Source organism: Panthera uncia, chromosome D1, assembly GCF_023721935.1.
Source record: "Panthera uncia isolate 11264 chromosome D1, Puncia_PCG_1.0, whole genome shotgun sequence".
Lineage (NCBI taxonomy): Eukaryota > Metazoa > Chordata > Mammalia > Carnivora > Felidae > Panthera > Panthera uncia.
In genome coordinates, this window is record NC_064808.1 from 69293915 (window position 1) to 69438093 (window position 144179).

Below are 144179 nucleotides of genomic sequence, written 5' to 3' on the forward strand. Positions count from 1 at the left end.
CAAAGTCAGACGTTTAATCGACTGAGCCACCCAGCTGCCCCACAAATGACAAATTCTTTTTGTGGTCGAGTAATTGGTCATGATATATTTATGCCACATCTTTATCCATTCATCTATGGGTGGACACTTGGATTGCTTGCTTATCTTAGCTATTGTGAATAATGCTACAGTAAACATAGGGGTTCACGTATTTTTTCAAATTAGTGTTTGAGTTTTCTTTGGACAAATACCTAGCATTGAAATTATTGGATCATATGGTATTTCTATTTTTAATTTTTTGGGAAACCTCCATACTGTTTTTCATAGTGGCTGCACCACTGTATTCCCACCAACAGTGAACAAGGGTTTCCTTTTCTCCACACCTTTGCCAACACTTGTTATGTCTTGTGTTTTTTACTTTGGCCATTCTGACAAGTGTGAGGTGATATCTCATGTGGTTGTGGTTTGCATTTCGCTGATGAAAGTGATGTTCAGCATTTTTTCACGTGTCTGTTGGCCATCTGTATGTTGGCTTTAGAAAAAATATTTATTCAGGTCCTCTGTCCATTTTTTAATCAAATCATTTGTGAGGTGTTTTTGTTGTTGTTGAGTTACAGATATTTTGAAATCGATTAGTTGACTAAAGATATTTGGTTCAAAGTTAACTCTCAGGGATTCTACGAAAGTTCCAAGGGAAAAGTCTATCCAGTATATCTATCATCAATTACAGTGCAATAAAAATGAATTTAGACTCTTTTGACAACCTGTTAGGACCAAAGAGAAGTGTCTTAACTATGATCATCAAGGAATCAAACAGTGCAATGAAGATTGGAAGTATAACTGTAGATGTACTGTCTCCATTATTTACTCAGTAGGCATGTTTGGTTTGGCTGCAAAACTGTTTTTGGTTGGATACAAGGAATTCAGTCATGAATTGCTAAAGATTTTCCTTTAGGATGAAATGGATGGGTGCAGGAGTCCTATTTTGCAAACCTTCTAAACACTTCTAAAGAGAAATGCTGCATAACTGATATGTAGGGGAGGGCAGGGAAGATGCCATTTGTTGAGAACCTCTTGTTCATTATGGTGCAAGGCACTTACAGTGGTTAATCTTATTCATTTGAACCTACAATATTTTAATAAGGTAGGGAAAAAACCCCAGGACAGAAAAAGAAACTGAGAATTATGGAAATTTGGAGCCTTGCTTAGGTACAGAGGACAAAAGAACTCAATCTGATTAGTTTTGATATTGATGCGTGGGTTAAGGAACTAATAGGTTACAGTGGAGCAGCCTGGATCAGAAATGTTTCCCAAGTGTATCCAGTTAGAACTTAGGACAGAATCTGGCAGCAGAATGATAAACAGGGAAGGAAGAGCAGTACTTATATGCACTTTGCTGCTGCTGAAATTCAGCAATTGAATGGAGGTGGCAAAGACACAAGAAAGAAAGTAGTGTGAAAATTAACAAAGAGAAAGCTCATGAAAATAGAGTGGGAAGAACAGAAGAGGGAGCTTTCATGCTGTACTACTCATCACCAATTGCAGACCCTAACAGGGATAGACTTACCTTTCTAATCCTATTACTTGACCCAGCAGAAGGGAGAAAGGTCATCCCTCCCCAACAGCCCAGCCAATGAAATACTGTCACAATCCAGCCAATGAAAAGCCACTATACTTCAGACTCTCAGCTTACTCCAACAGACTGTTTGATTATAACAGCAATCATTCTCCCTCCCCCTTTGCCCGCCCCCAGAAAAGAACATTCTTCTTTGTTCTCTGGGAGCTTGCGTGTCCTGAACTGGAACTCCTGGAACTCTCTACAACTCCCGAAATAACCCATATTTGTTAGTGAAATAAGTGACAGTTTAACTTTTAAGATTAACATTCCTTGGTGAGCAGATATGGGATCTCAAGAAGACCCCCCAATAACTCCAAGGCTAGTGAGCAAACAGGTGCTAGACCCCAAAGAGCCAGTTGAGCTCACTGCTTTCTTGCCGACCCTGGAGTTTGAGGGTAAGTTTTCTCCTGGATTTGGTCTCTGCTTTCTTTGTGTTTGTAGTGATCTCTACAGGCTTCATTTGGGATCTACTTTGGTCTGGGTCTTTGAGAGTACTTGTTCAGCTTTTGGTATGCCTCCTCTTTGGAACCAGGCTGTGCCTTTTGGAACTCTGCTGATCTTTGGTGAGACTCCTTTTTGGAACCAGGGTGTTCCTATTGGAACTGTGCCATTTAGGAACTTTGCTTTTTGCTTTAGAGAACACTTCTAAAAAAAAAAAAAAAATGGAATTCTAGTCATCAAAATGCTTTGAAGGGTCACTTCCTTCTTGAACCCCAGATGGTTTTATGTTTAAAAACTGTGGTCCCTCCTCATGTGCATGTCTAACTAAATGGACCAACTTAATCAAAAGCAATTTAGAACTTTAATGGCCATTATGGGGAACTTCTGATTTCCCCAGTTAGAAAGTCACAGCTAAAAGAAAAACAACAAAAACTGGGGTGCCTATTTCATTGATACCTTGAGGCTTCCAAATGTTTTTTGGAATTCTAATTCTGCTTCTTTGTGAAATACTATTTCTAAGTTAACTGAAACAAACAATTGAAAGGAATCAAAATGGCTTCTGAGGACTATTTTCCCCCTCCCCCTCATTTGTACCCAGACACCTGTGCACAGGGCCTTCCTCCAGTACCATTTCTCTCTATTCCTTTGTGCCAGCCTTTCCTCCTGTATATGTCCCCTCTCTCTTCTAATCCTTTTGCTTAAGTTCCTTTTTCCTTTGAATCCTTTCTTAGTTCTTCCTCTTCTGAATGTATTAAAATCAGCCCCTATAAAGTTAAGTTTTCTGAGGATCTGAATGAACCCCAAGTTTCTTATGAAGACCTGAATTTTAAGCTGTAGTTTCCTAAAGTGACTGAGGACCCCTTTAGGTTTGCTTAAGAATTTAGCATAGTTATTCAAATGTGCAACCTGGTTTCTCAGATTTATATCAGTCCACCTGCCTGTTGGTGAGGGCCAGGCCAAATAATTGGATAAAACTAACTCAATGGGGACATCTTGAAAGGGATGTAGAAAAATAAACCCCTAACTTTTGGCAAAATACTTGGAACTCTCATTGGAAATCTCCACCAAACAATTACAGTAGCTTTTCATAAACCTGTTGATGAGAACAAAATTCAGGTTTGTACACAAAAACCTGGTGAAACTGTTTATGTCTATTACAGTCCACTCCAAAATGTCTGTAAAGGAAGTTTTGGTCTTTGTTTCAATGTTGAATCCACGTGGGTAGCTTTTAATTTTATTAATGCACTGAAAGGGGATCTTTCCCTTTTAGTTAAAAGAAACTTGATGGAATGGGGAACTGTGTCCACTCCAGATTTAGGCAATTTGGCAAACTAGCTTGTTCATATCCCACATAAGTCACCTAAAAGAAAGATGGCTACAGTTCCAATTTTCAGTTCTGGAAATCAAAGGCTCCTCTACAGAACCAAAAACCTCCTAGTTTCTGGCAGATTTGGAAAGGGCCAGGACATTGGACAAAAGGATTGTTACACATTTAAGCATTCCAGGTGCCATCAGCCCCCTAGCCAGTCTTTCCAATGTCCTCTTCATTCCCAGTAATGGCACACTGAGGAACTACAGGGGCTCTTCTCAGTATTCCTTCCTAATTGGCTTAGAGAAACCACTCTCCAGTTTGGGAATGACTCTCTCTTTGTCCTTATTGACACCAGAACAACACTCCCAGTGCTTACCCCCACTGCTTTAAATCAGCCCCATCTCAGAGTACGAAAACAGTTCAGATACTGGGGGTCTTTAATAAATGCCAACAGGTTCCTTTCTGTCTGTCTCTCCTTTTATCTAGGCCTTTGTGACATGCACACTCTTCTCCTTAGTTCCTCCACCACTATTCATTTATTGGACCAAGATTTCTTAGAAAATAATCATGCTGGAATTTCTTTCACCCAGAAAGAGGAAATCTAGAATTTGACAGTAGTAATCTAAATAAGCAACCAGGGAAAGTAAATGACTCTTTGATATCTTTTATTTGCTCTGTCTCTGATGTCACTATAGCTGAGTCTGGAGACCATGATCATTTATTCTTCTTGGATCAGCTACCATCCTCTTATGGGCAAAATGTCTAAATGACAATGGTGGAGTCCAGTGTACTTCCCATCAAGACTCAGGTGGATCCCTCAAAACTTCTCAGAATTAATAAAGATTTATTAATCAATTTTAATAAATTAACCTACAAATAAAGAAGTCCTTCTAAGGCATTAGCTCCATAATATAAGATTGCAAGGCTCAGGGCCCCATTTCCCCTGCCCTAGTCCCTATTCTCTTCCCCTAGTCCCTATAATACCCCTATTTAACCTGTGAGAGAATGCAGCGGTAGAGGATGGAGATTTGTCCAGGACCTCTGAACAATAAATAACGTTGTTGTCCCTTGGCATGTTGTTATTCCTGACACACATTCCTACCGAAAGCAATTTTTTCACTATAATTGCACAGCATTTTTTCGTATTCCTGTTAATAATGATAGCCAGTATCTCTTTGCTTTCACTTGGGAAGACTGGAAATAAATCTGGACAGTAATGCCCCAGGGTGAGAGTCTTTTCTTTTCACAAACCTTAAAGGCTGATTTGGATGATGAAGTTTTCTGCAGGTTCTATTTGTTATGATACATAGGTGATTTGCTTCTCTGCTCCCCTCTCACACCTCTTCACAGGAAGACAGCATCCATCTGTTAAAACTTTTGGCCTCAAAGGGGCACAAAGTCTCCAAAGAAAAAATGCAGTTTGCTCAAACTCAGGTTCGATACTTAGGGTACCTGATCTCAGAACAAGGACTACATTTGGATCCAGGTAGGCTTCATGGCATCCTGAACTTCCCAAAACCTAAAACTAAGTGCTATTTATGAAGTTTTCTTAGACTGGCTGTCTACTATTGAAATTGGATTCCAAACTTCTCTCTTGGGGCTCAACCTCCATATATTTTATTTGAAAATGACCCTATTATTTGGAAGGATCACGATGACATAGCTTTTGGGACATTAAAGAAAAGCCTAATTAAGTCCCCTGTCCTCAGACATCCTAATTATCAACTTCTTTTTTCCCTCTTCACATGTGAGGGGGAAAGCCATGCCCTTGGAATACTCACCCCAAAATACGGGGAGCACTATCAACCAATGGGGCATTACAATCAACAGTTGGACCCTGTAGCATGGGGATAACCCCCTTGCCTTAGAGTCATTCCTGCTACTGCTCTTCTGTTTTAAGGCCTTGGGAGAAATAATCACAGGATCCTCTAACCATCCTGTGTTCCATGTAGCAGAAGCTCTTCTGAATACTCATCACCCTCAACACTTCGGTTACTTCCCTTCTGGGTCATCATCCTGCTAACTGCTCCTTTATATGACCTTCTCCTACAATACCTTTAGTCCTGCTATTCTTCTCTCCATCATGGAGGAAATCCCACGTGACCGCTTAATGCTGATAGATGACCTTTTGACTCCCTGTGACAATTTATAGGAAACTCCTCTAACCCGTGCAGATTTTTCATGGATTACTAATGGTTCTTTTCCTTTTTAATTTTTTTTTTTTACATTTTTTATTTATTTTTGAGAGAGAGAGACAAAGCACAAGTGGGGGAGGTGCAGAGAGAGAGGGAGACACAGAATCCAAAGCAGGCTCCAGGCTCTGAGCTGTCAGCACAGAGCCTGACACGGGGCTCAAACTCACAACCTGTGAGATCATGACCTGAGCCAAAGTCGGACGCTTAACTGACTGAGCCACCCAGGCGCCCCTACTAATGGTTAAATTTAAAGGGTTAAAATGATATTGTGTTGGGTATGCTATTGCAACTCCTTTGGAAGTCATTGAGTCAGCTCCTTTCCCTTTGGCTATTTTGGCCTAATAGTTGGAGTTATATGCATTTACCCTTAGCCAAGGGTAAAACCACATTTATACCGAGAGTTGGTGTGCCTTTGGAGTATCTCATGACTTTGGAATGTTATGGAAACAATGAAGTTTCCTCACCAACAATGGGAATAAAATAAAAAATGGCTCCCACTTTCAAAATTTATTAGATACTATACTTTTTCAGGCAACTCTGGCTATTATTAAGCTTCCTGGGCCTTCCAGACTGGACCCCTAGAGTCCAAAGGAAACTGCCTCACTGATATTCCCACCAAAACACTGATCTCAAGGAAACCAAGACCCAAACCTCTCTCATTGTTGAAAGAGATGTTCTCTCAAATGATGATTTGGAAATACTGACAAAAGCAATCCAACAATTGGCCTCAGAGAGGGAAAAATATTAGAAATCTAATAATTGTTGGTTTAATAAACAAACAAACAAAGATAACTCTGGTTTAGATCTAACAATCCTGCCTTGCCAGAAGTCCTAGAATTTCCACTACTTACCATTGTACATGCATTAAACGATTGGTCTACTGACAAACTAACAGTGTTTGGGAATGTTGGTGGGGAAATATTAAAAAGGCTGCAAAAAGTACCTACCTTGCTTGTCCACCTGTCCAAAGTATAAACCAAAACCAAAAAAAAAAAAAAAAAAAAAAAACCTATTCACACAAATGGGTTTCATACAGCATCCCTGTCTCATGGATATAAATGTGTTGTAATTATGGTTTATTTTCTCATTGGACCAAAGCTTTTCCCTTGTAGATAGTCCAATGCTTATTCTGTGGCTAAAAGTCTGTTAGAAAAGATTATCCCTCCTTGGGGAACCCCTCTTAACCTTCATAGTGATTGGGGAGGTCATTTTACCAGTCAGGTGCTTCAACAAGTCTGTTGGACAGTTTTACAACTTCCATTGTGAATGCCATCTTCCGTCCTCAGGGTTAGTCAAATGCACTAACAGCACTAGTTGGCAAAATTTGTACAGACCCTCCAAATACCTCCAAAGCATTGCTGTTGGTCCTCTAAATCTCAGATCCACCCCCTTTGGGACTCAGAGACCCTCATCCTTTGTAGCACAGTGATGAGATGGTCACAGGGTGTCCTATGTACTTGGCCCTTGCCTCCTCTGACTCACAGTTGATAAAAGGAGATCTACTTTAATATTGTAAAGGCCTAGTTGCTTCTATTAAAAATAACCATGCTTTGGTAGAGCAATCTTTTCACCATGTACTCCTGGGAGACCTCAAATATTCTGCAACCTGGAGATTTCATCTATTGGAATAGACCCCTCCAGAAAGGCCTCACTGGAAAAGCCCTTATCAGAAACTGCTAACCAACTCTTGGGCCATTAAACTCCAGGGAATAGATTCTTGTATTCACATGACCCATGCAAAGAAAGCATCAAACCCTGACTGGAACTGCACACCAGCTGGTGGTGACATGAAAGTAAAGATTTGAATCGAAACAGACAACATCTGACGAGACAGCTTTCCCAAGATGTCCAGACCAGGCCTGTAGCCCTTTTTCTCACTGTTTGCTGCTGCTCGATCTCTTGTGGAAAGAAAATGCTCTGTCTGCATTTCCCAAATTCTTGCAAAAGGAGGAAACCTGTTCTTTTGTTTATGGCCTTTTGGAAACAATCTTATCACGATCCGTGAGCTTTCTCTGAAGGGTTAAGGTTCAGAATTCACAAAAGTCTTTTATCTTGAATTACTGACTCCTGATTCTAACTCAGATTCGTGGTTTCTGAATGTACAACTTTACATCTGTATTATCGATAACATATTTGCTTCCAAACGGTTCGTTTTAAAACATCTTTGAAGTTTTGCAACAAGTTCATCAGCTACTGCTTCATATTTACACCTGTACTGTACCTTCCAAAACGCACTCAGTTAATTCTTTCAGTGTGCTCTTGCTGTATCTACTAATCTGCTTTCATGGTTGTTTTAAGTGGGGGACTTCCAGGAAACATACATGACTTCAGTTCTGCCTTCCTAAGGCGGAACCTTGCTCCCCTAAATTGGAATAAGAGCCAATAAACCTTTTCGTTGGCTATTTTCTGACCTAGAGTCTTGGTTGAGGGCAATCCTACGGTTTGGAATTGTCACGTTACTACTTTTGCTTTGTATAGTTATTTTAAGTGTTGGGTTTTGTTCCCCGTCAAACTTTTGTATAAACAGTGTTTTGAAAAATGCGATGCTAGCTCAGTGCTTCAGAGATGATTTCCAATGCTTATGACTTTGAGAAGATATGGACTTGACTGGGGAAGTGCCTGAGAATTCTGCCTCCAAGTCCTTTCTGTTACCATGTGGTCTTTAGTGGCTTCCGACTGGTATGTTGTACTTTCCCTCGGACATTGGACATGACAACCAGGAAAAGTCCTTCCTGGACCCAAGGGACAAAACCACTAAATATGGAAAACCTGACTCTTGCTCAGTGATGCTTTTGAGGAGAGATATTGGTCAAAGAGAAGAAATGTAAAAATTAATAAAGGTAAATTTAACTAAAATGGAGTGAAGAGGCCAGAAGAGGGAAGCTCTCACACTCTGCCACTCATCACCAATTGCAGACGCAGATCAGGAGAGCTAGAAGAGATGAACCTTGCAAGCGGATATACCCCAGCACAAGGAAGGAAGGAAGGTTTTCTCCTCCCCCAGCAACCGCTCAGCCAATGAGAGACCGTCATAACTCAGCCAATGAAAAGCCAGTAAACTTTAAACTCCTGCAAAGTAAACTTTGTACTCCAATGGACTTGTTTAAAGCAGCCCTCCCAAGTGCCCCCACCCCTCCATAAAAGAGCATTAATCTCCTTGGTTCTCCTGCCTTGCCTATGGTTTTGCTGTAGCAAGGCATGTTTGGAATTGTAATTTTCTGCTATTCTTGACTCATTTTTGTTGGCAGATTAACTGTTTTATTTTCAAGGTTGACAGTTGAGTTATTTAGGAAACAATTAGAGATGTTTTCCCGGCAGCCACCCCCTCCCCATCCCCCCAGAGCAGACTGTCCCGGTTTTTACAGGATCAACAGAATGGAAGTTGCCTGCCTATGGGAAGGCTCTGTCTCCTCCCCTCGCAGGAATTCCTCTTTCCCCGGGAAGGCCCCCTGAGGACCAGAGGGGCAACGAGTTGTTTGGGCCTGGTTGGGAGGGTGGAGTCAGTGGCCAGACTTTGCAGAAAGCCTGCGGGTGGGCGGGCTCTCACCACCTTCCCGGGGTGCTCTCTGTTGGTCTGCAGGCTAGAGGCCCGCTCTGGCCAGCCCCCCAAGCTCGGTCCTCAGGGAGGCATGGCGAAGTCCAGGGGCCGACTCTACCTTTGGATGTGCTTGGCTGCGGTGCTGGCATCTTTCCTGGCAGGATTTATGGTGGGTAAGTACGAGCCCCGTGTCCCCAGAGCCCCGTGTCCCCAGCGCGGGGCTGGCGCTTCTGGCTCTGATGCTAGGGAAGAGACACAGAAAGCCTGGAGGCCCTGGCGGGGCTCCCTGAGCTGTGGCCAGCCCCGCGGAATTCAGCCCAGCTGGAACCCCGGTAGGATGACTTTGACCTTCCTAATAAAGTGCGACTGAAATCCACATTCATTAAAGTTTACAGCGAGTTGAGGATACTGCCAGGAGCTGTTAGGAAAGCAGGTCAGAGCTGTCACTATCTACCTATCCACAGGGATGAAAAGATGGTTTCATTTACAAGCACGCTTAACAAGCCAAAACTAGCAAGGAATGTGGACAGCACTGCAAAAACTGCCCTTCCTTCCTCACTTACTAAATAGATATTCGTGGAATGTTCCTTGTGTGTCAGGCGCTGTGCTACAAACTAGACCACCCCGAGGAGAATGAGAAAGACAGGCCCCGCGCCTTGATGCAGAACATGTAGAAAGAGAAGTTATCTCTCTCTCACATAAAACTAGTTTTAACCCACCCAAAATTACATTGCACAGCAGAATTTGAAGGATTTCTGAATTTAATATGAACATTTTTGTAAAGCCTGCCGTGAACTGTTTCTTATGCAAGCACTATTTTTTGGCTTCTAGTGTTTATAAAAGCTAAAAACAATTATGTCTGTATGTAACATGTATATATGTATATATTTCCACCCCCCCACCCCCCCACCTCCCCGCCCCACCCCAGGCTGGTTTATTAAGCCTTTCAAAGAAAGCACCACTTCACTGAGCTATCATCAAAGTATGCGGTGGAACCTGGTATCTGAGATGAAAGCTGAAAATATTAAATCATTTCTTCGGTAAGTTTGTCTTGATGTTTATTGCAGAGCGTTTAAAAACGTTTTTTTGCAGAGTGGGAAGTCTATTACAAGTGGTTATATTCACATAGGTAAACTTTGTGTGAAATTACGTGATATCACATTAATTTATGGTAGCTTAAAATGTCCCTTTAAACCACTCAGGGTACGATGTATTTGAATGTTGCAGGAGTGGGTTTTTCTTCCCTAACTTCATCTACAGAAAAAGTATCTGGTTGCTTTATTCTGAGATGTTTCAACTTCATGTAGCTTTAGACTGCAGCTGAATGTTATTTCTTCTTCATGCTTAATAAGCAGTTTTAATGAACATCGCATTCTGTCAGGAAGACTTAGATGGTTGTAAACTCAGATTTAAAGGAGGCGAGATAAAAGTTGCAGATTCTGTCTGCCACAAATTAAACGTTTGTCCCACGTTGCAAACAGAAGTCACACGGATAGGACAAAATGAGAGCAAAGGATCAGTGCAAATCCACCAGCCTCTAAGCATGGAGAAGAGTGACATTTGGGGGAGTGGTGATGAACTCCTTGAAGGCAGTCACCATGACATTTACGTGCCATTAAACAAATAAAAACAAAACCCAGCTTTATTGAAGTATCATTTACATAAAATGAACTGCATCCTATAAAGCCTAAAATTTGAGAGTATTGACAGATGTGTAATATTCCACTTCTTCAATCGAGATTCAGAAATTTTTACATCATGCAATCTTCACTTTTAGCCCTAGGCAATCACGGATCTTTTTTTTTTTTTTTTTTTTAAGTTTATTCTGTGTGAGAGAGAGAGAGAGAGAGTACATGAGTGGGGAGTGGTAGAGAGAGAGAGACAACGCCAATCCTATGAGGGGCTCTAACTCACTGAACCATGAGATCATGACCTGACCTGAAATCAGGTTCAACGCTTAACCCACTGAGCTACCCAGGTGCCCCCCAGTCACTGATCAGTTTTATGTCACTATGGCTTCTTTGCATTTTCTAGAATTTTATGTAAATGGAATCATACAGTATGCGTTCTTATGTGTGTGCCTGCTTTCATTCAGCATAATAATTTTGAAATTCATCCAGGTTGTTGCATGTATCCGTTCATTGCTTTTTACTGCCGAGTAGTATTCCATTGTGTTCATATACTGTAATGTGTAGTTGTTGGACACTTGGGTTGTTTGTAGTTTTTGATTATTATGAACAAAGCTGCTGTAAACATGAGTTTACAAGTATCTGTGTGGACATACATTTTCATTTATCTTAGAATGGCTGTATTGGAGGATAAACATGTTTAACTTTTAAAGAACATGGCAAATAGATTTCAAAAATAATTGTAATGTTTTACATTCCTACCTATTATGTGTGAGTGTACCAGCTCTTCCACAACCTGGTCAGTACTTAGGATTGTCATTTTACTTATTTAAAAAAAATTTTTTTTAATGTTTATTTATTTTTGAGAGACACAGCCTGAGTGGGGGAGGGGGAGAGAGAGAGGGAGACACAGAATTTGAAGAAGGCTCCAGGGTCTGAACTGTCAGTGTAGAGCCTGACATGGGGCTCAAACCCAGAACTGTGATGGTGATCTGAGCTGAAATCTGACACTCAACCGACTGAGCCACCCAGGCGCCCCAAATATTGTCATTTTAACTATGCTAATATATATGTAGTGGTACCTTATTATGGTTTCAGTTTGCATCTTTCTTATGACTGGTGATGTAAAGCATCATCTCCTATGCTTATTAGACATTTGCATATCTTTTATAAAGTTTCTGCTCACATATTTTCCTATTTTAAGTTGTTTTCTTATTATTGAATGGTAGGAGTTCTTTATGTATTCTGGGTACAATTCCTTTGTCAGACCTGTACTGTGAATATTTTCTTCTATTGTATGGCTGGCCTTTTTTTGTTCATGGAGGTTTTGAAGGGCAGAAAAGTTTAATATTGGTAAGGTTCAGCTGACCAATTTTTGGTTTTCTGTTTCATACTCTGTGCTCTCTAACTTTGCCTATGAGAAGTTGTGAAAATTTTCCTCTATCTTTTAGAAGTTTTATAATTTTAGCTTGTATACTTAGGTCAATGGTCTACTTCAAGTTAATTTTTGAGTATGGTATGATGTAAGGGTTGGCAATTTTTTAGATACAAATATTCAGTTATTCCTGCAACATTTGTTGAGAAAAAAAAACCTCTATTTCTGCCTTGAATTGCCTTGACATCTTTGTCCAAAATCACTTGACCATATATGTGAGGCTTGGTTTTAGATTTACATTTTCTTCTATTGACCTCTATATCTCAACACTACACAGTGCTGGTTAGTGTAGCTTAATAATATGTCTGAAAATGAGGTAGAGTTAATCCTACAAATTTTTCTTTTTAAAAATTGCCTTGACTATTTTAAGCCCTTTGTATTTCCAAGTTAATTTTAGAATTAACTTCTGATCCTACAAAAAAAAAAACCCTGCAGAAATTATTAAAATTGCATCAACTCAATAGATGAATTTAGAAGAGAAGCGGCATCTTTAAAATATCGAGTCTTTCAGTCTCTTTATTCATTTGTCATAGGAATGTTCTACGGTTTAACTTTTCACCCATGGAGAGATTTTTTACATTCAGTGTTTCGATATTATGATGAATGCTGCTATTAATATTTGTGTATAGGTTTTACATGATCATAGGTTTTCATTTATCTTGCATAAATCCCCTTGCTAAGTTGTAGAAGAATTTGCCTAACTGCTCTTTAGGGTGGCTGTATCATTTTATCTTTTCCACTGACATTATCATTATTTTTAATTTTACCCCTTCTGACAGGTATATAGTGATACCTCATTGTGATTTTAATCTGCAGTTCTCTAAGAGTTAATGGTATTGAATAACTTTTCCCATGTTTATTCATCATTTGTATACTCTCTTCAGTGAAATGTCTATTCATGTCTGAATTTTTTTCTATTAGGATAGGTTTTTTATTGTTGTTGCTGCTGTTCTTTTGTTTTTCTGCTGTTGAGCTTTGAGAATTATTTATATTAAAAAACATTTTTTTAACATTTATTTTTGAGGGAGAGCGTAAGGAGGGTAGGGGCAGAAAAAGAGGGAGACACAGAATCCGAAGCAGGCTCCAGGCTCCAAGCTGTCAGCACAGAACCCAATGCAGGGCTCGAACCCATGAACCATGAGGCCATGACCTGAGCTGAAGTCGGAGCTTAACTGATTAAGCCACCCAGGGAACCCTAGAATTCTTTATATCTTCTAGATAAAAGTCTTTTGTTGGCTTTGTGGTATTCGGATATTCTACTCTATTATTTGTCTCTTCATGTCTTAACAGACTCATTTGTAGATAAGAAGTTTTTAATTAATGAGGTCAAGTTTATCAGTTGTTCCTGTTATGGATGATGCATTTAGGTTCATATCTAAGAACTCTTTGACTAACTGTAGATCCCTTTTATCCTCTTTCCCCTGCCCCCAAATTTTATACTTTACATTAAATTTGTGATTCATGTAGAGTTAATTTTTACATAAGATGTAAAGTTTGGCTGAGGTGTATTCTTGTGTCTATGGATGGCCAATTGTTCTAGCACCATTTGTTTGTTGAAAGGCTATTCTTCCATTTAAATGCTTTGGACCTTTGTCAAAAATTAGTTGGACTTATTTGAGTGAGTCTATTTCTGGGTTCTCTATTCTCTATTACTCTGTATGTCTACTTTCTGCTAGTACCACATGGTCTTGATTATTGAAGCTATATAATAAGCCTCCGCAATGTGTACAATAACTCTTCCCACTTTGTTTTTCCAAACAATTGTTTGAGCTATTCTGTATCCTTTTCCCTTTTATAGAAAACATAGAATAAACATACTTCTGTCTGCAAAGGCATTGCTGGGATTTTGATTGTAATTGCACTAATCTTATAGACCAGTTTGGGGTTTTGACATTTTTCCCATGTCCAATCTTCTAATCCATAAACATAGCAAGTCTCTCCAATTATTTAGGTCTTTTTTGATTGCTTTTACCAACATTTTGTAATTTTCTGGATGCAGATCCAGATCTGTATGGTTAGATTTATATCCAAGGATTTCATTTTCTTCGGAGAAATTTTAAGTCATCTTGTGTTAAATTTCAGTCTCCACATATTTGTTGTTAATATATAGAAACACTGTTGATTTTTATGTTGGCCTTGCCTCATGTGGCCTGTGGAAACCCGTGTGTTTGGAAATTTTTTGTAGATTCATTGGGATTTTCTATGTAGACAATTATGCCGTCTTTAAATAGGGACAATTGTATTTTTACCATTCCAAACCATACGCTTTTTACATGTGGATTTTTATTTGTTTGTTTTGTCCTTATTGTGCTGACTGGAATTCCAGTAGTATGTTGAATAAGAGTGAGAGCAAACATCTTTTTGTTTCTAGTCTTAGGGGGAAAGCATTCAGTTTCATAATGAAGTGTGACATTGTCTATAGATTTGTTGTAGATGCTCTTTATCAAGTTAAGGAAACTCCCCTCTATTCCAAGATTGCTAGGGGTTTTGTTTTGTTCTTGTTTTTGTTTTATCATGAATGGATGTTGTTACTGTCAAAAGGTTGTTTTCCTGCATCAACCTATATGATCATGATTATTTTTCTTTATCTGGGTTATTCTTTTGCTTTTTTACTGATTTTGGCAGGGTGGGGATCAAGTTATATCAAGAAGGGAGTCACAATCTCTAGGAATGTGAAAATGTATATTTTTCCCATTAATTATGTAAATTTTTGCTTTATGTATTATGAATTTCATTGATTAGACATATATACCTTAAGATTGTTGTGCTCTTAAGACAGAACTACCCTTTTATCTTTATGAAATATCCTTTCTTATCTTTGGTGATCACTATTTTTAAGTCTATTTTATTTGGTATAAATATTACTCCGTCAACCTTCTTATGCTTAAATTTACATGCTTCCATCTACTTTTAATGTATCATTTTCTTTAGAATTCAAATGTACCTTCAACAGAGATCATTTAATTGCAACTTGATGTTTAATACATTTTGATAATCTTAATTAAAGTGTGTCCTCTGTAGGCAGCAGATAGTAGCAACTTGCTATTATATTCCTTCTGGTAATCTGTTGCCCTTTAATTTCAGTATTTAGTCCATTAACATATAATGTAACTATTGATATGGTTAAAACTTAGGTCTACTAATTTATTGTTTTCTGTTTGCTGTGTTTATTTTCCTTTACTTCTCATTTTCTGACCTGTTTTTGGTAGTGGGAAGAGTAGTTAAAATTTTATTTCATTTCAATTTATCTTTTGGCTATCTGTCCTTGCATTGGGTTTTTTAGTAGATGCTGTAGTGATTATATCATACATCAATAACTCTTCACTCAATTATTTATTTTATTTTATTTTATTCTTTTATTGGAAAGAGAGAGCATGCGAGTGGATTTCATGCACATCCCAACCTGAGGCTCAATCCCACAACTCTGGGATCATGACCTGAGCCAAAATCAAGAGATGCTCAACCAAACTGAGCCACCCAAGCACCCTACTTCTCTCAATTCTTAGTTATTTTTGGTACAGCTTAACATACAATATGAAAAACTCAGATTTCTATATTTCCATTCACCATTTCCTCTATCATTCTTTCTATTATAGCTGTCAAAAGTAGCATATGTGCACTGCAATATTAACCTTACAAAACAATTATCAATTTTTCTTTGAACATTATATGTATTGAAATTCATTTAAGAGCTGAGGTGCCTGGGTGGCTCAGGAAGTTGATCATTGGACTCTTGATTTCATCAGGGGTCATGATCCTAGGGTCATGGGATCAAGCTCTGCCTTGGGCTCTACACTGAGATCTGAGCTTAGAGCCTACTTGAGATTCTCTCTTCCTCTTATGCTCTCTCTGTAAGATAAAAGAGTTAAAATAGTATTTTGTATTTAATTTCCAATGATCTTCATTTGTTTCTGAAAAATTTTGGTTTTGCTATGATATTTCCATGTAGTCTGTGAAATTTTCTTAAGCATTTACTGCAATATGAACTCTGGTGATAACAAATATTCTGTAATTTTTTTCTATGTATAAAATCCTTATTTGATCTTAATTCTTGAAGCATACTTTTCCTGAATATAGATTGCTAACATGACCTTATTTTCTTCCTCTTTCATAACTTTAAATGTTTTTCATTGTCTTTTGTCTGGTATTGGCGTCTGATGAGAACTTTACAGTCATTTAAATTATATAACAGGGGCGCCTGGGTGGCGCAGTCGGTTAAGCGTCCGACTTCAGCCAGGTCACGATCTCCCGGTCCGTGAGTTCGAGCCCCGCGTCAGGCTCTGGGCTGATGGCTCGGAGCCTGGAGCCTGTTTCCGATTCTGTGTCTCCCTTTCTCTCTGCCCCTCCCCCGTTCATGCTCTGTCTCTCTCTGTCCCAAAAATAAATAAAAAATGTTGAAAAAAAAAAAAATTAAAAAAAAAAATTATATAACATATGTCATTTTGTCTTTAATATTGAGCAGTTTTACCATGTGCCTAGTTTTCCTCAAATTTATTCTGTTTATGGCTCTCTGAGATTCTTGGCTTTGTTAACTTCTGTCTTTCACTAATTTAGGAAGGTTTTATTCACTGTTTCTTAAAGTTTTCTGCAGATTCTCTTTTCCCCTTCTGAGACTCCACTTAAACCCTAGAAATCAAATAAAGTGTGTGCAGTGTGGTATATTTCCTCCTTATCAATTCTGTGATTTAATGAGGTCATGAAGTTCCATCTTCATCTCTGGGTAAACTAGAGCAAGCTGTAGTAATGAGGAATGAAAACAGCTACACTGTCGTCAAATTTGAGCTGATTTATGATTGAGGTGCATTAGAGATTAGGAAGCAAACTCAAAATGTCTGTTGAGGTGCTTGTTTAGAGATAAAGGAAAAGAATCAGGCAGTTAGGATGCATGTTGTTTAAAGAGAGCCTCAGTCTTTATTTTTCCTGCAGTACAATATAAAGGCAAAACGTCTTATCAGTTGAGACAGAATACTTGTATTTAAATTGTGTAAGTTAAAAGACGAGATATAATGTAATACTATCGAACTCTGTCTGCAGCATATTATGAAGTTGCTGAAAAAAGTCACCTAGAAAGTTAGATCTCAGAAGCAAAACTTAGTAATATTTTTGACCATTAAAATTTGTTTATCTCTATTTTCCTTTAATGTGTAGTATAGCATAAGGTGATTAGTTATGTATAAATAGTTTATATAATTATATTTTTGGAGTTTGCTTTTCTTTACATCCAACTGAATACAGAAGTTGCACGTGAAGAATGATGACAAGAGTAGAAATAGAGTGAAAAAACACTGAATTAGGAACTTAACACTCTAATGAATGAGAAGTTTTGACAATTTTGACAAGTACCCAGAAGGTGTAGTACGTGGTAACTTTTGGTATGAGCTATAATAGTCGTGTTTTTTGTTAAGAAAAAAAAGGAAAAATATTTGTAAGAGCCAAGGGAGAGTAAAAACTAGTAGCAGATCTTCTAGCCCTGAGATATGTGGGGGCATGTGAAATAAAACAACTTGCAGGTGAGCAGGGTCCTCTGAGGAAACCAGTTACAGCAAGGAAGTCAAGCAAACATTCAGAGAAGGGGCTGAGGATACAAAATTGTTGATCATGGATGTACAGGGTTTATGATCAGTGAAGGAGCCTAGGAGGGAAAGGTGATCAAGATTGGATTAGCAGTTATAATGTAATAAGAACAGTTTGATTTCTCCCTACCCACTTTCTTGTTGACAGTGTCTGACTGATGACTGTTGAGTGTTCCTCATCCTTCATGTATTCAGTAAGGGTTACTTCCTTCCAGCTCAGGAATCTCTTGATTGGTCCATAATCCAATCATTAAAACTCTTCCCTTTGGTAGTGATTCGTTTAAGAGGTATATACCCTATTATGATGAAACGAAAAGAATGTTTAGCTGGATCTTCTACAAAAAAGTTTTCCTCTGTTAAAAGAAACACAGAAGAGGAAATAGATATTCCTGTTTGTACTTGTTTCTCCTGAGCATTACAGTGTAAATATTTTATGCCTGGAACTGTACCCATCTTGGGGACCATAAGGAGAAATTTTAAAATAAACTAAAGGATGTTACACACTGATGCTCTTTTTGTTTTGTTTTACTTTTGCACTTCAGTATTTCATTTCAGTGAATTCTTTAAAAGATGGATAGCAGAAGTTGATGGCCAACCCTCCATCTTAATTTAAGGAAATACATTTTGTTCTTAGTTATAATGATATTATCTGCTCAATGTAGAAAATAAAACAATAATAAATTATATAAAGTAGAAATTAAATATCTTGAGCCTCACTGTTTTCATACATATAAAATAACTTCTTTCAAATAAAGAAAAAAATAAAATTGCTTCTTTCTATAAACACAATAATGCTTTTTAAAACATATTGTAAGATGTTAAATGTCTGTAACCTGTAGTTTTCATTTAATGATAAAGGGAAAGCTTCACAGAGGAGAAGATGCTGGAGGAGTCCTAATGGATGATGAGTAGTTTGCAAGTGGGAAAGGGGAATAAAAGAAGTGGTGACAGAGGGAGATTCAGGTAGATGGGACAGTATTTATGTCTGAGAGAAGATCTTGTGCAAAGGGAACAGGTGGTCACTGCAGAAGGAAAATGAGTCTACCAAATGCTGCATGGTGGAGAGGGATGGGAAATGGAAAGGAGAAGCGTGAATCAGATGAAAAAGGACCCAATACGCCATGTTTGAGTGTGGTAATGGAGAGTGCAGGGAGCCATACAAGGAGTTCAAGTAGTTAAATAATATGAATGATTTCAAATTATCACTATTTCTCAAAGTCAGACAACTATGACTTTCATATTTATTTAATGTTTATTTTTTATTTTTGAGAGAGTACACGTGTTTGAGTGGGGGAGGGGCAGTGAACAGGGAAGACCCAGAATCCAAAGCAGGCTCCAATCTATGAACTGTCACCACAGAACCTGACGCAGGGCTCGAGCCCACAAACTGTGAGATCATGAACTGAGCCAAAGTTGGACACTTAACTGACTGAGCCACCCAGGAGTCCCATGATTTTCATATTTTAGCCCCAGCATTTAATGGCTATGAAATTGTGAGCAAGTTATTTGCCCTCTCAGCTTCCTCATTTGCAAAATGAGGACAATGGAAGAAGGGTTGTGAAGATTCAATGAGGTAACTCAGGTGAAAGTACCTGGTCACATGCCTGACATATAGTAAGTTTTCTGTAAATATCAACTTTCCTTTACTGCCTATATTTTTTGTTGTTGTTTGGTTGTCATATGGTTGACTAAAAAGCCGATTTACAAAAGCATTATTATTTTACTGAAACTTTTAAAAATATGGTTTACACTCATGTAAAGTGAACCGATATAAAAACTACTTTTATGAGGCTACTTAAATGCTACAACCCATTTACCCTCAGAACCAAGAGAACATTGCCCAAATGCACTTCAACAACCTGTATTGTATTATTGCTGGATAACAGGCAGGAACTAAGCAGTAGGCAATATAAAAAAAAAAAAATGCATGGACTTTACCTTCAATAAAATCAATAAACAACTGAATAAATATGACAAGACTCTAGTAGAAGTATATGTTAGACAGCCAAGCTGGTCTCTGGAAAATATTATGAACTCCCCTTCCCCCAAAATGTCCTCCTCTACTGATGATCAGCAAGAAGAAGCACCACTGGTATAGAGGCATGACCTTCCAAGGTGCCTTCTTATAGCTGCATACATGTATTTACCATGGAATATGTTCTTTTCTGGGGAAGTATAATGTGAAAATTATAGTGACACACAAATAGTTTTTATTGGCATACCTAGAAATTGGTATCACTACCTGTTTTTTTTTTTAAATCTCTGATGTGGAAATAATTTAGTATGTAAATGATGAGTGATACCTCTAGAACAGTCCTTAGCACATTGTCTGAATATAGATTTAACACCCACTTGTATTTTATTTTCATTGTAGTTCTTTTACAAAGCTCCCTCATCTGGCAGGAACAGAACAAAATTTACTTCTTGCCAAGAAAATCCAAACCCAGTGGAAGAAATTTGGACTGGATTCAGCCGAGTTGGTTCATTATGATGTTCTCCTATCCTACCCTAATGAGACAAATGCCAACTATATATCAATCATGGATGAACATGGAATTGAGGTGATGTGGAATTGCTGGTACTTGCTGTATTTTATGACCCCACTTGTTTATGTGAATTGGGATGTAGGGTCAAGTAAAAATAGAAATTTGCTAATAGTGCAGTGGAACTCATATTTCTTAGAAAAGTTGATAGGTTACAGACTAATTATTCAGTGTCTACTGTGTGTTAGGCACAGTGCTAAGTCTTGAAGCCAGAATGAAGTCTAGGAACATGGTCTCTTTGCTTTAAGTAAGGTATGGCAGACGTTGGAACACATCATTTTAAGTTAATACAGTAAGTGTTAGGAAGAGTATGGTTTCGGTTCTTTACACAGAAAAGGTTCACTTAGCCAGATACGGACTTAGAGAAGGCTTTCTGAAAGCAGGCCTCCCTGATATGTGAGTTATGAAAGATCCGAAGGGGTTAACCACATGAAAAATCAAAGTAAAAGAATTCTAGGCAGAAGAAAATTAAGGCAAAGGTTTGGAGACCTATACTAGCTTAGTATTATTGAGGAACTTAAAATTTTTCTGTATTTCAAAAATGTAAAGTACGAAGTGGGCCACTGTAAGAGATAAACCAGGATAAATGTTTTGGGAACAGGTCATAAAAGGGCTTATACATTGTCGTAAGAGGCTTAGAATTCAACTTCAGTCAGTGAATACCATTTGCAAGTCCTAAGCAATGGAAGGATGTGACTAGAGAGGCATTTTTTAGATAGTTTAGGCTGTCTTCAGATTAGACCTTGACTAGGCAAGAAATTCAAATTGGAGTCTTAATAGTTCAGGTGAAAAATGATGATTCCCTGAATCAGGATGTTAGCAGGAATGAGGAAGAGGGATGATCTAAGAAACAGTTAGAAAGCAATATTAGTAGGAATTGATTAGTGATTGACTGGAGGCAGGAGATGAAGACAGAGTTCAGGGTGACTCCTAGTGTTTGGAATGGGTTGCTGGTTACTGACGCTGCTGGTAATCACAGGGAATGCCAAACCAGAAGTCGGCCTGGGGTGAGAGATAATAAATTCAAAATTTGACATACTCAGTTTGGACATCCAATCTGAAATAACCATCTGGCCCTTAAAAATACAAGTCTGGAAATATTGGTATTATAAGTATATTGGTTAAGGTTAAAACTTTGAGACTCAGTGAAATCTTCCGGGAAGGGAGTATAAAATGATGCAGACAGTGGACTGGGGATAAAACACAGAAAATATTATTTACATGGAATTGAAAGAAAAGGAGTCACTGGAAAAGGAGGAGGAGAACCATGGGGATGCCACCTTCAAAGCCCTGTTTTTATATGGGAATTTCTAGTCACCTGAGATGGCATTAACTTGCAGAGTTGCTACTATTTTGAAGGCGATAATAATGATAAAGCTCTTTTTCATTGTTGCCAGTAGAATTTACCTGTTTAATTATTGAATCTAGTTTCGGAATGCTTAATCTTGATAGTGGGAGAAAATCTGGAATATTTCTCTCCAACTTTATGTGTTTCGATTCTCACTAGATTTTCAATACATCATACCTTGAGCCACCACCAGATGGATATGAGAATGTTACAAACATTGTTCCACCATATAATGCTTTCTCAGCCCAAGGCATGCCAGAGGTAAAATAAGACTTTTTTTTTTTTTTTTTTTTTTTACTAAACTCTTTAAACCTCCCTTTGTTATTTAAAGCCTATGTTGAGGACTAAAACTAAGGAGAAAAGGCGAATCATACATGATCCATACTTTGAGATTCAGTGCTATGAGCACCCTGTGTAAAAATAGTTTAAGAAAAAGAAAAAAAAAGAGAAATACATAAAAATCAGAGCCTGATGAAGTAGATGCCACTCTGAAATGACAAGCTACTGAACATATCTTTAATTCAGTAATGTCAATAGATGTTTTTTACAAGCTTTTTTCCTTTGTTCATAGTCTTTGTCATAGATTTATAGATTACACCACAGAAGTTATTAACTTAATACTATGCTTGAAAATTAAACACGGTTGGGATTTCTTTTTTTCTTTTACAAATCTCCTTTATTTCACCCATCCCCCATCCATCTCCCCTCTGGCAACCATCGGTTTGTTGTCTGTGTGTGAGTCTGTTTGTTTGTTCATTTTTGTTTAAATTCTGCATGTAAGTGAAATCATATGGTATTTGTCTTTCTCTGACTTCTCTTAGCATAATACCCTATAGGTCTATCCATGTTATTGCAAATGACAAGATCTCATTCCTTTTTCTGGCTAAGTAATGTTTCATTATATATATATATATATATATATATATATATATATATATATATACACACACACACACACACACACACACATTATTTATATATAATGTTCATCTGTCAGTGGACACTTGGGCTGCTTCCATACCGTGGCTCTTGTGAATAATGATTCAGTAAACATAAGGGTGCATATATTTCTTTGAATTACGGGTTTTGTTTTCTTTGGGTAAATACCCAGTAGTATAATTACTGGATCATATGGTATTTCTATTTTTAATTTTTTGAGGAACTTCCATGCTATTTTCCACAGTGGTTGTACCAATTTACATTCCCACCGATGGTACCTGAGGATTTCTTTTTCCTTTTGTGAACACTTGTTATTTCTCATTTTTTTGATACTAGCCATATCTGACACATATGAGGTAATATCTCATTATGGTTTTGATTTGCATTTCCCTGATGATTAGTAATGTTGAGAATGTTTTCATGAGTCTGTTGCCCATCTGTATGTGTTCTTTGGAAAATTGTCTATTCAAGTCTTTTGCCCATTTTAATCAGATGATGTATGTATGTATTTATTTTTTGGTATAGAGTTGTATAAGGTCTTTACATATTTTGGATATTAATCCCTTACTGGATATATCACTTATAACTATCTTCACCCTTTTTAGTTTTGTTTATGGTTTTATTGACTGTGCGAAAGCTTTTTATTTTGATGAAGTCCCAATGGTTTATTTTTGCTTTTGTTTCCCTTGCCCAAGGAGACATATCTAGAAATATATTGTTAAGGCTAATGCCAAAGAAATTACTCCCTATGCTTTCTTTTATGGGCTTTATGGTTTCAGGTCTCACATTTAGGTCTTTAATCCTTATTTAGTTTATTTTTGTGTATGGTGTAAGAAAGTATCTTGGTTTCATTCTTTTGCATATAGTTGTCCATTTTTCCTAGCACCATCTATTGAAGAGACTGTCTTTACATTTTTGCCTCCTTTGTCATAGATTAATTGACTATGTAAGTGTGGGTTTATTTCTGGCCTCTATTCTGCTCTATTGATCTGTATGTCTGTTTGCATGCCAGTACCATGCTGTCTTGGTGTAGTATATCTTGAAATTTAGGATTATGATTCCTCCAGCTTTGTTGTTCTCCTCATGCTTAGTTTGGTTATTCCAGGTCTTCTGTGGTTCCATACAAATTTTAGTATTATTTTTTGTAGTTCTGTGACAAGGCTGTTGGTATTTTGATAGAGATTGCATTGAATCTGTACATTCCTTAGGGTAGTATTTTAATATTTTTCCAGTCTATGAGCATGGAGTGTCTTCTTTCTTCTGTGTCATCTTCGGTTTCTTTTATCAGTATTTTACAGTTTTGGGCGGTAAAAGTCTTCCAACTCCTTGGTTAGATTTATTCCTAGGTATTTTATTATTTTTGGTGTAATTATAAATGGGATTGTTTAAAACATAGCTGGGATTTTTAAAATGACTTTAACTGGGGTGCCTGGGTGGCTCAGTTGGTTAAGGGTCCAACTTCAGCCTAGGTCATGATCTCGCTGTTCCTGAGTTTGAGCCCTGTGTGGGGCTCTGTGCTGACAGCTCAAAGCCTGGAGCCTGTTTCAGATTCTGTGTCTCCCTCTTGCTCTCTGCCCCTCCCCCACTGACGCTCTGTCTTTGTCTCTCTCTCTCAAAAACAAACATTAAAAAAAAAATTAAAAATAACATGACATTTATTTCCTGTGGCCCAGTATATGCTGATAATCTCTTCAAAACAGAACACACTGGTTAAAGTGTTACATATTGGCTTTTTTTTTTTTTAACTTCTCAAAGTATTGAAATATTTTCTAAAAACTTATACAGAATTAGCATGGATCTGTTTATTAAGCCCAAATCACGAAAGTTAACTTTTGATGATGTGGTATGGTGGAGCAAACTTATTGTTTGGTTTTCTCTTTAATTATAGCAGTATTACATATTTAATTTTTTTTTTTTTTTTTTTTTTTTATTTTCCTTACAGGGAGATCTTATATATGTGAACTATGCTCGAACTGAAGATTTTTTCAAACTGGAAAGAGAGATGAACATTAATTGCAGTGGAAAGATTGTTATTGCAAGATATGGAAAAATCTTCAGAGGAAATAAAGTATTGTATCATTTGCTTTTCTAGAGGGAAGAGGATAGTATGTATCCTGTAAATGTAAATGATCAGCTTGTGTCATGTTTTCCAGAATTACCTCAATATACATATTAAAAGTTTTTTCCCCCTATTTGCCATGGTAGCATAGGAAATCCTGTTTTTTTGTTAACCTCCCATATCAAGAAAGGGAAATTACTTTTATTATAGAAACAAAATCTGCTTTTCAAAAAATTTTGAAGGAAATTTTGTATGTAAGCTGAAAAATTAAAACTTCCTTGCATTACTCAGTTTCCTTGCCCAGACATGATCAATCTTAACAGCTTTTCTTAGAATATATAAATTCTGTGAAATATAAATATAAATATCTTTTTGTATGTACTAATTTTACATATATTATACATTTTTTTTATAAAGATAGGATATACAGTATATGTAGCTTTACTTTTTCACTCAGTTGTAATACAAAGGTATTCTTCTAAGCTAACGCATTGAAAGTTGTATAATGTGTGGCTAAGAGTCTAGGACTCTAGATCCATACTACATGGGGTCTAGTCTAGTCTAGGCTGTTTTCTAGATCTTTTACTGCAAGCAAGTTATTTAACCTTTCTCTGCCAATGTTTCCTCGTATATAAAGTGAAATTAGTGCTATCACTTTAGAATGCTTACTGAGATGAAATTATTTTGTTTGAAAGCACTTATGATAGTGACTGGTACTTAGCTAATTATGAATACCTGGCTTCTTATTAAGTAAATATCTCATTCTAGATAGGTGCATAATACTTTATATAAGTATTATGCATGCATAAGACTTGATAAGCAGTTTAACCATTCCCGTGTTGACAGATGCTTGGCTTGAATTTATTACTATTACAAATAATTACATTGTGAACATCTTTGTTCATAAACACTTGAACATTTATGTAAAGACTTTTGTAGTATAGATTCCTAGAAATTGAATGGCTGGATCAACATGTATGTTCTTTCAAAATTTTGAAAGCCATCATCAAAATGCCTTCAAAAAAGTTGTGACAGATTTCATTCACATTCATATTGTAAGAATGATTTCTGAATATTGGAATGTGTTTTAGTTAATCAAGACTGATGGTTATCTATCTTTTGCTATAATACTTCTGATAGTGAAGAATTCAGAATCTTGCTTGGAAAGGTTTTCCTGTTTGTGTTCAGTTTGGATTGTTAAAAAATGTTTACAGAACACGATGGGCAATTTTTCACACACTACAACTATTTTGTATAGAACTTTAGTTTAGTTCCACAAATATTTGTATGATGTGCCAGACTTGGAGGGTGGGTAGTTAAAAGTGAATTAAGACATGGTCCCTTTTCTAAAACCACCCTCAGTCTAGCAGGGGAGAAAGATATTTTAAAGGTATTTAAAATACTATGACCCATCCTATAACAGAGATGTGTACAAAATAGAAGAGGCAGAAAGAAGGGAGACATTAATTTTGTAGTTTTAGGGACAATAGGAATGTTTAAAAGAAGAGACAGTCGCTTATTTGGAGTTGTATAGAGTAAATGAGAGTTGTTTGCTCTCCCAGGGGAGAAATTGTATTCAAGACATAAAGGATTGAATGTGTAACAGCATGACAGAAAGCAGTGCCTTAAGTTTCCTTACATTATTAAATTGATTTTCACTTAGATGAATTAATTTGCCAGTACTACTTTATGGATTGCACATTGCCCCTGCAGGTTAAAAATGCCATGTCAGCAGGAGCCATAGGCATCATCTTGTACTCCGATCCAGCTGACTACTTTGCCCCTGGGGTACAGCCATATCCTAAAGGATGGAACCTTCCTGGAACTGCAGTGCAGAGAGGGAATGTGTTAAATTTGAATGGTGCTGGTGACCCGCTCACTCCAGGCTATCCAGCTAAAGGTAATGGATGGGCCTGTCACGGTCCACCTATTTTTACAAAAATATTACTTGCCCTTTTAGAAGACATAAAAGCAAACATCTATAGGATAACCTTAAAACTGTATGTAATTGTAATGTTTTGGATTACTGTTGCTAGGAATTCAAAAACCTTTCCCTCGTATTACTTTTTTTTTTTTTTTAATTTTTATTTTTTTAATGTTTGTTTATTTTTGGGAGAGCGGGGGAGGGGGGGAAGAGCAGAGAGAGAGACACAGAATCCGAAGCAGACTCCGGGCTCTGAGCTCTCAGCACAGAGCCCGATGTGGGGCTTGAACCCATGAACCATGAGATCATGACCCAAGCCAAAGTTGGCACTCAACTGACTGAGCCACCCAGGCCCCCCTCCCTTGTGTTACTTTTGTTTCAAATTTCCATGAGGTGTGGACATGGAGAGGGAAGGGTGGTTGAATTTCTCTTTAATTTTTTTTTTTTTTTTTTTTTTTTTTTTGAGAGAGAGATGGGGCACGAGCAGGGGAGGGGCAGAGAGAGAGAGGGAGACACAGAATCTAAATCAGGCTCCAGGCTCCAAGCTGTCAGCAGAGAGCCCAATGGGGGGGCTCAAGCTCATGAAGATCATGAGCTCAGATCATGACCTGAGCCAAAGTCAGCTGCTCAACCTACTGAGCCACCCAGGCACCTCAATTTCTCTCTACTTTTTATTTTTTTTTATTTTTTTTTAATGTTTATTTATTTTTGAGAGACACAGTGACAGAGTGAGAGCAGGGGAGGGGCAGAGAGAGACGTAGACACAGAATCCAAAGCAGGCTCCAGGTTCTGGGCTATCAGCACAGAGCCCAACGTGGGGCTTGAACCCACGAACTGTTAGATCATGACCTGAGCTGAAGCTGGACGCTTAACCGACTGAGCCACCCAGGTTCCCCTCTCTCTACTTTTAATAGAGGTCCGAAACACAGGTCCCCATACCCAAAGTAACGTTGCTTTTACCAAACTAGGACTTTGGTTTTCTGAACTGCTTACTGATTTTATCCTTCTTTAGATGATACATTTGTATTTTTTTTAAATACTAATAAGTTTTTGATGTTGTTTAATATGTAAAATGTAAAACGTTTTGACATCTGTGTAACTACCTCCACAATTAAGATAATGAACATATCCATTATCCCAGAGTTTTCACTCATCTCTATGTAATGTTTTCCTTTCAACCCTTCCTCACCCACTCCTTGCCAATTCCTAGGCAATCACTGATCTGCTTTCTGTCGGCATAATTATTTTGAGATCCATCCACGTTTACGTATGTGTCAATATTTCATTCTTTTTTATGCTGTGTAGTATTTCACTGGATACACTATAGCTTGTTTATTCATTTATTTGTTGATGGATATTTGGATTGTTTTTAGTTTGGGGACTCCTGTATATAAAGCTACTATGAACAGTTGTATAGAAGTCTTTACATGTACATATGCTTTTAGTTTTCATGGATGAATCTATAGAAATGCAATGGCTGGATAATATGATGCATATTTAACCTTTGAAGAAATTTTCAAATTGTTTTCCAAAGTGGTTGTACCATTTTACACCTTAGCATCAGTGTGTGAGTATTCCAGTTACTGTACCCTTGCTACATTTAGTTTGGTCATTCTTTTTGATTTTACATTCTAATAGAGAATCCTCCAACTTACTTTTTTTTTTTTTTCCCAAAGTTTTGGGGCCATTCTAGGTCCTTTCCGTGTGAATTTTAGAACAAGCTTATTTCCACTGAAAACGCTCCTGGGAATTTGAGATTGAATTAAATCTATATGTCAGTTTGGGTAGAACTGACATTTTAGAAGATACTAAATATTTTGATCTGTGCACATGACACAACTCTTCGATTACTTAGGTATTATTTAATTTATCTCAACATGTTTGTAGTTTTATTGTACAGATCCTGTCTTTCACATTTATCCATATGCATGGATAGTTTTATGCCTTTTAAAAATACATTTTAAATTTCAATGTCCATACACTTATTGCTAGTAAATAGAAATGCTTTGTATTTGTAGAAGAAATACATTGATCTTGTGTCCTGCAAACTTGTTCAACTTAGTAGTTCTAGCAGATTTCTGTAGATACTATCAGTCTTTACACAGATGATCATGTTTTCTGAGAATACGTTTTATTTCTTTGTTTCCAGTATGGATGCCTTTTGCTTTTTAGTATACTGGCTAGTACCTCTCCTACACTGCTGAAGAAAGTTGTTTAGAGGAGATACCTTTCCCTTTGTTCCTGCCTCAAGGAGAAAAAAAATCTAGTGTTTCCTTCTTAAGTCTGATATTGCTGTAGGTATTTTTTATAGATGTTTTTTGTCAGGTTGACAAAAGTTGTCAGGTTTGTCAGGAAGTTTACCTCTAATGTGCTAAGAGCCTTTATCTTAGCACATTTACCTAGGAATGTACAATGGATTTTGTCAAATGCTTTTACCGAGTCTTGAGATGATAATAAGTTCTATTAATTTTGTTAAGTTATACTCATAAACTTTTGAATGTTAAACCAACCCTGCCATCCTGGGATAAACTCTACTTGAACACAGTGCATTATCCTTTTGTTAAGAATATCTTTCATGAGGGGTATTGGCCTATGGATTTATTTTCTTGTGTATTTCTATCTCATTTTGGTTTCAGAGTAATGTTGGCCTCATGGGATGAGTTGGGAACTATTTCATCTTTTTTTAAATAGGAGTTTATATAGAATGGGTTTGATTTTTGCCTGTAAACATTCAGTAGAATTCCCTAGCAAATATATCTGGGCCTGAAGTTTTGTTTTATAGGAATGTTTTTAACTACAAATTCAATTTTTTAAACAGATATGTGGCTAGTTAGGTTGTCCATTTATTCTTGAGTGAGCTTTGGTAGTTTGTCTCCTAAGGGTTTTGTCCATTTCATCTAAGTTGTTAAATTTAATAGAGTTGTTCATAATCTTCTCAGTCTCTGTGTGTGTGTGTGTGTGTGTGTGTGTGTGTACATACATGTACAAGTATTCTGTTCTTTATTCCTGATTGTGGCAATTTTTTTTTCTTTTTTTCCTGAACTGTCTTGCTAAAGGTTGATCAGCTTTATTGATATTCTCAAAGCACCAGCTTAGGATTTTATTAATAATTGCTACCATTTTTCTATTTCATATTTCTTACTTTTCTGCTCTGATCTTTATTATGTCCTTTCCCTGCTTATTTTTGCGTCATTTGCTCTTCTTTTCTAGTTTGTCAAGGTGGAATCTGATGTCGTTTGATTGAAACCTTCCTTTGTTTCTAAGATGGGTGTTTTAGTGCTGTACAACTATTTTGGCTGAAAGCCAAAGTCCCAGTGAGGTTGTAAGTCTAACAATAGTTTTCAGTCTTCCTTTAAAGAGAATATTGTATTACTATTTGAATAGGATCTTTATTATTCCCAAGATCTCATAAGTTCCCTTTGATTTTTTTTTAGTTATATCTAGTTTGAGAATTTGGGACACATTTTCCAGGCAATTGGTTAAATGAGGCTTCTTTAAGAAGGATTCAAGATATCCTTGAAGAAATAAAATATTCTTCTAAAATTCAAGAGAAATACATGAAGTGTCAAAACAAATTTGGAAATTTTTAATCCCAATGGTTAATTTTACATTAAAATATAAATGATTTAGTTTCTTACTGTTGAATAAAATAGGCCATGTTAGGCAAAACAATCATTGGCTTGGGGGGAACTTTCAGTTTTTGATATAACTTCAAACATGTAATAGATCTGCAATAGTAATAAAAGAAATCTCTTTATACCCTTGGCTCAGATTCTTCAATTGTTTTCAATTTACCTTATTGATTTCTGCAGAGTACACTTTTAGACTTGATGTCAAAGAAGGAGTGGGAATCCCCAAGATCCCTGTACATCCTATTGGGTATAACGATGCAGAAGTATTATTACGGTATGTGTTTTTAATTGGATAGGAGATTAAGATATTTTGTACTAATATGTCCATTTTCTCATCTAAAATCAATGTAATCTAATTATGTTGAAAGTTAAGTCTGGTTGTACACCTGAAACCAATGTTATGTGTCACTTATATGTCACTAAAATGTTTTTAAGTAAAAATTCAGGAAACAAAGTAGGAAAATGAGTTAAAAAAAAGAAAAGTCTTGTGTCAAGATTCTCCTGAAGTAGGAATAGCAGAGCACAGCAGGAAATGGCAAGAAACTATTAGTTTGCTACAAATGAAAGTCTCAAGAGCAAAACTGTCCAAAGATAAAAAATACTGATTGGAAATTTTTCAAGTAGTTGGATTTTCTTAGGTATTAATTTGATGTTTATACCTGACCTGTATTTTAAAAATATTATAATGTCCACTACTTATTAGATTTGTGAACTTGGACCAGCTACTTAATCTTTCTCTGATTCAGTTTCCTTGTCTGTGAAATGAGGATAGTAATTGTTTCTCCCTGATAGAGTTTTTTAGGAGGAGGAGATGAGATCAAGTACATGAAGTATCTAGAATATAGTAAATATTTAATTAATGTTTGCTATTCTTGCATTCTGTTACTGATGTTCTTTTACAAACATCCAGACTTTTTTTTTTTAAGATGTCTATACCAATACAATTAGTGATTGCTTTATGAGTACCTACTAGATAATCAGCGCCTCTAGAAATTAATTTATTCTCCTTAACACAGTCATGAATTTCCTATTTTCAGTATTTCTTAAAAAAAAATCTTTAATGTTTGTTTATTTTCGAGCACAAGTGGGGGAGGGGCAGAGAAAGACACAGAATCTGAAGCAGGCTCTAGGCTCCAGGCTGTCAGCACAGAGCCTGTGGTGGGTCTCGAATTCACAAATCATGAGATCATGACCTGAGCTGAAGTCAGTATTTTCAGTATTTCTTCATCTTAAGTCTTCACTAGTCAAAAGTAAAGAGGCCGATGCTTCTCATTTCCTCTCCCTATCTTTTTCCTTAAGCTGTCTTATCACCAACATATTAAATACTTTATCTCAATTATGGCTTTCTCGGTAAAATGTCAGTTCCCCAAGGAGAGGGAACGATAGCAGTACCTAGCTCAATAAATATTGGTTAAATGTATGATGAAATATCTCATTGTCAGACTTCATGATTTCTTCTAAGAAACTGTGACATCAGCCTTCTTTCTGTCATTTTCGTTTTCTCTCGACAGTCACATGGGAGGAACTGCTCCACCAGATGACAGCTGGAAGGGAAGTCTTAATGTGGATTACAACATTGGGCCTGGCTTTGCAGGGCATGATTCCTTCAGGTAATTTTATATTACTTTAATAGACTGGAAAAGTTTTATATGTTTAATGGAAAAATGTCAAGGTAACTGTTCTGCCAGGTAGCTTTTGCTTGTCTTTTTCTCATTTTTCATAGTGAACAATTGATACTTACAGGGGTGCTTGGGTGGCTCCAACGCTGGGTTTTGGCTCAGGTCATGATCTCACAGTTTGAGAGAATGAGCCCCGCCTTGAGCTCTGTGCTAGGTGTGGAGCCTGCTTGGGATTCTCTCTCTGCCCCTCCCCATTAGCTCATGCTGTCTCTTCCTCTCTCAAAATCAATAAATAAACATTTTTTAAAAATTGAAAAAAAGAAGTACTTACAGAGTGATGTACTGAATTATTATTCTTATAGTGGTATCAGAACATTTGTTTTATAAAGTCTTAAACATGACTAAATTTGAGTTTAGTGTTTAACATTTAACTTCCTTTTTCACCTTAAGTTTTAGAACAATGTTTCAGATAACCCAGTATTTCAAATGTATAACATTTTGAAAGTTACCTTAAGGGAAGGAGTACAAGAGGGGAGACAAAGGAGGGTAACATATTGCTCACCTACTATGTAGGGTAAGCACATAACTATGGTAAGGCTCAATGCATTATCATTCTCACATGCACTATTGTAGAGGAGTGATCACAGAATATTTGTTCATTGAGCTTAAGTTATACAGAAAGGTTAAGTTGAACACTGGATCAAGGCAGGCAGGAAATTGCAGTTTAAAGAGATCATCTTGGGTAGAGTTGTGAAACAACATGGCATGATTACAACTTGAAGTAGTTTGATTTGCCTGAAAAAGAAAAGGAGATAGAACACTGATAAATCAGAGAACATATAGCTCTTTTTAATAAAATCAGTCTTGTTTGGTAACATGTTACCATAGGATTCTTAGTGGTTTTTAGTTTTTGTAAGAATTTTTCTCCAGAACTTTTAAGGTATTAGAAGATTAATATTTTATTTTATGGGAATTTTAGAAATACTTTATGTAAGTGCTTATTTATCTTTATAACTTAGAGCAGAGTTACTTTAATATAAGAGAGTTTATTATCTAATTTATTAATACCTTAACAGCAGCAGGAAAACCTAACACACACAATGAAAGATAAAGGCTGTTTGTTTGTTTATTGAGTGTGAGCAGGGAAGAAGGGCAGAGGGAGAGAGAGAGAATCTCAAACAGGCTCCAATCTCAGCATGGAGCCTGATGCAGGCCTTGATCCCATGACTAAGGATCAAGACCTGAGCCAAAATCAAAAGTCAGACACTCAACCAACTAAGCTATCCAGGTGCCCCAACAAAGGCCTTTCTGATTTAGAAACAGAAACATGATGACACAGAGAACACAGAAAACCTACAGCTTCAGTTCTATAATTGTAGTTCAAGAGTAAATCAGAAGCATACAAATCCCCTTGTCTAGATATCAAAAAGCTGTTCTTCACCATGGGCACAAAATTATTAATTGATTTGAGCTCAAAATGAACAAATACACAAATAAAAATCTCTGTCATTTTTCACCCAGAAGAGTTCTTGACAATCTATTTACAGATATTCAACGTCGTTTTTCACTCAGATAAGCCGTCTAGATTCTCTGTCATTTCTCACCCAGAAGAGCCCTTGACAATCTATTAATCCATTTACAGAGATTACTGAGTGACAAGACATGAAACCACATTTCTGGAGGGGGAGATGGGTGGGAGGATGGGCTAAACGGATGACGGGCATTAAGGAGGGCACTTGTTGGGATGAGCACTGGGTGTTATATGCAAGTGATGAATCAATGGGTTCTACTCCTGAAATCCTGAAACGAATACTATACAGTATATTAAGTAACTTGAATTTAAATAAATACATTTTTAAAAAACATGTACAAAAAAAACCCAAAACACGAAATCAGTAGGAAAAAGAGTATATAGTTAGAGATGCACAAAAAAGAGACAAACCAAGGAACAGACTTAACTATAGAGAACAAACTGATAGTTATCAGAGGGGAGGTAGTTTGGGGAGAATGGATGAAACAGGTGATGGGGTTAAAGAGTACACTCATCATGATGAACACCAAGTAATGTACAGAATTGTTAAATCACTGTATATTGTATGCCCGAAGCTAATAGAACACCATATGTTAACTATACTGGAATTAAAAAAAAAAAAAAAAACTTAATAATAAAAAAAGCTAGAGGGGCACCTGGCTGGCTTAATCAGTAGAGCATGAGACTTTTGATCACGGGTCATGAGTTCAGGTCCCATGATGGGCATAGAGCTTACTTAAAAAAAGATAATTTTTTTTTTAATTTTTTTTAACGTTTATTTATTTTTGAGACAGAGAGAGACAGAGTGTGAACAGGGGAGGGGCAGAGAGAGAGGGAGACACAGAATCCGAAACAGGCTCCAGGCTCTGAGCTGTCAGCACAGAGCCTGATGCGGGGCTCGAACTCACAGACCGCGAGATCATGACCTGAGCCGAAGTCGGACACTTAACCGACCGAGCCACCCAGGCGCCCCAAGTATAATTTTTAAAAAGTTGGAGATACAGATCATCAGCAGAGTTAAAATTCTGTCACTGCTTCTGATTTACCTCAGAGCCAAAAGAAGACATGTCTGGGTTTATGCTACCCACACCTGCTTCTGTGAGGTGAATCTATTGCACATCTAAATGGAACTTCCAAAAATGCTAAAGGATGATTTTTTTTAAGTAAAACCATAATTCTCCTACAGATATAAAATGAACATGTGTCAAATATTTCATTGAATTTATTAATAAGGAAGCCGCAAAAGAGTTTAAGATGGTTCAAAGGAAAATTCAATGATACAAAAACAGAATGCTGAAATGAAAGTACAGTACTCAATAGCAGAAAAACTTGTTTCTTCCACTCTGAAGGAATGAACTAAATATTCACTAGACAGATTGAGTGTTTCAGTCGATATGTTGTTTCTACAAATTAACCTTATTCTCTACAGAGTTGTGAAATCTTCTAATCAAAGACACTGATAGGCAGAGGTAACTGATGGATGAGCTAAGGCCTTTCTTGCTTTTTCCTTAAAGGAGTTTATTCATTCACTTCACAAATATTTATTGAGCATTTACTATAACCTAGGTACTATTCAGCAGTGCACAAAACAGGCAAAATTCCCTCCCATGTGGGGCTTACATTGTTCATTTTTTTTTTTTTTTGGAACATTATGAATTTGAAGTGATAATAGGACAAATGGATATTCTTTTAGAAACTTCTGGAGTCAATGGTATTAAAACTAGGAAGACTTAAGGATTAAATATGTGGATAGTCTATTTTCAGGTTTTGATTAAAATAGATTTTTTTTTTCCGGGGTGCCTGGGTGGCTCAGTCGGTTGAGCGTCCGACTTCGGCTCAGGTCATGTTCTCACAGTTCGTGGGTTCGAGCCCCAAGTTGGGCCCTGTGTTGACAGCTCGGAGCCTGGAGCCTACTTTGGATTCATTGTCTCCCTCCTCTCTGCCCCTAGCCCACTCGCATTCTGTGTCTGTCTCTCTCAAAAATAAATACACATTAAAAAATTTTTTTTTTTAAATAGATTTTTTTTCCTCATTCCTCATTTGTAACATTCGTATTTTCTTCATTTAATGACATAGTATCAATGGCTTGGGGTTTCTTACTAACCTTGGGCTTCTGTTTTTAGATATACATGCTAAAAGTGTTTCTGCTTTTTTGCTATTAGTTTTTATCTATTTCATATTTTAAATGAACATTTAAAAATATTTTTTTTATCTGAATATGCATTCAGAAACACAATATACTTCTGGTGGGGAAAAACCAGAATCTGCAGTTAGCAATGTAAAGGTTTTGACAACCTCTTAATTCCTCCATTCATAAATAAACATAAATTAGAAACTGCTGAGATTCCTCTATCTACCCCACCCCCCATGGATAAAGATTTATTTTGTTTACTTCTGAAAAAAATGGCTCAGCATTTTCTCATATCATTTTGGGTTCATAAAATGTGAATTGCTTTTTTGTTTGTTTGTTTTTCTATTTGAGCTTGATTGAATTTTGCTTTGAATTATAATTTGGGAAGTTGTATTTCATGAACGGATATTTAAAACGCTGGCCCAAATCAGAATCAACAGTGATGGGCTAGAAAAGTTTCATCATACAGTTGTCTTATGCATTTTAGCAGGTGCTTCCCAAATTCCTATTTCCTTCCCAAATTTGCCATGTTTCTTTTTGGCAGCTCTCAGCCAGCTATTTAACAATGTACTGACTGAATAACCTTGAAGAAAGGTCAATAACCTTGAAGAAAGTTACTCACCAGCAGGAATTAATGTAAATACAAAGACCTACTTAAAAAATGCTTATTTGTTCTTTAACACATAATTGGCTGTCTTATTTTTGTAATTCATACAGTATACTTACAAAGTTTAGAATGAATACCCAAGACATTTTGAATAAGTATTTTGGACTTTATTAACAATATAGCTTTGTTGGAGGAGTAATAAAAAATATTGACATTCTATTTTCAAAATCTGACTTCAAGCATGCTTAAGTACTTAGGAGTAAAATACATTAACCATTTGCAAATTGCACACATCAACAATATTAATGATTATAGAATTTAGGTTGTGGATGTATGGGAATTCATTGACTTAGAGTTTTCTGTAATTTTGAGATTTTTCATAATAAAACATTGGAACAAAACTGTTAGACATAATGCTCTATGTGAAGTAATTTATTCCCTTTGTAATCCTAGGAAGGTTAGAATGCATGTTCATAACACCAATAAAATTACAAGGATTTATAATGTGATTGGAACAATCAGAGGATCTGTGGAACCTGGTGAGTATGAATTTTTTAAACACTTCATTTTCACAAAGATTAAAAGAGTAAGAGATAAAAACCTTTAGTCAATAATTCTTTATTTCCCTTGAGTGATTAGAGACAACTACATTTGAAAAAAAAAAATTGCACAACGCTAAAAGAAACCTGTACTTTCTAAGTGTTGATTTTTTTTTTTCTATAGAAGAAACACAACCAAAAGGGAGTTTAATTTAAAGACACAAGTCACAAGTATTTGTAAGGTATTCAAAATTGTAGTTCTTTTGAACACATTATTTTCCAGACAGGTATGTTATTCTAGGAGGTCATCGGGACTCCTGGGTGTTTGGAGCTATTGACCCAACCAGTGGAGCTGCTGTTTTGCAAGAAATTGTCCAGAGTTTTGGAAAACTGATGGATAGAGGTAAATGATGTTTCTTTGGTAGGTGATGACAAAACATGACTCACTTAATTTTCCTCTATTTTTAGGCACATGTGCCTAATTAATGTATGTTAACAATGATTGCAGGCTGGAGACCTAGAAGAACAATCATTTTTGCCAGCTGGGATGCAGAAGAATTTGGGCTACTGGGATCCACAGAATGGGCTGAGGTAAATATGGCCGGAGGTTCTTGTTCTTGATCAACAGGGAAACAAATACATGTATTTCAGGGTGATCACAGATAGATTCCATTAGCTAAAAATGGTTTTAGTTTGGAGAAAGACTAATTTAAGAAATTTTGTAAATGGAATTATTTTAGTAAATTGCCTTTCTGATTTCAGATATTTATTTCTTCTTTAGGTATGATTGATTTTCATTTCACACTGGTCCCAGATGCTTTATCTTTAAGTGTCTCTCCTAGACACCCTTCTTTCATCTTCCCTTAGCCTCCACATTGAGTAAGTTCTTTAACGTACAAGGTAAGGCCACACATTTTTGTCAAGACATGAACACTGTATACTTGCTTTACCTGCACCATCTATTTATCTTTGGGTTGATATTTTATAGAATTGTTTTAAAGCATGTCATATATTTCTTGTTATTGTCTGGTTTTAAAATACTTTCCTCCTGACTACTTACCTGTTTATTTTGAAATAATGTGAATGAAATAAACATGGGGGTGAAATCATACAGTTATTTCTCTGCTTTCTTATCCGTATATTCAATTGACATGGCAAAGTTTTGTTATCATTTTGGTAATTATCAATATGCATTTTGGAAGTAGACTGTTCATTTGGATGAATCAAATGTCCTCTACTTTAAGAAATGCAAATTCTTGTGAATGCATGTATATATAAATACATGACTCTGTTTCTCTAATTTTACCAACTTAAAGATCAAAAAAATCTCAGATATAAAATAAAACATGTACTTCACATTAATCTAAATAAATCGGGGTTAAAAGACAATTTCAACACTGTTAATTCATGATAATATTCAGCAGCATACTTTTCTTAAAAATAGTTAAGGAATCTTTATTTCTACTCAAAATGTTATAATGGAAACTCTGACTATCTATAGAAGAGACAGCTACTATTTGGCCATTATGGGCAAGGGGAGAGAGGAAATAGTCCTCACTTGTGCCATAACCACTCACAGCTTTACATTTTTTATTATAATATATTCTATTTATTTAATTTAAGTTTATTTATTTTGAGAGAGAGAGAGAGAGAGCATGCATACTCAAGAGCAGGGGAAGAGTAGAGAGAGAAGGAAAGAGAGAGGGGAAAGAATGAGAACATAACCCAAACTAGGCTCTGCACTGCCAGCATGGAGACCAATGCGGGGTTTGAACTCACGAACCGTGAGGTCATGACCTAAGGCAAAACCAAGAGTCAGATGCTCAACTGGCTGAGCCACCCAAGTGCCCCTATTCTTCTTTTTAAATTTAAGTATAGTTGATATACAGTATTAGTTTCGGGCACACAAACTGTGGATTGATAATTTTATACATTATTCAGTGCTTGCCACAATAAGTGCAGTTACTACCATCTATCACCGTACAAAGTTATTATAATATTGACTATGCTGTACTTTACATTCATGACTTGTTTATTATTTATAACTGGAAGTGTGTACCTCTTAATCCCCTTCACCTATTTTTCCCATTTTCCCACTCCCCTCCCTTCTTGCAACTACTAGTTTTTTCTCTGTATTTATTAGCCTTTGTTTTTTGTTTGTTTTGTTTTACTTTGTTTTACTTACCACATAAGTAAAATCATGTGGTATTTGTCTTTCTCTGACTTAATTCAGTTAGCATAATACCTCCTAGGTCCATCTATAGGTCCATCTACAATGTCACAAATGGCAAAATTTCATTCTTTTTTATGACTGAGTAGTATTCTCGTGTGAGTGTGTGTGTGTGTGTGTGTGTGTGTGTGTGTGTGTGTGTAGAGAGAGACACATCACATCTTCTTCATTCATCCCTTGATGGACTCTTAGATTGCTTCCATATCTTGGCTATTATAAGTAATGATGTAATAAATATAGGGGTGCATATATCTTTTTTAATTTGTGTTTTTATTTTCTTTGGATAAGTACCCACCAGTGGAATTTCTGGATCATATGGTAGTTCTATTTTTAGTTCTCTGAGGAACTTCCACGCTGTCCTGTAGTGACTGCTCCAATTTCTGTTCCTACCACCAGTGCACAAGGGTTCCCTTTTGTCCACGTCCTCACTGATACTTGTTATTTCTTATCTTTTTGATACTAGCTATTCTGACAGATAGGAGATGATATCTCTTGTGGGTTTCATTTGCATTTCCCTGATAAATAATGTTGAGCATATTTTCATGTGTCTGTTAGCCATCTGTAGGTCATCTTTGAAAACATGTCCATTGAGGTCCTCCACCCATTTTTTATTGGCTTATTAGGTTTTTTGTTGTTGTTGTTGTGTTGTATCGGTTCTTTATACGTTTTGGATATTAATCCCTTCTTAGTACATAATTTGTAAATATCTTCTCCCATTCAGTAGGTTGCCTTATTGTTTTATTGATGTTTTTATTTGTTTGTTTTTTTGTTGTTGTTTTGCTGTGCAAAAGCTTTCTATTTTGATGTAGTCTCAATTGTTTGTTTTTGCCTTTGTATCTCTTGCCCAAGGAGACAGATCCAGAAAGATATTACTGAGGCTGATATCCAGGAGATTACTGCTTATGTTTTCTTTTAGGAGTGTTATAGTTTCAGGTCTTACATTTAGGTCTTTAATAAACTTTGAGTTTGTTTTTGTGTATGGTATAAGAAAATGGTCTAGTTTCATTCCTTTGCATGTAGCTACTCAGTTTCCCCAACACCATTTATTGAAGAGACTGTCTTTTCCCTATTGCATATTTTGCCTCCTTTGTCATAGAGTAATTGCCATTAAGTGGGTTTATTTTTGGCTCTGTATTCTGGTCCATTGATCTATGTGTCCTGTTTTGGTGTTTTTTTTTTTTTTTTTTTTTTTGTTTACTTATTTTGGGAATTAATTTATTTTGAGGGAGAGAGAGAGAATGGGAGAGAGGCAGAGAGGGACAGAGAGAGAATCCCAAGCAGGCTCTGCACTGTCAGCACAGAGCCCGAAGTGGGGCTTGAACTCACGAACGATGAGATCATGACCTGAGCTGAAATCAAGCCAAATGCTCTAACCATCTGAGCCACCCAGGCACCCCAATGTGTGCCATTTTTGTGCCAGTACCATACTGTTTTGATTACTATTGTTTCTTAGTGTAGTTTGAAATGTGGGATTATGATATCTCTAGTTTTGTTCTCTTTTCTTAAGATTATCTTGTTTATCTATAGTCTGTTGTGCTTCCATACAAATATTAGGATTATTCTAGTTCTGTGAAAAATGCTAAGTTACTGGTATTTTGATAAGGATTGCATTGCATCTGTAGATTGCTTTGGGTACTATGGACACTTAAAAATATTAATTAATCCATTCCACCAGCATAGTATATCTTTCCATTTGTTTGTGTTACCTTTGGTTTCCTTCACCAATACTTTCTACTTTTTAGAGTACAGATCTTTCACCTCCTTGGATAAATTTATTCCTAGGTATTTTCTTTTTGGTGTAGTTGTAAATGGGATTGTTTCTTTAAAATCTCTTTCTGCTACTTTGTTATTGGCATATAGAAACAACAGATTTCTGTGTATTAATTTTACATCTGGCAACTTAATCATTTATTAGTTCCATTAGTTTTTTGGTGGAGTCTTTAGGGTTTTCTGTATATAGTATCGTCATCTAGAAGCAGTGACAGTTTTCCTTTTCCTTACCAATTTGGATGCCTTTTTTTTTTTTTTTTCCCTTGTCTGACTGCTACAGCTAGGACTTCCAATATTATGTTGGAGAAACTGGCAAGAGTAAGCATCCTTGTCTTGTTCCTGATCTGTAGAGGAAAAGCTTTCAACTTTTCACCATTGAGTGTGAGGTTAGCTGTAGGTGTGTCGTTTGTGGCTTTTATTATGTTGAAGTATTTTCCTTCTAAACCCAGTTGCTGAGAATTTTTATCATGAATTTTGAATTTTGTTAAATGGTTTTTCTGCATCTATTAAGATGATGTGATTTTTTTATTCTTCATTTTGTTAATGTGTGTCACATTGATTTGCAAATATTGAACAACCCTTACATCCCTGGAATAAATCCCACTTGATCATCATAAATGATCCTTGCATTTTTGGTTTGCTAATAATTTGTTGAGAATTTCTGAATCTATGTTCATCAGGGATATTGGCCTGCAATTTTCTTTATTTCTATGTATTTATTTTTTTGTAGTGTCTTTTAGATGGTTTTGGTATCAGGGTAATGCTGGCGTCACAGAATGGGACGTTTTACTTCCTCTTCTCTTTTTTGGAATAGTTTGAGAAAGATACATATTAGCTCTTCATAAGTGTTTGGTAAAATATATATGTGAAGCCACTGGGCTGGCCTTGTGTTTTTTGGGAGTGTTTTTGTTACAGATTCAATTTTGTTACGAGTAATTGATCTGCTCAGATTTTTGATTTCTTCTGATTGAGTTTGAGAAGATTGTATGTTTCTAGAATTTTATCTGCTTCTTCTAGCTTGTCCCGTTTTTGGATATTTAATTTTTATAGTCTTTTATAATATTTTGTATTTCCATGGTGTTAGCTTTAACTTCTGTTTTGTTCATGATTTTGAGTCCTCTTTTTCTTCGTGGGTCTGGCTAATGGTCAATCAATTTGGTTTATATTTTCAAAGAACCAGCTCTTAGTTTCACTGATACTTTCTCTCTTTTAAGTTTTTATTTCCTTTATTTCTGCTCTGATCTTTATTACTTCTTTTTTTCTACTAATTTTGGGTTTTGTTTGTTCTTTTTGGGTTTTGTTCTTTTTCTTTAAAATAAATTTTTTTTAATGTTAATTTATTTTTGAGAGAAAGAGTGTTGTGAGCTGGGGAGGGACAGAGAGGGAGACACAGAATCCAAAGCAGGCTCCAGGCTCTCAGCTGTCAGCACAGAGCCTGACCCGGGGCTCAAACTTACAAGCCATGAGACCATGAAGCCTGAGCTGAAGTTGGCTCCTTAACCAACTGAGCCACCCAGGCACCCCTGTTCTTTTTCTAGTAAGGTTAGATTGAGATTTTTCTTGTTTCTTGAGGTAGGCCATAATGTATTGCTATAAAACCTTCTTCTTAGAACTGCTTTTGCTGTGTGCTGAAAAATTGAATCATTGTTTCCATTTCCATTTGTCTCCAGGTATTTTTTTATTTCCTCTTTGATTCATTCATTGATTTATTCGTTGTTGATAGCATATTGTTTTAACCTCAACATATTTGTGTTTTTACCAGTTCCCTTCTTGTTATTGATTTCTAATTTTTACCGTTGTCATTGGAAAAGATGCTTAATAGGATTTTAATCTTAAATTTATTGAGATTTGTTTTGTGATATAGCATATGATCTGGAAAATGTTGCATGTGCTGTTGTAAAGAAAGGTGCATTCTTCTATTTTTGGGTGGAATGTTCTGTATTTATCTGTTAAATCCATCTAGTCTAATGATTCATTTGAAACCACTGTTTCATAATAGATTTTCTGTCTGGATAATATATCTATTGATGTAAGTGGGGTGTTAAAATCCCCAACTATTATACTATTACCATGGATTTCTACCTTCTTATGTCTGTTAACATTTGCTTTATATATTGCTTTATATGTTAGGTGCATAGATATTTACCATTGTTATATCTTCTTGTTGGATTGATCTCATTATGTGATGCCTTCTTTGTCTCTTATTATAGTCTTTGTTTTAAAGTCTATTTTGTTTGATAAAAGTATTACTACTCCAACTTTTTTTTTTTTTTTTTTTTTTTTTTTTGCTTCCTCTTGCATGGATATCTTTTTCCATCCTTTCACTCTTTGTCTCTGTGTGTCTTTTGATCTGAGGTGAGTCTCTTTTAGACAGCATATAGATGGGTTTTGCTTATTAATCTATTCCGTCATTCTCTCTTGATTGGAGCATTTAGTCCATTTACATTAAGGTACTAATTAATAGATATATACTCATTGCCATTTTGTTAATTGTTTTCTGTTCAGTTTTTTTCTGTTCCTTTGTTCTTCTCTTGCTCTCTTTCTTTGTGATTTGATGGTGTTCCTTTAGTATTATGCTTGGGTTCCTTTTTATTTTTGTGTATTCTAGGTTTGAGTTTGTGGTTATGGTAAAGTTGATATATAACCTCTTATGTATTAGTACTCTATAAGTTGATGGCTACTTGGGTATGAATACATTCAAAAACACTAATTTTTGACCCCTCCCCCCATTTTATTTATATGATGTCATATTTTACATATTTTTCATACTGCCTACCTAATATTCTAAATATAGTTGACTTTACTATTATTGTCTTTTTAACCTTCATACTAGCTTTATAAGTGACTCATTTACTACCTTTACTATATGTTTGCTTTTACCAGTAGAAATTTTTCCTTTCATAAATTTTTTTCTAGTATGACCTTTTCTTTTCTAAAGAAGTCTCTTTAATGTTTATTGGAAGGCAGGTTTAGTGATGATGAATTCCATTAGCTGTTGTTCATCTGGGAAACTCTTTATCTCTTCAATTCTGAATGGTAAACTTGGTGGATGGAGTATTCTTGGTTATGTTTTTTTCTACCACTTTTAGCACTTTGAATGTATCATGCCCCTCACATCTGGCCTGCAAAGTCTCCGATAAATCAGCTCATAGCCTTACTGAGTTTCCTTTGTATGTAAGTATTTGCTTTTCCCTTGGTGCTTTTAAGATTCTCTCTTTATGTTTTGACATCTTAATTATTATGTTTCTTGGTGTGGACTTCCTTGGGTTTATTTTATTTGGGGGATCCCTGGTATTCCTGGATGTCTCTTTCCTTCCCCCAGTTAGGGAAGTTTTCAGCTGTTATTTCTTCAAATAAGTTTTCTGCTTCCTTCTCTCTTTGTTCTCCTTCTGGGAACCCTGTAATGCAGAAGTTGTTATGCTTAATGCAGTGATACCTTAACCTGTCCTAATTAAAAAAATTTTTTTTTCTTTTTGCTGTTCAGTTTGGTTGCTTTCCACAATCCTATTTTCCAGCTCACTGATCTGTTCTGCTGCCTCTATTCTGCTGTCATTTTAGTTATTGTATTTTTCAGTTCTGATGGTTCTTTTTTATATTTTCTGTCTCGTTGAAGTTCTCACTGAACTCACCTAACCTTCTTTCAAGTCTGTTGAGCATCTTTATGACCATTACTTTGAACTCTTTCTCAGGTAGATGGCTTATTTTTGTTTCATTTTGCTGAGGTCCAGCCCTAGCAGGTCCAGGGGTTCCCAAAGGATGAATGGCGTCGGCGAAAATAACAAATGGACACAGACAATAGCAGCGTGTTAGACTGGTCGCTTTATTGTGGCAAACGTGGCATTTTATGTGTTAGCAATTTCTTTGTAGAGTGCATCATCTATGTTTTTCAGCATTACCTAATTCTAAATATGTTTCTTTGTGTAATCACCCAGTAAGGAACAACATAGTTATTTTCTTGTAACATTCCCTCCTGCCCTTTTGCTTATTAATTTCTTCATACTATTTTCATTATGAATCTACATTTGTCTATAAAGCATTTGCTTTGCTGTTTTCATGAAAGGTCATCTATCTCTCAACACCTCAAGTGGAACGTTTACAGGGATGTGACTTCTTAATTGTTCCTTTGAACCATTTGCAATACAAGGAACAAAAGTATTCTCTTTGGTCTTGGGTGCCGGGAGGGAGCCAAGAGGGCCCTGGGAACCCACGCCTTATGCGTTCCCAGAGAGACAATGTATACCTAGGAGCTAATGAACCATTCTGTACCTTAACCCACCAGGTCGAGTTATCATCTGGAATGCCTCCTGGGGGCCAAGTGGGTCTAGGGTTTGGAGTAACTTGTATCCATGGATACATTTCTTTGTTGGCCGGGTGGGGATTTCAAACCCATTTGTCCCCCTCCTTGGCTGGGAAATATATGGGGCTATCCTTCCTTTAGGTGGGGGACAGGCAGGCAGGGGTGGCACCGGCTGGGTATAAGGTTTCATTATCCATCTTCGGATTCTCATGGTTTTTCCCAGAAGGAGTTTATATATCCCCGAGTTTGCCCCCATGGGTTTATTTTGATTCATCAATGCTAATTAGACTATGGGGATGGCCATGATGAATAACAGGAGGGATACTGGTAGCTTCCCATTCGAAGGGTCGCTGTGCGTTGCCCTCTGCCAACCACCCACGCTGTGCCATCAGGAAGGCTGGATGGATCGGCTCCCGGCATCATTTAGTTCTTTTTTTGAGGTCTTGTTCTTTTGTTTAGAACATCTTCCTCTGTCTCCTTTGTCTGACTTTGTTTGTTTCTATGAATTATGTGGAGTGGGTACCTCTTCCAGTCTTGAAGGAGGAGCCTTACAGAAGAATGTCTCCTGTGTAGACTGTGTACTTGGTGGCTTTGGCTGGCTGGTTGGTGCTGGATGGGCATTGGCTGGGGCCCTCTACACAGAGGCACCCTGTCAGGTCAGCTGGAACAAGTGTAATCCATGGTTCCTGGAGTGCTTTGCACTATGGTCACCTTGGAGGGTCAGCTGACATGAAGCAGACTCAGGCCAAGGGTTTTTGGGGTGCTCTACATTGGGGCTGCCTTGGTGGGATGGCTGGAGATGGCATGGGAGGAGGCCAGATAGGACATGGTGCTTTGTGCCTGGGTCACCTTGATGGGATAGCTGAAGCTGGTGTGGGTTAGAGGACTGAGTAATCTGACCCTGGAGAGAGTTCTAGCAGTTACACCCATTTGGCAGACATTCTATGGTTGGTAAATGGATTTCCTTCACTTAATAATCTAGTTTCCCTTTATTTTATTTTATTAAAAAAATTTTTTTTAAACATTCACTTATTTTTGAGAGACAGAGAGACACAGAGGGTGAGCAGGGGAGGGGTAGAGAGAGGGGGAGACACAGAATCCGAAGTAGGCTCCAGGCTCTGAGCTGTCAGCACAGAGCCCGACGTGGGGCTCGAACTCACGATATGTGAGATCATGACCTGAGCCGAAGTCAGTCGCTCAACCAACTGAGCCACCCAGGGGCTCTCTAGTTTCCCTTTAAATTACTGTTTGTTTTGTTTTTCTGTGTCCCAGGGTAGGTGACTCTGTCCATCGGCCCCTCAGTGATATCCCTCTCTACTCTAGGTTGCCACATCAGGTGGTTGTTCTCAATGTTACTGTGTGTCTGTCTTTCCTACCCTTCTTTATGTGGTCCCTCTATTCTTTGTCATGCAGAAGTTGTTCAGTCAGCCCTCAGTTCTTCTTTAGGAAGAGTTGCTCTGTTTGTAGGTGTAGATTTGGTGTGTCTGGGAACTGAGTTCAAGGTATTTATATGCGTCTATCTTGGACTGTGTCCTATTATACTGTGTTCTTATGAGGTAGCAAGCTAGAAGTAAAAGGCTCTCTCAGCATATCCCATCTGTGTGATAGTAGTGTGTGTGTGTGTGTGTGTGTGTGTGTGTGTGTGTGTGTGTGTTATAGTGAGAGGAAGAGACTATCCTAATGGCTTTCCTTCTCTCCATCTAGTTTTTTTTCTATCCTCCTTTTGAAAATTATTTTTCTTTGCGTCTCCTCTTTTAAAAATAGATAAATGGAGGGGCACCTGGGTGGCTCAGTTGGTTGCATGCCACTCTTGATTTTTGGCTCAGGTCATGATCCCAGAGTCACGGGATCAAGGCCTGTGTCAGGCTGTGTGCTGATAGTGCTGAGCCTGCTTGGGATTCTCTTTCCCTGTCTGTCTCTGTGCCTCCCCTGCTTGTGTGCACGTGCACTCTAAAATAAAATACTTTAAAAAAATAGATAAATTGACTCTATTTCTGACTTTTAAAATTATACTTGGGTTTCCAGTCTCAGTAGCTCTCTCAAACTTCAGTGTATGTAAGGATTTCCAGGGATACCTTTTAGAAAATACAGATTTCCAGGCCCTTCAGAAATTTTTAATCAGTACATCTGCTGTGGGGCCCAAAATCTGGGAGCCTCACCCCTTCATATTCTAATGCAAGGAGTCAAGGAACCACACTGTGAAAATACTTTTTTTCTGAGAATCCTTGCTATTGCTATAAATAGTAGCTACACATATTTTTCTTTTTACTTGTGTTAATGTTGTCAACCAACCAGTTATCTGCATTTTCTCATAAATTATGGCAAAGGCATAGATACTGGATTCATAAAGGTATCTGTAGACCACCTTTATACTAAATTGATTTGCTTATTTATTTCCACAATTGTAAATATTGTGAATTAAATAACAACTTTGCTTCAACTGTAGGAGAATGCAAAAACACTCCAGGAGAGAAGCATTGCTTATATCAATTCTGATTCATCTATAGAAGGTAAATCTTACTTCAGATTATTAAACAATGCATCATCTTTTCAGTCTGCAAATTGTAACTAACTTGTAAACTAAGATTATTCTCGTCCTATGAAATTCCTCAATAGTACCTCCATTTTCCACTTTACCACAGAGAAAATGATTATGATTCAAATGAATCAGTATGAGTCATATCTGAGCTACTGATTGTAATTTCTTTAGTATGTTTGCCATTTGCCTATCTTGAATTACTACTTAAAACTCTAGTATTAACCATATTCTTCCTGTGGAGATATTAAAAGAATTTGGCTACAATATTTCAGAAGAATGTTTTACGGAATATTCCACATAGAAATACTTTATGGGAGCAATTTGAAGTGAGTACATACTACAGACTTTGCTTGGAAGCTGACATACGACACTTGTGTCTCTAGGCTTTCTTTGCATTACTTCTAGATGAATGTCAGAGCATACTTCCGAGGTACTGAAATGCTCTGGTCTAATGTCTTGATATACACTGTTGAATTGATGGAGTAAATATGAATGGCATAGCCTTATCACTTCCTTTGCCAAAGCCCCCCTCGAAAGATACCACCTTAAGAATGATGCTATTTGATTTCAAGACTATACATTGTTTATAATTAGAAATAGTTAGAATTAGACTTCTCTTGGAATTTCACCTGGAAGTATTAAAATACATTGTATTTTATTTTTTCAGGCAATTATACTCTGAGAGTTGACTGTACACCCCTTCTTTACCAATTGGTGTATAAACTGACAAAAGAGGTATATAAATAGATGTCTTAATGTTTTCTGATGAATAGAAAATAAGTGGATAACACTTGTTTTCTTAATTAGTGGTACTGATTTTTAAACTGGTAACTGATTTGTATAAGTAAGAAGTCAGAAAAAAATCTTTAATACACTATTTATATGACCTATGTATAAAAATAGCATTGCTAATCTTTCTAATAGTAGTTATTATTGTATACACTGTTGCCATGTAGAGGGTATACAGTTTCATTTGGCAGAGGAATTTCGATACAACAGAATGAGCTGGAATGGAGAAAGCCTTGGGTTCAAACCCTATAAAATGAATTCCAGCAGCATCAATGATAAAAGGACATGGTCACTGTATCCAAATACTTCGCAATCTAGAGAGGATACACACTTGTAAGTGAGGAATTACACGTCAGTAGAATATTGGATACTACAAACAATGGAGAAGAATTATGGAATAGAGAAGCCGAAATTCTGGGGTGGTTGGGGAAGCATCAGAAGATGTTTACAGAATAATTAGTTCTTGGGTTGTAAAATGGAAGGGTGTGAAAGTAAGAGAGAAGGCATTCTCAGCAGAGAACACCGTAACCTAAAAAAGATGTGGAGACATGAAAGAAAATATTTCCTGAACTGTAGGTGGTTCAGGGTGACATAAGTATAAGGTTTTGGTGGATAAATGGTAAGAAATGGAGCAGGACAAATAGGCCAAGGTCAGAAATATGGTGATGGGAAAATTAGAGAATCTTTTTTTTTTTTTTTTTTTAAGAGACCTGGAAGATCATTTCTTCCTTTTATTTGTTTTATCTTATTTATTATTAAATGTTTATTTTTGAGAGAGCGAGTGAGAGAGCACACGTGCATGCACGTGGGGCAGAGAGAGGGAGACAAAGAATCCAAAGCAGGCTCCAGGCTCTAAGCTGTCAGCACCTATCTGATGTGGGGCTCGAATTCATGAACTGTGAGGTCATGACCTGAGCCAAAGTCAGATGCTTAACCGGCTGGGCTGAGCAACCCAGGGGCCACAGAGAATCTTTAACAAGGTTATACATTATCATATTTGTTCATTAGAAAGACCACTCAGTATCAGTGTAGTGAATAGATTAAGCTGTAGCAAGTCTAATAGCAAAATGGAAATAATTCTTACAGGAATTTTGTGAATATTATTGATAAAAAGTACTTTGCACTCTACTCTAAAAATGACATATATCTCTAATTTTTGTGTACTTCATTTAAATGGTTCATTATAGAATTTAGTTACCAAATACAAATCTTTAAAGTATGTTATCACTTAGATTACAATGTGAAGTAGGTGTCACTTCTCTGTAGGTACTATTTTCCACTCTCCCTTAATATTACCCTTTCCTTTTTCCCATTAAATGCCTTTAAAAACCAGTTTTCCCAAATGGGAGTGCTCTCATCATTCCCGTCCCAACTCTCAACATATTGGGTAGCTTATGTTCTTGATACTTTTATTCGAATGTCCCATTAAAACATCTAAAGCAAGCTGTAAGGAAAATTCTGAGAGAATCCTGCTCAGGACATGCATTTATGCTTTGTGCTGTCCTCCAGAGATGGCTCCTGCCTTTGATATCAAGGATAGTTAATAATTTCAGGGCCAATAGGGAGAAGTTGAGGTCTATGCCCCTTTGTACACAGGCAGATGCTTCTCCACGGCCATACCAAAACCTGGTAGAAAAAGACTTCTGTGAACAGACTATTACCATTTCAGCAACCTCTAGAATGTGTTGGCAGAGGCAAACCATGCTGGTGGCAGGAGTGCAGGATGGGAGTGGTAGAGAGGGCAGAGCTTAGAGACTGGGCAGCTGCCCAATTTAAGAACTGGGACAAGGTGTTGAAAATACCCAAGGGTCAGCATTTGTGACAAGACAGCAGAGACAGAAAGTATGCTCTAGGGGGTACAGGCTAGAAGGACTCAGTTCTGGGTAGTGCTAGACTGAAATTGTGATTCCAGAAAAGGAGAGGGTTTTTCAGGGAATTCGGTCTAAGCAGGATGTAGGAATTGGAGCAGGTTCTCAGCCATTGCAAGTTGGCGGGAGCAGAGTCGAGTAGAACCCAGTCAGTTGGCGGGAAAGGAGTAGAACGTCCCTGCTGCTGCAACATGCTGGTGGGCAAAGGAAGGACGTGGAGAGCCAGGACTGCCTTTAAGCTGCGGGCTCATGTGCAATGATGAGGCAACAACCCACTCTGTATAAAGGCCACAGAAAATATCAGAGGAATTGATGTTTATGTTAAGATGGGGACCATTATCCCCATTTCCACAGATGAGAAAACTAGCGTTTGAAGAGGGGAAGCAACGCACCATAGGTTATGATGCTTTCAGAGCTGCGTGAGGAGGGTATGCCTTTTTCTGAACAAAGCAGAGCTACAAACACAAAATTCAGGCAATACGTGTGTTTATGAGGATCTAAAACAGGGACCTCAGCCTTCACAGTCCACACTCTACCTTGTGGCCCTGCCGAAGATTGGAGAGAGCAGAGTGTAAGTTAATGGCCGTACCTTTAATGGGGGCAGTAAAAAAGGTTCTTGTATTCATAGAAGCTCCTAAAATCCCCAAAGAGAAATGTGAGGTTATGCAGAGCTTTTAAAACCCATCAGATTCCAACTTGGTTTGAATACAATTGGACTTTCCAACAGCAGTTCCTCCTTTCCCCTCGGGCTCTGCAAAACCAGGATTTACATTGCCCTTGTCAGGCTTAGATGCTTCAGCCACGTCTGCCACCCTGAGGCCTCTCTTTAAAGGTCTTTTAGGACAGAAGCAACTTACTTACGTAAATCTTGTATCCAAGTTTTCCCCCAGTGACTTACTCAAGGACATCTAAACTGCTAAAAATTAAAGTGATAACATTTGTTATAAATCTGCAACTCTATTAAAAAAGTTTACCAAAATAAGCCAGAGATTTTTATCTCACGTACATGGCAAAATTATCAATAGGCAGGCAACAAAAATGAACATGAATTTGGTTGTATTCTTTTGTCATTTGCTTGTTTTTCTATAAAGAACATGATATATGTCCATATAGTTAGAAGTTGATAACCTATGGTTTTATTATCGACATAAATTTAGTTGCTTCTGCCTCTAATTCCCAATATTTGATGTTTCTTTCCAGATATCCAGCCCAGATGATGGTTTTGAGAGTAAGTCTCTTTATGAAAGCTGGTTGGAAAAGGACCCTTCATCTGAAAATAAAGATTTTCCTAGGTGAATTACTTGTATATTTTCTACCATTAGGATCAATTGTAAATTCCCCTTTGCCCGTTGTTTCTCCAGAAATGTAATTCTCAGCTATGTCAACAATGTGAGAAGAAAGATAATCCCAAAGAATCCCCGTGTAGCCTTCAATTTGCTAATGGTACAGAATAGCCAAGTCTTTGAATCTATAATAAATTCTACTTTTGCAAATGTTTAGCCAAAATTATTTTGCCACATTATCAGGTATTATTTTGCATTTTTGTATTAAATTTTAGATATGTATTCAATGCATTAATGTGACACCAAATGATAATGATGAAATATGGATTATTTGCTTCTAAGTTTAAGGGGCATTATAAGTCACTACCAAATTGTGTCTTTACCTGTAATGAATATAGAATGTATTAATTTTTTACTTCTCATTCACAAAACAGTTTTCTTCAATTTTTTTCTCCTGCAATACTATTTCTATAAACCAGCAGATAATGGTAACAGTTAATAGCTCCATTACATACTCCAAATAAGTCTTGTGAAAGTTTGTTTCCATTGTAAAAGTTTTACATGATTTAAAAAAAAAAAAAAAAAACTAGAGTCAAAAGGTTTTTAAAATACCTACATCTCAAAAACACATTGGAAGTATGTATTTTCTAATACACCTATAATTTTCTTCTTTGCTTACCATTTTATCATAAATTTTCCCATGTTATTGCATATATATTACATATGTATGTATGTAGTGGTTTCTTAACTACATGCAAAAAAATATATTGTAATTTCATTTTCTAAATAAGGCAGATTCTTCGTGATCCTAAATACACTTTATCATGGCAGTTTTCTTACTATAGTTCTCTGAGGGTAGTGACCAAATTTTATTTTTCTCTTTTTCCTATGTAAATATTCTAAAAGACTGACGATGTGAAAGAGACCACAGTCACTAGGCTGCTGTCTTCGGTGGCACTGTTCAACTGTGACTGTAGTCAGTGCAGATTTACAGGTTTAATGCAGCAATTTCCGGCATGTGACAGGAAAGTAGCTTGGGGTGGTGTACCTTCTAATTTTTGTAAATGTGCTGTGCAATTCCTTGCTATTCCTGGGACAGGATTCATTTTTCTATTTCTTTAACTTCATATTTTTTAACTTATGCATTTATAATATCCTTGTGTGTGTGTGTACACATTTATATCCTACATCTAGAATCAACAAGCTGGGATCTGGAAGTGATTTTGAAGCTTACTTTCAGAGACTTGGGATTGCTTCAGGCAGAGCCCGTTACACTAAGAACAGGGTAAGCCATTTCATTATTTTGGATACATAGCATTTTATCCAACTTCTTGTTAGGAATTTTAAACTGTTTAGTTGTTTGGTACCAGGGCACCAGGTCATGTGGCCTGGGAAGAATTCCAGGGCTGGAGGCTGACTTCATGTCTCTTTGTAGATGGACTAGGAATTAATTTGGGTTATTCAGTGAATTTTCCTTGCAGGATTATTCAATGAAATGGTAGCTGGGAGATTACTGCCAAGTGCTTAGCTGGTTAGCAGAACCAAGTAGTGCACATCCCTGTTCTCATTCAGGCTTTATTGGAAAATCCCATTCTCCTCCACTTTTCCTGAGAAAAATGTGCATGTGAAGAACCTGTTTTGGTCACAGGGAATGCTAGGCCACGAGTCTTTACTGTCAGTAGCCCCTCTTCACATCCTCACTCCTGCCTGTCATCTGAGTCCAGGGCTCCTGAGTAGGGAATAAAACAAGTTCCTCCTGATTTTTAAGTCGATTAACTTTTCTGATCAGTTTGCACCATTGCCATTCAAACACACTGATGATATGTATGTGAATATGCCAACATGTGCCATGTTTGCTTGTCTAGGTTATAAATTATGTGATAAACCAAACTGAAGATTACATCAGCAAACCCAGATTTGTCACAGATTTTAATAATTTTCAAATCATAATTGCAATACAGTCTTGCTTGCCTAGAATACATACCTTTTGTAAATCTGATTCTCCAGAATCAGAGAACAGAGATGAAAGCAAAATAAATCTGTATCCTGATACTCATTAAACTCTTTCAAGGCCTGTTCACTTTTATATTCTGTCATCAATCTGAACACAGTTGTCTAGTTTCTAAGAAATTGCAGATTAAAAGCAGGACATTAGACAGGAGAGAGACTGACACAAGGATTCGCAGTAAAAATGTTCACCTTATAGCAAAGTAGCATATAGGTAAAACTAAACTTAGGAAAGGCAGACCTAAGGAGTAAAACAAATATTTCTATAAAATACATCTATGTAATAGTTTACAGTGGTAGCCCTTAACTGCATAATAAAGGTTAGATGGCATTTGGTTATACAGTTTGGGAAGGCAGAGAAGGTGCTTAAATGTAGATTCTATACAGATCTTAGCTGCCCAGAACCTTTCATTTCCAATCAATTGATAATTGTAAACTGTGTTAATATGCAATTTGAGTATGTATGCCTTAATTTCAGTTATCAGAAATACAATAACAATTTTGAAGTATTTTGAATGAAGATTATGTGAATGATAAATAACAGTAAAATTTTAAATGGGTGAATAGTTGGTGAAAGTGTTAGATTTTAACTTTTTGCTTCATGATAAAACTCAGAGTTCCACATGGTTGTATTTTTTTTTCTGCATTTTTAAGATTACATAAATAATATAATTGGAGTATTTAATGTTTGTCTATATTCAGTACCTACCCATATTTTGTTTCCCCAGAAAACAGATAAGTACAGCAGCTACCCGGTATACCATACAATTTATGAGACGTTTGAATTAGTAGAGAATTTTTATGACCCTACTTTTAAAAAACAGCTTTCAGTGGCTCAGTTACGAGGGGCACTGGTTTATGAGCTTGCAGACTCTAAAATCATTCCTTTCAATATTGAAGACTATGCAAAAGCTTTGAAAAACTATGCAACAAGCATCTACAATTTATCTAAGAAACATGACCAACGATTGAGAGACCATGGAGTATCATTTGGTAAGAATGGCTGGGTATATTTTATAATCTGAGTTAGAGCTTTCAGATATCGTCTCCGACTGTCATCACTGCACACTCTTTCATCCTAGAATACATCCTTGCATTACTTAAGTTTGATTTCTAACAAAAAACTTGAAACACCTTTAAAGAATGTCATTTAACCTGGTATTTGTAGGATGAATTTGTTTTGCTAAGTTAGTGCTATGAACATTGGGTTGGTTAATATTTTCCCTATATTGCTGCCTTTAGAAATATTTTTGCTGTTAAAAGAACAATACTATAAAAATACAATACTGCACAAAGATGGGAAAATAGAGAAAACCAATTCCACTACATATATAATTATTGTATATTTTTGTTTACATGGAGATTTTTTTTACCTGGTTTAAGCATTGTTTCACTTTGTGTATTTTATATTCATATTGCCATTTTGTGGTTATTGTTATGTACTATGCTATCTCCAACAAAGCAGGGATGAAATATAGTATGGTACAAAGGACTGAGCATTGGGTCTAGAAGCAGTTACCTGGTTCAAATCCCGATTCTAATATTTAGTCATTGTGTGATGTTGGAAAAGTTACATGACCTTTGTCAATTTTCCTCTGAGTGAAATGGTAAAGCATATAACGTTTCCAAGACTGCTGTGGGACATTCAGTTGGTTGGATATATAGACACAGTGGTGAGTCTCATAAACGTTACCTACTAGTACTGTTTTACTATAACCATTTTCTTTTAATCTGGGAGTAGATATTCTTAGTACATACCAAAATTATCAAGTATGTACTCAGTGTCTACTGTCTACTGTGTTATTTCCTGGGAGATACAAGAATGTTTAAAAAATAATCATTGTCCTCAAAGAGCACAGGCTCTCACGTGAGGGCAAAGACAAAAGTGCCAGGGACAAGCTGTTATAGGACGCTACAGAGAGTACTGTAGGGACAGAGTAAGTAGAGAGAAGTCAGCAACGGCTTTGGAATATTGCATACGAATTAGTAATCTTCAAAGTCATGAGCAGCAGGTACTATGATCTAGATAAAGTGATACAAAGAAAATCTAGGAAACTGTATTTACATCAGTGATTGGAGAGTCTCTTTAACGAGGCAAATGAAATCGGAATAAGCAGAGCCGACAGCGAGATAGACATTCACAGTTCTGTGGCTCGCCAGCATCCTCTTCTTTTCCTAGATGCCCCGATTTTCTTTTGGTGAATTACCTTTTATCACTTTAAGTCAGGATCCAACCGAGAGAGAAAGCACACAGTTACAGGTGAAGCCCACTCTTCACACAAAGTGACTTAACCTACTCTATTAATGCCCCTTTCCCCCCATATTTTCACCCTCTCCACCTCAGTGGCAATATTCCATCCACGTTAAACCATCTTGTAACTTTCTTATAAACATTTCTTCTACCTAATGTACCCTACTCCCTTCCCAATCAAAATTCTTCATTTAGTGCCAGGCAAAAAGCAGTCCCTAACATGTTTTAATGAATGAATGATGGATAGGATGGATACGTAATTTACATGGTCTGCAGTTCTCTACTTCCTTCTACCAATCTAGTACTGTCCTATCTTCCCAACACTCTACTGAAATTGCTTTTGCCAAAGTTATTCACCTGTTACTAAATACCAGGCACACGTTTTATTTCTTATCCAATTTGACTATTGTGGTTCATTGGAAATTTAAAATTCTTTCCTCAACACTCTTTGGCTTCAAAAATATCTATTATTAGATTATTTTGTACTTGGCTTTAAGAATAGCAACAGTATAAGCGTCCGACTTCAGCTCAGGTCATGATCTCACGGTCCGTGAGTTCGAGCCCCGCATCGGGCTCTGTGCTGACAGCTCAGAGCCTGGAGCCTGTTTCAGCTTCTGTGTCTCCCTCTCTCTGTGCTCCTCCCCTGTTCATGCTCTGTCACTCTCTCTCAAAAATAAATAAACGTTAAAAAAATTAAAAAAAAAAAAAAAGAATAGCAACAGTAATTAGAGCTTAAAGGATATCTAGGGCTAAAAAAGACCTTGTCTTTTATATTGAAAGTAACTATTTACTAGCTGTGTGACCTAACAGAAATCCTGTGGAGCAGTAAGTGCTTTCTCTGCCAAATGAATATTGTATTCCCTGTATCACAGGATTAATGAAGGAAATCAATGATTTATGCTAATGTTCAGTTTAGAAAAGATGGAAAATGATATAGGTTGTTGTAATAAAAAAATATGTTGAGAATCTTCTCACTTCTTAGAATCTATGTTAACTAAAGAAAAGCTTGACTAGACCAGACCTGATCCTGTTTGAGTCCACATACACCAGCTTGTCACAGGTTGCATTTAAACAAGATCTTAAATGCACTGCTTAAAAAGAGGGGTTGGTTCACATTGATTTATTCTCTAATTATTGCAGGAACACAGCTCAATTTATAGCTGTATCCAGTATCTAGCATATAGAAGTTGTATTAATATACATTGAATGAGTATCTACATGAATGGTAAATTAGGAGTTAAAATAATTATGTCCTAGACTCTTGAAAGTTCCTTCATGAAGAACCAATTTAGAAATTTTGTTTTATCCATTGTCTCTTTGTTACAATATTTTCTGATCTTCATGGATCTACAAAAAGGCTCAGTAGAAAAACAGTTTTAATATCTATTCAGTCCTGTCAGCCTGGAATGTGGAGGGCAGGGAAGTAAACATCTGAAATAAGAAGCATTTACTAATATACCTTCCACTTTTCTATTTTTAAAAGATTCTTTATTTTCTGCTGTGAAAAACTTCTCAGATGCTGCTTCAGATTTTCATAGAAGACTCACAGAAGTTGATCTTAACAAGTAAGTTTCAAATGTAAAGTTTCCTATTTTGAAAAGTAATCTAGTTACTAGAGTGAATCGTGTACACTTACCTAGGCAGGCAGCTCTAAGTCATTGCTACCCAAATTAAGGTCTGTAACTACAGCATCAGCATCACTTAGGAGCTTGTCATCACACGTAGAATTCTGCACTTTAACAAACTCCCAGGATGGTCAGTATTCACATTGAAGTTTGAGAAGCAGTGCTCTATCTGGTAGACTAAAAACCCCTCCCAAGACAAGGGCCAGCCTCATGCCTTTAGGAGTCTGCATAAGAATTTTGAGTGTAAGTCATCATTCCGTGGGTAAATGCACTTGTAGTATATTTTACTAATGTCCCAATACTTCTATGACCAGTGTAGGAATTCTTTTACTGATAGAATTTTTGCCACTTTTAGATTGAAATATAATTTGAAAAGTTCTATTCAAAGCATTATTTAACAAGCATAAACTGTCCTGTCACATTTACTTTTTCAGATCCAATTATAGTAAGCTCTCCCACTACCCATATTGGCAGAAAGATTATCCTTCATTCTGAGGGGCTTCTCTCTCCTTTGGATTGTAGGAAAGCCCAGAGAATTTGTGTAGCACCCCAGGAAGAGTTGGCAGATGCCAAGTGTGAAAGGGGATTCCCAGCCCATGATGGGCAACTTCCTGCAGACTGGCACTCTTCCTGCAGACTGCTGCGACCTTCCTTCATTTGTTGTTGTTCAGCCTTTATTCTGCAACTTTCTTCCACAGTGGAACTGAATGGCTTATCAACAACTGATAGTACACCCAGTCGGCCTTTGCAGGAGGCCTGGCTGTCCTCCTAGAGAGAATTAAAACTTTTAGTTCTTTCTGTGGTCTTGAAAAACAAAAGAAGCCATCTCCAGTAGGTCTCTCTTACTCTGAATATTAGGAAGATGACCCTCTTGTTATATGTAGCTTACATATAAAGCATTACCGTTAATACGTATTTTCTTAAAAACCTATGTATTTTAGAAGTTTATTTTTCCATGCCTTATGCTATATTATTTTAAACTATAGTTCCATGAAAGAGTTACAGTTACCTATTTCTTATTTTCAAAGTCCTATTGCAGTGAGAATCATGAATGACCAATTGATGCTCCTGGAGAGAGCATTCATCGATCCTCTTGGTTTACCAGGGAGGCGGTTCTATAGGTAAGGAAGCAACATGTGTTCCACTAAAGGATATTAAATACTCCAGTGTGACCAAAACCAGCATATCCAAAGTCTGCTTTAAACTGTTGCCATCAGATGAACGGAAGGTGAATATGTATGCTGAGAAGAATATGGGTAAGATTATGCATTAGAACAGTGTAACTTGTAGTATCAGAAAAATTAATTTCATGTTGTTTACTGCTTTGCTACAGATGTAAATGATAGTTGAAAAATAACCTGTAAATATAAAGGCTATTAGTATCTTAGAGCTTATGTAGTTCAAATTTCTACATTAATTTTTTCTATAGGATCTGAGGTAAGTAGCTTGTCTAGCCTCTGAATCTTCCAATTGTAGGAAGCTTACCACCTCATGAGGAAGTCCATCCCATTTTAAGAGAGGTCTACTTTAATAGAATTTTTTCTTCATAAGGTCTTTTCCCCTGTAATTTTCTCCTTCTAATCCTATCTACTCTCCAAAATCAAATAGAATAAATCTAGATCTATTTCCATGTAACATTTTAGGTTTTTAAAGATGGCTGCCATGTTCTGAAGAAATATCCTGTTTGCCTCTGTATTTCTATGTCAAGTTTTCTTTGAGTATCTTGGCTGTGTGCTTGGGCAGACTCCAGTTTCTTAAGATACCTCTTAAACTGTGGTTCCTTGGTGAAAATTTACGAGGCTGTTTATCATCAGATAACCTATGCCACAGATAGTTCTATATGTTAGCTTTCTTATAAATATTAGTGACTAGTATTAATATTTAATTAGAAGCACAGGCTTTTTTAGAGCCCTGCTCTGGCTCGTACTAAGTAACCTGGGCAAAATACTTCTCTAAAGCTCATTTTCCTTAGCTGTTAAAGGAGATAACTGCTTTCACCCCATAGGTTTATATATTTCAGGCATGTGGAAGATTGAGCTCAGAGAGGGATACATTCAGTAAGTGGCTATTTTCAGAAAATGATAATTCATATAAATAATAGCAGCCATCAGTTAAGTATTTACATGTCGAATTAAAAGCAAAAAGCAAAGCTACATGTTAATCCTCTCCTGCCTGTATTTGTATTTTATAAGCAAAATGTCTCTATTTTGTCAAAATGAATGCAGCCTTGTAGAATAAAAAGGGACAGTGATCCTTCAGCATTCCCTTCTATAACCCATACCCAGCCATTTGCTAGTCTCTAAAGAAAATGTTTTATATACACATGTGTGCAATGTATGTGTGTGTATACCTATATATATTCATCCAACTGTATTTATATAAATGGGCCTACACATTATTTTTCAGCTTGTTCTTTCTTCATAACAATTTATCTCCAAGATCCTCCCATGTCGGTATATATCCGGCGTGTAGTGTTCCACTGTATGGCTTATATGTGTAATTTTTAAAGTCCTTGTTGAGTTTTTATTTACTATTGGGATAAATACTGTAGGATGCCCCCCGTGTCCTATTTGAACATGTCCTAATATCTAATGAGTATGTGGATTTAACACATTTTAAATTTAACTGCCACACGGTCTTCTAAAAAGACTGCACTGTATTTTGAAAATATGTCTAGAACTATTACCTGAATATTAAGACTATATTCTAAAGCCCAGGCAGTACAAGAGCAATGCAGGAAGACCCTGAACTCTCTCCCTCCCATGGACACCCTTAAGCTACAACTATGTGTGAACCACATTTCCTCCAACGGAGACCTGAAGACTAGCTGAGCAACCCCTTCATTATCAAACAAGAAAAAGGCCTGACTGAAGATGGTAGGAGAGTCTGAGAACTAATTCTGCCATAAACCTGGCCCAAGGCACACAACCCACAATTGGGAGGGAATTTATAAACCCAGAACCTCTCCTTGGGGAATGAAGGGCTCATACTTCAAATAGGACTCACCAGCTTTTCAGACGTATGCCTGAGATGAGCCTCCAAAACATCTGGCTATGGAAACTAATGGTGTGCTCACATTCAAGAGACCCAAAGGGCCGTGGAGAACTGAGGCACGGCTCTTGAAGGGCTTAAATGGACTCACTTGCCACAGGATCCAGTGCACAAGCAGCACTTTGAAAAGCAGACTTCACGTGAAACATTCACTTGCTAGCTTTAATGCATCATGTGGAGGCACATGCTGGACTGTTCTCTGGGATGGAGGCTGGTGGGTGCCATCTTCGCATTCCTCCTCTGCTGAGCTCCAAAGTGCCAGTATCTCCTGGAAGGGAGCCTTTACACTTACATTTTAAAGTTGCTGCCCAGGGATGCCCTTTGACTGGCTCTGGAGCCAGAGGGTCTTATATTTCTAGGTCCCATGGGACTGGGACAACTGGGAGATGGTTCTTGGCTAACTACCACCTACAGTGTACCGCACAGATAGTGGAAACAGGACTTTTTGTCCAGGAGCTCTGGCCTCAGGAGAAAGCTTCTGGTCTGGCATGTATCTAGGAGTCTGTGGCTGAGAAGCCTCTTTGCACTCTCCCCCTGCTTTCCCCAGCTTGATGGCATATCCCCAAATGGAGTTTGTACCTTTGTCCAGCACCCCAGCTGCACTGCAGCTGCTGCAGGGGACACCTGTACATTGTATGGCTCTGGTGGCCAACAGGGCAAGGCTGATGGGTCCCACAGGACAGTAATCAATGGAGAAGCAGCTACCTCCAGGGCACAGCAAGAGACAGCAGATCCAAGAGCTCATTCTTCCAGTGAAAGAGGTCTTAGTTTATCATCATGGCTACAGCCGGAGGGGCAGGCTTCTAATTAAAACACACATCTAAGGATTAGTTATCAGAGGCCTCAGAGGGCAGGTGCTCTGTGCTCTCACTCTGCCTGTTCCAGAGCACCAACATCTCTAGGAGGGGAGTTCTCACACCCTGGTGTTTGTGGCTTGCTCGGTGGGGGTGGGGAGCCTCCTGAAACAGATGCAACTGCACAGACAGTGGACTGAAACTCACATCCTCTTTTTGTAGAAGAAGCATATTTATCCTGAAGCTTCAGCCTAAGAGCAGGCTTCAGATTTGGCACTCATCTAGAGGCCTATGGAGATACTCTCAGGCAATGTGGATGAGGGCAGTGCCATCTTTGTGCTCGTAATTACAGCTTGCTGGTATATTCCAGAAAACAGCTTATGTTTGCAGTCTCACAGAAAGTTTGGAAACCAGACCCTCAGGCAGCAGCTTTCAATCATCCTGAATTTAGGTGGCGAGAGATTCCCCTTTGGTACACTGACAGGTCTTGGCACACCCTCAGCTACCAGGAGCTCTTAAAAATAGTCTGCTTGGACAACCACAAGTTTGAGAAACAAATGACAGGGCAAGGTTGAATGAAAAGGTTTATCTTCAACATTGGGAGAGGTGGCTGTTTCATCTAAAGCACAGAAACCAACAAAGAGGAAAAAAAAAAAAAGAAACAGGAATATGTTCCAAATGAAAGAATTAAGATAAAACCTTGGAAAAATACCTCAGTGAAATGGAGATAAATAATCTACTTGATAAAGAGCTCAAACTATGGCCATGAAGATGCTCACCAACATTGGAAGAATGGATGAACACAGAAGTTGGAAAAAAAAAAAAAAAAGTACCAAATAGAAATCACAAAGCTAAAGGATACAATAACAGAACTGAAAAATTAGAGGGGTTTTCCAGCAGACAAGATGAAGCAGAAGAAAGGATCACTGATCTTAAAGACAGGGTATTAGAATTCACCCACAGCGCAGGGGAGGGGGGAGCTTAAGAGACTTAGAGGAAAACATCAACTAACATTCACATGACAGGGATCCCAGAAGAGACAGAAAGGGGCTGAAAACCTAGAAGAGGAACCCAACATCCAGAAGCAGGAAGCCCAGAGAGAATTCCAAATAAAATGAACCAAAAGAGACCCACACCAAAACACTAATTGTCAAAAGTTAAAGACCAGGATAAAAGCAGCCAAGAGAGGAACTTCTTATATACAAAAGAACCCCCATACAATAATTAGCAGATTTTACAGCAGGACTTTGCAGGCCAGAAAGGAGTGGCATGAGAGAGTGCAAGTGCTGAAAGAAAAAGACTTCCAATCAAGAAAGAATATACACTCTTGCAAAGTTATCTTTCAGAACTAAAGGAGAATGAGTATTCCAGAACAACAAAAGCTAAAGGAATCTGTCACCATTAACTGGCCTCCTAAGAAATGCTAAAGGGAGCTCTTTAAGTTGGAAAGGTGTGGATTAGTAACAAGAAAACAGGGAGAGTGAACATTTTACTGGTAAAGATAAACATTAGAATAAAAGTAATGGTATGAAGGTTAAGACAAAACTAGTAAAAATAACTATAATAATTAAGGGATACACAAAAGTAAGAGGAAGTAAAACCTAAACCATGGTGGTAGGATGGGTAAGAGTAAAAAGGCAGAGCTTTAGAATGCCTTCAAAGTAAAACTGTCCTATTCATGAAAGTCTACTTTAAATTGGTAGTTTGTTCTATGTAAGGCTCATAGTAACCACAAACCAAACAGCTACATAGGCATACCTCTGATGTACTGCAGGTTAGGTTACAGAGATCTGCAATAAAGCAACTTAAATGAAGTTTCGGGTTTCCTAGTACATACAAAAGTTATGTTTATACTGTATTATAGTCTATTAGGTGTGTGAAGCACTTCTAAAAACAAAGTACATACCTTAATTTTAAAAATACTATATTTCTAAAAATGCTAGCCATCATCTCAGCTTTCAGTTACTTGTAATCTTTTCCGCTGGTGGAAGGTCTTGCCTCCAAGTTGATGGCAGCTGGCTGATCAGGGTGGTGGCTGCTGAAGTTTGGACTGGTTGTGGCTAAGTCTTCCATTCAGGTTTCTCTGTTGTGATGCTGTTCGAGAGTTCTATTTCAATAGTCAATTCTCTCAAAGCCTGCTGCTGCTTTTTAACTAAGTTTATGTAATATTCTAAACCCTTTTTTGCCACTGCTGAATCTTCACAGCATCTTTACCAAGAGAAGATTCCATCTAAAATTAATGACTTTCTTTGCTCATCCATAAGCAGCAACTCTTCACCGATTAAAGTTTTACTGTAAGATTGCAGCAGTTAAAATATAATGATTATGAAAATTAAGGCCAGTAACTGATGAGCAGAGAAGCAAAAATCTTCCATAAAACAGTAAATGGAATTCAACAATATACTAAAAGGATCATTCACCATGATCAAGTCAGATCTTAGAGATACAAGTGTGGTTCAGTATCCACAAATCAATCAATATGATACACCACCATTAACAAAATAAATAATAAAAATCACACAGAAAAAACATTCGACCAAATACATCTGTTCATGATAAAAATTACCAGTGAAGTGGGTTTAGAGGGAACATGCTTCAATGTAATCAAGGCCATTTCAGATATACCCACACCTACCCTATTACTCCATGGGGAAAAGTTGAAAGCTTTTCTTCTGAGATTAGGAATAAGACAAGGATGCCCACTCATGCTATTTTTATTCACCATATATTGGTAGTCCTAGCTGCAGCAGTCAGTCAGACAGGAAAAAGAAATCAAAGGCATCCAAACTGATAAGGAAGAAGTAAAACTGTCACTATTGCAGATGACATGACACTACATACAGAAAACCTAAAAACACCAAAAAATTAGAACTAATGAATTCAGTAAAGTTGCAGGGTACCAAACAAATGCACAGAAATCTATTCTGTTTTTATATACTACTAAACAAAGCAGAAAGAGAAATTAAGAAAACTCATTTACAATTGCATCAGAAAGAATAAAATATCTATGAAGAAATTTAACCAAGGAGGTGAAAGACCTGTACTCTGAAGAGTACAAGGGAGCACAAAACAAGCAAATACAATCCGTATCAAAATATCAATAGCATTTTTCACAAAATTAAATTATCCTAAAATTTGCATTGAAACCAAATGCACCCTAAATAACCAAAGCAACCTTGTGAAACAAGAACAGACATAGCTGGAGGTATCACAATCCCAGATTTTAATATATACTACAAAGCTATAGTGATGATACAGGAAGAAACATGGACATATAAATCAACAGAAGAGAGAGCCCCATGCTTATGTGATTAATAATGTACAAAAAAGGAGGCAAGACTGTGCAATAAAGAAGGTCTCTTCAATAAATGGTGCTGGGAAAAATGGACAGCTACATACAAATGAAATGGAACTACTTTCTTATCACAAAAATAAACTCAAAATGGGTTAAATACCTAAGTAAATGTGAGAGCTAAAACCATTAGACTCAAAAAACAAAACCCCAAGAACAATAAACTGGGAGAATAGCACACTAAAAAGCTTTTGCACAGCAGAGGAAACCATCAATAAAACAACAAGGAAATCTAAAATGGGAAGGGATATCTAAAATAAAGAACTGCTACCACTCAACAACAAAAAAATTGATTAAAAAAGGGCAGAGAACCTGAATATGTATTTTTCCAAAGAGAAAAAGACATGAAAAACATGGTCCCCACCACTAATCATTAGGGAAATGCAAATCAAAATTAAAATGAGGTTTTCACCTCACAATGTCAGAATGCCCAGTATCAAAAATACAAGTGTTGGCAAGGATGTGGAGAAAAGGGAACTCTCATGCATTATTAGTGGGGATGTAAACTGGTGCATCCACTACAGAAAACAGTATGAACATTCCTTAAAAAACTTAAGATAGAAATACTACATGACCCAGTAATTCTATTACCGGGTATTTACCCCCCAAAAAACAAAAACGCAAATTCAACTAAATATATGCATTGTTATTTAATACAGTGTTATTTACAATAGCCAACACAGGGATGCAACCTAAGTGTCCACTAACAGATGAAGAGAGAAAGATGTATATACACACACACACAACGCAACAGTAACCATAAAAAAGAATGAAATCTTGCCATTTGCAACATGGATATACCTAGAGAGTATTAAGCTAAGTGAAGTAAGTCCGAGAAAAACAAATCCCATATGATTTCACTTCAAAACAAATGAACCAAGAAAAAAAATTGGTGGTTGCTAGAAAGGACAGTGGGGGGCGGGGGGGGGGGGGCGGAGTATGGACAAAATAGGGGATTAAGTGGTACAGACTTGAAGTTATAAATAAGCCATGAAGACAAAAAGTCCACCACAGGGAAACAGTCAATTATATTGTAGTAACTTTGGTGGCAGATGGTACCTACACTTATTGCAGTGAGCATTCCTAATGTATGTAACTGTCAAATTACTATTATACACCCCAAATAACACTGTGTTCCAATAAAGAATATAATAAAGTCTGAAATATTATAAAAATAACCAAATTGTGACAGAGACAAAAGTGAAAAAATATAGTTGGAAAAATGGTGCCAAAAGACTTGCTTGATGGAAGGTTGCCACAAACATTCAATTAAAAAAAAAAACAACAACGAAAAACGTACTGTCAGGCACAATAAAATGAGGTAAGCCTGTAGTAGATACAAGAAAGATAAAAGAAAATCTAAGCATACCTACCATCAAATCACAAAGGGTGAGAGCAAGATAAGCAACAAGCAAGAACTACAAACAGCAAGAAAACAATTAACAAAACAGCAATATGTACATACCTATTATTTTTAACGTAAATGGAATAAATGTGCAATGGAGAGACAGGGTAGTTGAATGAATAAAAAAACAAGACCTATATGATGTCTAGAAGAGACTCACTTCATTTTTTTTTTTTTTTCCTGAGCGCGAGTGAGCGCAAGCGGGGGGAAGGGCAGAGAGAAGGGGAAACAATCCCAAGGAGGCTCTGCACCACCAGCTCAGAGCCCAATGTGGGGCTTGAACTCACGAACTGTGAGATCATACCTGAGCCAAAGTCAAGAGCTGGATGCTTGACCAAAAGAGCCACCTAGGCACCCAGAAGAGACTCACTTCAGATGTAAAGACCCACACGGAAGAAAACTGAAGGCATGGAGAAAGACATCTAATGCATAATGGAAACCAAAAGAAAGGAGGAATACCTATCCTAGTATCAGACAAAATACTTTAAAAAGAAGACTGTAATAAGAGACAAAGAAGGAAATTACATAGTAATAAAAGGGTCAAACAAGAGGATATAACATTTGTAAATATATCTGCACCCAACCATATAAATTAGGTATTAACACACATCAAAAGAGACAGGAATACAAGAGGAGGAGACTTTAATGCCACACATCAATGGCTAGCTTCTAGACAAAAAAAAATCACTAAGGAAACGTTACCCTTAAACGTAACATTAGACCATATGAAATTAAAAGATATATACAGAATGTTCCATCCAAAAGCAAACCACACATTCTTGCAAGAGCATGTGCAATGTTTTCCAGGATTGGTCATATGTCAAAAAATAAGTCTTGACAGACTCAGGAACTATTAAGCATCTGTTTTGACCACAGTGATATGAAACTAGTAATCAACTACAAGAAAAGTAGAATATTCCCAAAAAGTGGAAATTAAACAATGTTCTACCAACCATAGGGCAGGTCATGAAATCAAAAGATAAGAAAATACCTTGGGAAAAATCAAGAGGGAAATACAGATGGCAAAATTTATGGGATATAGCAAATGCAGTTCTAAGATTGAAGTTCACCAGCAATAAACACCTACCCCAAGAAAAAAGTAAAATTCTCAAGCAACCTAACATCCCACCTCAGTGAAGAAGAATGATAAATGAAGCCAAAAGTTAGTAGAAGGAAGGAAATAAAGAGGAAATCAAGGAAATAGAAATTAAAAGGTCAAAAGAAAAGTTCAATGAAATGAAGAGCTGATTCTTTGGAAGAAAATTTATAAACCATTCACTGGATTCACCAAGAAGAGAAAGGGTTCGGATACATAAGAGATGTTACAACTAATACCACAGAAATACAAACATACAAGACTATCAACACTATTATGCCAACAAACTGAACCGCCTGGAACATATGGACAAACTCCTAGAAACATACAGCCTTTCAGAACTGAAGCATGAAGAAATGTATATGTAAAAAGAAAGGGAGGATACTGAATCAGCAATCCTCAATCTCGCAACAAACCAAAGTCCAGGACCAAACGGCTTCACTGGTAAGTAACTTCTCCAAACCTTGAAAGAAGAATCAGTACCACTGGTTTTCAAATTCTTTCAAAAAACTGAAGAGGGAACACTTCCAAACTCCTTTTAAAAGGCAGCATTACCCTGATATGAAAATCAAACAAGAATGCCACAAGAAAATTACCAGCCAATATGATGAGCAGAGAAGCAAAAATCCTTCACAAAATATTAGCAAACCAAATTCAACAATATATTAAAACAAGATCACGTACCACAATCAAATGGGATTTATCCGAGGGATATAAAGATGGGTTCAATATCCACAGATCAATGTCATGCAGTTTTAACAAAATGAAGGATAAAGTCTTACATAGAGGCAGAGAAAGCACTTGACAAAAATTCAACATGCATTTTTATTAAAACTCTGAATCAAAGTCATGTAAAAAAATGTAACTTAACATAATAAAGGCCACATATGACAAACCTCCAGCTAATATCATACTTAAGGGTGAAAAGCCGAAAGCTTTTCCTCAAAGATCAGGAACAATATAAGAATGCTTACCTAGTCTTGCCACTTTTTTCCAACATAGTATTGGCAGTCCTACTGAGAGCAATTAGGCAAGAAAAAGGCATCCATACTGGAAAGAAATAAAACCATTACTTATTTGTAGATGACATTATATATAGATAAACCTAAGGAATCCACTAAAAAACTGTTAGAATGAATAAATTCATCATATGGTGAAGACACAAAATATACAGAAATCTATTATATTTCTATACACTAATAATGGCCTATCTGAAAGAGAGATTAAGCAAACAATCCCAATTCCAACTGCATCAAAAAGAATAGAATACCTAACAATTTAGCCAAGGTGAAAGGCCACAGGGGTATTAGATGTCAGGTCAATGATTCGAACCAGGTTTATACAAGTCTTAGTATGTATGTATGTATGTATGTATGTATCTATCTATCTGTATTTTACTATACTCTGCTTTTACAGTTTTCCAATAGAGGGCAAGTATACTTATGAATAGCTACAAACTTCATGTAGAATATCTCAAGTCATATATAGGTCAGAATATCAATGTTTATAAGCAGTTCAGTATGTAACATTGGCTCTAAGAAAGATCCATTTGAGGCCATGTTAAGATTTAAAAGCCAAGAGAAATAAATCCTGATGTAATTTGGATAATCTAAATGATTTACATTATAAATTTCTATTTGATCGTTAATATTAACTTACATAGAGTTTCATATTGTCTCAGACAGTAGATTTACATCTTAAAGAAGCTGTAGGATTTTGACCTAATTCCTTATCATGGTATTCAATAAAATATGTCCTTTTCTGGAAAGCAGCATTCCAGAGGAAGAGAAGTAGCTTGATCTCTTCAGGTATTTATAAGACAAAATAAAAAATCAAATGCAAAACTTTCCTTCTAGATTACAAATTAAATGTGTCTGTAGGCAATTCACATGGACTTCATTCATCATCCTTACATTTATGATATATTGGCAATACACGCTTATTGAATTATTGATTTTTAATGTCTAAAGAGTATCGGAACAAGTGTCATTCTTGTTGAATCTCTGAAAAAGGCAATGCACAGATAAATTATTTTTTCAACCTCTTCTCACTCTTAGTAAATATATCCATAAAGCATACTTGTTTTCACTGTTCGGGTGTCTTGACAGACAACTGATGTACACAACTTACGAGAACGAACCCATTTTCTTCCAATTGGTATGGGTAGCAACATGATTTATGAGAGTAATCTTAGTGAATGCATATGGTCAACTTTCTTTATTTAAAATTATACGGTTACATAACTATCTTAAATTAATTATAGGTCTTCATTATGGAGTAAAAAAGTGAATGCCAGGAGGAGACACAGTATTCTTAAGATGTCATCTAAGGAAAGGGAATGAAGACAGAAGTGTGTAAAATGTAACGTATGTACATATACTCTTTAGCTCAACCTGCCCTATGTTGTTGTTTTGTTTTTTTTTTTCTATTAGGCACATCATCTTTGCTCCAAGTAGCCACAACAAATACGCTGGAGAATCATTTCCTGGGATCTACGATGCTATGTTTGATATTGAAAATAAAGAAGACCCTCAATCAGCCTGGACAGAAGTAAAGAAACACATTTCTATTGCAGCCTTTACAATTCAAGCAGCAGCAGGAACCCTGAAAGAAGTGTTATAGGAAGGTCTCAGCCAAATGGCCATTAAAAGTGTTACTGAAAGTCTCAGGATAAAATCCTTCCTTGTTTTTTGATAACTTATGAAGCCAGAGTATTCAATAATCTTGCTTTTCATGTCCTATTTTGATTTAGGCTTCCATTCTGTTCATCTGTAAAGAATTTTCTGGCTTTTTAAAAATTCAAAACTTCATCACCAAATCGTTAATCTAATAAAACAAAAGAACTCCAGTCTTGGGGCAGAAAGACATAAAGTAACTGAAAATTCCCACAAATAAAATATGACAAGGAACTTGGAGCTCTCAGACGTTGCTAGTAGAAATGTAAAATGGTACAACCATTTTGGAAAACAGTTTGTTAGCTTCTTACCAAGTTAAAAAATACAGTTAACCCTTGAACATGGGTCTGAACTGCACAAGTCCACGTATACATATTTTTTTTCTAATACAGCATTTTCTTTATGATTTTAACATTTTTCTTCTAGTTTTACTGTAAGAATACAGCATATAATACATATATATAAAATACGAGTTAATCAACTGTTTATATTATTGGTAAGTCTTCTGCTCAACAGTAGGCTATCAGCTGTTAAATTTTTAGGGAGTAGAGTTATATGCAGATTTTTGCACAAAATCTGTTATATGCACAAAACAAAAAAAGTTATATGCACAAAACAAATCTACCTGGTAGATTCGCACCCGTAACCCTCACACTGTTCAAGGGTCAACTGTAGTAACCCTTGCCAAGTTATTGTTTCATAAGTTATGTTGTTTTTATCAGAACAAGTGATTATGTGCCAAAGCCATGTAATTAAGCAAGGATGTTACATATATAATGAGCTATTTTTTTAATGTTGATTTTTGAGGCATAGAGAGTGCGCGAGTGAGCGCATGAGCAGGGGAGGGGCAGAAAGGGGGAGACACAGAATCTGAAGCAGTCTCATGGCTCTGAGCTGTAAGCAAGAGCCGAACGTGGGGCTTGAACCCACGAGCCGTGAGATCATGACCTGAGCCGAAGTTGGACGCTCAACAGACTGAGCCACCCAGGCGCCCGTGAGCTATTTAACGTTTTCCCTTACGAGTACTTTACCTATAAGATGTTTTATGTATGCCACTTACTAATGACAAAACAAAAATCTAGTGATGAAACAAAAAAAGGGGAGACTGAGGAAATCACCGTGGAAATCCACTGTACAAAGGTAGAAACAGAGGGAAAAGGAAACACAGGAGATAAAAAAAATAACCAGAAGGCAAAAAAGAAGACAGCAGTAGTTAAGTAATCATAAATGGATTGAATTCACCAAAGGGCACAAAGTGGCTGGATGCAAAAAACACCTAACTATATACGCTGTCTAAAGGAAACTCATTTTAGTTCTAAAAACACAGACTCAAGGTGTAGGGACAGAGGAGGATATTCCATGCATGTAGATACCAAAAAAAAGTAGGCATCACCATATTTATGCCAGAAAAAATACACTTCAAGCCCAAAACATTAAGAGACAAAGAAGTCACTAATGATAAATACATCAAGAAGATAAAACAATTATCCATCCAACATCAGAACATCACAATTAAATGGATTCAACAGTCATATACAGAACATTCCAACCAACAGCATAATCCACGTTTTTCTCAAGTGCATATGGACATTTGCCAAGGCAGATCACATGATAGGGCACAAAACAAATCTCAGCAAATTTAAGATTGAAATAATACCAACTATCTTTTCTGACCACAATAGTATAAAATAGAAATCAGCAAGAGAAAGCTAGAAAAATCTACCAATATGTGGAAACTAAACATATTTCTAAATAATCCAGGAGTCAAAAAAAAAAATGGAAATATGACACATCAAATCTTATGGGGTGCAGCAAAAGCAGTTGAGAGGAAAGTTTACAGTATAAATGCATATATTAAGAAATTACAAAGATCTCAAACAGCCAGTTATGAAAGTTACTCTAGGAAATGTAAAAAGAACAAATTAAGTCTAGACATAGCAGAAGGAAATAAAAGCAGAAATAAAATCTCTTTCAGAAAAAAGCATCAGTAAAACCTAAAAGCTGGTTCATCAAAAAGATAAAACTGACAAAACTTTAGCCAGACTTAGAAATGAAACCAATCGGGGCGCCTGGGTGGCGCAGTCGGTTAAGCGTCCGACTTCAGCCAGGTCACGATCTCGCGGTCTGTGAGTTCGAGCCCCGCGTCGGGCTCTGGGTTGATGGCTGGGAGCCTCGACGGCTCGGAGCCTGGAGCCTGTTTCCGATTCTGTCTCCCTCTCTCTCTGCCCCTCCCCCGTTCATGCTGTGTGTCTCTCTCTGTCCCAAAAAAATAAATAAATTAAAAAAAAAAAAAAAAAAAAAAGAAATGAAACCAATCTTGGGGTGCCTGGGGGACTCAGTCATTAAGCATCTGGCTTCGGCTCAGGTCATGATCTCATGGTGTGTGAGTTTGAGATGCCCACGTTGGGCTCTGTCCTGACAGCTCAGAGCCTGGAGCCTGCTTCAGACTCTGTGTGTCTCTCTTTCTCTGCCCCTCCCCCATTCACACTTTGTCTCTCTCAAAAATAAACATTAAAAAAATTTTTTTAAAAAAGATCTTACAACTGATACTACAAAAATACACAGGATTGCAAGAGACCATTATCAACTATATGCCCCAAAACAGGTAAAAAGGATACATTTCTAGAAACAACCTATCAAGACAATGAAAAAGAAACATAAAACATGAATAGACCAATAAGGAACAAGAGACTGAATAATTTAAAACATCACAGTACAAAAAATAACCCAGGACCAGATGGCTCCATTGGCAAATTCTAATAAACACTCCGAGAATTAACACCATCTTTCTCAAACTTCCAAAAACTTTAGATATACGGAATATTTTCAAACTCAAAAGGCCAGCATTATTCTGGCGCTAAAGCCAGAAAAGAACAAAAAGTAGAGACCAATATTGCTGATGAACACAACTCTCAACCAAATATGAGCAAACCTAATTGAAGAACACAAAAAGCTTATACATCTTGACTAAATGGGATTTATCCCTGGGATGCAAAAATGGTTCAATACGTGTAAAACAATAAATGTCATACATCACATTAATAAAATGAAAGACAAAAATCACGATCATCTATGCATTTAAAATGCAACATCCTTTCATGATAAAAACTTCAGGCACATTGGGTATAGAATGAACATACCTCAACATAAAGGCCATGTATGACCAACCCCCAGCTAACATGACACTGAACTGAGAAAAACTGAAAGCTCTTGCTCATATCCAAATCAGGAAGGAAGAAGTGAAACTGTCCCATTTGTAGTTAATATGATTTTGTATATGCAACATCCTAAAGACTCAAAAAAACCCCCACCAAAAACGAATCAGGGATTTCAGTAAAGTTGCAGGACACAAAATGTACAGAAATAAGTTACATTCCTATACACTAAGGATGAAACATCTGAAAAAATTATCCCGTTTACTGCATCAAAAATAATCCTTAGAAACATGTAATCAACGAAGTGAAAGAGTACAATGAAAACTGTAAGACTGCTCAAAGAAATTAAAGACAAATGGAAAGACATCCTGTGTTCATAAATCAAAAGAGTATTAAAATGTCCATACTGCGCAAGGCCATCTGCAGATTCAATGCAATCCCTATCAAAATACCAATGGCATTATTCACACAAATAGAGAAAACAATCCTAAAGTTTGTATGGAACTGCAAAAGACCCCAGACAGCCAAAGCAATCTTGAGGAAAAAGAACTAAGCTGGAGGTATCTCCTGACTTCAAACTATACTACAAAGCTACACTAATAAAAACAGCATGGTACTGACACAAAAACTGACAGAGACCAACAGAACAGTGAGCCCAGAATCAAACCCCTGCTTTAACAATCAATATTTGACAGGGAGCAAAGAGCATCCAATGGGGAAAGGACAGTCTCTTCAACAGATGGCTGTTGGAAAAACTGAATAAACACTGAGCAATGAAATTAGGCTCCTATCTTATACTCCTCTCGGAAAATAACTGGGAATGGATCAAAGACTTCAACATAAGACTTGATACTATAAACCTAGAAAAAAAAAATGGGGGACAAAGCTCTTTAACACTGGTCTTCATAATGTTTAGGATATGACCCCAAAAGCACAAACAAAAGCAAAACTCAACAAATGGGACTACACCAAAGTTAAGTTTTCACATAGGAAAAAAAAGAAAAAAAGAAAAATCAAGTTACAGAATGGGAGAAAATTTTTGCTAATCATCTAGCTCATGGAGTTAATATCCAAAAAATATAAAGAACTCCCTACAACTTGGAAACAAAAAACCCAAATCCAAAAAATGGCAGAACTAAACAGACATTTACTAGATATCTACGTAGCCAAAGACACATGAAAAGATGCTCAACTTCACTAATCATCAGGAAAATACAAAATAAAACCAACATGAGAGATCTCATACCTATTCAAATGGCTACCATCAAAAAGATAAAAGTGTAGCAAGGATGTGGAGAAGAGGGAACCCTTGTGCACTATTGTTAGGAATATAAACTGGTACAGCCTCTATGGATAATAGTGTGGAGTCTCCTTAAAATTTTTTAAAAAAAGAGCTATCATAGGACCTAGTAATTCTCCTTCTGGGTATTTATCCAAAGAAAATGAAAACACTAACTCAAAATGATATATGCACCCCTACATTCACTGCAGCATTATTTGTAATAGCCAAGATATGGAAAGAACCTGTGTCCATCAACAGATGAATGGATAAAATGTGGTGTGTATATACACACTGGAGTAATAATTCACCCATGACAAAGACATCCTGCCATTTGTGACAACATGGATGGACTTTGAGCACGTTATGCTAAGTGACAGAAGTGAGAGAAAGATAAATGCTGTATGATATCACTTGTATGTGGAATTTAAAAAGGCCAAAGTTGTAGAAACACAATAAAATGGTGGTTACCAAGGGATGAAAGTTGTGGGGTCAAGAACAGATGTTAAGGGTACAAATTTACAAGGAGCAGTTACTTTAAGCCAAGGAGTAGTTAAGCCTTAGAGATATAATGTATAGTACAATAAAAACAATAAATTGTATTATAACCAAACTTAATAAGAGACTAGACCTTAATTATTTCAACTACCGAAATAATTATAATTATGTAATATGCAATGTGATAGAGGTGCTAATTATTGCTACAGGCGGAAAATCATATTACAACATATACATTGTATACCTTAAATTTACACATTATATGTTAAATATATTTTTTTAAAAAGTCATCCTAGCAGAGGGATGGTGTTAAGAGTCCTTAGCACCTAGCATGGCACCTCCTTAAGCACTTAAAGAGTTTCAAATATACTGGTGCCTGGGTGGCTCAGTTGGATAAGCATCCAACTCCTGACTTTGGCTCAGGTCATGATCTCATGGTTCAAGAGTTTCAGCCCCGTGTTGGGCTCTGCGCTGACAGTGTAGAGCCTGCTTGGGATTCTGTCTCTTGCCTTCTTTCTGCCCCTTCCCTGCTTATGCACACATATGCGTGCACACTCTCTCAAAATGTTTTTTAAAAATGTGGTATTCCATATAATGGAATATTAGTCTTGAAGGAAATCCTGACATTTGCAACCACACGAATGAACCAGATACTCTGATAGTCTAATATTCTGAACCTGATGTTAGGATATTATGCTAAATGAAATAAGGTGGTCACATAAACACAAATATTGTATCACTTGCATGAAGAATCTGAAATAGTCACACTCAGGGTAGCTCAGTTGGTTAAGCATCTGACTCTTCTTGATTTCAGCTCAGATCATGATCTCACGGTTAATGACATCAAGCCCCAAGTTGGGCTCTGCTCTGACCGTGCAGAGCCTGCTTGGGATTTTCTCTCTCTCTGTCCCTACCTCACTTGTGCACTCTCTCTCAAAATAAATAAACCTTTATTTTTTTTTTAAGTCTTTAAAGAGACTTTTTTTAAGTCTCTTGTAATTTGATGGGACATCTTCCCTGACTTTTCACAAATGAGAACCTATCCAGTTTCACATAACTGAAAGAATGAATTCATTTGCCTAACACACTAATAATCTTAATGCATTGCTTCTTTCACTCCATTACAATGATGTGTTTTGCCTAAGTACATGGCCTTTCAATCATACCTACATTTAAGGTATACAGACATGCAGAAAATTGTCCCAAAGTCCAGATGACAATAAGGCCAAGTTTACTTACATGCACAAGCCTTTACAAGACAAATTCATTGCCATGAGCCTATTACTTTCATTCAGCCCTGCAGACTCCATCCCTAATTCTTGTCAATTACCCATTGGCCCTTTAGAGGTCCTTCTCAGATAAGTCAATGGCTCCACCGATTACTGTGAAAAGTGAAAGCTCATTATCTTTTTATGATACTTTGGTCGTTTGATATTAAACAAGAAAAGACTAATAAATGGTGTTCTAAATTTAGGTTTTGCACAGTGACTTAGAGTTTAAGGACTTAGGAGTCAAAGTCCCTGATTTTAAAATCTAATTTCACCATTTGCTACTTATGTGACCTGAGGCAAAGTATGCAGTTTTCCTTTGCCTCCGTTTCTCCATTAGTAAAATAGGGATAATAGTATATATATTCATATGAAGGTGTTCTAACTTTAAGTGAAAAGCTATTAAAAACACTTAGCGAAGTGCTTGGCACACTAGCTGCCAAGCTATTGAACAAAAACTCCGCTATTGTTAGGTCTACAGGCTAAATTCCTAAGCTTCAATCACAAAATTTGTGGTCTTCTAATCAATTGAATGATAAAGTCCTGTTATTAGACACTTACTTTTCCTGATGGCTTGAAATTACCTGCCTGAAAAACTGATCTAGAATTCCACCTGAATACATTCCAATTCTAATTTTCATTATCCTGTTATTAGCTTTCTGCTCCCTTAAATTTTCCCCCCCCTCTGTGTCCAATCCAGTCTTCTGCAGATATTATGTTTTGTAGGGGAGCGTGTGTGTGTGTACTGGAAGGAATCCCTAAGACATCAAAACCAGTCCATGTTGGCCTCTAAATATGAAGTCTGCAGTCTGGGATCAGTCTGTTACTAGAATCCAGCTTCCATTAATAATTTTAAGAAACCCATTAATTCTAATAAGCCCAATGTGTCAAACATTTAAAACTTGTGGATTTTATTTATTGACACACACAATCTTCACATTTTCTTCCACCTTAAGAATATATCATGCCTGATTAAGTTGTTTAAAGAAAGAGTCTGTAGTTAACTTATGTGGTTTCTGTCAACCCAGCCTTCCTTCCCTGTTCTTCTGGCAAAACACTTTTTCATACACAAGACGCATCACAAGTGACTTAGGTGGCATACACTGCATACTCAGGGTGTAAGAGTGAATGATTCTTTACCGGACTTCATTATCTCAGTACCTGTGTACTCCTACTTCATCATACTCACGGGCAGGGTCGGTCACTGCTTTTTGAATGAAAAGTAAGGTACCCTAACAAAAGTTCAAAATGCTATCCATTTTGCATCCTCAAAGTTAGCCAAATGGAATATTCACATTACTATTTACTTACGACTTTCAAATCCTAAGAGCCAGACAAGACCTCACCAACCTTAAGCTTCAGAACTTACCAACAGCCTGGACTGTTTTACCGGGATGTCATCAACATTCCTTGGACTCAGCAGTCTTCTGTGAAAATCACAACCTTTTTCTATATTCCCTGTCTTGTTCACAGTTAGGAATTATGCAGAAGTTTCACTCTCTAGTCCCTAATAAATTTCAGTTCAAGATCCTAAGTCCCTTAACTTACCCCTCCTTTCTTGCTGCTTTTGTTCCATATTTCATGCCTTTATCCTATCTGGTCTTTCCCTTCAACCATTTCCAATTACACCTTCTTACCAAACTGATATTTCTAAGTAAAATCCAAGCCTTATTACTAAATACATGGAACAACTTAAGTGAAGGCAAAAGGCAATCAACTAATTCTGAGTCTGTACAAGAAGACTAAAGGAAAAACAAAACCAAACGAACATAAGCACCATGCTCTAGCTGATGACTTTGTTCTCCATGTGAAACTAGGTTAATAATTCTGAAACTGCTATACATGCGTACCTGAATTGAACAATTAGAGTAAATGGATAGCAGATGGTTGAAGTTGTCAGAGCAAGTTACAAATAAGCAAGAGGAGGAAGCTAAAATAATTATGTAGTAATGGATTAGTGCTGGAGATAGGAGTATGAACTCACGTTTAGGTTAATATAGATACAAATGGTTACTTGTAGAAATATTTATAGATATGTGTATAGACACAGGTTGGCATACACACCTACGTTTCCTTGCTATCAGCTGAGTGTGCCTAGAAGCAAAGACAGCTTAGTGGCAATGAGTGGACACCTAATACCATTCTTCAATAAACCAGGGATCCTTGGAGAAATGGCTGACTGGAGCATTCTGAAGTGCCTGAAGGTAAGAAAGTGCAAAACAAAACAAAACAATAGAAAACCCCACAATGGAAGGACAGTAATAGGATAAACAACAACAACAACAAAAAAACCCCAAAAACCCACAGGAGCCAAGTAAAAGGTCATGATAAGCAAAACTGGAACAATCTGAGAAACAAAACAATGTGATACTAGATTATAACTTAAAATATGAAACAGAGTCCATAATGCAATAAATAAAAGATGAAATAAATTAGGAAGAGACAAATTTCCTATGCACAAAAATTCTAAATAATTTATATAGACACTCCACCCTCAAAAGGTGGAATATAACCCCCCACTCTTCTTTAAGTGTGGACTGGATGTAGTAACATCCTTCTGAAGGACAGAAAGGAATTAATAGTAATTTTACAGTTAAAAAACCACAAAACCTTAGCCAGATAAACAAAATGTTAAGACATGTTGACAGTATGTACCCTTGATATCACCAATGAGAATGACACTTTACGTTTGTGGTTTCCCTTCTCAGTACACATTCAGTTCCCTAAGAAAATCACCAGACAGATCCCAAGTGAGGGCTATTCTACAAAATACATGACCACTAGGTTCTCCTCAAAACTGTCAGGGTTTTGAAGGAAGAATGAGAAACTGTCAAAACCAAGAGAAGCCCAAGAAGACATGACGACTAAATGTAATGTGGTATCCTAGATGGGATCCTGGAACAGAGAAAGACATTAGGTAAAAATTAAGGAAATCTGAATAAAGTATGGACTTTAGTTAATAAGAACGTATCAATATGGGTTCTTAATTGTAACCAATATTATCATACTAATGTAAGATGTTAATTATAGGGAAAACTGGGTGTGGAATACATAGGAACTCTCTGTACTAGCTTCACAATTTTTCTCTAAATCCAAAACTATTCTAAAACAAAAAATAATTTTAAAAAATTATAAGTTGGTAAGAGGGAAAAAAGGCAAGCCTGATCACACTTCCACGCTACTAGTACAAACTTTATGGTTTGTACTAGTTTCTGGAACTAGTTTCGCATTTAGTAGGTTTCTGATTTTGTAGGTCTGAGGGTGAGGACCAAGAATTTGGATTTCTAACAGATTCCGAGATACAGTGATCCTCTGGGTCTAGAAATGATACTTTGATAGCCACTGGCCTAGCCTAGAAGATGAAAGTCAAAATTTCAAATGATCCCTTGCTATCTGTCCTACCTTTACAATCTTATCTGTCTGTCCTATACAGGTATCTTATGTCACAGACACTTTAAATTATAGAATTGCTTTAAGCAAGTCTCATACTAATGGGGAAACAAAAGACAAATTTGATGCTGTTTCATTACACATTTTATCTAACACGCAGATATGCATTCCTATCTATAAGCTCCATACAAGATACATATCATTTTCAAAATAACAATGGAAACTTGTTTTGAAACAGGATTATGAAAATTCTTTGGAGGCTGCTGAGAGAAACTAGAGACCTAACAGTGGTCAAATCACAAATGAGAAGTCTTTAATCCAGCTATTATTAAAACTAAAACCACTCAGACATAAGGACTACATGTTTTATTTCATAAACTTATCTTCTAACACAACATACGTAGCTAAACATCTGTTTCTGGTGACCAAACACAGTGTTACCAATTTTCCATGCTATGTGCCAATGTTTCATGGAAACTATTAATACAACTGACACACATAAGCCCCACAGAATAGTTAAAAGACAAGCACAGAACACAAAGCCAGGCTGCTTGAGCTTGAAATCTCTACTCTCCCTAACTCACTAGTTTTGACTTAGGGCAAGTTATTTCACCTCTGCAATAAATCACTTTCCTCCTCTGCAATATAATAACAGAACCTACCTCACAGAGTTATCATTAGGATTAAGTGACTGGCCCATAACAAATGCTGCATTGCTTCTTGATACTTACAAAAGCCAATCAATATGCCAAGCACTGTACTAGAAAATGGAATGGAGACATAATGGTTGGTCAAAACATACTCAAGGTTATATTCAGTCTATAAGAGGCTACAGATATTAACAAATTAATCACACAAAATATGAATAAATATGGACTGCAAACTGATGGAAAGGATCACAGTGTTTTAAAAACATTAATACTACTACACTCATCTAGTCTCATTTTTGGGGGACGACAGGAAAGTACTACAGGTTCAGGGATGTTCCCGTCTTCCAGGCTTCATAGTCATCTTACTTCAATTAAGAAAGTCTTAAAGATAATTTAACAATTCAATCATTTGGACAGTATATCTGCTTTGTCAAGAAGAAGTGGAAATCAAATTATTTTGACACAATTTCTAATTAACAAACATGTTTAAGGGTGGAAGTTTTATTTCACTTTAATGGACATTAAAAGTGGTCTACTAAATTGAAAAACTAAGAAAAGTCATTAATTAGCATTTAATTAAAATATGCTCTTTAGAGAAACTGTTCTTGAAAGAATTCTTCACAACTGAGAACTACGTAAAAACTTAAAAACCAAAAATAACAAGGCAACTGGGTGGCTCAGTCGGTTAAGCGTCTGACTTTGGCTCAGGACATGATCTCAGGGTTCCTGAGTTGGAGCCCCTCGTCGGGCTCTGTGCTGACAACTCGGAGCCTGGAGCCTGCTTTGGATTCTGTGTCTCCCTCTCTCTCTCTACCCCTCCCCCACTCGCACTCTGTATCTCTTTCAAAAATAAACATTAAAAAAAAAATTAAAGAAAAATAACTATGCAGAAGAAAAACACAGCAAGCTCAGTACTTTAGAGATAATACCACCTATATAGAGCCCCAGGCATCTATACCTACATTAAAAAAGGCAAATCATGCAACAACTCCGTAAGTTGTAAAATACTTAAGCAGTAAGGAAACAGGTTAAAAAAAAAAAAAATTCAACTTCCTATCTACCCAACAATGAAAATAAATGGAGGGAAACCCTATTAACAAAACCTAGAAACAGACTAGACTTAGCTTGCATTTCAGAACTGATGCCATAGAACTATGAAAAAGGCAAAGAATAAAAATACCAAATATAAATGCCAGATCAAAATAACTTGCTATGAAATGAACCAAACTCTGTTTATGTTGACAACTTAAAAATACATGGCCGTTAAAAAGAAAGTTAGAGTACATACCCAAATGCCCTAAACGGATACCAGCACTCCTTAATGAGCTTTTAAAAATTTACTGTGGGTGTATGCATGTATGCCTTTTTGGGTTGTGGAATGGCTGACTTCTTTTTTAAAAAGCAATGGGTGAGAGCAATAACCCAAAGTCTTCTTAAAATATTTGCAAGAACTCTTTAAGATTCTCTTCACCCTTAGATGGTTAAAGAATTGTCTAAAAAACCAAGTTATATAAGAATTAAAATCTCCAGGGGAAAAAAAAAACAAAACTCTAGGATAAAATTATAATAAAACTGATCATTAGTCTTTGCCAGTATACGGGTACAACAAGAAATTACATAGCTGACCTATATAAACATTTCTCTATGGTAAGAGGATTTCAACTTATATTTACAATGGTTTATAAATTACTGGCTAAAATGATCACAAAACAAACTAGGATAGGTTTTAAGAAGTACCCTTTCAAGTGTTCCACTAAATAAAAGACGGTCAAAATTAATGTTCTACTTTAAGTAATAGCATTGTACCAAGGCTAATTCTTAGTTTTGTACAAGTTCTATGGTCACGTAAGATTTTAATATAAGGGGAAGCTTAATATAGGGTATAAAAACTTATATAAATACTTTTTTTGCAATTCTTCTATAAATCTAAAATTATTTTCAAGAAGTTAAAAAAAATAAAAGCTCAACTCTTAGTAACTTACTATCTCTATACTAGCAAATGTGCTAAGAAAAATAGTACTGTCTCCCATGTTGAGTTTAACTGTTAGTTACCAAGTGCATAATAGTTTTGACTGCTTTGCTACAGTAATTTTTTGAATGCTGCGAAAGACAAAGTGTATTTCCAGAGAAACAAATAAACTCAATAAAATTTTTTGACAGATAAAGTAAAACATATTCTACTTAATTATAACTGTGTTCCTTTATGTATGAGTCTAAGATAAAAATATCATTTAGATTTTTATTTGGGTAACAAATCAGATGTTCATACGAATAAGAAAGGAAATAGAATGGTCACTAATGTAACCAGACTATATAAGCTACCCCTCCCTCTCTCTCTCTCTCTCTCTCTCTCTCACACACACACACACACACGCACACACGCACACACACACACAGTGTCAGTACTCTGTAACTAACTCTTGGGTGACTAATCCACTTGCTTTGAATAATAGCTCAATTGCATGTAACATATTAAGATATCGTTTAGGGAAAAATAGCCTCAAGAAGAAAACATTAACAAAGGTATATTAATCATTATCTCAAGTCAAATCAAGTATCAACCTTTCCCTTTAATAATTAAGATTTCATGTCTTCAAATAAACCCAAGTTCCTAAATTATGAAAGATAATTTGAAAAAATTTAAATACAACCCCAAGTTGTATATGCTCTATTTTTGTCTCAACTGTACTGTCAAAAATTTCTGGCCATGGTATTTCATTAATACCATGTGTCATGAAAGCCTGGTTGCCAGATTTTTCGTCTTTATTTGTAACAGTGCTAAATCATTCAGTAATTACATAACCACCTTCAGTAGTTATTTGCTAAGGGTAGTGGAGTAAGATATCCTAACCCTCTATTAACCTATACTTCAAAAACGGTACTTTTGTAAATTTTTCTTTGTAAGAACAAAAGAAAAACACTCAAGGGGATTGGGAAATAATCATTTTAATCTACATAAGCATAATTCACACCCAAAATGCTTAAACTGTGCCAAAGTTCTGGCCTTCATAACATTTCTTAATTTTAGTTTTCTTGGTGAACTCTGCACTGCCTCAAAAAGTAAATTATCCTTTAATGGGTTCAATTGGCATAAACAATCTAAGTCTGTGATACCTGTATCTAATGAAGTATAATATATAATCAACATCGTATCACCTAGAATTGTCAAGCTGTTTATGAAAGCCTAAAAAAACTCCAAAAGAATTAAGCTACTTTACTTAACATGTAATAGGTATTTCTCATAAAGCAAAGCTTAAATATTTAGTTTTTTGATACTCTAATGTATTTCCATAAGCCTTTAAGTCTACAGTTTTATAGATACAGTTTTCCATCAGAGGTGGAAAATTATAGATATATTTCTCTTTACATGTAACTAATTAAAGATTTTAAGAGGGTGTAGGCTACAAATCAAGTACAATTTAGTCATAACACCATACGAAGACCTTATAAAAAAAATCAGAGAAGAGATGGTTAACATTATTGCTTGGTCTTAACAGCAAATTTTAACCAAATTGATACCTCTCTACTCTTATTTATAATGTTTCTGATACATTTATATCATAGCGCTTGGCAAGTAATAAAGGTACTGATATGATGTTTTAATTAGTTACAAACAAATTCCAATTTGTTAATCAATGTATATATGTCCTCTTTAACTAGTAAAACTACACTACCTCAGAATTAATCCTTCTAAAACAAGTAACCTTCCCGAGAAGGCAATGCAGAGCTTCATGTCTTCCTTAAAGATTTTCAAGTATTATAGGAACACAAACTCATGGAAAAAACTAATTAAAAATCGGATATTCCATCTTGGCTTTACTAATTATGGGATAATAGGAACAGATGTGAACCAAACAAATGTTCCGTTACACTTGTCTGCTAAACATAATATCATACCAAGAAATACTGAAACTGTGCTGTTTTCTAGCTTTTCAAGTACAGGACACAACTACAGTTCTATCAAGTGAGGAGAAACGAATAATCAACCTTAGGTAACTCAAAAAGATGGGAGGCACAAAATGATAACCTGACTTTGGCTTTTAAGAACCTACCGTTGACCCTGAAATGCCAGACTCAACAACAATGACGACAACGACAGCAACAACAAAGATTACAGCAGCAAGCCAACATTTTACCACATACTAAGAATTCTGAAATAGGCAATCATTTTTTCCCCCGTCAACTCATTCTGTTGAATCTTCTTTTTGTTCTTCCTGCTTTTTGGTTGCAGGCAGTTCAAGGCTTGCCCACTGCATAGGCTCAGCTTTTCTCATGGTGATCTCAATCTTTGTTGCAGTCATAGTTACATAACTTCGTGTTACATCAATCACCTGAGACAGAGCAGAGATAGCTGTGGTAAGCCTGGATGTTTTGTTTTTTTTAATTTATTTTTTTAAATTTACATCCAAGTTAGTTAGCATATAGTGCAACAATGATTTCAGGAGTAGATTCCTTAGTGCCCCTTACCCATTTAGCCCATCCCCCCATCCCCCCGCAACCCCTCCAATAACTCTGTTTGTTCTCCCGTATTTAAGAGTCTCTTATGTTTTGTCCCCTTCCTTGTTTTTATATTATTTTTGCTTCCCTTCCCTTATGTTCATCTGTTTTGTATCTTAAAGTCCTCATATGAGTGAAGTCATATGATATTTGTCTTTCTCTGACTAATTTCACTTAGCATAATACCTTCTAGTTCCATACACGTAGCTGCAAATGGCAAGATTTCATTCCTTTTGATTGCCCAGTAATACTCCATGGTATATATATGTATATATACCTTATCTTCTTTACTGGATGTGTTCTTTTTAAGTCTTAGAGGAAAGCAGTGGTCCTGTCTATGTTAACAATCAAAACTCCAAGCTTCTAAGGGCATTTATATACTTAGATTTAAACTTTTTAGTAAGAATGAATGGTTAAGTTATACACCTACTTTACACCAACGATTTCCAAAGTACTGCCTTTTTACTGCACCAATGGGTATTTTAAAGTATTAAAAAAAAAATCTGGATTCCTTAATACTTACACCCCATAATTTCACATTTTGATGAAATTCTTTCTCTCCTTCAAATACAATATGCACATTTAACTGAAAAATAATAAAGTTAAATAACTGATCAAATCCAAGTTGAAGGAATAGGATTTAAAGCAATGATTATAAAAGTAACATACTGATATAAATCACTTTAAAAATTTTTTTTTAATGTTTATTTATTATTGAAGATAGAGACAGAGCATGAACATGGAAGGGGCAGAGAGAGGGGGGAGACACAGAATCTGAAGCAGGTTCCAGGCTCTGAGCTGTTAGCATGGAGCCTGACATGGGGATCAAACTCACAAACCGCAAGATCATGACCTGAGCCGAAGTCGGATGCTTAACCGACTGAGCCACCCAGGGGCCCCTTGATATAAATCAGTTAAGGTATTTAAGAAACTGCCAATATTGTTATTTTTTTCTTTAATTTGAGGAAACCATTCACAGAAAAGAAAAATTAACTTAAAGTTTCATATTGAAAACTAGGTACTATATGATAAATCTTGAAGTACTACAGTACTTTCAGAATGTTTCAGAACTAATTCTTTTACGCAGAAATTTTCATTTAAAATAGTTTCTGACAGTAATTTCAAACTATTTTTTCAAATGGAAAAGATTTAAAAAGTTTTAAAATCAACAATATATATAATGGATTTTATAATACATGAAAATAAAGAGTAATATATGAGACAATTTTTACTCAAAATTATTTCGTATACTTACCAATGTACTATTTGCTACTACTTGGCTAAGTTCTGGAAGTGAATTTTTAGCATATACTGAAATGGTGACTTCACCTCCAGTCTGATGCCAGTCATGTCTACATGGAACGACTTTTTTCCCCTGTAATACAAGAAAAACCTTATGAATTTATTATGTGTCATATGACCTCTAAAAATGAGGAATCTGACCAAACAACTGAGAAAAAATAACTATGTGCAACTGAGCCCTTAGTGTTTTTAAGGGCAAGCAACTTCTAAAGTTCTCACCCAAAAGCTTAAACAATAAAATCTATCACAATACAAAGAATCTTTACAGTTTTACAGCTGGAGAACATGCTTATTCTTCCCTTTTTTTTTTTTTTTTTTCTTTTGGAACCATAGCATTAACATACATTGAAAAAGACAACTTAAGAATTCCTACTAAACTTTATCCAAGTTTAACATTTCTGAAATCCACTAAGCAGTCATAAAAACGTTCTCCAAAGACTAAAATAAACCATTTGCTTAATGAAATAATCCAGACATCTTAACCTCATGCATAAAAGCCTTCCATTTATTTTCTATAAATTGGAATCTGACTACAAATTAGAATTTCCAATTTCTACAAGTGGAACTAATTGACTACTTACAACTATCCGCTACTTGTTTCAAATAATTATTTTCCTCCCATAATAACATGCAGAAAAAAGTGGGGATTTGTGAAAGTAATGTTTTGGTTATTATTATGGAAGTAACTATTACCTACCAGTAGAACACTGTGCTTTATCAATGACTATTTTAAAAAGAGACAAATTGTAATTTGTTTTATAAATGAAAGCAACATAGCCACATAATGCAGGAAACCGTGAGACACTACTGTCGAAAAAGTAGTATTTACATTCTGGTACAATTATGCTAACTGAATTTAAAGTACTTATAGCACTTACATTTTGTGCCCTAAGCTAGAGCTTATACCAACTTAATACTTGATAACTGTATGCGTGAAAAAATAACAAAAACATTATTTCATCAAGGGTTATATTATGAAAACTACTACGTATAACAGAAAACATTTTATGTTTTCAAGCTAAAACTTTTAAAATTTAGGTCCTTGGGGAAAGTACAGAGAGACTTTACTAAGTCTTTCTGCTAATAAAATATCCCTGGAAGTTTTGTGGCAGACGAATCATTATAACCTGAAGGATATATTTACACTTCCAAAGCGTATGTTATTAAAAATCAGAAACTACCAAAAAAAAAAAATCAGAAACTACAGAATATTCAAATGGAGAATGAATAAATCCCTAAAACAATCTGAAAATTTACAATTTTTTTGTAAGTTAAAGGACACATATAATGAAAAGGCTGATTGTGTTAGTGGGGTTGTTAGTGCCAATACAACATATAAAACTAATTTAATACATTATAAAATACATTACAGCAGCCAACACATACTTACTGAGCAATAAATTGTTTGCTTGCTTATAATTTAATGGGATTTAGACACTTAATTTGCACAACCTAAATCTTTTAATAAAGCTATCTAGGGAAGTAGGAACTAATGCTTTTTTTGTTGTTGTGATAAATTACCTTGTAGCAAGCAGAGGCATTCAAGACAATTCCAACAAGTTTGCCATCCTCCTCTTTGGCCACTAGATGGAGTGTTTTTGCATTGTAAATAGCTGAATGAAGTTTTAAGTGGCCAAAGGGAATCAGAAGTCTAAGTGATCAGTAACTCAAATGAACTCAAAAGTGATTTTTGAAAAGCAAAAAGTGGGAGCAGGCTATGGAATTACAGAAACACATTCTTCAATTTTGGCAGGCTTTAAAATTTCACAAAAACTGGCACGCTTGTGTCATTGTACATAATGGCTACTTTGATCAAAGGGCGGTGCTCTGGGCGCTTGACTCAGATTAACTTTAATTTTCAGGAATATGAAATCTTTACTGTATGAGACAGAAAAACTTTCTTTTACATCTGAAGACAGAGTAATTTTTAATCTTTTTAAAATGACTCAGATGAATACACCCCAATGTGTTATTTTGAAAAGGCTACTTACAGCATCCTTCTTAGTCCACACGTGTTTCCCTGTTGTACAGCCCTCCTGGGCTAAGAATGTATTGAAATCTGAAGTTTTTCTTCTACAACAGCTCCAGTATTTCATCCTTTAAATTATCATAGAAAAACTTCAGAAATAAAATCTTACAGCTATTTAAGTCTAGAAGTAGTACAGCGACAGTGTGAATTTAAAAGATAAGTAAATGTGCAAGTTTAGTATTCTAACAAAGTGTTTAAGGTACTAAACAGTTAAAACTATCAGAAGAAAATCATTTTAAAACCAGAATGCCATTTATTGTAGCAATTTTGGAGCTCCTGACTAAAGATGCTTAAAACCACCAGAAAATTCCAAACCTGCTTTTCACTAATTGTTCACATTCCAGTTTCCTCATGGAGCTACCAAAAAGTGGTATAACCAAAGATTTTAAATCCCATTTTAATAAACCAGGAAAGTGAAAATATGCAAACAAACTAAAAACTAACATTTACACAACCTGTGATGGTCAGTCCTAAAGTAGGTGATACCCACTATTATTTACTTGAGACTAGAAAGATAAAAATTACAGTAAAGCTTTGGGTTTGAGTCTTGCAGAATATGGAAAAAGAGTGGAAGACTTTAACACAGTACTGCATGTCTATAAACTTCAGCATAATACAGAAGGGGAGCTAGCTCTCAATTGAGGACTATGGAAAGTGTGAGGTTTCCTGGATGCCACAACGCCGGTGTCTTTGTGGCACACAGCCAAAATTCTCAGAGTCCTGTAGTGCACAGAACAGTTCTTCAAACTAAACACTATTCAGCCCAAATAGAGTATCCCACTGAAAAGTAAGGAAATAAGGAAAAACATGAGGTTTGGATCACAATGGCCACTTACTGTAATATTGTTTCAGTTTTTTTATGTGTAAAAAGACAAAATCCACATTCTAGGTGACTCTAAAGATGTTGACAATGTAAATAAAAAACCTGATAATGCTGCACGGCAAATAATGCTTACAGGCATATTAACTTTTCTAACCTCTACCATAAAGTTTTAATTAGTCATGTATTAAGTTACCCTTCATGAAAAATAGGTACTCCAGAATGATATACACAGACTTCATCTAGACTCTGCAGACCTTGATATGTCTAAAAGAGAAAAAAGAAGAAGAAATTAGCTTCGTATCTCAACGTTATGTTTCATAAACATTTGTAGTATTGGTGACCTCTAAGGACTATGAAAATGCTCAAGAAATAACAATTACCTAGAACATTCATAAATTCACCCCAGGCCATTCCAATAAGGAATGGAAAATAATTCCTTTTTGGCTATAGTTAAGTTTTAGTTCCCTGTGAAAAAGGCAAATAAAAAGTAGGCAATGGGATACATTAAGATGCTCTCAGACTTTCAGGTATGAGGTCACATTCAAGCATATTCAGGTATTTAAGTTTATAGAACAATACTGAAACCAAGGAATTAGTATTCCCAACAGAAATATAGTTAAGGCATGATTTATGTGTATAGGAAACTCTGTGTGGACATTACGACTTAATAAGCAATTCTGGAAGGTCTAGGAGTTTTGCTGATTTCTTATCCCTAGGAAGGGTAAAATGAGCTGCAGACCTATAAATATATCCAGGGTTTGTCTGGAAGATCCGGGCCCCACTGCTGCTGTAGGTGAAGGCCCTACAGATGAATTCACAAAAAGTTATGTTAATAAAACACAGATGCAGCCAGTAGTATATTTTCTACGTTGGTATTTATAGCAACTACCTACAAGTACAGAAAATAAAATTCTGTATATTTACTTTTTGTAAATCCAAAGTACTGGGTTGACAAAATGCACATCTCCTAAAGATATTCCATAAGCACATAAAACAGTATGTTAGATTCTGAACTTACCACTATTGCCCCTTCTTTTCCTCCCCGCTACTCCCAACTCCTACTCTTCTTCCCACCTTATTTCATGGCACCATATCCAGTCTCCCAAAGCAGCAAAAAAAAAAAAAACCAAAAAACAAAAAACAAAAAAACCAAAAACCTCTCCTTCCATCCATGTTTTCTATCACAAAATCCTATCAATTTAGCTTGAAAATACCTATCAGTTTAATTTGCTAACCTTCCTCATGATCACCAGCAGATCTTAGACAATGAGACTACACTAACAGGTTCTAATTCATTTACTATCTAATTAAAACATGAATCACTCTCTTATCTACAGTCATCTACCTCATACCTTGCACAGTTATCAGTTCCAGGTGGTTTGTACATTTAAATGCGCCTCTACATATGAGGAAATATTCACGGCTTTAAAGTAAGTAGATTTCTTAAAAACAACGCAAAAAGTGCTAGTCAAAAATAATGGACAAATTGGATTTCATTAAAATTAAAAAGATTTTTTATCAAAAGCCATTATTAAGATCATGAAAATGTATAGTGTCCCTCTTCAACAAAGTACTTCTGAATGAAAAATAAAAAAGAATTCCTAACATCAGTAAGACGAAGCCAACTAACAGAAAGAAAAATAGGTATAAGATTTCAGACATTTCACAAAAGAGGATATCCAAGTGACCAATTAACAAACAAAAAGGAACTCAACGTCATTATTGGGAAAGTGCAAATTAAAATCACAATGGGAACACTACACACTAACCAGAATAGCTAAAATACAAGACTGATATTAAAAAGCGTTCCTAAGATGTAGAACAAATGCCATCAGCTTCATACACTGCGGCAGGTGTGGAAATACAACTATCTTGGAAAACTATGAGGAAATATCTGTCAAAACTGAACATACGCATACCCTATGATCAGGGAATTCCTTTTCTAGTCATATACCTAATAGAAATGTACACACATGTTCCAAAGTCAGGCACAAAAATGTTCATAGCAACATTAATCAAAAAATGTAAAGGACAAAAGAAAGGGTAAGCTGAACGGCACATTCACACGACAGCGTATTTTAAAACAATGAAAATGAACAAACCACAGCTATATGCCAACAAAGAGAAGTCTAACATACATTTCATGAAGCAAAGGAAGACAGGCACAAGAGCACCTCGTCTGTAATTCTATTCACATTAGGCTCAAAAATAGGCAAAACTATACTGATAGAAAGATGTGGTTACTTTTGGGAGAAAATAATAGCTGGGAAAAGATATACTGAGGGGCTCGTTTTTGTGAAAATCCCTCAAGCTATAAACTTACTTTTTAATGTTATTTTTTCAGTGAAAAAGATCGAAAGTTTCTTTAATGGCCTCTGTAACCTACAGTAAGATCTCACTTGTGGGCATGGTAAAACTGTAAATGCCCTTAAAGTTCTGGCCTCTCTGTCTCTCTTTTAACCTCAACACACCAACAAATTTTGTACCATGATTATTAACTGTTTATTGTTTCCTGAAACTGCTATCACCTCTGCTTGAGACACACTTTCCCTTTTGTCCATTTACAGGACTGGCACTCATTCTTCAAAATTCAACTGAGATGTTTCTCTCTCATCTTACTGCAGTACCCTACCACTTCCACTGTCTCTCCCCCACCCCAGTACTCACTCTTTTTTATCTACTACTTCTACCCTACATATATGTCAATACATTTCCATTTCCATCCCTAAATAAGCAAGGTGATCTCCAACTTAACATGAGGGAAAATTACAAACCTGCTCCCCTAATCATGTTTTCTCCTTCTTGGTTAATGGTGTCACCAGTCACCTAGCTGCTGGAGCTCGAGGTCCCCCTCACTTAAAGCTCATTAGCAATTCCTGCTAATACTTTGAAATAGTATTCATTCTGTGTGATTTGTCATGAGCCAGGCAGGCACTGTTCTAAGCATTCAAGATACAGCAAAGAACAACAACAAAATTCTTTTCTCATAAACCTTACATGAGAGGAGAAGGGAAGGGAAGGGAAGGGAAAGTTAGCTGGGATAGATCAGAAGTAAAATACATATGCAAAAAAAGTAGCATGTTATAAGGTCATTAGTGCCCTGGAGACAAAAGGGCAGTGAGAGTGGAGATGTTGGAGGGCACATAATTTTACATAGAGGGGTGGGGAAAATTCTCACTGGGATGTTTGAGTACATCCCACATTTAACTACTTCTAAAAAATACTCTCCACTCCCACTGCCTGGTCTTCTATAAATGCATCCTAGCTGGTTTTCCTTCTGCCAATTCCCCTATTACGCCAATATATTTGCCACGTATCAGCCAAAGAGATCTTTTTAAAATTCCTCCTTAAAATAGACAATGGTTTCCCATTATGCTTAAAAAGAAAAGAAGAAAAAAGCCCAAACCCATCATTATGCCCTAAAAAAACTGCCATAATCTTGCCTACCTCGCTTACTCCTACCTTTCACACCACTAAGTCCCACTGACCTTTCTCATAATTCCTTGAACAGCCAAGCTTTAAAAGCTCTACATATACTGCTCCCATATCAATTTCAAGGTTTATATAACTCACCTGCTACATTATTTAGATTTGAGTTAGTGTCACTTCCAAAAGGATTTTCCTAATAGCCTTATTTAATACCTTTACTTGCCTTGTCCACTGTATTTTCTTCATATCTACCTAAATTCATATTTAATTACCTACATGTTACCCTTCTCCCTAAATTACAGTATAACCTCCACAACAGGAGAAATTTTTGCTTCACTTAATACTGTATTTCTAGCCCCTAAAACAATGTCTGGCACACATTTACTGTGCTCAGTAAATGCTGACTGCATCAGAATGACTTATTCCCATGAGTCTATCAGATATGGTGTTTGTCAGAGACAGAGTCTCTTATTCGTGTTCACAGCCCTAGCCCAAGCACACTGACCAACACATAACAGGCACCCGAAAGTTTGTTCAATCAGTAAACTGCACTCTCTTCTTTGAAAATTAAAATTTTCCTTTCATGACCCAACACAAATTTTACAATATATACCTTTGAACACCCTCCATTTTTACATGAGGTCCCAATCTTAATTTCATCACTGTCCTCTTCTAAAACAAAGAAAAGAAAATCAAATTAGAAACATTAAGATAGATACTTTGGCGTTATTCTTAAGTAACCTCTTTCATAAAATAAGTATTTGAAAAAATAATCTAAATTTAAAAAACACTTATTTTAAGACAATTTTAAGTTATTTTCTAGGTGACCTTTCAGGTAATTATATTTAAAAAACTAAGAAGAAATCAACTATTGTGATTACGCTTTGCCTATGTCCCCAAATAATACATGACACGCTTCTATCCTATACTGCAATACAACATCCAACATCTTGACCTCGTGAAAGGGAAATCATGAAAAAGGTACTACTTTCCCCCGTGGTATGGAGTGTAGGTCAGAAAAAATTGAATATACTTTATATCATGCCCAATGAAACATGTACAATTATAAAATAAATTTAACTGTTAAAAAAGTGATGAATCATGGAAGAAACAAATTTTTAATTAAATTTTTCATTTTAATACAGACATTATGGAATAAACCAATTCATTCTGAGGTATTACTGGTATTTAGAAAGCAAAATAAATTCTTTACTACAATATGTCACCTTTTCTTTCATATTTATACTCAGTGAACTACACTGTCTCTTTTATCTTTTAGATAACTGGTTAATTGTACAGAAAAAAAAATTATAAAATAAAATCTTACCTTTTTTATTTTCTTCATTCCCTGATGACAGTTTAAGTTTATCAAGTGCTTGTTTTAGGGAGGCAGATATTTTTAATTCCAAGTTTGTCATTGGTTCATCTGGGCTGGAGAATTTTTAAACTTTATTACCATTAGTGATGTACCAAAACATTTTTTTTTGTTTTTTTTTACTAAAAATAAATACACTAAGAGCCTATTTATAAAAAGAAGCCAAATGCCTCATGAATCAGGGTTTTCACATTAAATACTATTTTACAAATAACTGCCATAGTGTACCTACACTTCTAAATTTTAACAGGAAAGTTGATATTAAAATATTAAGTCTCAAATAATCATGCTATTGCCAACACAGTAAATTATTAATCAGTATCCCTAATGGGAAGGAAATAAAGACTAGGATTCCCAGTTTGCCAAGAAGGGATCATGAAGTACTTTTACATGCCACACCTAAGCAAAATGTTGGGCATAAGCCTAACAGGCAATAAATATGTACTAAGTGAATCCATATTCCTACCAGTGGAGATAATTCACTTAGTGTGGACACTGGTATATACATCTATATGTTCATATACAATTCTAGTAGGATTAAAAATCAATACAGTGCCCCTTCATAACGATTAAGTGTTGTATGTACAATTTAAGGCCATTCAATAAGTATTAAGAATATTTACAAAAACAACAAAAATAGAAATGCTAGGTTATGCATTCCACATCCTTATTGAAAACAACTATTATAAGTAAGATGTAGAAGTATTACCAAAGTATGTAAAATCCTGTATTCTCATAATTTCTACAATATCACCAAATGAATTTAGGACAAAATACTTAATTTCTCTTACTTAAGTAAATTAGTAGTCCATTATTTAAAGAAAATATTAACTCATACTGTCAATTACAGTAGACACTACTGTGATACTTAAGAATGAGTCATGCCAAAATTGTCTTTTTCTCATAATTTTTTTCAACTGGCAAATCAGTCAGCCAGGCATTTGATAAACTCTCTCATGATTATGAATAAGGTGAAGATGGAATAATAATAATTCTAAGTAGTTTGGTTAAATGAATAATTGTCACAAAGTCTCTCAGTCTTCTTATCTTGGTCCAGTATTATTCAATATGCTATAAATTTCTACATAAATTTACCTAAATTAAATGTAAGATCAGGAAAAAAAAATATGAAAAACATTAAATCCATGGTGTGAATAAAAATATCAACTGGAGCCATATTTGAGGCCACAGAATCATGTTTTTTGAGTCTCATATTTTGGTTCTAAAACAACACTCAAGTGCAACATTAAGAAGGCCTGCTGTAACAGCATTAGCCAACACACGTGTGTGAGCGTGTACAACTGAGTTTAGCTGACGAGGTGACTACGAAGGACTTGTGTAATCTACTGCAAAACGAGCAAGAGGTATTTTAAAAGTACTTTAACAGATCTGCATCTAAATCAAATAAATAAAAAGTTTGTAACTAATAATATTATCAGTTTTCAGGCATCTGAAAATAGGAATGACTAGGCTTGCTCTAAGCAACAAAGCATGGACAAATTAAAGAGACAGGATTTGGCTCAATATTAAGAAAGAATACACAATAACAAAATGGAATGCTTTACAATAATAAAAGTAAATTCCTCTTTCTAGAATTATTTGAAAGGAAACTAAATATCCTTCTGTCAAGAATGTCCTAGATGCTCTTCAAGAAAACAGCACAAGAATGGATAGGAAGGCCTCTAGGTTCTTTTTCAACCCAAAGTGATTCCCAGACAACAATTTCTTTATAGAATTTCTCCATACTACAGTGAAAAGGCCATGTTAAGTCACAAGAAAGATGTGTGGCTCTTCTGCTCTGGACAAAATTATGACGACACAGTGAACACATATGCGATGGAAATTTACTGTGTACATGTCCTCAAGGTAAAGGGGAATAAAAATGAAAAGTATACTTAAGGGAGCATCAAACAGATCTACACAAGAGCTATAAATGATATTATATAAAATCATAAAATACCAGGATCAAATGCTATTATTATTATTTTTTTTTAATATATGAAATTTACTGTCAAATTGGTTTCCATACAACACCCAGTGCTCATCCCAAAAGGTGCCCTCCTCAATACCCATCACCCACCCTTCCCTCCCTGTTAAGTTTCTCAGGATCCACATAAGAGTGAAACCATATGGTATCTGTCTTTCTCTGTATGGCTTACTTCACTTAGCATCACACTCTCCAGTTCCATCCATGTTGCTACAAAAGGCCGTATTTCATTTTTTCTCATTGCCACGTAGTATTCCATTGTGTATATAAACCACAATTTCTTTATCCATTCATCAGTTGATGGACATCAAACGCCATTATTTAATTGTGACAAAAATTACAACTGTATAAAGTTTACCTTGGCCTTTTTATTGCTTCTACTGGTTTAGGGGCTTGAATGATGTGCTCCTGAAACTTAGGCTTCAATTCAGAAAGTTCTTTCTTCTCAGTAGTCTTGACTTCAGGTTTGACTGGCTCAGGTGGTTTCTCACTATTATGCCTACCTTTCGTACAGCCCTGTTAGTGACAGATGGGAGTTAGCTTATCATGGGTTTCATATGCCCTGACAAATTAGTTTTCAATTCTTTATTAATAAAATCTCTTGTATGCTTTCTCCACTTTCATTACACAGACTTATTTTAAGAAACTAAAACTAGAACTCCAAATTTGCAATTATTACATCTGAATGCATTTTTTATTAACTTGTTTTTTATTTTATTTTTTAATTGTTTTATTTTTTTTTAATTTACATCCAAATAAGTTAGCATAAAGTGCAACAATGATTTCAGAAGTAGATTCCTTAGTGCCCCTTATCCATTTAGCCCATCCCCCCTCTCACTACCCCTCCCGTAACCCTCAGTTTGTTCTCCATATTTAGGACTCTCTTCTCTTTTGTCCCCCTCCCTGTTTTTATATTATTTTTGTTTCCCTTCCCGTATGTTCATCTGTTTCATCTCTTAAAGTCCTCATATGAGTGAAGTCATATGATTTTTGTCTTTCTCTAATTTCACTTAGCATCATACCCTCCAGTTCCATCCATGTAGTTGCAAATGGCAAGATTTCATTCTTTTTGATTGCTGAGTAATACTCCATTGTATATATATACTACATCATCTTTATCCATTCATCCGTCGATGGACATTTGGGCTCTTTCCATACTTTGGCCATTGGTGATAGTGCTGCTATAAACATGGGGGTGCATGTGTCCCTTTGAAACAGCACACCTGTATCCCTTGGATAAATGCCTAGTAGTGCAATTGCTGGGTCGTAGGGTAGCTCTATTTTTAATTTTTTGAGGAACCTCCATACTGTTTTCCAGAGTGGCTGCACCAGCTTGCATTCCCACCAACAATGCGAAAGCAATCCTCTTTCTCCACATCCTCACCAACGTCTATTGTTGCCTGAGTTGTTAATGTACATCTGAATGCATTTTAAAAGAAGCCTTTGAATTATGCTTCATGATTATCTATTTATAGTATATACATAGCATAAACTTGTTTTTCTACTTACTACCCATGCAACCTTGAGCAAGTTAATCTTTTTAAACCTCAGTTTCCTCACTAGTAAAATGGAGATTATGCCACTTAAGATATTTTTTGAGAGGATTAAGTAAAACAATAGAGTATTTGTCAAGTCTGGCATGTGGTAAATTGTCAACAAATGCTAGTGACCTTTTTGACATTCCATGGAGTCATACATGCATTGTAACATCCTTAAAAATCATACAGAACTTCAATGGCATGTCATTTCATTAACAGCTTTTGTTTTCTTTCTTAAGGGCATACAAAATAAATGGCACATCTTGGTGCATGTTAGATTTGATAATAATATATTGTTCCTCACTAAAAATGCCTTAAATTGTTACCTACCACTTCTTTATTAAGGTACTTTAAAGACCACTAACACCAAGGACAAACCTAAATTGACATGTGGGTAATTAGTATCTTGAAACTTTTATTTCTGAAACAGACGAATTCCTTATTTTAAAGGCTATCAAGGGAGGTGAGTTCCACTTTAAAAGAAAGATTCTATCTGCAAGTTAACAGACTACTTAATAGGTGTCCAAAAATCAGACTCCTCAAATGTGGAGCTTCACATTGTATGTACGTTCTCAGGAGATAATCTAGGAAAAAAATGAATACTTACTGCAATGCTTAAAAAATCAGAAAAATCAGTTGTTCTTCTCTTACAGCAAGACCAACCCTATGAAACATGAGAAAAAAAACTTAAAATTGAATTTGCACAGAACCACAACCCACTAAAAGGGTCTACTTGTACTTATCTCCTTGAATCTCACAGTGACTGGCACATAGATAGATTTCACAGTTGTAAAGTGTTATACATGATTTATCTAATCAAGTGAAACGATTTTTAGTCTTTGATTTAAAAAAAACCCTAATTAACCAATGTTAGAGGTGATTTGTGTTTTGAATGATCACAAAAGGAAACACCTTAAAATAGGGAAACAAAAACTGCTTCTGGTTTCAAGACTAGTAACTGAATTTTAGAACAGAAACACTTTATAATTTCTAAAAACATCATATTTTAAAGGATCTGGAGAGTGAGATGCTTTACTTTAAAAATCTGGTAAGTTAGATAGAGATGATTATCACAATTCAGCTTCTAAAGAACTCACTAGCTGTTTCCCAACAATAAGCAGTCTATTTTCAGAACACCATAGATTGATTAGCATAGCAGCCTAAGAATTGTTAGGTCTTTGAAGGTTAAATGATCTTTTCAGTGACAAGCATAAATACACAGAAATTCTAATGCCGTGTGTGATTTCTAAACAAAATACTAAGTGGCTTACCAAAAAATGGCTTTAAGCTGTCATCCGTAATTCCAAAGTAGTACAGAGAATAAGAAAATAAAAATGCAGCAGTTTCAAAACGTGGGATGTTTCAAATTATACTAAGGGCTAGGATTTGCACATACCCATTTGGGCCTCACTGCTTTTCTCAAGATAATGTATGAAGAATTTGGTAGTGATTTTTTCCACACTATGCACTTACAAGATTTTTTTTTTTTTAAGTTTATTTATTTGAGAGAAAGAGAGTGAGCACACATGTGCGAGCAGAGGAGGGGCAGAGGAGGAGACAGACAGACACAGAATATCCCAAGTAGCTTCTGTGCTGCAGGCTGCACGCATGGGCCTCGATCCCACAAACAGATCTTGACCAGAGCCAAAATCAAGGGATGGATGCTTAACTGACTGAGCCACCCAGGCACCCCCAAAATTATTTTAAAGAAAATGTTAAATATGCTATAATTCAAATTTTCCTTTATTTTGAAATTATCTTTTACTCTGAATTGAAATATAGATGAAAACCTACTATAATGCTGAAATATAGAATTTAATTACTATTGATAATATAGTCTTCAGAAAAGTCATTCTACACGACAAAAAGCTTTATTGTCTTGCACAAAGACTTACAGCAGATATTCTGGGGAGACCAGGATACATACATGAAATAGACAAGCTGTTCCCAAATATCAATCTGGGATCTATCACAGTCCCCAGTAAAAAAAAAATGAAGGGTAAATTTAAGTATGTAAGTATAAGGTTGTTTCTTAAGACAAATTGTCTCTTTTCTTTGTCTATGCCACTTCTAATTTGAATATTAAAATGTTCTTTCTAACTTCTTATTTGCCAATAAACCGGCAACAGTAGACATTACACTGGTTTATGTATTTGTGCTGTGAAATCCAATAGTCTTTGGATTTCAGGTCTTCAAGAAATGTTTATAGAGCTCTTATGAACAGTAGGATTGAGAAGGAGAGAAACAAAATTACTTCAAAGTGAGATCATTAAGATTAATTCAACAGGGAGATTAACAGCTGGGTAGTAAAAAAAAGAACAGCAAAGTTGAGAGGCTATTTCTGGAATAAGAGTTCACTTTAAAAACTGGTTTGCAGGAGCAAATGACACACATAAATGGAAATATTTTGTAGAAGCCATTGGCACAAAGATGACATTTAAGGACACAAACGAATGAACTAAATGAGAGAAAATAGGAAGCCCAAAACAGAAGTGAAGTAGGTGTATGGTTAGGAGATAGAAAAATATAGCAGAAGAAAGAGAAAAACATACAGTAAGAAAAAGTAACACAGAATAAACGGCAGTCCAGTAAACATATAAAATACCCCCACTCCTCTGCAAAAGTATTTCCACAGAAGCACAGTTTCCATCCCCAAAGAGTTTCAAAGAGGCCAAAAAGACGTAAGAAGGAAGACTCAGGTCTCAACTTGCCCTATTCTGTTTTCCTCTCTTAGAACTAACCAGAGTGACATAAACTTGCTACATGTTTATTTACACTCGGCTATCTAACAGTTAAATACCAAAAGTGTCCACCTACTCCCTGGAAGGTATAATTAGAAATTCAGGCGCGTGGGTGGCTCAGTCAGTCAAGCGTGGGAGTCTTGACTTAGGCTCAGGTCATGATCTCACAGTTCCTGGGCTGGAGCCACGTCCGGCTCTGCACTGGGAGTGCGGAGCCTGCTTGGGATGCTCTGCCTGCCCCTCCCCCACTTGTGTTCTCACTCTGCTCGCTCTCTCTACCCTCCAAATAAATAAGCTTCAAAAAATTCAAAAGGCATCAACAATATTTAAACACGTAAGACTGTTTATGTTCCTAAAAACAAAAGTACACCAACACCTAAAACCACGGCAGCCACACTGCAACATTTTGAGATACACGTTATCTATGGAGATAAATGTACCATGTTAACATAAATTTTAAAAAATCAATAAACCCACCAAGAAAAACCTGATCAAACAACATCCTATTATCTAATTCTCCAGAACATCAAGAAAGTACAGGTGGAAAACAGTTGATATCTGTCTGTCCTGCAACTGGCACCCTTTACTGCTAAGAATCTTCCCTCAAATTCAGAGCTGCTCTTTATTAGACAGCAGCTGCCCAACAGACTGAGAAACTAAGATTCAGTACAACTGCTTTCACTTCCCCTCAAAATTGAAAAGTGAAGAAATGAAGGGTATAGAAAATGAGAGCTGGGATGAAAAGAACCTAATTTTATACTTGGGAAAGACTTTAAGACCACCACCTACTGTCTCTGCCTTTAGACTTGCTTAAAGCACCCCAAAATGGTCATTAAGAAAGCAAAAAGTCACAAGCTGAGCTGAGGAAAAAAGATGAGAAAATAGTATTACACCTCAAAATTTAATATACAAATATGAAGACACTGAAATATACCAAGTTCTTACCTTTAAGGCATCATGGAAGACTGGAACACCTGGGTGGTATGTGCAAGCATCTGGTCAAAAACAAAGAAAGAAAGGAAAAAAAATAACTTTATAATGAAGAAGAATCATTATTTTCTTCAGGTGTTAACATTTTAATCATTTTTCCAAATGCAGGTAATACTTTACTTTTCCTTAAAAATTCACAAAATGCTCAAGTTAGATGCATGGCACACAGTGCTTACTATAATATTGTATTAAAACAGTAACAGTTCAGGGCGCCTGGGTGGTGGCTCAGTCGGTTAAGCATCAAACTTCAGCTCAGGTCACACACACAGTTCCTGGGTTTGAGATCCACCAGGCTCTGTGCTGACAGGTGGGAGCCCGGAGCCTGCTTCAGATTCTGTGTGTGAGTGTCTCTCTTTCTGTCCCTCTCTGGCTCATGCTCTGTCTCCCTCAGTTTCTCAAAAATAAATAAACGTTAAACAATTTTTTTTTAAACAGTAATAGTTAAAATTCTAATTCAAGAGTATGATAGTTATAGATAAAAAGTTGCACTACAGACTAGTGCAACTATAACAAACTGTATTCTATTCCTTTAATCTTTGTAGTTAAATTTGTTTAATACCAAAACTTCAAGCTCCAAGATTTTGACAGTCCTCTTCCAATTCTATTTACAAAAACACTATCAAACTTCAGTGTGCTTATGTGCACTGATCCATAAAGACTGAAGAGATTCTCTAAAAAGATATTTTGGAAGGACAAGTTCAAAATTTTAAAAACTGAAGCAATATCTGATTGCTAATTTAACTTTCCTAGACAGGTGTCAATATCTAGATACAAACTTCATTTAAAAAAGTTTTAAGTTCTACAGTCTATTTTCAGGGTTGTCACTGATTGTTATTCTGTATTTCCCTCCCCTCCCCATTACACCATCAATTTCTACTAACTCTTTCATGAAAATGGGCTTACTATACATGGCAATATACTGTATTACATTAAAAAGTCAGATAATAATAATAAACAATTATTTCCTGACTAGACACAACCATGAGCTTAGAAAAAAAACAGGTCAGCTCCACACCTGTGCAATTTTCTTATAAGGCTACTTTGCCCCCACCTTTCCTTGTCTGCTTAGCTTTCAATTGCCCACAGCCTCTGATTCCTGGTGTTGCCTTAAAGTGATTAATTCCTGGTACTTACAGAAATCCTCCTACCCCCTACAGTAATAGCCAATATAGTTTATTAATTACAGGTAGTAGTGGAATTAAGGGCTGAAAAAGGAGATTCAAAGTAGAAATGAATAAGCAGAGGGATATGAAGTTACGAACAGAAGCAAAGAGAGAACAGAGTATTTTCAAATACCAAACATATAGATGGAGGCATAAAATGCATACCGTATAACACATTAAGAGGCATTAATCATAATAATGGTCAGTTTGGGCAGAATGGTAGCAGGTGTGAGTCAGGTCTTAACCATACACCTAGTAGGAACACAATTTGAAAATCACTGCTTTCAAATGTAAACAACAAGCAGATGGTCATTGGCCTCTCTAGCCTTTATCAGGTTTACCAGTTTTGCTCAAAGTTAAATTTCATGGGTAAAAAACAACATAGTAGCAGTTCAGAGTTAAGGAAATGAAAGTATTGGGTCTTGGGTCTGACCAATGCTCAAATTCTGGTTCTGCCCTTTAGCAGCCAGTTCAGTTTACATACATGGCTTAAGTAAAAAACTGTGAAGTGGTGCTTTGTACAGAGTAAGTGTTTAATACGTGAAAGACACTGTGCCTCCTTTAAACATTAAGTTAGCTTGTGTTTCAAACTAAAGCCTTGTACCAGCTTAGAAGGCTTTTTATTTTTGTCAATACAAAGGTCAAACCTCTCCCATTCTATAAAACTTTCTCCTAATCAACTCCACAGTTTGCTATTTATTAGCTCTTATCTTCTACTTCCTATCTCCATTTTCTTAACTTTCCACTCAAATCAAGCAACTTACTTGGTCTCTAAGCCCCATTTTGCTAAAGCAGCTAAATTTTCAGCAACCTTATTGGCGCTTCCTGATGAATTTAGTACTGGTGACCACACAATGCTTGAGTGTCTACTCTGATTTTCCCACTCCCCTCCACTCCCATCTCCTTTTTAGGCATTATACCATTACACACACACACACACACACACTGCTGACTTCCAAAAAATGGCTTTATCTCCCCCTTAATTTCAGGCTCGTATATAACATTCTATAAATATATATACTTATTTGGGAAGATTATAGTCGCACTCAACAAAGTATCAGTCTTTCCTCTTCATTTAATAGTAAAGTAGAATGTGTAGATACTAAGATAATTTACTTTTTATGCATGCTGCCAACAGCAACTGATTTTAAAACCTCTTTTTCCTCGATTTTGTCATCCACTGAAATCTCACAATTTTCTCTTTGAGTAACATATTAATATCATAAAAACGCTGGGGCTCCTGGGTGGCTCAGTCGGTTGAGCATCCAACTTAGGTTCAAGTCACGATCGTTCATTCGTGGCTTCGAGCCCCGCGTAGAGCTCTATGCTGACAGCTCAGAGCCTGGAGCCTGCTTTGGATTCTTGTCTGCCTGTCTGCACCTTGTCCGCTCACGTGCTCTCAAAAAATCAAACGTTACACATTTTTTTAAAAAAATCATGAAATTGTCACGACAGTAACATGAGTATTACACCAAGACTGAAAGACTAGATTCTAACTTCATCCATAGAATCCTGCCAAGAGTTTTATTTTAAAATATGTCACCAATTCACGTGTGCACCAAGTAAGTGCTTCAGACATCTCAGAGGTGGAAAAGAGTGTCAAAGGCCTCGATTTTAATTCCCTTCATAATGCAGGAACCATGCTGCTACCATGTTGAACCCGGCTTCTCTATTAAATAGGTCTAATAATACATACTTCACAGGGGTGTCCTGAAGATTAAATGAGATGATGATATAAATGACAGACCAACATCTGGGGTATAGAAAGCATGCAATTACCGCTAGTTCAATTTGACAAAGTGGTGTCACTTCCCACAATAGTCAAGAAACCAACTCACTTTATCCCAATCGCCACTCAAAATTCAAATTCATGGGCTGTTCACCTAGTCCAGCCACTAACTTTCACTTTACATCCTTAACTGTACACCTAGGAACAACCACTTTATGCCAACACTTGGCAGAAATAAACTCCGGAAAAATATACTAATACGGTGAGCTGAACTAAATAAAATAACTCGCCCACAACCCAACCCTCCCACCCATCTCTGGCACGCACACGCACACACACACGCCAACCGCTAAGCGAGCTCTGTAGCACCGGGTTAACTTTGGCTTCCCCAAAGACACGGGTGGGGGCGGGGGGATAAAGATGTTCCAAACTGCACGCGAATCCGCGAGCGAGCGGACCACCGGGAGACACGTGGGTGCCGGGAACGTGGGTCCGTGGGTCCGCGTGGCTGCAGGGAGAGGGTCGGATGCCGTCGCCCAGCGGCCCCGCGCACAGGCAGTAGGGCTAAGACGGCGGCCCGAAGGGACCCGGACGGGGGCAGCGCGGCAACGGCTCGCGGGCGGACCCCGGGGTCGCCCTTGGGCCAAGGGCGTCCCCCCGGGTGAGGTGGACACGGGAGGGAAGGCCGGCGGCGCGTTCCTCTTACCGTCGGAGTTGGTCTCGGGGTCGAAGCGCTGACCGCAGCCCCGGTTGTAGCACAGCAGGGCCATTTTCTTTCCCCACCGTTACGGGTCGGATTCAAACACAGGGACGAGGAAGAGGATGCGCTCACAACCCAACTGGCGCAACGACCGGTCTGACGGCTGGGGCGGCTGCCGGCTTCCGGAAACGGCCGGTTCCGCTTCAGGAACCTTCGCGAATTTTCCGGTCGCGCAGGCGCGCAGAGAAGATGGAGGCGGAGGGAGCGGCGGGAGGCCGGGCAACAGCCCGGACGCCGTGGGTCGGACTCCGCAGGGTGGCGGCGGGGCGGGGAGCTGGCGTCCGGATGTTTGAGGAGGAGAGACCCTAAAGGCAGAAAGCGATGCCATCCGAGGGGCTGACGTGCTCGCCCCAGATTTCGTCTCTGGCTGCGGCTTTGTCGTGCAGCCAAGCCGCCGCCCAGCGGGTTTGCCCCAGCACCGCAGGCTCCTTGCTTTTGGGATTGATACAATCACGGCATTGTTACGTTCGCCCCCTATCTGCTGCAGAGTAGGGGCAGAACCCTGCAGTATTTCCGAGTCCTCTGCCTAGAACGTGGAAGCTTGGCAAACGACGAGAGGACTGGTGGACCATTCTCCCCGGGTGATTGTGTGTCCGTTGTCCCGGTCTCTGGAGCACTGGAGAAGCGCAGGCATCGGGAGCAATTGTGGTAACTGAGGTCAAATCACTTTGAAAAGACAAAGCGCCTAAAATCAGAATACCGAAAGTACTGATCCGATACAGTGCTAGAAGTGGTCACTATTGCTCTAAGACCCAGGGGATAAAATCGTTGCTATTTCATGTGAGCCTCCATTTGATCAGTGTGCCCGTACTTAATTCTTCTATCCCGAAGCTGATTTCATCGAGTGCATTATAAAAAAAAAAAAAAAAAAAAGCGTGATACTAACAGGCACAAGCTAAAGATACTAGTTACAACTTGTATATTTCCCAAACTTGGGGTATAGAAATAAAAGCAAACACTTGATAGCAGGTATACTGACAGTCTTAGAATAGTAATATCAGTGTTAAGTAGAAGTAAAAGCTATGCAATGTTTCTAGTGATCCCAAAACTTTGGGCTCAAAATTTTCTCACCCTCGTAAAAAAAAAAAAAGTTTGTTACCTTCGCTTGATCCCTTCCTCTTTATATATCTAGAAGTGTTAAATTTTTGCAGTAATCTCAACATAGAGATATACAATGTATTATTCTTCGTTTAACCTAACCTGAGTATTTTTCTGTTTCATAATCATCATAAATGGAGTTGAATAAATCGGCACTATGACCAGATCTCCCTCCAGGATAAGTTTTGGGACGTGGCAGTACTGGGGTAAAGGGCGTAAGTCTTTTAAAATAAACTTGATTTTAAAGATAAGTATAGCCAATTGTTTCCAGTAGGTGGCACCAACTTTCAATTTCACCAGCCAGTGGATTGGAGGAACAGACCATAGGAATTAATTTTACACAATTAGAGAGAGGGAGACGTTTACAAAGTTTTAGTTGTGGTTAAATTCGTGGTCTGAGTGTCCTACTACCAGTGCAACATTATCAGGATTATTATTAAGTTCTTTCAAATACTTTTAATGTTTACTCTCACTTTTTTCAGCTACAACATTTTATAAACAGAAAATAATAAATACAGTAGGTAATTCAAAAATGCAGAAATCTATCAGGAACAAAACCAATAATTCCATCACCCAGCAATAAGTACTGTATCACTAAACTCATTGATAAATTTATTTCCAGTCCCTTCCCTGCCAGGCATCATACCAATAAATTATTGGTATGAATGTTAAACAAATTAAAAAGACAGCAACAAAAAAAGCCCAAAGAATTGGAGTCATAATATACATGAAAGTTTATGTTCCTCTTTTGGCTACAAAATTAAATCATTCTTATTAAGAGAACAGAGACAGGACATTCCACTCCATTCCCACACTCCAGTGCTGACTACCACAAATTGTTGGAGAAATTTTGTGGTGGTAACACTGCATAATTTATATAGCTTTAAATCCAGGTCCCATGTCCTCCCCCAACAGAAACATACTGTTGCACAGAATCTTGCGATTTTTCCTGTGTTATGAAAGCAATGCTATATATAGGATTGTTAAGAGTAGACCTGGGTAGCACAGTTCGTTGAGCATCTGACTCTTGATTTCAGCTCAGGTCATGTGGTCCCTCTCTCTCTCTCGCTCTCTCAAATAAACAAAATAAAAAATCTTCTTAGAAAAAACAGAAAGCTTTGGATTCAGACAAGCATTCAGATCCTAGCTCCACAATGTACTAGCCAGTAATCTTTTCAGGAAATCTCTTTGGGCTTCCATTGTAGACTTGACCCAGCTATCTATCTACAGCAGGAAGTCAAATCTCAGGGCTTGAAAAGTGATTTTGAACTTATTTTGATTAGTCATGTAATATTGAACATGTATATTTATCTCCATTTTCTCCTCAGATCCCACTAAAACTGTGGTAAAGGAATAAATATATTAATAAATGAAAGTAAGAATTAAAAAAATATATAAACCCACAAGGACAAGTTTGAATAGGGTATTGCAACAAATGATATCAACAAATTTTTTTTTTTAATTTTGTCTTTACTTTGGCATTTAGGAACATTTGTGTATTTCTTCAAATTGTTCCCTGTATACTAGTACTTAATTATCTCTTACTTTTTTCTTAGGCATTCCTGCTCACTTTGCCAGATTGGACTGATTTTGACTTTTAGTTGCTTCCTATAGGGCAGTCAATGAGATTACTACTCTTCTTTCTTCCTTCCTTCTCCTCCCATTTTAGTTGTTAGTTTTTTCTACTTTGTTGGAAAATGCAGCGTTTGCATATGAGGCTTCCATCCAGATACCTAGCTGTATTATTTATTATTTAAATATATTTATTATTAATATATTTGTGTGAATATATAAATATATTTATCAAATCTATGTAAATGTATTTATTTATAACAAATATATTAAAAATATTTTCACTGGTCACTACTAGTCTCTCAGCTGAGGTTTCCTGGCATTCTTGTCAGATGAAGCTTATTTTCTAGTAGAGCTGGGCAGGAAACATTTCGATCTCTTACATGTTTCAAATAGCTTCTTCTATAGACTTGAAACTTGAAGGAGTGCTTGAGTGGAAATAAAATCCTTAGTTCATACTAAGAGTTCAGAATTACTTAGTTCATACTAAGTTCAGAATTTACCCAGAAATACTGAACTAAATTTGTGTGTGTGTGTGTGTGTGTGTGTGTGTGAGACAAAACCTATGTGGAATCAAATGTAAAACAAAATGAAAGAGAAAAACCTCACTGTGGCAGTACATGTTTTTCTTTTTCCTTCTCTGCATCAATCAAACTTTTAGAAATGTCCGGAACTTATTTCACTGCCCCATAAATCAATATAAATGTCCTACAACAGTATTGCACATTTTGTAAATGATTCTTCCAAAGTTTGGTTACTTTTTTTTTGAAATAAATGGAATATCTTTATCTGAATAGTTAATAAAATTTGGGTTGCCAAAAACCCTTCACCTTTTGAAGTCCTTAGACAATTGCAATTAAAAAAAGAAAACAAAGATTACAAGTAAGAATTACATTGAAGTTTATCCCTACTACAAAGCAAAGGAGGAAATATAAATAAATAACAAGAGAGACTAGAGATGATTATCTTGTATATTAAAAATCATACATGGGGCACCTGGGTGACTGGTGCACCTGGGTGACCTGAGGGTCCAACTCTTGATTTCGACTCAGGTCATGATCCCAGGGTCATGGGATACACACCCCCGCATCGGGATCTGCGCTGAGTGTGGAGCTTACTTAATTAAGATTCCCTCTCCCTCTGCTCTACTCCCCCGCCTAGCGCTCCTGCTCTCTCTCTCTCTAAAAATAAAAACAAGCAAACAAACATACAGTGATGTTTATACTCTAGAGTGCATGCACACAGTTATTTGAAGAATACAACTTTTCTAATGTTACCCCATATTTGAATTTCACTATAGGCAGCAATCCCAACTGAAGTAATTGTGAAGTATATTTTCTTATAAGTTCTCATTTACTTATATTTTTACCTTTTAATTTACATCTAAGATCATGTCCTTATTAGTTTTAATAACCTAACAAAACGGGAGGTGAGATTCATACATATTTTGTGCTCCACCTCACATTCTTGTGGCCCACCAGTTTCCTCCAGTCATTGTGATGTAACCTGACATCTCATTCATCTGTATCACATACCTTTCTTTGTCTGGTCCCATGCTTCTCTGGCGCCAATATTTGAGATGCCTGTTAGCCATTCTGATGCATACCAGACTTGGAAGTGGGAGGAATGAACATGCAGTGGTGCAGTCCTTGACCAGTTCTTAGATGGGGACTAGTGGATAAATGTTCCTGATTCTGTGTCTCAGGTAGACAGTTCTGAAGTGTATTCTATAAGGCTTCTTAGAGGAATTGACCCCCAGCTACTCACTGCAGTAATAAAACTCCTCAATAATTTACCTTAGGTATTAAATTTATTCTTTCCCTTGTTTTCCCAGTTTCCCACTCCTCTTCTTTGGAATAATTTCTTAAAATAAACTATCTGTTTACAAGCTTTTGTCTCCAGCTCTGTTTGTGGAAAGGACCTAGGCTGAAAGAAATGAAAAGATGTGCATTTTTACTGAATATATTTTTAAAAATTAAATCCTCAAAAAAATGAAATTTATCATATCTCAGAAATTTATAGAGTGACTGCTTTCTATTACTAGGGAAAGAAGAGACAACTTTATAGATCGAAAGTTTGAAGCTATTGTCGATTAAGAATTGATTTCCTTGTACAATAATTGCTGGCATTTCCGTAAGGTTACATTTCCTACATTTCCATTACATTTCTATAATGCTGGCTTTTCCAAACAATTTCAATTTTCATTAAACTTTGGCTCTTTAGATGGTGCCTATGAGTGCTAAATAACTTGTTCAGATTTGAATAACTAAAATATAAAAAATTTGTTGCTGACTCATTTATTTGTTGCTCACTTTTCTATAATCTTATAAGTACAGAAATAATTACTAAGACTTCCAGTTCTACAAAATTTTATATGCATGGTCCTGATTTTGGAGTATTATACATTTTTTTTTTCTAAAGAGCCTATTTTTGTGACAAAATCTTGTATATCTTCTTTCCTTCCAAACTATGAGCTTATGCAGTTTATCAAAGTGGATAACAAAGATTGTTTTTAAAGAACATTAAGACCTATAAATTCACTTTATTTTTTTTTAATTTTTTTTTAACATTTATTTATTTTTGAGACAGAGAGAGAGCATGAACAGGAGAGGGTCAGAGAGAGAGGGAGACACAGAATCTGAAACAGGCTCCAGGCTCTGAGCTGTCAGCACAGAGCTTGACACGAGGCTCGAACCTACGGACCGTGAGATAATGACCTGAGCCGAAGTCAGACGCTCAACCAACTGAGCCACCCAGATGCCCTTATAAATTCACTTTAGATTCCAGCTAAAATGTAAGATCCTTAAAAGCAGAGATTTTTGTGTCTTTATGCATTCTTATATCCTGAACGCTTAGAAAATGACTGACATAAGATAGACATTTAATAAATATTTGTTGAATAAATTGAATAAATGAATTTATATGTGCTCAATAGGAAAAAAACCTAAAAGACAATAAATTCAAAATTAAAATATGGTCAATTACAACTTAATTTTTTCTTTAGCCTGTAGAATTCGGAGCAAAATTGAACAAAAATTTAAATACAGAAATTCATTGAAAGAGATTTATATTACAATTAACAAAGCAATATTAGACTCCAAAAAGATACAAAGTCCATGTAGATTGAAAAGTAAGTTTGCATGAAAGCAGCAGAAGGAATACTTTTAGGGTGATATCTCTTTCTAAAAAACAACTATGGATAATTCTGGACTAAGTCTTGCAAAACTTAAGCATTATTATAAATATTTTTCCACAAGATGGCAGCAAAGATTTATTTTAGAATCACTGGACACAGTAGTCATCCCAAATGATGTATGTCTTTAAAAGCTACAATGTGTAAGGGAAGTGGGGGATTCTTTTTCTTTATTCCTTGGAGGTACCACTGCATTGGAAAGGTTTTATCATTGGTACCTAGAGTTTCTGTGACTCTTTACACATGCCCCTCTCTGTCATACTCTCCACTGCCATTTTTTTTACATCCAGATTAATTTTAAATTACAAATCTGAACATGTCATTTCTTAACTAAAAAAAAAAAAAAAAAAAAAGACCAATAATTTCCTAAGCCATATGAAATAAAGAATAGTATTTTCTAGTTAATTCACTCAACCTATTCAGTAACTGTATTCTATGTGCAAGTTGCTATGATAGGTACGAGGAATAGAAACATGAATAATGCTTGGGGCTTTTCATTTTATGAATTACAAACATGTAAAGACAGAGCTGCAACAAAGCACTTACCTGGAGAAAACTTTGATTTGGGGACTGGTGAGGCTCAAAAAGGAGATGAAGGTGAGAGATGTGTTTGTACATGGGGCATCGAGGACTGGAACTCAGGGAAAAAATCTGGGTTTAAGAGAGCAGTTTGAGAATCAACATGCAAGTATAATTGAAGGGCATATAAATATAACTGGTGAATTTTTTATTGACTCCCCAATTTAAAAATTCATTCATGATAATTGCAAAACAAACATATTTAAAAACTATAGAAATGATTAATGTTAAATTCACTAGAATATATATATTTATTTATATAATTTATATACAAATTATTTATATTATATATATGTGCGTATATATATATATTCAGATTTACATATAAACACAACTTAAGGGGTGCCTGGGTGAATTAGTCAGTTAAGCTTCCGACTCTTGATTTTGGCTCAGGTCATGGTCTCATCGTTTCATGAGTTCAAGCCCCACGTGAAGCTCTTTGCTGACAGTGTGGAGCTTGCTTAGGATTCTCTCTCTTTCCCTCTCTCTCTGCCCCTTCCCTGCTTGTGTACTCTGTCTCTCTCAAAAATAATTTAAAAACCTTAAAAAAATGTAAACACAACTTACATGCACATACCCTGAATATTTGTCTATGTATATATAACAGATCCCATTAAGGCCATCATACACAACCTGTTCTTGTAACTGCAATTCACTGAATAAGCTGAGTTGGGGAAGCTGGAGGATGGGCAGATGAGACTGAAAAAGACTGGCTGTATGAAAGGAAAGGAAGCTGTCTAAGAACCCAGAGAATAGGGCCATGTATGACAAGGACTGAACGACTTCTAGGAATGGAATAATTTAGTGTCAAGTTCTACAGAAATGATTAACTGAGAAGAGAACTAAGAACAATCGATTGGATTTGGCAATTAGTATCCTGGATGTGACCTCTGCCAGAACAGCTTTTGCTTGACTGCTATGTGACAATGAGGGATGAGAAGCAAGGCAGGGGTGGCAGTTGTGAACTTTTCCTGTGAGAAGATTCACTTGCAATGCAAGAGAGTAAAGCATGAATATAATTTGTGAAGAAATAACCTGGTGGACAAAGAGAGGTCTAAAATATAAGAAAAATAGGGAATAACCCATAAAACAAGATTCTGGAAGCGGTCAGATGTAATAATAATAATTTTAAAAAAGCCTAGGTGAAGTATTTGTTTACACACAAAAAGAATTTTGTTTTGTTTGTTTTTCCCTTTTGAGTATAGTTAAGTTTTTAGGTGTAGGAGTGAGAGTTCAATTCAAGGATCTTAACACTATGGTCTCAATCCTTTACTGAGACCACACTTCATGTGGCTTATACATGAACCAAACTGAATTATTTCCTCTGGCTGGCCCTGGTGTATCTATCCAACGATTTACTTATTGCTTTGTTTACTTCATTCTCTCTTCTCCAACCTCTTCTTGTTGAAAGTTTCCACATTCTTTTTTTTTTTTTTTTTTTAAGGTCCGTAACAAATTACACTTCCTACTGGAGCTATCCTCACCACATGATCTAATTCAAGTGTGACTTTTCACTATCTGGAACTTACACGTTAGTCAATGTTATCTCCAAAAACACCACCAGTACAGACAGAATACTGGAGGAAAGCAAGGCAAATATAATTGGGGGTGGTAGTTCAAGAAGAACCTTCTGGGTACATAATCTTTCCCGATCTGACAACATAAGAGAATCTTACAGGTAGTGAAAGGGGTTCTTTGCTTTTTTTTTTTTTTTAATTTTTTTTTTTAACGTTTATTTGTTTTTGAGAGACAGAGAGAGAGCACAAGTGGGGAAGGGGCAGAGAGAGAGGGAGACACAGGATCTGAAGCGGGCTCCAGGCTCTGAGCTGTCAGCACAGAGCCCGACGCGGGGCTTGAACCCACAAACTACGAGATCATGACCTGAGCCGAGGCCAGACACCCAACTGACCAAGCACCCAGGTGCCCCAAGGGGTTCTTTGCTTTTTAATCTGGTTCAGTAGTTTCAGAAATTATATACAGTTCTCTTAAAGTTTAATTCAATCCACTGCTTTTTAAAGCACAAACTTCACTTCTATTATTAAACATAAAATGTAAATTAAATTTGTCAATGAGGAAATGTTTATTTAATTTTTGCTTTGTTTCTGATTAAGTTTCCAAAAGGTGGTTTGAAAATTTTATTAAACTGTTTTCATGTGAGTTTTTATCAATATATAAGAATAAAATTAAGAAGTATAATAAAAAGCACTGACTATCAATATAATAGTCAAAGACAAATAATGAGAAGAGCCAGGATTTGGAGTAAGAAGTCCTGGCAGTGCAAATGTATAGTGTTGTGTATGTCACCTCTCAGGTCCACATGCTTCCTAACCTAAAAATAGGGTATTAAAAAGTATCAGTTGAAAATACTTTTGTAAACATGTGTTGTGAACCACAAAGTCTTGTGAAACTATTAGCAAACTTTTTTAGAAGCATTCACATAAAAGGATATTGTTTTTAAGAAGATTTATTATAATTACAGTAGACAATTATCTGTAAGTTTCACAAATTTTGATGTCCACATTGACACCTTTGCTTCTTAACACTAAGCACAAGTTGACAAATGTTCCTCAGCAAATGACTTTGTTAAGTGAAGTAATAGTGAATAATTGGCTCTATCTTGAGACCAATTAAAATAATTTCATTTTTGGGACGCCTGGGTGGCTCAGTCGGTTAAGCATCTGACTTCAGCTCAGGTCATGATCTCACAGTCCGTGAGTTGGAGCCCCACATGGGCTCTGTGCTGACAGCTCAGAGCCTGGAGCTGGCTTTGGATTCTGTGTGTCCCTCTCTCTCTCTGCCCACCCCCACCCCCTCACTCATGCTCTGTCCCTCTCTGTTTCTCAAAAACGAATAAATGTTAAAAAAAAATTTAAAAATAAAATAATTTCATTTGAGTCTTAAAAATCAGAAAGACTTAATTACATGTCTTAAATATAGATATAAAATATTTTGATCTGTTTTTAGCTAATGAGTATTTAACTTTAGATTTTGATCCTAAAATCATTTTTCCTTTTGTTTATGTCTATAAAATATTTTAATCAGAATTATTACACAATTGATTATTTTTCTGTGTGAAAATATTTGGGGGAAAACAAAAATGTATTTGGGGACTAGATGCCATTATGTCAATTTAATCTGTTAATTTTTTCTCCACAGAAAACTGTTCACAATTTTGCCATTTTCATTTTAAATTTACTGACATTATTTTTGCTAATATTTTTTTTCTTATTATGTTCTTAACATTTGATCCATTGATTGTTTTTTGCCTATATAAAATATTATCATTTGTAACGTATGCTACTAGAATTTTCTTTGGTGGCCATTATTTCTACCAAATCCAATGTATTTGCATCAAATTGAATATATCCCAATGTTACACCTACGGTTTTATCTATTTAAAAATGTATTTGTCTTGCTTATTTGTACCAGTCATATTCATCAAAATCTTAAATACTGAAAGTTTATGTTTGTTTGTTGGCTAATCTTAGGGAAAAAATATATGGCTTTCAGATAGTTTAAGATTGAGCTAATGTCAAAGGCTGATTTGTTGTATGGATAAGCCAATTCTTTCTTATTTTTGAAATCATTTTGTGTCTTATCAATGTTTCTATTTGATTTTGAAACTATATAGTGTGCTTTTTCTTTTCTTAGAGTCTGCAAAATAAGTCAGCTTAAGAGATATCATTTAAGTTGATACTTAGAAGTCATATATTTGGTCAATTATCTGTGGTCCTGAATAATATATTCTAAGGCTTTTTCCATTTCCTAGAATAACTAAGGCAATACAAATTATTTTGTGTGAAATATTAGTGATAAAATACTCATGAGTTGGTCATGAGATATTTCAATGAGGAATTCATAAAAATCAAAGCAGAATATGTTTGAGAACTGAAGAGAAAAATATTGTAATACAAGAACAGAAATTTTAAATAAATATAGTTTCAGGAAAAATGTTCTAATACTAAAATCATGCTATGAAATATCCTCCCATGGGAAGTGTGAACACTTCAGTTATTCAAAACCAGCCTGGAAACAGCATTAAAAAATGTACCCTTGGGAGTAATTTTATACAGTGGTTGAGTTGACTCGGATCCTAATAGGCCTTTACCATATCTGCTTGGTATGACTTAAATAAAACAGCAACTTTTACAGTATTTGCCATTGGAAAGTAGAAATTTAAAAATAATGTGACCAGTGCAGGTAACATGATTCTTTTAATAAAATGCAGTCACATTTTACTAACCCATCAAATATTAGGAATAATGATGATTTTCAAAGAATTTTGGAAATAAAAAATGTTATGAAGTGTTGTCAGTCTCTATTACACATTTTTATTCATACATATTACTTCTCTGGAAAAATAATTCTATAAGCTGAAAAGTGGAAAAGCAAGGGGGATAATATAAGAAGAAGAAAAAGTAAATAACAGGAAAAGCAGAAAACATCTGCTAAGAACTCTGAAGGACATCAGACTTTAATGGGACCAGTTCCAGCATATGTAAGAATGTGTTTTTATTCATTGGTAGCATGTCTTTTTTAAGGTCTAATATAAAGAATACTTCATTGGTTAAACTTTTGAGTATATGATCCATAATATTTCAGTTCATTTTTGTCTTTGGAAATATGTAAATATGTCTGAAAATAACTATGTAAACTACAAGTCCAGAAGTTAAGAGTAGTTCGATCAACATATATTTCCATAATAGAGTATTCCCTATTTATTAAAAACTGTCAGTCTGATGCTCTTTAAAAATAGCAAAAGTCAACAAAATAATGTCTGAATATATGCATGTTTAAACTTAAGTTGAGCTATCTAAATATTATATCATAATTTTTAAGAACAGCTGGAACACAGGATCATTCTGTTCTTTTATAGTCATTACTAAATATGACAAGAACACTTCAGGGCTTATCCTGGTTTAGGCTCATTCCATTAAATAATCCCCACAAAAACTGAGATGGGTATTTTATTATTCCAAGTTTTCAGATTATGCAAATGAGGCATAAAGGAGTTAATTAACTCACCTAAGTTATCACAGCTGGCAGGTTGCAAAGATTTAATTCAAACCCAATCATTCTAAATCCAGAGCTCATGTTCTGGGGCTTTGTATAAAGCATTTAAAATAAGTGTACTTAATAGTATTTGGGCATTATAGAATTAGCATAACAGAGTACTGATATATTTTGTAGTAGTTGTTTAACTAATTGCTATTTCTTCTTAGTAAGTGTTCTTTTGTAGCTGTAAAGTCTTACTTTCACTCCTAGGTGCCTAATACAATGTCATTACATAATTCTGTGGATACCTGATGCATATTTGTTTAATAAATTATGTCTTACAATTTCACTGAGGAAGTTGCGCAGACAAAAGGAGAGAGAGCAATATTTGAAAGCTACTTTTATTTTATGGAGTAATTTTTTTTAATTTTTAATTAAATTCTGGGGCACCTCGGTGCCTCAGTCAGTTAAGCATCCGATTCTTGATTTTGGCTCAGGTCATGATTTCTTGATTCCTGGGTTCAAGTCCTGCATCGGGTTCTGTGCTGACAGCACAGAGCCTGCTTGGAATTCTCTCTCTCTCTCTTTCTCTCTGCATGCCACCCACTCCCACCGCTCAAGTTCTGTCTCTTAATGTCTCTCAAAAATAAACATTTAAAAAAAATAATTTCTAATTTTGTGATGATTGAAGATTCACTGCAGCCTTAAAAATATAATATTGAGGGTTCCCATGTACCCTTTACCTGGTTTATGTTCACATGACAATATTTTGTAAAACTATATAATATAGATATGATGCTGAGGAAATTGAGAAACAACCAATTCATCTTCTTCAATTTCCCCAGGTTTACATGTATTCATTGCATGTGTGCATATTGTGCATATGTGTTTGTATGTGTGTGTGTGTGTGTGTGTGTGTGTTTAGTAGTATGCAATTTTGTCACATGTATCAGTTCAGGTGACTATCATCCCAATCAAGATACAAAACAGTTACATCACTACCAGAGTACCTGTTATAACTTTTTAAATGCTCTCCAGCTCCTCTGCCTTCCCTAGTCCTTAACAACCACTAATTTGGTCTCTATCTTTATACTTTTGCCATTTCTAGAATGTTATGCGTGGAATTTTAAAGTATGAAATCTTTTAGGATTTTTTTTTTTCCCACTCAGCATAATTTCCTGGAGACTTATCCAAGTTGTTGTATGTATCAATACTCATTGCTTTTTATTGCTCAGTAGTATTCCACGGTATGTATGTGCCACAATTTGTTTAATCTTTCATCCGTGGAAGTACATCTGAGTTGTTTTCAGTGTTTAGTTATTACAGGTAAAGCTTCTATGAACATCTGTCTATAGGTTTTTGCATGAACATAAGTGCTCATTTCTCTGGGATAAATGTCCATGAGTGCAACTGCTGGGTCATATAGTAGGTGTGTGTTTACCTTTATAAGAAAACTGCCAAATGTTCCCAGTGGCTGTGCTATTTCACATTGTCACTGGCGATGTATGAGTGATCCAGTGTCTCTGTATGCTTGCCAGCACTTGGTATTGTCACTATTTTTAATTTTAGCCATCTGATAGGTGTGTAATAAGATCTCATTGTACTTTTAATTTTCACTATCCTGATGGCAAATCATGTTGAACATTTTTTTACATGCCATCAGTTTGTCCTCTTTGGTTGTATATAGATGGCCAATTTTATTTTATCCTTTGGTGACATGTCCATTAGTAGTTGTCTATTTTCTCGTTGGATATTCTTTACAGTTGAGTTTTGCGAGTCCTTTAATAATCCAGATACTTATGCTTTGTCATTTTTATATTCTAGATACTAGTCCTATGTGTAGTTTGCAAATATTTTCTCCCAGACTGTAGTTCATCTTAAAAATCTCTTAATGGAGTCTTCTGTAGAACAAAAGTTTTTAATTTTGATGAGGTCCAATTTATCCATTTTTATTTTATGGATTGTCTTTTGTTTCTATTTAAGTTTCTCAAAGTTAATCCTAAAATTTTATTAAATTGCTTACATAGTATGTGAGTTTTTATCAATATAAAAGAAGAATAAAATTAAGAAGTATAATAAAAAGCAGTTGAACATTAATAGTCATATATAAACTGGGTATTGAATTTATAAAGCAGTTATTAGTTTTAAGATGGTCTTCAAATGATCTAGAATATACTTTATTAAATATCTTAACATACAAATTAGATCATAATGTTAAAAAAGTCTTATAGACAATAACCCGATAAATATGTGCACAAAACATTCATTTAGGAAACTCTGATCTTAGATGTTTCTATTTAAAAGCTGGCAGCATAATCTTTTGAAAATAACATCTGCCTAAACATATCTGTAGACTTTTGAAAAAATGGGTGTATATAAATTATCTACAGTATTGCTTTAGTATAATTATTTTATTTTGAATGATTCACATAGAATCCTTGTGATCTAGAATCTGAATTCTCATTAGTACTATAATGTCCTTCTAAGATACAATGCACTTTCCATTATTTTTTCAACAGGTATTCACTGAATACCTACTGCATGCTAGTATTGGAAATGAAAATAAAATCAATGGTTGGTCCTTGCCCTCGAGCAATTTATTAACCAACTTAGAAAACAAACACTCACATTAAATTTATAATATCAGTAGCTAGCATTTATCAAAAGCTTAGTATTTTCCAGTTCTATTCCAGGTTCTTTACTTGTATTCCATCATTTGCTCATACAAATAACCTTATAAGGTAGGTACTATTATTTTCCCTCTTTTACAGAAGTAACTAAAGGACAGTTTGAATAACCTGCCCAAGATCCCACAGCTAATAAAGGCAAAGTTACCATTGAAGCTAGGCAATCTGACTCACAGTCTGTGCCTTTATCTTTCCTCAGTATTGTTTCCTAAGAAGGGAAATAATATCATGAGGCTGACTGACCAGGGCCAACCTTTGTGTCAACTGATTCTACAGTTTACATTTTACCATCTATACCCCTTTGCCAAAGCAATCAGTATATTGCCACAACCATTTTTGGAAATTATATATTTGGGGAAATTATTTGGTCATTATAATGGCCATGTTTGATTACATATTCGGGAAAACTCCTACTACGGAAACATCTTCACCTTATTTTGGGAGTCTCTTTCAGAACCATTGTCCCTTCTTTTGAACTGCTGTTGGTTGGACTGGTAAAAGCATTGCATTTAATGTGGAGGTTTTATTTCCTGACTGGCCATGTTGACACATACAAGGAATCAGGACAACAATGTAGTAGGTGATCAAATAAGCCTACTAGAGTTGAAAGTTATTTGGTTTATACTAATATATTTTAAAGGGTATTTCTGTACTCAAGTCAAATTTTGATTGTTGACACTTTTTTCTTTAAAAAAATTTTTTAAGGTTTATTCATTTCTCAGAGACAGAGCATGAGCAGGGGAGGGGCAGAGAGAGAGAGGGAGACACAGAATCTGAAACAGGCTCCACGCTCTGAGCTGTCAGCACACAGCCCGATGTGGGGCTTGAACTCATGGACCGTGAGATCATGACCTGAGCCAAAGTCGGATGCTTAACCGACTGAGCCACCCAGGCACCCTGATTGTTGATATTTTTAACATTCATGAATTTAGGAGTAAAAGTAGTTTTTTGTTAGTAACTTCAGCAAATTATTAACAGGAATGATGAATTATTTTTCAATAGGTGTACTTTTACTTTTGAGTAAAACATTCCAAATATGAAATTTAGTCAACCCTTTTTCAGAGATGACTCAGTAATTTGGGCTTTTTCTTCCTGTAAGTCACTTAATTTACAGCATATCACTATAAATTTATAATTGCCTGTCCCCATAACAACTAAACCACGAAAACCAAAGTGCATACTAATTCTTTGCTATTTCATTAATTAATCTAATCAGAAAATTTTAGTGAAGGCTGTTTTTATTTTATTCAGGGATGCATTCTCTCCACATCTTAACATTTTGAAATTGAGGTACATTGTATAATCCATGTTGAAAAAATTTTAAGGTAACATCACTTATTATTGGTTTGTGATGTTGCCATTTTCATTACACTATTGGGTTTTTTTGTTTGTTTGTTTTTTAGTGTAAGTGATGTACAATTTACATTAGTCCAGGTGCACAACTTAGTGATTTGACAAGTTTATATATTGTGCTATGATCACTACAAGTATTGCTACCATCTGTCCCATTACATCGCTATTACAATATCATTGACTGTCCTCTGTATCCTCTACTGTTTATTCCCATGATGTACTCTTTTCATAACTGGAGGCCTCTCCCCTTCACCCATTTTGCCCAACCCCCACTCCTCTCAACCATCAGTTTTTCTCTGTATTTATCATTCTGATTCTGCTTTTTGTTTATTATTTTTTTAAGATTCCATTTATGGCCAGAATCATGTGGTATTTGTCTTTCTCAGTCTGACTTATTATACCTAGCATAATACCCTCTAGTTCCATCCATGCTGTCTCAAATGGTACAATCTTATCCTTTCTTATAGTGGGGTAATATTCCATTATGTATATATATGACATTTCTTTATCTATTCATCTTTTGATGCACACTTAGGTTGCTTCCATGTTTGGCTACTGCAAATAATGCTGCAATAAATATAGTGGTGCATATATCTTCTCAAGTTAGTGTTTTTTAAATTTTCTCTGGGTAAATACCCATTAGTGAAATTATTGGAACCTATGGTATTTCTATTTTAAAAAATAAAATAGAACTTGTGGAACTCCCATACTGTTTTCCACAGTGTCTGTACCAATTTACATTCCCACCAACAGTGCACAAGGGTTTCTTTTTCTCCACATCCTTGCCAATGCTTGTTTCTTGTCTTTTGATTTTAGCCATGATAACAGGTGTGAGGTGGTATCTCCTGGTTTTGGTTTGCATTTCCATGATGACAAGTGATGTTGAGCATCTTTCAGGAGTCTCTTGGCCATCTGTATGTCTTCTTTGGAAAGATGTTTACTTGGGTCCTCTGCCCAGTTTTTCATCATAATCCATATTGAATCCCAAAACATTGGTAAAGCAGTAATTTGCCACATGGTCCTCCCTGCCTGTGAACTTAACTATGTGTAGGTGAATGTTTAATTATCGATTCAGCTAGGTTACTTGCAAATTGATAACCAAACAGAAGATTGAATTTTAATTTAATTTGGAACCATAATTGCAGCCCAAAATTCAGAAAAAATTATTACATTGGGATGCAACACTGAAGTGAAAAGCATTAGGTTCAGAAGAGCATAACATAGATCTGCAAGATGAGAATTTATAAACTGAGCAAATATTTGTTGCTGGAGCATTATCTTCATATTTTTAAAGCATCAACCAAGTGACTTATAGTACCTAATTAGAGAAAAATACACACGGATACAAAGATGAGTTTCGTTTTCTCACTGAGACATCTGGAAAAGGATTGCTGGTCATACTCCAGACAATGCAATTAAGGACGGGAGAAATGGCCAAATCCCTTGGAACAGATCGCACAATTTTCAAAGCTAGGAAAGTTTGCTGTGATGATTCATACATCATGAATATCTATGTCTCAGATACTGAGCATGTAACTTTCAAAGGCTTCCAGCTGACTTCCAAGAGAAGCTGTTAACTTCCAGAGATACATAAGTCTTTTAGGGAGAAAAGGAAACCTTCAATTTAACTAAATAGGAAATGTAGATGAAATCTTGATATTCTTTGATACGCCAAAAATTATAAAGTCAATCCTAAATGTGCTAAAGCAGTCAGGATCATGAGCACAGAATATAAAAAGCAGTATTTTTCTGTTATGTAACTGCATATGCCTGGAAGCGATTCAGGAGAAGATTTGGATCCTGAATTATTAAGAACATTTGTATATTCTCCAGGGGCAGGAAGTCTTATTACATAGCTGATGTCCAGAGGCCTCTAGCCTATAAATAGGGTGTCTCACTTGTCTCCTAAATTCTAACAATGAGCTAAAGGAGGAGAGCAAGAGCTAAAGGAGGAGTAAGAAGGAGATGCTAAGAGGAGAGAAATGAATAAATGGCCTCTAATATTTGAGAGTCTGCCAGAAGAGACAGCAAAAAGACATTGAAATAAGGTAAGCAGAGAGAAGGGGATGGGGGAGCCAATGGAATGTGCTATCAAGGAGGCCAGGAAAAATTTATGTTTCTAGAAGGAGGGAGTGACCAACCATTAAATGCTGCTGAGATATCGAGTAGGGTGAAAGCTGAACCATGTCCACTGAATTTAGTTACAGGCAGCTAATGCAGACTGAAGGAAAGTGGTTCTCATGGAATAGTGGATCAGAATACAGGTTAGATTCGTCTGAGAAGTTAATGGACAAATAGTGGAGACTAAAATTAAATAACTCTTCGTGTAAGTCTAAGTGTGTAGAAGACATGAGCTGAAGGAGCCCTTAGGGTGAAACCTTTTTAAAAATTTTTAGATGGAAGAATTTAAATGTAAAGTTATCAGGAACAGAATAATTCACTGTGGTTCAAACTGCAAGTTATGACTCATTAGTGTGTTGTGACAGTAATTTAGTGAGTGGGGACCAGCATTGAAGAAAAAAAAAAAAAAGAAAAGAAAAGAAGACAGAATATCAACATATCATGCATAATAAAATAATCTTATCTTAAGAAATTTTGTTTAGGGGGCACCTGGGTCGCTCAGTCGGTTAAGCATCCGACTGGCACAGGTCACAATCTCACAGCTTGTGGGTTCCAGTGGTCAGCTCAGAGCCTGGAGCCTGCTTCGGATTTTGTATCTCCCTCACTCTGCCTCTCCCCCACTCATGCTCTGTCTCTGTCTCTCTCTCAAAAATAAATAAACATTTAAAAAAAAAAAAGAAATTTATTTGTATAAATTGTCTACTGCAATCCACAGTAAGAAATATTTTGTATATTTATACATGATACATCTTATATATATTGTAAATATATTGTATATATTATATATGACACTTATAGTATACATGTATAATATGTATATATTGGGCTGCAATGTAATATATATTTCTTATTGTGGGCCACAACAAAACTTGTTGTGGGTTGCAGACACTCTGAAAGCTAAAGTATTAAATGTTGGCACACATTCTGGAGAGGGAGGGGACACAGATTACATGTAGAGGATCTGGCCTTCAAGAAGAGGAGAAACATGTACTTTTTTTTGTATTAGGAAAGCAGGAGGAGATGATTGGTATAAATGCAGGTTAGTGATATACTTGGCAGCAGAATGTTGGAAGGAAATACTTTTTGATGCCTCCGATCATTGTAGTTTAATACAATGGAATCATCTGCTGAGAGTAACTAGCAGAGAAAAAGTATCATGGTTTATAAATAATGGATGAAATATGAAATATTTGTTATAGAAAGTAGATCAAGATGATTAGAGAATGATACTAAGATTGTGTATTTGGGGGGTTGGAGGGAGGGGAGGGTGGATGATGGGTATTGAGGAGGGCACCTGTTGGGATGAGCACTGGGTGTTGTATGGAAACCAATTTGACAATAAATTTCATATTAAAAAAAATAAGATTGTGTATTTTTTGAATTCGTAGGCGTGTCAATCCATTTAGGAGTGTTCAGGTATCTGAATGTAGATACAGACACAGGGAATAAAGATTGTTGGGTTCAGGGTTGGGGTTTTTCCCATCGGGGGCTTTGAGAAAATGAATGGACAAGGGAGGTTAGTGTATTGGTACCAAAATAACTGAAATTAAAGATTGTAGATCAATCAAAAATATAAGGAGTTTGATATTTTGGAATAAAAGTAAAGAGGTCAGTGGAGCTGGAGGCTCAAAGACACTGAAGAATAGCGAGAGTTGAGGCTCCTGAGCAGGCATGTGGAATTTTCACCAGAGTGTGAAATGTTTGTGATTTTGGAAGTGGAAATTATTTCAGTGATAATTTGTCAGTGGAGACAGTATGAAATATACCATTAATGATAAGGAAGTCATGGAACCTTTAAAATAAGATGTTGGGTAGATTGTCCACATGGACATTGAATTTTCTGAGATCATGGCAGAAATCAAGGAGAAAAGGGATACTCTGAGCTAGGTACCAAAATCTTGAGTGAATGAGATGAATTGGCCAAGAGGTTGGTAGATGAAAACAATGAGGAACGGGAGTTTTTAAAAGTGTATGGAAGAGCTTTTGTGGAGCAAGGCAACAATGAGAACTCAAGCTCCACATGTAACCCATAAACTATCAAAGAAGATAATATTGCCCAAGAACATCAGCTCTGGATTCAGACTGCATGGACTCCCTTGATGGTTTTGTCTCTCTATATAGTTCTGTGACATTGAGAAAGTTGTTTAATCTCTCTCTGCCTCAGTATCATACCTCTAAAACATGAATAAAATTACCTACCTTGTAGGACTGCTGTAATAATTAAGTGAAATACATTTATGAAATTTATATATGAAATAAATTCATGTATAGTATAGGTTAGTGCTTGTACACAGGAAATACACAATAAATACACCAATAAATACACTTTACTGGTACTATTGGCTATTATTTTCTAGAATGTTTGAACAACCTCTGTTTGGGAGAGCTATAAAAGGTTTCTCAATAGTCACCTAATTTTTTTATTTTATTTTATTTTATTTTTTATTTATTTTTTAATATATGAAATTTACTGTCAAATTGGTTTCCATACAACACCCAGTGCTCATCCCAAAAGGTGCCCTCCTCAACACCCATCACCCACCCTGCCCTCCCTCCCACCCCCCATCAACCCTCAGTTTGTTCTCAGTTTTTACAGTCTCTTATGCTTTGGCTCTCTCCCACTCTAACCTCTTTTTTTTTTTTTTTCCTTCCCCTCCCCCATGGGTTTCTGTTACATTTCTCAGGATCCACATAAGAGTGAAACCATATGGTATCTGTCTTTCTCTGTATGGCTTATTTCACTTAGCATCACACTCTCCAGTTCCATCCACGTTGCTACAAAAGGCCATATTTCATTTTTTCTCATTGCCACGTAGTATTCCATTGTGTATATAAACCACAATTTCTTGATCCATTCATCAGTTGATGGACATTTAGGCTCTTTCCATAATTTGGCTATTGTTGAGAGTGCTGCTATAAACATTGGGGTACAAGTGCCCCTATGCATCAGTACTCCTGTATCCCTTGGATATATTCCTAGCAGTGCTATTGCTGGGTCATAGGGTAGGTCTATTTTTAATTTTCTGAGGAACCTCCACACTGCTTTCCAAAGCGGCTGCACCAATTTGCATTCGCACCAATTTGCATTCCCACCAACAGTGCAAGAGGGTTACCGTTTCTCCACATCCTCGCCAGCATCTATAGTCTCCTGATTTCTTCATTTTGGCCACTCTGACTGGCGTAGTCACCTAATTTTTAAAAAAAATTTTCAATGTTTATTTTTTTGAGAGATAGAGAGAACACAAGCCAGGGAAGGGCAGAGAGAGAGGGAGACACAGAATCCGAAGCAGGCTCCAGGCTCTAAGCTGTCAGCACAGACCCCGACGCGGGGCTCGAACCAACGAACCGTGAGATCATGACCTGAGCCAAAGTCGGACACCCAACTGACTGAGCCACCCAGGCCCCCTCACCTAATTTTTTAGTTAAAGTAATGTTTGAGGAAGCTGGTAGTGTTGTAAGGATTTACTGGTTTTATAGAAAGAGTTCCAGAAAGCCTAGTGAAATTATTTTGGAGGCAAAGAAAGTATGAGTGGATGCTAGATGAGGGGACAGACATACTAAGAATCACAGACATGAGAATAGAGCTAGGGACAGCTTAGAGAACTTGTGTTCACAGTGACACTGCCACAATGACATACAGTTCACACTGAATTCTCACAGAGGCTGGGATAGAAGGCACGGATATGAGGCAAAAATGCATTTAGTACCAAGAGTTTTTGGATAAAAGAAGGATATTTTGGCCTTACAGATTTCATGCATATGTGATCTGGAAGAAAGATCTTATAGGTGTGGAAAAGGTGCAATATTTCCTTTCCTTCTAGTGCCATCAGCTACAATGAGAGCAACTGTTCCTAGCAACAATGGGTAAATGAGCACAAGCCACATGGTCTCTCATGGAAGTAATAGAAGATGCACATTGGTCATAATTCCCAAACTTATCCAACTGGTACAATTCCCCCTCACCCCAATCACCATTGTTTCTCTATTTTCACAAGTCATTATCATAATCTTAAACTAGTACATTCTTCTGTACTTATTTGTTTTGTTTACTTGAATTTGAAGACCATGAGAGCAGTGATTCTATCTCTCTTATTTAGTATGGCATCTACAATGACCAGATAGTCACCATGTTGTCAAATGGAGGCTACGCCTTCTTTCAGTTCAGGAGACTTATATACACTAACACATGGAGTTACTTTGCCTTATAAAAGTATCATATTGCTGTGCAGTGCCTACTACTTGATGTAATTTGCCATTTGGAATTTCTCTTTCTTATGATCCAAAAAAATGGAATCATGATGAGTCACTAAGCACCAACTAATGGTTTTGTTGTATAATAGTGTAAATAATTGTATTCTGTCTAAATTTAGAATTATTTCTGTGAAACTTCACACATTTTTTCTTTCCCTTAAGTCCTCAGCAAGATAGAACATTTGGTTCATCCAAAGTGCTGTGCTTGAAAAGATGCAGAGGAAGTTTGACAACTTACCAATGCATTCCTCACTACACTGGCCTCTGCACCCCTCTTTGACTTTCTTTCACAGCCCTCAAGATGAAGTGAAATTTGTTGCAGGATTATAAAGATCCAGTAGCTTCACGAAGAATTCAGAATCTTTGACATTTTTTTTTTTTTTTTTGCTGGGAACAAATGGTCAATTGGAAAACTATCCTCAGCAGAAATGAATAGACATTACGGAAAGCACAATTTTCTAAATAGCAATAAGGTGGTAACTTCATATAGATGTTTGCTTTAATAGTCCTAAGGGATGGCAGGTGTTTTTTGATAGCAGAGGCCAGATTCAACATTTTTTAAATTAAGCATCTACTAAGATTCTTCATCATGATTCATAGTTTGTAAAAGGATTATAATAAATGTTGACATTTCTATCTTTTGTTTTATTCTCTGCTCCTTTTCAGCTTGCTTTGTTGAAATTTCTTAAGGCTTAACCTGGGCTCTGCTAAATTATCTTTATTCACTCTTTACCTGTTCCAATTTCAACCTGTATATACAGTTCATATACTCTCTTAAGATCCAGATTCATATATCCAATTGTCTTCCTGACATATCCACTCAAAAGGGCTGACGTTCTCTCAAATTAAACAAGTGCAAGAAGAGATTTATTGTTCCTTATTCACCAAACCGAGTTTCTTTGTCTTTTCCTCACTCTATTTGGCCCCACCATCCACTTACTCTGTCTCATAAAGCAAAAATGTTACTATTTTTCTTCATTATTTCTATTTCATTAGGAAGGCCAGTCAAATCTACTTCAAAGATATGTTTGCCATGTGCCCACTCCTTCCACCCATCTACATAAAGTCACCCATTAACCCTTTCTGTATTACTTCAAGTGTCTCCTGACTGTATTGACTTCAGTTTCGGAAAAGCTTTCCTTCCCAGAGAAAGATCACGTCTCTTTTCCAATTTTTTGCTCTCATAAAGTGTAAGGTAGGGCTCTCATGAGCCTGGCCTGGGTCCTACGGGCATCCCAGAACCAGGTACTAGACCAGGTGGAAAAACACTGTTCTAATTTGTCAAGAGCAACTATGTGGAATTCTGGTTCAAGTGGAGTCAGCTCTACTCAATCCACAGGGAGAGAGAGAGGGGAAAGATAATTCCCTAAAGGAACATCAAGGCACTATTTCCAACAGAAGAGGAAATAGATGTTGGGAAGGCAAAAACAATGTAGGTGTACTACTTTCACTGTCGCCTTCCTGCAACACGTTCTCCGTGTATCAGATCAAATGCTTATTTTTAAAACTCAGGTTCTGTCATTTCACTACCTTTTAAAACTCTGTTCATGGTTATTCTTGCATTTAAAACACATTTCTAACCCCTTGTAATGGCTGCCAAGTCCAGGCAGTATCTGGAACCGGCCCACTGTTCAGTCTTATCTCATGCTACTTTCTCCTTCACCCACCACACTCTTCCATGAAAGTTATTTTTATAGCAAAATTATTTTCCCACATCAGGGCATTTGCACTTGCTGTACCTCTACTTGAAAGTATCTTTCACCCATTCTTGCTATCCTGTTCTTCTTATCCTTCATGTCTCCACTCAAATGTCACTTACCCAGAGAGGCTTTCTCGGCCTACACACCCCTACACTCTTAGTTTTCTACTGTGGAGGCTATCTCTTTCTTGCATATGCTTCTCACAAGCTCTAAACATTAGTGGCTTTTGTCTATCTTCCCAAATGGCATAAAAGCTCCAGAGGAGAAGAGCTATGTTACCTTTTTTCATCACAAACTCAAAACTTCCCACAATCTCTCTGGGTCAATATAGTCTGAATCACTGAATCCTTAGGGCTATTTCTGCCATTGTTCATTTTGTATATTTACTTACACGTCCCTGGATACCTGCAGTGCTGCATCAGCTGCTATAATATCTAATTGTTTTTGCCACTAATCCTCTGTAATGCTTATTCTATAGCAGCATTAACGAAGTTGTTTAGTCAATTACTTAAATATTTTCCTATCTTTAAAAAATACCTTTATTTATAAATATATATTAGTCTTATCTGTCTTCCTGTAACATTACATTACATTCCTTCCCCGCAAAGAGACAGATCTAATTTTATCCATTTTTAAATCAATATATCCTCCAGTTACTGTGTCACGTAAGCTTTATTTTTCTGGTTTCTTTACATTTTCAATACCTTGTAAGGTCTGAATAGGATACATTTACAGTCTAGACCATAGCTCATGAAAATGTAAGATAAAGTGATAGCATAGGTTTTAAAATACCAAATGTAGAAGGAACAGAATACAAATGTTTCCGTTTATACCTTGGAATAAAGTCAACTAAGAAGCACATCAACTAGCAGTATTCAATGTATGGACAATATTTATCTACAAATATGTCAGGAAGAAGAGGCTAGTGATATTTTTTACTGGACTAAACAGTATAATTACAAGATTATAATCATATAAGGCTGTGCCCATTCCCTTTTTTCAGGCATAAGACTTTATCACATACTTTTGGCATATAGAGTGTATAATTTTTATTATGTGGTGAAACAATTATAGTAAAGATTGACTAATCAAATGTTTTTAAATGAGGATTAAATAAATTGCCTGGCATTAAAAATGTTTAATGATAAATCAGAGTATAAATTACTTTTTAGAAGTGGATTATGGATTAATTTATAGTTTTTTTGACTTAAAATTTAATGTAAAAGCTATTACTATAGTGTAAAATTTAACATTATCATTAACATTTGTATGATGTACATTCTTCAGGTAGAAATCAAATTGTTGTCAGGGGCTTGGCAACAGACATGTTGAATCAAGTCCAGCGTGCCATGGTTCTGTGGAAGGATCAATAACGAGTATTCTCAACAACGTACCAAGAATTGTTACAGGCATGGAGTTAGGTACAGAAATCAAGGGGACAGACAGTTATTGCAGAGAAAAAAAAAAGGTGTTCAGCTTCATTGATATTGAAAATATTTTTTATATGGTAGATTTTGCCAGGCATTTTGTGTTTTAAGCACCTTTCCACTCCTTTCAAAAATAGTCATAAAATTATTAGGAGGCAAATCACCTGTTTGGAGTCATTACACCTAAATTCTTACATGGATCCTTCCTTTCATACAATTGTGCTTAGGATTTTTCAGATCTTGTCAATGACAGTACTACAGGGCTATCAATTGGTGCTTTTAAGAGATCTTCAAGAGAAAATAAAAAAAATTAAACAGACTAATTTTTAGAGCAGTTTTAGGACTACAGAAAAACTGAGCGGTACATTTAGAGACCTCTCATAGATCTCCTCTCCCCTGCAGAACTTCTATTATTTTTCATTATTTTTAATGTTTCTTCAATTGTTATACTGGAGAACTGGCAGAATTCAAATATGACTTCCATAAATAAAATTTACTCTAAGCATCTCTAGAGCTACAAACTTTAGAGTCATGATTAAAAGTATGGTCTTCAGTATCAAATAGTGGCATTTGTGGTCAAATCCTGTTTCTGTTGCTAGTTAGCTATGGAAACTTGAGCAAGTTTGTTAACTCTTTTGAGCCTTAATTCTATTGTCTGTAATGTAGGAATAATAATAACCACCTCATGAGGTTGATGTGGGGATTAAATTAGATTATGCAAATATAGCATTGATACAATATCTATCATAGTAAAGAGTGGGTGCTATTATTTTTATTACAAATGAACAAATGTCACTTTTTATAGCATGTTATGGAATTTGAGAAATATTTAAGGAAAAGTTTAAGGATACTTAATTTATGGCGGAAAAGTAAAGTAAAAGGTAAAGGAGAACCCTGGGCTTTGGAGTGAAATTGTTCAAATCTCAGTATCACTACTGAAAACTGGGTGACTCTGAACAAGTAGTTCAAATTACCTGATCCTCTATTTCTTAAACTTGAAAATGGAAATATTGTTACTTATATTTAGTCTTGAGAATTAAATGAGATAATATATCTCCCAAAGTGTGTTTAACATCATTGGCCAAAGCATCTGATTATACTTCCATAAGAAACATGCATATACATAGTAACCTTTTCTGATTGTGTGTGGTGATAAAATAGAACTATGAAAAGTGTGAGCTATTTGATATAATTCATTTGGGTGCTCAACAAAGCTTTTTATTTTTTTTAATTTTTTTAATTTAATTTTTTAATTTTTTTAAAATTTACATCCAAATTAGCATTTAGTGCAACAATGATTTCAGGAGTAGATCCCTTAGTGCCCTTTACCCATTTAGCCCATCCCCCTTCCCACAACCCCTCCAGTAACCCTCAGTTTGTTCTCCATATTTATGAGTCTCTTCTGTTTTGTCCCCCTCCCTGTTTTCATATTATTTTTGTTTCCCTTATGTTTATCTGTTTTGTCTCTTAAAGTCCTCATATGAGTGAAGTCATATGATTTTTGTCTTTCTCTGACTAATTTCACTTAGCATAATACCCTCCAGTTCCATCCACGTCGTTGCAAATGGCAAGATTTCATTCTTTTTCATTGCTGAGTAATACTCCACTGTGTGTGTGTGTGTGTGTGTGTGTATACACACACATACCATATCTTCTTTATCCATTCATCCATCAGTGGACATTTGGGCTCTTTCCATACTTTGGCTACTGTTGATAGTGCTGCTATAAACATGGGGGTGCATGTGTCCCTTCGAAACAGCACACCTGTATCCCATGGATAAGTGCCTAGTAGTGCAATTGCTGGGTCATAGGGTAGTTCTATTTTTAACTTTTTGAGGAACCTCCAAACTGTTTCCCAGAGTGGCTGCACCAGCTTGCATTCCCACCAACAATGCAAAAGAGATCCTCTTTCTCCACATTCTCGCCAACATCTGTTGTTGCCTGAGTTGTTAACGTGAGCCATTCTGACAGGTGTAAGGTGGTATCTCATGGTGGTTTTGATTTGTATTTCCCCGATGATGAGTGATGTTAAGCATTTTTTCATGTGTCAGTTGCCATCTGGATGTCTTCTTTGGAGAAGTGTCTATTCATGTCTTTTGCCCATTTCTTCACTAGGTTATTTGTGTTTTGGGTGTTGAGTTTGATAAGTTCTTTATAGATTTTGGATACTAACCCTTTATCTGATATGTCATGTACAAATATCTTCTCCCATTGTGTTGGTTGCCTTTTAGTTTTGCTGATTGTTTCCTTCACCGTGCAGAAGCTTTTTATTTTGATGAGGTCCTAGTAGTTCATTTTTGCTTTTGTTTCCCTTGCCTCCAGAGATGTGTTGAGTAAGAAGTTGCTGTGGCCAAGATGAAAGAGGTTTTGCCTGCTTTCTCCTCGAGGATTTTGATGGCTTCCTCTATTTTGAGTTTATTTTTGTGTGTGGTATAAGAAAGTGGTCCAAGTTCATTTTCCTGCATGTCGCTGTCCAGTTTTCCCAGCACCATTTGCTGAAGAGACTGTCTTTATTCCATTGGATATTCTTTCCTGCTTTGTCAAAGATTAGCTGGCCATACATTTGTGGGTCCATTTCTGGGTTCTCTATTCTGTTCCATTGATCTGAGTGTCTGTTCTTGTGCCAGTACCATACTGTCTGGATGGTTACAGCTTTGTAGTATAGCTTGAAGTCTGGGATTGTGATGCCTGTCAAGAAAGCTTTTGACAAATTTCTATACCAAAATTTACCTACATATAAAACTCCTAACAGATTTCTAACTGTGATTTTATCATAATTGACTTTACTAAGGTATTGTAGGTAAACAGAAATAGCCACATCTCTGTGGAGACAGTCGTCGTGCCATACACCCTTACCCTTTCCCTCTATCTATATTCAAAGGGCTCCATAGTTCTCAGCTGTACGATCTTGGGTTAGTTACCTATCTTTGTATGTTTTCACAATTCAGCTATAAAATATTTATTATGGCAGCACACTTAATAATGCAATTACATATAAAAGATGTGTGTGTGTGTGTGTGTGTGTGTACGTACACACAAAGCTCTTGCATGGCCCCTGAAGGTGAACAAGTTAACAACCAAAGTATAGAATTTAGTAGGGAGTCAAGAGAGAAGGGTTCTCTTCTCCCTGAGAGTGGAAGGTTTTTCTTCTAGCTTTTGTGCTGGAGTGTTAAAGACAAGTGCGTGCTCTGCTTGGGAAGCTCTCTGTTTAGAAAGGTCAAACAGATCTATTGCAGGGCCAAGAGTAAAGGAGATATGGAATAAATTTGTAGAGTTGATCCTGTCTAGGATTTAAGAATGAGAGTTGAAAAGTTTATTGCTTTGCAGAAGAGAGTAAACAGAGCTTGTAGAAGGCTTAGCTAAGAATTAAGAATGTGCATACAGGTGGCATATTTGACATCATATTTCTTGTCTTGAGAGAATAGGAGAAATATTCGAGGGAGTCAAATTTCTGGCTAATGATTACCAAAGCGGTTGTAGGTTTTGTCCACCACGGGATCCAAACTAATTTAACACTTTTAATGACAATACTTGATAACATACGTTGGTTTTTGCTCTGTTTGCTTTGTTTTGTTTTACAAACAGCACTAAGTTATGAAGCAGTGTAAAATCAAAGTTCCGAGAGACTTAGAGGCAGATGAAGAGACTGACTTTTAGGTAGGTTAGCATCATTTTAGGCAGAATAGCATCCCCAATTCTTACCACGCCTCATGACAGAGCTTGGGTGAGTCCATGGTTTTCCCTGCCGACTGGTCTTCTCAGTACACCATGATGAAAAGCAGTAGATGGAGTTCTATGCTGTCAAGTGCAGAAATACATCCAAATAATAGTTACATAACAGTAAACAGTAAGATTTAAGTAAGCATTACATTTTCAAAAAATGTTTTATAAGTGCTGGTGACATTTGAAGAGTGGCCAGCCACAGGTGCTTTCTGATGGATCTTTTTTTGTAGGACGTGGAAGCAGGTGATGGGGAGACTTCTACAGGAATGGGGTTCGTGAGAAGACTAGGTCCTCTCCCTGTCTTTTGAGGATGCTAAAAGTTTCTATCCTTTTCTGTCTGGAAGCTATACATTAAAAGATACGGTTCTGAGTCATTCTAATAAGATAATCTTTGTATTTTCCAATCAGTTCAACTGTTTGATAGTATTGTAAAAATACAGCCATTTAGTGAGCCATGCAGTTTCTTCAATGCTGAACATTTTTGGTACTATCTGACAAAAATATTAAATGAAAGGCATTTATATATTTAAAATATATCTAACATGTATTTACAAAAATCTAATACTTGTTTAGGTATGCAGAAATAAATACATGAGGAAAGGAAGTGAACCATAAACTCATTGACAAATCATGAAAAATGACTGCTTCACATCAGTGCATATTGCCCAGAATATGATTTTTTATTTCTTAAAGCACAGTGATACATAAATATAAAGAGGAACAGTAAAAGAAAAAGCAAAGTATTGAATGCTCTGTAACTGCGAGTTTCATAATCTACAATGACAAATACTAGAATAGTTGCTGAGGGTAGATCATTGGCATTTCTTTAAGTGCCTAAAGGGCATCTTTTACTGGGAAGTAAGTGCTTCCAGTATGTCATTGGATTTATGATTATACTGGCTATTTCCACCTAGTATGTTTACATGGCGCTTGAATTTCAGTTTACATTTAGTAATGTGTTTAAAACATTTTCATTTATTATCAATCTGATTTTTCTGGGCCTAGCATTTGTTGATAAATGCAGGGGAAATTGCATATCAACAACCTGCAACTTTGTCAGGGTCAGACAAAATCAGTCCTCAAATGTTCCTGCTCACGCTGAACAAAGCTGCATTTTTGGTGACGCGGGTGATTGATGTCTCTAGTCACCTGACAGCATATTTTATTTAGAAAAGATTATGTCCTCCCTCCCCAGTCTTGACCACATGGTCAATTTTTAACTAGGCTCTTTTGAGAATCCTTAATTTCCTGATTTTTTTTCTTCACATCTTATCTAATCTTCCAATGTCCAACCTAAGGTAGATCATAAAAGTGTATATTTTTAATTTCTATTCCCAATCTTACAAGCATTTACTGATATGGCCATTAAATTGGCCTGATTAACACTGGGTCCAGTTTTATCTCCCTTGCTAAGAATGGTCAGTTCTAAAGAAATCAAAAGGAAACTAAAATGTATTGACTGGCATTGAGTTGATATTTAATATATCTTTTTAACCAATTCTACCTGCATGATACCTATGAAATTCACATCCTTCTATTTTTTCCACTGCTTTTACTTAAATTGAATATTCCAAGTATTTTTGGATGACTGGCTTACTGGAAGAAAAAAAACCTTAACAAATTGTCTTATGTCCAGTGTAGGTACATGAATTCATTTTAGATGTTGCTCTCATATGGATATTTCTAAGCTATAGTTCTTATCATATTATGCTTTTATTCAAAAATTTGGAGTGGCTTGTCATTGTCCCATGGTAGATTGCAAAGAGGAGTGAGCATATTTAAGTGAAAACACAAGATGATGCATTATGATATGGGAGGAACAATATTAAAACTTTACTTGTATTATTATAGTAATAAAGAATATATACTTTATAAATGAGTAAACACATTTAAAAGTGTGGGGTGAGATACTTTCTAATAAAAGTACATTGTTATTAATATTGGAAACCACTAGTGTTTAGAATGATATCCAGGTTACTTAGCAGGCATTCATTTTCTCTAGAACCTTTACCTTAAATATCTCTTTGCACTGTATTATCATTCAGTCTTTATGATAGTAAAACTGAGATGATTTTACCACAGAAAATCCCTACTTTCCTTCTGCCTAGAATGTGTCCTTTCATCTGTAGGCTCTAATCTTAACCATTTTTCAAATTCCAGCTCAGAGGCTAATTCCTTTGTAAATATTTTAGTAGTTAGAACAGCTTGATTATAAATAACAGAGAACCACTCAAATTGGTATGATTAATAAAGGAAATAAAGGCTCGTGCCACTGAAAAATTAAGATAAAGGGAAGGCTTCAAGTGCATTCATCAGGCCCCAAAGTCATTTATCCGTGATGCCCTTGACTCTTCATTCACGTGATTGTTCTCCTCAGGATGGTTTCCTTAATGGTTACACAATGTTGCAAGGATTCTAAACCTTACATTTGCATTCCACATCATGTAGAGCAAGAAAGAGAGAACTGCCTCCCCCCCCCCCCCCCCCCCAATTCAATAAAAGTCCTTGGCTTTACACTGAATTAACTTAGGTCATCTGCTCACTCATGTGGCCAGAGAAATGATGATTAGTTTAGGTCAGCCAGGGCCTACTTTTAAGTTAAGCTAGTCAAGGTCTACCCCTGGAACTGGCAGGTAATTAATTTCATGGCTGCTTCATAATGGAGATAAAAACAATATATTCTGAGTAGGTAGACAACAATGTCCACCATAAGCCTTAAGTCATTTACCAGCTAAAAGTAGACTCTTCATCTCCTGAATTACGATGACACTTTGTTTATGTATTGTCTTTTACTCTTATTTTTCCCTTGTGTTATTGCAACTTTCTTTCATATTTACCAGGCTTTAAGCTGCTTAAGGGGAAAGTGCCTATATCTGATTCATCTTTTTATCCACCTTCCTCCTGTCTAGCATCTGGCATAGTGCTTTGTTAACTTATTATTATCTAGAACAAACGAATACATAAATGAAAAATAAGCACATGATTGAATGATTGTGTAAAATCGTTACCTTGAAATATGTTTCCTTTCATTAGAAGATTTCCAAGCAGGTGTGACTGGGTGGCTCAGTCACTTAAGTGTCTGACTTCAGCTCAGGTCATGATCTCATGGTTTGTGGGTTCGAGCTCCATGTCAGGCTCTGTGCTGACAGTTTGGAGCTTGGAACACGGAGCTTGCATCAGATTCCTTCTCTCTCTGCCCATCCTCCACTCGTGCTCTGTGTCTCCTCTGTTCCTCAAAAATGAATAAATGTTAAAAAACTTTTAGAAGGTTTCCAAGCAAAGTGTGGTTCAACATATTCAGATATGGAAAGGACTTATTCATTAGAGAAAAGCTGGATATAATTATCACTAAGAAAACTTCCATTTCAACAGCTTATATATTTAAGATTTGATCTTCTGAGAGAAGGAGTATCTTTTAAATGTCTTCTTCTCAACTACATATGTTTTGTAACCCACAGATAGTCCATGAAAAAATGCTACTTGTGCAGAATAAAACAAAGGAAAGTACAAAGTGATTGGGAAGGATGGCATGTTAGCCTGCCAAATATTATGCTTCTCTGAACAGGAAGAAACTTGACCTTGGACATTTCTTGCTTGCATTTAAATGAATAATAATCACTTAACACTATTACTAGACAAATTAGTTGGCCTTCTTTTGAAAAGATAATTTCTTCTCATCAGAATTTTAATTAAATGAATAAAGTGTTTTTAAGGTTTTTAGTTTTTGAGCTTCCAGATTCATGTTGGATGAAGATTTTGTTTCATTTAATATAGAAGCTATAGTTAATGAAAATTATTTTTATATAACTTTACTTATCAGAAATCTCCCCCATCCCAATGCTTCATTCAAACACTGAATATTAAATCCAAATTGATCTCAAGACCCACAGACACCATGGCCTACCTGAATGAGTACTCCATGTTGGTGGCTTACCATCAAAAACTGAACCCATGATCTGCCCCCATCAAAACAGCTTCTCTTCTGTTAGGTGTCTTGGTAAGTGACTTTTTCATCCATAGAGTTGTTCTTTTCAGAAACCAGGGAGTCTTCTTTGACACTCCCTCTACCTCATTCACTCATATCCAATTCATTATCAAATCTTGTCAATCCTGGGGCAGCTGGGTGGTTCAGTAGGTTAGGTGTCCAGCTCTTGATTTTGGCTCAGGTCACGATCTCACAGTTCATGAGATTTAGCCCTGCATCGTTGGGCCCTGTGTCACTGCTGGAGCCGGGCCAGCTTGGAATTCTCTCTCTCCCTCTCTCTCTCTCTCTCTCTGCCCCTCCCCCATGTGCTCTTTTTTTCTGTCTCTCAAAATAAACAAACTTAAAGAAAATCTTGTCAGTTTTACTTCCCATATTTACAAAATGTGTGTCTTGAATGCATTCACTTCTCTCAACCTCTATTGCTACTACTCCAGGCCGCCATTATCAATTGCCTGAACTTTGAAAAATAGCCTCCTAACTCGTTTTCCTGTTTCTAATCTTGTCTTTCTTCATTCTAGTACCCATACTTTCACCAGAGTGTTAAAAAAAAAAACCCACTAAAAGCATTTAATAGCTTTCCATTGCTCTATAAACATAAATTCTGTAAAATTTAGGCAATATAGCTCCCACCTGTTGATCAATCCTTATCTTTGACTAATCCCTCTCTCTTACTTTGCTCCATCCACACTGACTACTTGGTTCTTGAAATACACAAAATTCTTTTGACTCCATGGCCATTGTACATCCTGTTTCCTATACGTGAGACATTCCCTTTGCCTCCCCCATCTCCCCCTCTCTCTCCTTCCCTCTTTCCCTCTCTCTCTGTCTCTCTCTCTCTCTCACACACACACACACACACACACATAATTTCTTCCTAGCCTAGCTAACTCCTACTCATCTTTCAAGTCTCAGATTAAGTGGTATTTTTTATTTGTTACAGAATCTTTCTCAGAACCTTTTATCAGATTAGGCTAACTCCTCCTGTTATAAACTCTAATAGCTTTCTGTACTTTTATGTAATTGCATGTATAACAATCACATTAAATAATATTGTGCAATTATTTGTTAAATATATGTTTTCTCCTTTATATTATAACTACTATGATGGCAGGCACTGTGTCTTTTCTGTTCATCATTGTATCCCTACTACCTAATATAGTCCCTAACCTTTAGTATGAATTCAATAAATATATTTAATGAATGCATAACAAAAGAATGCATAACAGAAGAAAAAGATTTGTTGAATGATTCTATTTGTCAAAGCATAGCTCAAAACAAAGAAAGATAAGATGTGGCCACCGAGGAAGGGAAAATGTGAGGCAATAAGTCACAGTAAAAGTGTTGTCCACTTGAGTTTTTAAAAATGAGGTCTATAACATTGCTATTTTTCTCTGCCTTTTACCTTCCAGGCACTGATCTTAACTTTGCTTTGTTTGTTCATAAACCAGCATTTTTTTCTAGCCTTATCCTCTCTCCAAATTAATCTCTATGTCACTCACAAATTTCTATTGATTTTTTTCTTTGTAATATCACTACACTTGAAAAAATCCCATTGGCACTACCATATTGCAGAGCACAATTATCTTATCCTTCGTCCTCTACAAAAGTCTCCTAAAATATCTTCCTACCCTCAATCCACATAGCACTGTGATGCCAGATTAATCTTTGCAAAACAATTCTCTGTTCATGTTACCCACAGGTCAGAAGTCTCTATTTGCTCTGTCATTCTATAAAATAAATAGAGGCACTACTTTGGCATTCTTCACCTTAATCCCAAATTTTCTGTCTCTTAATATGAACACTCCATATATTCTGCATATAGTCTTGCCTCCACAATTTTGTTCATTCCTTTCTTTCCTACTTTACTTGCTTTGTACTCCAAAATATTTCCTGACTACTCCTGTTGACAACAATCTCTCCTTTCCCTGAAGTTTGCTCTCATCTACATTCTGGGATAATCACGTAATACCATATCATAGTTTATATCAGTTATTTTTATTTTAACATAACCTCAACTAAACTGTTAATCATTGAGAACTTTACTATAGCCTCATCATTCTGGATAGTACCTGGTAATGTAATTGCAGTCTCTTGTAACTCACTGTAGTGCTAACATTTAGAACAGAATTTAGTACATAATACAGCTTAATGAATATTTATTGCTGCTGCTGCTGATGCATATTACTTAAAGAAGGAGAGGTGGGCAGGATGAACAGAATGTCTTGTGAAATGCCAAACATGCAGAGTATTGCTAGTAGAGAAGCTAATTGAATTCACCAGCCTTGAGATTCCTAACAGTTTGTTGGTATCAGCATTAGTTGAATCATTCCCTGATGCAAGAGAGTCTGAGGCAAGAGCATTTCAGTAAAAAGAATGGCATGACCAAAGGTTCCAGGGAGGGGGAGGGGTGGAAATATGTATGAAAGATGGACTCATTTGATAAGAAGAAGCGATTGCTCACTCCGTGGAGACCATTATCTTGTAGGGAAAAAAATGAAGCTGTGTTTATGTGACAAAAATATCTTGAAAATCTGAATAAAAAGAGTTTTTCTTCTTATACCAAACTGTCTTTTTTAATTTTTTAAATATTTATTTACTTTAGAGAGAGAGACAGAGGCATAGAGAGAGAGAGAGAAGGAGAACACAAGTGGGGGAGGAGCAAAGAGAGAAATGGAGACAGAATCTGGAGCTGGCTCCAATCTTTTTGAGAAACCGAGAAAATTTGGGTCAAGAGAATAATAGAATTGTAGTATTTGTAGATATTTAGCAAACTAGGTAAGAAAAACTATACAAACTGAAAACCTGAGCCCAATCTCCTATTTTTCCATCCATATGTCAAATAGTGGGGTCATTTGCTGACAGATAAGTGAACTAATTTTTGATATTGCTGTACTATAAATACTGTTGTTTTATAAATCCAAGCTGTTGCTTGTATAATTTGGGTATTTTTTTTTCTTTTTAGGTGAGATGTTGGTATTGATCAATAATAAACTAGAAAGGAGTAAAAAAGTTAAAATCCATGGTATTCAATATTTACTATAAAAATATCTTTTATATTCTTAACTTTGGGGATGAAGGGAGTGTCTATAAATACAATAATTATGAAAGACTATTTTCTGGTTAATCGATGTTTAGCACATCTAACTAATATAAATTGGCTTCTTAATGATAAGCCAATATCTTGTTCTGATATTCAGAGGAACATTTGAAAATTTGATATACTCTGTTCCTTCGTCCTTAATATAATTTTATTTACATATTTATGTACTTTTTAGATGTTACCAGGTTAATCTGAGTTAATCTTGAATATTAAACTTTGCACTCTGTAAATAACATGGTTATGTTTTAAGATTGTTTTGATTCCTTTTGGTTTTTATTGGTCCTAGGCCTTTGCTGCAGGATGTACTAAGTAATGAAAAAACCGGTTATGGAAAGTATGTAAACAGGTTGTTTTCATTTTGTTTTGGTTTTGCTTAAAGTGTGAGCTTGGGGTGTTCCAAGGCATTCAAGTTACCATGCTGGTTGCTTTTCCATAGATGTAAAGTATCTAAGATAGTTACCCACAGAAGTGTTCACATCATCTTAATATGTCCCCATCTTCCCCTGTAGTGACCAATGTTACCTGTGATGACAAACTTATATTTGGTACCCGTAGCTTAATTATTCATGCCCTCGTCATATTCAAGAATATAACCAAGTAGGGCAAAGCAAGGGAGTAAGGTACATGGGCCCATAATAGTCCCTTCCCCAAATTCAGCATTTTTCTTTGTGATCTGGTGACCTCTTAATCACTTTTCTTATTTTCTTTTTATCTATCGATTGAGAGAAAGAAAGCATGCACAGGGGAGGGAGGGAGGGAGGGAGGGGGGGAGAGAGAGAGAGAGAGAGAGAGAGAGAGAGAGAGAATACCAAGCAGCCTCCACACTGTGGAGCCCGGTGTGGTGCTCAAATTTATGAGCCCTAAGATCATGACCTGAGTCAAAATCAATAGTCAGACACTTAACTGATTGAGCCACCCAGGTGCCTTCACTTTTCATTTTGGATCAGGAAATGGTGACATTATAACATCATTTGTGTTTAGGTGGTAATAACTATGTATCTGAACTGTGGTCATATGAAGTTGACAAGTCCCTTCCTAAAAGATGGGATGGTGACAAAGCGAAGCAACCTTGGGAAAATCAGAGACTTCCCTGGCAGACGAATGAAGTCTTCCATGGCCTCCTGCTTCCAAGTATAAGAGTACCGGAAGGTAGAAAAAGTGTATGATTTCACTTTTTGTCACACTCATTGCTAGTTGAGTAAAAACATTTATATTTATTTATTTATTTATTTATTTAATTTGGATTGATTTTAACAACTTGGGAAAGCACTGGAAATATACATTGCATTTCTAGTGGTCTAGCTGGTATTGCTCTAGTCTGGAAGGTTGAATGCATCGAATGCTCATTTAAAAGGACCTAATGGTCCTAGAAAGATGGATCCCTGTTTCTGGTTGAAATTACATTTTAATAGAATTCTGACAAAACAATATGCATTTTAATAAGTTTTGTGAAATGGCAACATTGTCAACATACAAAATAAATAGCAAGAGTGATAGTAGTTTTTGAATCAGCAAATGTAACTGGAAAGTTCTGGAATATTGTGAGGAGCTATAGAATGTTTAAGTCAGGTCCTGGCTTTATGTTTACAGTAGTAAAGGAGGTTTTGAGATTTATAGTCAAGATCTCAGAAGCATGAGATACATGCTATTAAAAATAGTTATCTGAACTGTGGGGTTAGGTGATGTAGGGAAGAATGCAGTGAACAGACCACAAAGTGGGAGATGAATTGCATGTAGATTATCATGACACACAGAGTTGTGGTCTGAGAGTAATGCTTTAGATTTTCTACTTTTCCTGCTGTATCTCCAATATTTCTACGTATGTCTAGATCAGGAGTTGGCAAACATTTTCTATAAAGGGACAGATGGTAAATATTCTAGGCTTCCTAGGGTATATGGTCTCTGTTGCAAATACTGACACTATGGCCACAGACTATGCATGATAAAATGGGAGTGGTTGTGTTTCCACATGACTTTATTTACAAAAATAGGAGACAAGCACAGTAACTATTGTTTGCTGACACTCTGTCTAGATTCTTACTTACCAAGTCAGATCTTGCCTGGATCATCACATTAGCCTCCTTCTTATCTCTGAAAAAAGTATTTATATCTTTATTCATTTGTTCAAGAAATTCTATAGAACAGGTAATACATATGAGACACTGTATCATACAACACAGATACAGTTGTGAAAAAGATAGATGACTTTCTTTTCTCTAGGAATCTAAGAAACATTGATAAATAAACAAAGAATCAAGTAAAAAAGCTAATGAAAACTTATTTTAAGAATTATAAAGGAACTAAATACCATGATATGAAAGAAATTAATTGGAGGTAGGAGATCAACTTTAAATAGTGGCCAAGGAACGCTTTCTGAAGAAGGTGACTTTAAAGCTGAAACCTGAATGACAGGGAGAAACAAAACAAAACAAAACAACAACAACAACAAAACCCCAGCCATATCACAAGGGTGGGGAAAGTGCATTCCAGGAAAGAGAAATAAAAAGTATAAGAACTCTGAGGTGGGAAGATGCTTGATATGTTCTGAGAATAGAAAGGAAGCGTATGTGCCTAGAATGGAGGAAAATAGAGGTATCAAATGAGGTTGGAGATGGAGACAGTATCCAGAACAAGAAGGCCCTTGAAGGTCATGGTCGTGTGTGTGGAATGTTTTCTAATTGCAATGGGAAACTGCTGAAAATTCATTATCAGTGAGGTAACATGATCTTATGTATGTTTTACAAGAATATTCTGGCTGCTGGATAATCAATGAAAGGGGAGGTATCTGCAATGGCTCAGATGAGTGATTCTGAGAGTGGTTGTAGTGTAGAGAGTGACAAGAGGCTGGATTGGATATGCATTTAAAATAGAAAAATAGGAATTGCTAATATATTGGATATGGAAGTTAGGGGAAGAGAGGAGTCAAGGATAACTCCTGATGTTTGAATTGAACATCTAGGGGGCTGGTGGTGATATGTACTGAGATTGGGAAGAGGGGAGAGAAATGGATGGGAGGGCAGTGAATCACGAGTTCTGCCTTGGCTAAGTTGGGTTTGGAATGTCAATGAGCATTTAAGGAAAAATATAAAATAGGATATAGGATATGTTTGCACTTCAAGGGAGAGTTCTGGACTAAAATTTTAATTTTGGTGGCAGTAGCATATAGATGGTATTTAAAACTTTGGACCAGGCATCTGCTTCTGGCCACATGGAATAAAGACCTGGATATACCTGTACACCTTAAACAAACAAACAAAAAGAAAAAAATGTTCAAAAAAGTAGTTTTCAGACATTGAACAACCAGCATCTGAGAGAAGGAAAAAAGATGAGTCAATCCTACTATTGATCTAACTTATTGCCTTAAGAGAATTTCTAGGACTCAGTACAAGGAGAGGGAACCCAAACAGAGCCTCACAGTTTTCCTGAGTTGAGAAAACAGAGTTGAGAATGCAGAAAGAAATTTATAGTGCAACACGCTGGGCAAGAGAGCAGTGGATAGTAGGACAAAGCTCTAGAAACTTAAAAGGATTCCCCTCATTTTCAGCTGATTACTGAGTTCTGATCAGCACTTGAAGTGAGCAAACGCCCCAAGCCTGGAGAAAGAGTAACAGTCTTTGATACTTCCTCCTCCTTCCAGCAGGTAGGACTTACAGGGGAGAAACTGGCAGATACTTCATCACGTGATTAAAGTCAACATTGTCATAGTAAGGCACAGTGATATCATGGATCCACTGATCTAATGTGATGAAAATCACACCTCTCCTTTGTGGTATTACTTCCAAAAGTCTACAATGCCAGTGTAATTATGAGAAAACATCAGACAAACACAAAGTGAGGGGCATTCTACAAAGCTTATGACCAGTGTTCTTCCCAAGTGTCAAGGTCATGAAAAATAAGGAAAAACAAGGAACTGTCACGGACTGGAGGGGTCTAGAGATATAACAACTAAGTGCATTTTGGTACCTTGGAACAACAAAAAAAGTGGACAATCATGGAAAAGCTGGGGAAATCCAAAGTACATTTGCAGTTAATAGTACTGTAGTGATGTCAAATTCTCACTTTTAATAATTATACCTTGGTTCTACGCGATAGTAACATTAAGGAGAAGCTGAATGAAGGGTATGAGATTACCCTCTCTACCACCTTTGCAACTCTTCTGTAAGTCAAGA

General features: G+C 36.3%; 2 protein-coding genes across 3 annotated transcripts; one reads left to right on the top strand and one right to left on the bottom strand.

The window, feature by feature from the left end:
• Nucleotides 1-1768: 1768 nt before the first annotated feature.
• NAALAD2 (N-acetylated alpha-linked acidic dipeptidase 2) lies at nucleotides 1769-69610 on the top strand. Of its 2 annotated transcripts, XM_049653309.1 has the most exons (21): nucleotides 1769-1992; nucleotides 4701-4836; nucleotides 9126-9256; nucleotides 10012-10123; nucleotides 20094-20280; nucleotides 21770-21871; nucleotides 24492-24617; nucleotides 26322-26508; nucleotides 30345-30438; nucleotides 31676-31774; nucleotides 36506-36591; nucleotides 36875-36994; nucleotides 37100-37182; nucleotides 47335-47398; nucleotides 48095-48162; nucleotides 51285-51376; nucleotides 52562-52652; nucleotides 54103-54367; nucleotides 57109-57190; nucleotides 58279-58371; nucleotides 69381-69610. In XM_049653309.1, exons 1-21 carry the CDS (start codon nucleotides 1881-1883, stop codon nucleotides 69568-69570), a joined length of 2520 nt encoding a protein of 839 aa, XP_049509266.1. In that variant the 5' UTR covers nucleotides 1769-1880; the 3' UTR covers nucleotides 69571-69610. The 2 variants fall into 2 exon arrangements, with proteins under 2 accessions (XP_049509266.1, XP_049509276.1); XM_049653319.1 differs by lacking the exon at nucleotides 4701-4836 and having other exon boundaries at nucleotides 1909-1992.
• A 5935-nt stretch (nucleotides 69611-75545) lies between these two features.
• CHORDC1 (cysteine and histidine rich domain containing 1) lies at nucleotides 75546-104262 on the bottom strand. The gene is made up of 11 exons (XM_049653345.1): nucleotides 104173-104262; nucleotides 100530-100579; nucleotides 97451-97507; nucleotides 95664-95821; nucleotides 93271-93374; nucleotides 92557-92615; nucleotides 88708-88778; nucleotides 87654-87759; nucleotides 85616-85735; nucleotides 84884-84946; nucleotides 75546-84194 (listed from the first exon to the last, which is right to left on the bottom strand). Exons 1-11 carry the CDS (start codon nucleotides 104234-104236, stop codon nucleotides 84048-84050), a joined length of 999 nt encoding a protein of 332 aa, XP_049509302.1. The 5' UTR covers nucleotides 104237-104262; the 3' UTR covers nucleotides 75546-84047.
• Nucleotides 104263-144179: the final 39917 nt, after the last annotated feature.

Bases quoted from the DNA above. Each gene is read 5' to 3' on its own strand.
- NAALAD2 (XM_049653309.1), top strand. From the start codon at position 1,881: ATGGGATCTCAAGAAGACCCCCCAATAACTCCAAGGCTAGTGAGCAAA. The intron at 21,872-24,491 runs GTAAAATAAGAC...TTTTCCTTACAG, and splicing joins CAGCCCAAGGCATGCCAGAG to GGAGATCTTATATATGTGAA. The intron at 47,399-48,094 runs GTAAATCTTACT...TTATTTTTTCAG, and splicing joins TTCTGATTCATCTATAGAAG to GCAATTATACTCTGAGAGTT.
- CHORDC1 (XM_049653345.1), bottom strand. From the start codon at position 104,236: ATGGCCCTGCTGTGCTACAACCGGGGCTGCGGTCAGCGCTTCGACCCC. The intron at 87,760-88,707 runs GTAACTTAATAC...GATAATTTAAAG, and splicing joins GTACCTATTTTTCATGAAGG to GATGAAATACTGGAGCTGTT. The intron at 84,195-84,883 runs GTAAGTATTAAG...GCTCTGTCTCAG, and splicing joins AAAATGTGAAATTATGGGGT to GTGATTGATGTAACACGAAG.